We start from the raw sequence: 144,179 nt of genomic DNA, 5'->3' as shown, positions 1-144,179 counted from the left end.
AAAAAATAACATTCATCACCTCCCTTATTATTTCTTGGATTTCGAGCAACTCATGAATTCTTACATTCACCACCGTGTCCTCAGTGGCTATTAAATGCCTGGAACACAGTCCGTGTTCAATAAATATTTGTTGAATAAATGAATGTAATAAACGAGAATTGTTTAGCAGCCACATGGTGCTTAGGTCTCCTCCTTTCTTGGTCTGGCGCCCTCTGGTGGTCAGTTTAGTGGCTTTTGAGGCCGGAAAGCAGTGAACTGGTGGTGGTGTCTGAGTGGAGTGAAAGAGCTGTTGACAGGTGCCCTCTAGTGGGTTCTTACTCATAGCCAACCTGTGTACAACAGAACCGAACACTGCCCAGTTGAGCGCCATCTTCTCAATTTTTGCTGTTTGAGCCTCTTGTTGCAGCCACTGTGTCAATCTATTTCGTTGAGGGTCCTCCTCTTTTTCGCTGACCCTCTACTTTACCTAGCATGATGTTGTTCACCCTGGACTGGTCCCTCCTGCTAACATGTCCAGAGTAAATAAGAGGAAGGCTCACCATCTTCGCTTCTAAGGAGCACTCTGGCTTTACTTCTTCCAGGACAGATTCGTTCCTTCTACTGGCAGTCCATGGTATATTCAATATTCTTCGCCAACACCGTAATTCAAAAGCATCAGTTCTTCTTTGGTCTTCTTTATTCATTGTTCAAGCTTTGCATGCATGTGAGGCATTTGAAAACACCATGACTTGGGTCAGGTGCACCTTCGTCCTCAAGGTGACATCTTTGGTTTTGAACACTTTAAAGATGTCTTTTGCAGTAGATATGGCCAACACAATGTGTCGTTTGATTTCTTGACAGGTGCTTCCATGGGTGTTGATTGTGGATCCAAGTAAAATGGAATCCTTGACAACTTCAACCTTTTCTCCATTTATCATGACATTGCACACTGCTCCAGTTGTGAGGATTTTTATTTTACTTTTTTTTTTATTAACTTTTATTGAGCTTCAAGTGAACGTTTACAAATCAAGTCAGACTGTCACATATAAGTTTATATACATCTTACTCCGTACTCCCACTTGCTCTCCTCCTAATGAGTCAGCCCTTCCAGTCTCTCCTTTCGTGACAATTTTGCCAGCTTCCATCTCTCTCTATCCTCCCATCCCCCCTCCAGACATGCCAACACAGTCTCAAGTGTCCACCTGATATAATTAGCTCACTCTTCATCAGCATCTCTCTCCTACCCACCGTCCAGTCCCTTTCATGTCTGATGAGTTGTCTTCGGGGATGGTTCCTGTCCTGTGCCAACAGAAGGTTTGGGGACCATGATCACCAGGACTCCTCTAGTCTCAGTCAGACCATTAAGTACGGTCTTTATATGAGAATTTGGGGTCTGCATCCCACTGATCTCCTGCTCCCTCAGGGGTTCTCTGTTATGCTCCCTGTTAGGGCAGTCATCGATTGTGGCTGGGCACCAACTAGTTCTTCTGGTCTCAGGATGATGTAGGTCTCTGGTTCATGTGGCCCTTTCTGTCTCTTGGGCTCTTAGTTGTCGTGTGACCTTGGTGTTCTTCATTCTCCTTTGCTCCAGGTGGGGTGAGACCAATTGATGCATCTTAGATGGGCGCTTGTTAGCATTTAAGACCCCAGACGCCACATTTCAAAGTGGGATGCAGAATGTTTTCATAATAGAATTATTTTGCCAGTTGACTTAGAAGTCCCCTTAAACCATGGTCCCCAAACCCCCGCCCTTGCTCCACTGACCTTTGAAGCGTTCATTTTATCCCGGAAACTTCTTTGCTTTTGGTCCAGTCCAATTGAGCTGACCTTCCATGTATTGAGTGTTGTCCTTTCCTTCACCTAAAGCAGTTCTTACCTACTAATTAATCAGTAAAAAACCCTCTCCCACCCTCCCCTCCTCGTAACCACAAAAGTATGTGTTCTTCTCAGTTTATACTATTTCTCAAGATCTTATAATAGTGGTCTTATACAATATTTGTCCTTTTGCCTCTGACTAATTTCGCTCAGCATAATGCCTTCCAGGTTCCTCCATGTTATGAAATGTTTCACAGATTCGTCACTGTTCTTTATCGATGCGTAGTATTCCATTGTGTGAATATACCACAATTTATTTACCCATTCATCCATTGATGGACACCTTGGTTGCTTCCAGCTTTTTGCTATTGTAAACAGAGCTACAATAAACATGGGTGTGCATATATCTGTTTGTGTGAAGGCTCTTATTTCTCCAGGGTATATTCCGAGGAGTGGGATTTCTGGGTTTTATGGTAGTTCTATTTCTAACTGTTTAAGATAACGCCAGATAGATTTCCAAAGTGGTTGTACCATTTTACATTCCCACCAGCAGTGTATAAGAGTTCCAATCTCTCTGCAGCGTCTCCAACATTTATTATTTTGTGTTTTTTGGATTAATGCCAGCCTTGTTGGGGTGAGATGGAATCTCATCATAGTTTTAATTTGCATTTCTCTAATGGCTAATGATCGAGAGCATTTTGTCATGTATCTGTTAGCTGCCTGAATATCTTCTTTAGTGAAGTGTGAGTTCATATCCTTTGCCCACTTCTTGATTGGGTTGTTTGTTTTTTTGTGGTTGAGTTTTGACAGAATCATATAGTTTTTAGAGGTCAGGCACTGGTCGGAGATGTCATAGCTGAAAATTCTTTCCCAGTCTGTAGGTGGTCTTTTTACTCTTTTGGTGAAGTCTTTAGATGAACATAGGTGTTTGATTTTTAGGAGCTCCCAGTTATCGGGTTTCTCTTCGTCATTTTTGGTAATGTTTTGTATTCTGTTTATGCCTTGTATTAGGGCTCCTAGGGTTGTCCCTATTTTTTCTTCCATGATCTTTATCGTTTTAATCTTTATGTTTAGGTCTTTGATCCACTTGGAGTTAGTTTTTGTGCTTGGTGTGAGGTATGGGTCCTGTTTCATTTTTTTGCAAATGGATATCCAGTTATGCCAGCACCATTTGTTAAAAAGACTATCTTTTCCCCAATTAACTGACACTGGGCCTTTGTCAAATATCAGCTGCTCATACGTGGATGGATTTATATCTGGGTTCTCAATTCTGTTCCACTGGTCTATGTGCCTGTTGTTGTACCAATACCAGGCTGTTTTGACTACTGTGGCTGTATAATAGGTTCTGAAATCAGGTAGAGTGAGGCCTCCCACTTTCTTCTTCTTTTTCAGTAATGCTTTGCTTATCCGAGGCTTCTTTCCCTTCCATATGAAGTTGGTGATTTGTTTCTCTATCAGCTTAAAAAATGACATTGGAATTTGGATCGGAAGTGCATTGTATGTATAGATGGCTTTTGGTAGAATAGACATTTTTACTATGTTAAGTCTTCCTATCCATGAGCAAGGTATGTTTTTCCACTTAAGTATGTCCTTTTGAATTTCTTATAGTAGAGCTTTGTAGTTTTCTTTGTATAGGTCTTTTACATCCTTGGTAAGATTTATTCCTAAGTATTTCATCTTCTTGGGGGCTACTGTGAATGGTATTGATTTGGTTATTTCCTCTTCGATGTTCTTTTTGTTGATGTAGAGGAATCCAAGTGATTTTTCTATGTTTATCTTATAACCTGAGACTCTGCCGAACTCTTCTATTAGTTTCAGTAGTTTTCTGGAGGATTCCTTAGGGTTTTCTGTGTATAAGATCATGTCATCTGCAAACAGTGATAATTTTACTTCCTCCTTGCCAATCCAGATGCCCTTTATTTCTTTGTCTAGCCTAATTGCTCTGGCTAGGACTTCTAGCACAATGTTGAATAAGAGTGGTGATAAAGGGCATCCTTGTCTGGTACCCGTTCTCAAGGGAAATGCTTTCAGGTTCTCTCCATTTAGAGTGATATTGGCTGTTGGCTTTGCATAGATGCCCTTTATTATGTTGAGGAATTTTCCTTCAATTCCTATTTTGGTGAGAGTTTTTATCATAAATGGGTGTTGGACTTTGTCAAATGCCTTTTCTGCATCAATTGATAAGATCACATCATTTTATCTTTTGTTTTATTTATGTAGTGGATTACATTAATGGTTTTTCTAATATTAAACCAGCCTTGCATACCTGGTATAAATCCCACTTGGTCGTGGTGAATTATTTTTTTGATATGTTGTTGAATTCTATTGGCTAGAATTTTGTTGAGGCTTTTTGCATCTATGTTCATGAGGGATATAGGTCTGTAATTTTCTTTTTTTGTAATGTCTTTACCTGGTTTTGGTATCAGGGAGATTGTGGCTTCATAGAATGAGTTGGGTAGTATTCCGTCATTTTCTATGCTTTGAAATACCTTTAGTAGTAGTGGTGTTAACTCTTCTCTGAAAGTTTGGTAGAACTCTGCAGTGAAGCCGTCAGGGCCAAGGCTTTTTTTTGTTGGGAGTTTTTTGATTACTGTTTCAATCTCTTTTTTTGTTATGGGTCTATTTAGTTGTTCTGCTTCTGAATGTGTTAGTTTAGGTAGGTAGTGTTTTTCCAGGAATTCATCCATTTCTTCTACATTTGCAAATTTGTTAGAGTACAATTTTTCTTAATAATCTGATATGATTCTTTTAATTTCATTTGGTTCTGTTGTGATGTGGTCCTTCTCGTTTCTTATTCGGGTTATTTGTTTCCTTTCCTGTATTTCTTTAGTCAGTCTAGCCAATGGTTTATCAATTTTGTTAATTTTTTCAAAGAACCAGCTTTTGGCTTTGTTAATTCTTTCAATTGTTTTTCTGTTCTCTAATTCATTTAGTTCAGCTCTAATTTTTATTATTTGTTTTCTTCTGGTGCCTGATGGGTTCTTTTGTTGCTCACTTTCTATTTGTTCAAGTTGTAGGGACAGTTCTCTGATTTTGGCTCTTTCTTCTTTTTGTATGTGTGCATTTATCGATATAAATTGGCCTCTGAGCACTGCTTTTGCTGTGTCCCAGAGGTTTTGATAGGAAGTATTTTCATTCTTGTTGCATTCTATGAATTTCCTTATTCCCTCCTTGATGTCTTCTATAACCCAGTCTTTTTTCAGGAGGGTATTGTTCAGTTTCCAAGTATTTGATTTCTTTTCCCTAGTTTTTCTGTTATTGATTTCTAGTTTCATTGCCTTGTGGTCTGAGAAGATGCTTTGTAATATTTCGATGTTTTGGATTCTGCAAAGATTTGTTTTATGACCTAATATGTGGTCTATTCTAGAGAATGTTCCATGTGCACTAGAAAAAAAAGTATACTTTGCAGCAGTTGGGTGGAGAGTTCTGTATAAGTCAATGAGGTCAAGTTGGTTGATTGTTGTAATTAGATCTTCCGTGTCTCTATTGAGCTTCTTACTGGATGTCCTGTCCTTCTCCGAAAGTGGTGTGTTGAAGTCTCCTACCATAATTGTGGAGGTGTCTATCTCACTTTTCAGTTCTGTTAAAATTTGATTTATGTATCTTGCAGCCCTGTCATTGGGTGCATAAATATTTAATATGGTTATGTCTTCCTGATCAATTGTCCCTTTTATCATTATGTAGTGTCCTTCTTTATCCTTTGTGGTGGATTTAAGTCTAAAGTCTATTTTGTCAGAAATTAATATTGCTACTCCTCTTCTTTTTTGCTTATTGTTTGCTTGATATATTTTTTTCCATGCTTTGAGTTTTAGTTTGTTTGTGTCTCTAAGTCTAAGGTGTGTCTCTTGTAGGCAACATATAGATGGATCGTGTTTCTTTATCCAGTCCGCGACTCTCTGTCTCTTTATTGGTGCATTTAGTCCATTTACATTCAGCATAATTATAGATAAATAAGTGTTTAGTGTTGTCATTTTGATGCCTTTTTATGTGTGTTGTTGACAATTTCATTTTTCCACTTACTTTTTTTGTGCTGAGATATTTTTCTTAGTAAATTGTGAGATCCTCATTTTCGTAGTGTTTGACTTTATGTTTGTTGAGTCGTTACGTTTTTCTTGGCTTTTATCTTGAGTTATGGAGTTGTTATACCTCTTTGTGGTTACCTTAATATTTACCCCCATTTTCCTAAGTAAAAACCTAACTTGTATTGTTCTATATCACCTTGTATCACTCTCCATATGGCCATTCTATGCCACCTGTATTTAGTCCCTCTTTTTGATTATTGTGATCTTTTACATATTGACTTCAATGATTCCCTGTTTTGAGCTTTTTTTTTTTTTTAATTAATCTTAATTTGTTTTTGTGATTTCCCTATTTGAGTTGATATCAGGATGTTCTGTTTTGTGACCTTGTGTTGTGCTGGTATCTGATATTATTGGTCTTCTGACCAAACAATATCCTTTAGTATTTCTTGTAGCTTTGGTTTGGTTTTTGCAAATTCTCTAAGCTTGTGTTTATCTGTAAATATCTTAATTTTGCCTTCATATTTCAGAGAGAGTTTTGCTGGATATATGATCCTTGGCTGGCTGTTTTTCTCCTTCAGTGCTCTGTATATGTCATCCCATTCCCTACTTGCCTGCATGGTTTCTGCTGAGTAGTCTGAACTTATTCTTATTGATTCTCCCTTGAAGGAGACCTTTCTTTTCTCCCTGGCTGCTTTTAAAATTTTCTCTTTATCTTTGGGTTTGGCAAGTTTGATGATAATATGTCTTGGTGTTTTTCTTTTTGGATCAATCTTAAATGGGGTTCGATGAGCATCTTGGATAGATATCCTTTCGTCTTTCATGATGTCAGGGAAGTTTTCTGTCAGCAGATCTTCAACTATTCTCTGTGTTTTCTGTCCTCTCTCCCTGTTCTGGGACTCCAATCACACTCAAGTTGTCCTTCTTGATTGAGTCCCACATGATTCTTAGGGTTTCTTCATTTTTTTTTAATTCTTTTATCTGATTTTTTTCAGCTATGTTGGTGTTAATTCCCTGATCCTCCAGATTTCCCAGTCTGCATTCTAATTGCTCGAGTCTGCTGCTCTGACTTCCTATTGCACTGTCTAATTCTGTAATTTTGTGGTTAATCTTTTGGATTTCTACATGCTGTCTCTCTATGGATTCTTGCAACTTATTAATTTTTCCACTATGTTCTTGAATAATCTTTTTGAGTTCTTCAACTGTTTTATCAGTGTGTTCCTTGGCTTTTTCTGCAGTTTGCCTTATTTCGTTTGTGATGTCTTGAAGCATTCTGTAAATTAGTTTTTTATATTCTGTATCTGATAATTCCAGGATTGTATCTTCATTTGGGAAAGATTTTGATTCTTTTGTTTGGGGGGTTGTAGAAGCTGTCATGGTCTGCTTCTTTATGTGGTTTGATATCGACTGTTGTCTCTGAGCCATCACTAAGATATAAAAAAAAAAAGATATAGTAGTGGTTTATTCTATAATTGCTCACTGAGTCTTATCTTGTTTTGTTTTCTTTCAATATACGTGGATGGGCTACTAGATTGCGCTGTCTTGTTTGTTGTAGCCCTTGACTTACTTATGACCTATTACCAGCTGGGTTGGGCTGTTGCCAGATATATATGCCTGAGTCTATTCACTGTTCTTGAGTAGAATCTGATTTTGGCTCATCAAGTGTGTGCTGCACCCTAACACCTATCCACCTCGAGAAGTTGTGGTGATAGTTGTGTGCACCAGATTCTATTAGCAGCTGGGGTTCACCCTCCAGAGGGGGTAGGATGCTGACAGGCTTCCCCCAAGTGTCAGTGAGGTAGGTGTGTCTCTATTCCTATAGCACCTTGGTGGGAGGGCACTGCAGCTGTACCTTAGGCCCCCAATGCAGGTACCTCTACTGATTGGTAGATGTCACCCTCCTTAGACCCCTAAGGCAAGAGGCTAGGTAGTCTGGGGGGAGCTTCAGCCCTCAGTTCCCTGTTGTGGGTCAGTTAGGGCTCTGTTGAATAAGCAGAGATATCAGACCTGGGAAACTTGTTTTTCCAGAAAATCCGCTAAAAAAAAAATGCAGTCAGATCCCTGTCAGAACTGCCTTTGGATTATAACTGCCACCTTGTTCCCTGTAAGGATGAAAGTCCGAGATTTGGATCATATATGCTTGGCTGTAGCTGGTTCTGTGTTTTTAGTCCAATTTGGGATGGATTTTTGGTCCCTGGGTTTTTTGTGGTTCCTTCTCTCAGGCCGGAAGAATGGGTTATGAAAAGACCAAAAAAAAAAAGGGTGGGGGGAGCAAAGCCGCCGCGGAGCTGGAGCTGTTCTCCCTCTGGCTCAGGAAATTCCAACGTTAACGAAGCCGCCTGGGAAGGGTGGGGGAGGGTTCAGAGAAATAGGAGAGTAGCACCTTGGAATATAGCCAAAGTTGCTTATCTGGCTTGGAATGACTATTTTATCTGAGATTCCCGAGGGGCGTGTTGCCTATGTGTGCTGGCTGTGTGGAGATTGCCCCCGAGGGTCTGGCCCGCTGAAGCCGCGGTCAGATCCTCCGCTGCCAGTCAAAAGCCCGGCGCCAAGGTTCCCCGGCTGGGATGCTGCACTCCCAGCTCCAAAACCAGTCACTGCCTCCCGGGGACTTCTCCCACCTGCGCATCACCACGCCGCCCGCGCGGACTGGCTGGGCCCCCTCCCGGGGTAAGTTCAGGGGGGTAGGGCTGCTCCACTTGTTTGCTCCGTCACAAGATTTAGAGTTCAACTCCCCTGGGCCCAGACCTAAGCCCGGCGCCAAGGTTACCTGACTGGGACGCTGGCTCCAGGCTCTGAAAACAGTCACTGCTTCCCCGTATTTGTTCGTTCTCCGTCTCTAAATCTGTGTTTGTTGTTCAGGGTTCGTAGATTGTTATGTATGTGATCGATTCACTTGTTTTTCCGAGTCTTTGTTGCAAGAGGGATCCGAGGTAGCATCTACCTAGTCCGCCATCTTGGCCCTGCCTCCTATTTTACTTTTTTATGTTGAGGTGCAATCCATACTGAACACTGTAGTCTTTGATCTTCATCTGTGTGTACTTCAAGTCCTCTTTGCTCTCAGCAAGCAAGATTGTGTCATCTGCATAATGCATATTGTTAATGAGTCTTCCTCCAACCCTCATGCCCTCTTCTTCTTCATATAGTCCGATTTCTTGCATTATTTGCTTAGCATACAGATTGAATAAGCATGATGAAAGGATACAACCCTGACATGTACATTTCCTGATTTTAAATCCTCCTGTTCTGTGTGAAGTATTGTCCCTTGGTGCACATAGATGTGAAGGTGCAGCTCCACCTTAATCTGGATTGTTTCCTCTGTGGCAGACACTTAGGGCAAGTTAGGCTGAATAGAAAATGGATTTAGTGCTGCCTTAGGGGGAGGGGCAGGAGCTTGTAGGCTTGTGGACTATTTGAACTGGAAGAGACAAACAATTTCTAGCTCCACTCCCTATAAACAGGAGAAAACTGGGCACCTAAGAGAGGAAGTGGTGTCCCTGTATAGAGCAAACAACACACTAAGCTGCTAACCAAAAGGTTGGAGGTTTGAGTCCACTCGGAGGTGCCATGGAAGAAAGGCCTGGTAATCTGCTTCCAAAAAAATCAGCCATAGAAAACCCTATGGAGCACAATTCTATTCTGATATACATGGGGTTGCCATGAGTCCAGATCTTCTTGATGGTGACTGGTTTTTTAAGAGTGGAAGTATTTCACATAAGGCAGCACAGCTAGGGAATGACTGGGCTGGAAGTAGAACCAGGTGTCTACCTCCCAGTTAATCTACTTCCATTACATTTCCTGAGACAATTAGCAAAATCTTCACAAACCGGGAAAATTCTGTGCAGAGGTGCCCTTTGTTCTCCCCATAACAGCGGGGGCATCTTAACGCATTTATTTTTGAAATCCAGTGAACGAATGAAATATTACCCTATGTGGCATGACAATACATCTTTCTCCAGCATGACAGCTGCTCCAGGACGCGCAGGATTCTCAAGGATGACCAAGCACCACTTCCGGGGCTTGAAAGAGCCTTCACTATTTCACGTAACTGAGAAACCAAGGCGCCCTTAATGAAGTTGAGGTCTTAGTGGCACAGTCAGGGTCTACATCTCTGTCTTCTAATCCCTGGTCAGTGATTTTCATTAAATGGGGCTGCCTCAGCCAGCCTGGAAGACTGCATCAGATTTGTGCAGGGATAATCTTTAGCCTTGAGAGTGTGTTAATTAAGGGCAATGATAGCTACTCTAACAGATAGACTCCGAAGTCTGAATGACTTGATGCATTAGAAATTTATTTTTCACTTGCAATCAGCAGTAGAAGATGGGGGTCACCATTTGATGCTGTGATTCAGGGACACAGGTTGACAGAGGCCTTCTTTAACATGGGGCTTCCACACTGAGTTTTTCATCCAAAACTATGGGGACCAGGAGGAAGTGGCACAATATTTTCAAATGCTGAAAGAATGCAACTGTCAATCCATAATTCTATATCCAACAAAAATATCCCTTAGGAATGAAGGGAGAAACCAAGACACTACAGTTCAACAAACTCAGACATGTCAAAGATCACGACGATGGTGCAGGGCCAGGTGATGCTTTGTTCTATTGTACATGAGGTCGCCATGAGATGGAGCCAACTCGAAGGCAACTAAGAACAACAAACTGTGCATTTATCTGAACCTGAACCTTGATTTAATCAAACTTATTGTAAAAACCCTATTTGGAGACTACCAAGAAAATTTGAACAGAGATCAAAAAAAAAAAATAACCTACACGCCTCTCTGATTGATATCTAACAGAATTAAAGTTAAGTCTCTAATAATGTCATCATGTGAAGGACTTACTCTTAATTCCGTTAGGTGTCCATCAGAGTGGCCTGATGGCTATTGTAAAAAGTCCTTATCAGTTAACAATGTTCTGAAGTTCTTAGTGGATGAAAACATGATGTCAGTGATTGCCTTTAAAATACCCTCAGACTTGTGTGTTTGTGTGTGTGTGTGTGTGTGTGTGTGTGTGAGAGAGAGAGAGAGAGAGACAAAGAGAGACCGGTGCAGGGGATAAGGAGGTGGGGGACATGGTTGAAACAAGATTGGCAAAATGTTAATGGTTGAAGCTGGGGGTTCATTATACCATCTTATCTATCTTTGTATGTAGTTGAACATTTCCACGTGTTGAGGGCCACACGCTGAAGTCAGGGCACGGTTCTGAAGTTTGGTCAGCAGATGGCGCTGTTGTATAAGCTAATGTGTCTGGCACCCCTATAAGACTGGGTGGAATGGCCCCTCCAGGGCTTCCAAGGCTGTAATCTTTGCAGAAGCTGACCCCCACATCCTTTTCCTGTGGAGTGGCTGGTGGGTTTGAGCTGCCAGCCTTTAGGTTAGCAGCTGAGCAGTTAACCACTGTGCCACCAGGGCTCCTAACGGGTCTTTGGTGGATCACTGAGCTGGCTAGATAACAAAAGTAATAATATTAGAAGACGGTTTGGATTTATTGCTTTTAGACGAAAGGTAAAGAGCCCTGGTGGCGCAACCGTTAAGTGCTTAACTGCTAACTGAAAAGTTGGCAGCTCGAACCCACCCAACATCTTCGTGGGAGACCGGCCTGGCTATTTGCTCCTTAAAACCCTATGGGGTAGTTCTACTCTGTCACGTAGACTCACTATGAGTCCATGCGGCACCTAACAACAACAGACAAAAGGTCATGGTAAGATTTACAGAACAAAGAGCAGTTATGAAGCAATCTTAAATTATTTTAAAACTTATAAGTGATTTATAAAAGTCTTATACAGAACAGAATTCAGGTAGAGAAGTAAAATAAAACAAAATCCCATAAACCTATAATCACTGAACTTTGGTCAGCAGATGGCGCTGTTGGATAAGCTAATGTGTCTAAAAAAGGTCTAGCACCCCTATAAGACTGAATGGAATGGCCCCTACAGGGTTTCCAAGGCTGTGATCTTTGCAGAAGCTGACCGCCACACCTTTTTCCTGTGGAGTGGCTGGTGGGGCATATCCTGTATGCAAACGTTTGCAACTTTATTCATAATTATCCAAAATTGGAAACAACCCAAATGTGTTTCGACTGGTGACTACATAAGCAAATTGTGGCATATCCATACAATGGTTATGTGAGAGAATAAACTTCCGTTTGTTAAAGCCATCCACTTGTGGTATTTCTGTTGTAGCAGCACTAGATGACTAAAACACTTGGGAAATAGTCTCAGTTCCTAAATGTCCCGTTCCAGTTCCTGAAGATTTTCCTGGTATCAAACTTGAAGACAATTTCTATCTTCAGGGCATTGTGTAGGAGCCATTACATGGTGAATGGGTATTATTCTAAACAGTAATTTTTCTTCAAACTGCAAAAGTGGAATTCCTATGACTATTTCTTGTACCAAATGTTGACTGTAGATAGAGAGCATTGGATGGTGAAGTTGGTGTGTGGTCTGGAAATCAGGTGAGGTGTCCATCCAGGGGCCTCAGAGGATGGCTTGGAGGAGTTCCCCTGAGTCAACTGCACATTTTTTAGGCTTGCACACTCTTGAGCTCTTTATTAGTATTTCAAAGCTGCATGGACTCATCCTAACGCCAACCCAAATGCCAATTTATTTATTTGCAAATCAAAATCTAACCACTTTGTAAAGTGGATGGTCCTATCCATCTTCTGGAGAAGACATGGTGTGGTCCTTAGAACATCGTCTGTGAAACCTTAGAGACTGGATTAGAATCCTGACTCTGCATCTTCTGAGATGTGTGGGACATTAGCTAAATTACTTAACTTGCCCTAAACCTCAGGCGTTGCATCTGAAACATTGGAAGAATGACACCTCTCTTATAAAACTGATGTGGGAAGTAAATGAAATCATATATGTCACTTACTTAGCATAGTGCCTGGGCATGTAATAAATTCTCAGTAAGTAATAATTTCTGTTGGCTAGACCTAGTTACAGGGGAAGCAAAGTTTTGGATAGGTGGTAATGCATAGTGGATCTTCCAGATAGTTCTCCTTCACCTAGCAACAAATAGCTGTTGTTACTGTTAGACGCTGTGGAGTCGGCTCCAACTTATAGCGACCCTCTGTACAACAGAACGAAACACTGCCCGGTCCTGTGCCATCTTCATAATCATTGTTATACTTGAGCTCAATGTTGCAGCCACTGTGTCAGTCCACCTCATTGAGGGTCTTCCTCTCTTTCGCTGACTCTCTACTTTACCAAGCATGATGTCCTTCTCCAGGGACTGGTCCCTCCTGACAACACGTCCAAAGTAAGTGAGATGAAGGCTCCCCAGCCTCACTTCTAATGAGCATGCTGGCTGTACTTCTTTTCTGGTAACCAGAGTGATCTCTAAAAAAAAAAAGCTATTCTTCTGTTTAAAACCCTTCAAAGGTTTTTCATTGCACTTAGTGTAAAACACAAATTCCTTGTCATGGTTTCCTAGGCCTATGTCATTGGCTCTCAGTACTGGCTGCTGTAAGTGGAAGCTTCTGGGAAGCTTTAAAACTACTGATGCTTGAATCCCTCCCCTGAGATTCTGACGAAATCAGTCCGCACTAGGATTTCCTTGAACTCTTCAGCTAATTCTGATCTCATGAGACCTGGCTCTTCTCTGTTGTGCAACCTCGTTTCCTACCACACTCCATCTCCCTCCCCTGTTCCGACCTCCTTCTGATCTTTGAATGCGCTCAATTCCTTTTCTCACTTAGGATCTTTGCACTTACAACCTAGGTGCTTCCTCACTCCGAAGCCATGTGCTACCAACCCCTCAAGCTCAAGCTCAAATTCCATCTGCCTTATGACTCTGGCCCCTGGTCAGACCTGGGCCGTCTTTCATACCAGGAGTCTGCACTTTGGAGGGCAGCCACTTCCACAATCAGAGTTTTCCATCACTGATCGTAGCTGGAAACCCTTGCATTTCACGCATGGCTTACACTGCTCACAGAATTGATTTGCTTTTTACAGTGAAGACGTTAGTCTCAGGTATTGACAAACCATCCATACAGGTTGCAGTCCCCTTACACTGGGCCAAGAAAGCCCTAGTGGCTCAGTGGCTTAGTGCTCCATTGCTAACCGAACAGTCAGCAGTTCGAACTCACCAGCTGCTCCAGGAGAAAGATGCGGCAGTCTGCTTCCGTACTGTCCTACAGGGTCGACTATGAGTCAGAACCAACTCCACAGCAGTGGGTTTTTTGCATATCCTGGGCCAGGGTGCTATGAGTTGGAATCCACTCGCCGGCCATGGGTTATGGGGTCAGGGCTAGGGTGAGGCGAGCGAGGCATTTGTCTCAGCCACAAAATTTAAGGAGGTGTCAAAAAACTCAGAAATCAAGATAATATTTAATGTAATATTTAAAAAAAAATAAAAATACAATAACCCATGATGAAAAAATATAAGAAAATCAGTATCTGCCTTGTAAGTAAAGAGATATGAATAGGGACTGTTGTATGTTACCGCTGTACTCTATGTGAGAGATAATCTGATCCCGTGCACTTTTCTTGAATTGTGTTGCTCAAAGGAGGTTAATGGAGACTTTCAGGAATACAAAGTTTGTGATGCAATTATTTCATATTTTAAAACTCAAATGAACATATTTTAGAAAAGGATGCAAAATTTAAAAGAAATCAAGCGCAAAACTTTGGAGAAATGTCAGAATCCTGGAAGCTATGCGTTCTCTTTATCCTAAAATAGATGTACTCAGTGGAACAGTTTGAGAAGCACTGCCATGAAGCTTGCAGTTAAAGAAGCTCAGAGTACAAGGCAATAGTGCTCCTAGGCCTTGCAGAATCGCTCGTGCATTATGTTTGGGCTGCGGACGAAAGAGAGTGGGCAAGACGGTGGCTTGAGACAATGGCAAGAGCCTAGGAATTTAGTCTGATGAACCATGTAAATTACGTTGCACAAAACTTTTCCTAATCTCTGTTTCCTAAATGCAAAATGAAAATGTTGGGACAGAGGAGGTATAAGGTTCTTTCTAGCTTCAATATTCTGAGATACTTTGAAAGAAGAAGGCCGATGAGCAAAGATCTCTGCATTTGTAGTGTATAGACATGACCCGCAGAGGGCAGCAAGTGTCCATTCCTTTTTGAAAAATTTGTTGAGAACATACACAGCGAAACTTAGACCAACTCAACAGTTTCTACATGTACAATTCGGCGACATAGATTACGTTCTGCGAGTTGTGCAACCACTCTCACCCTCCTTTTCTGAGTTGTTCCTCTGCCATTAAATAACACTCATTGCCCCCTAAGTTTGCCAGCTCAGGTTTTTTTTTTTAATTGTGCTTTAGATGAAAGTTTACAGAGCAAATTAGTTTCTCATTAAACGATTAACGATTTTTGGTTACTGTTTGCTTGATACATTTTTTTCCATCCTTTGATTTTTAATATTTTTATGTCTTTGTTTCTCAGGTGTTTTTCTCGTAGATAGAAAATCAATGGGTTGTTTTTTTTTAAATCCATTCTGCCACTCCCTGTCTCTTTATGGCTACCTTTACATTCAGTGTTATTACTGATAAATATGAGTTTATTGCTGTCATTTTGTTGTGCTGTTTTTTTGTGGTGCCGACGCTTTCTTTGTTCCTATTACTTTCTTGTCGTGTGTTGCTTTTGCTTGTGGATAGTCTTTCCTTTTTTTTTTTTTTTTTTATTATATTCTCTGTGTTTACTGAGTCTTTATGTTTTTCTTCTTTTTAATTTTGATAAATAGATTTGTTAACTTTCTTCGTGGTTCCCTTGAAATTGACCCTTATCATCCTGTTTCAATCAGTCTTTTATTACTTGCTGTCTCCTTGACTTTCTCTCCATTTGACAGTTCTTTACCTACATCATTTATTCCTCCTTTTATTGTTCTCATGTTGTCATTTACAGATTGATGTCTGTTTCCCATTTTTAAGTCTTTTAGCATTGTTTTATTATTGAGAGTTCTTTACGTAGGTTGGTATCTGGCTGATGCTGTCCTGTGTCCTAGAATCCTGCTATTGTCGTATGTCGATGGTTATCTAACTGAAGGACTTTCTTTAATATTTCTTGTAAGTTTGGTTTGGTTTTTTACGAATTCCCTTAATTTCTGTCTATCTGGAAATATCCTAATTTCACCATCATATCTGAGAGAGAGTTTTGCACAATATATTGTTCTTGGCTAGCAGTTTTTTTTCTTTCAAAGTTTTATACATGCCATCCTATTGCTTTCTTAATGCATCCAAACCAAAAACCCAACCCACTGCCGTTGAGTCGATTCCGACTCATAGCGACCCTATAGGACAGAGTAGAACTGCCCCATAGAGTTTCCAAGGAGTGCCTGGTGGATTCGAACTGCTGACCTTTTTGTTAACAGCTGTAGCACTTAACCACTACACCACCAGAATTTCCCTTACTTGCGTAGTTTCTGTCAAATAATCAGAATTTAGTCATATCATTTCCCCTTTGTATGTGACTTTGCTATTTTCTCACATGGCTCTCAAGATTATTTGTCTTTGGTTTTGGCAAGTATGATTATGACACATATTGATAACTTTTGGGGGGGTCTTTTTTTTTTTTTTATCCTATATAGGGTGTGTTAAGCTTCTTGTATAGTCAGCTTTTGTCTTTCATAGTATTTAGGAAATTTTCTGTCAGCAAACCTTCAACAATTTTCTGTTTTTTCCATTCTCTCCCCATTTCCAGAACTCCGATCAGGTGCAAATTTTTTGCTCTTGATTGTGTCTCACCTAATTCTTAGGTTTTCTTCATTCTTTTCTCTGATTTTTCCTCAAACAAAAAAGCTTTCATGGATTTTTCTTCAATCTCACTGGTCCTGTCTTCCATTGTCTCAAATTTGCTCTTAAAATCTCCTACTGAGTTGTCCATTTCTGAAATTTTGTTGTCTTTTGGATTTCTAGTTGCTGTTTTTGTATGGTTTCTAATTATTTATTTCGACACTTTGTTCTTGTATTATTTTCCTGAATTCTTTTATTGTTTTTGTCTGTATTTCTCTTGATTTTGGCTCTTTTCGTTGGTTTTGTCTGGGTTTTCCATAATTTTGTTCATTTTTTCCCTTGGTTTTCTCCATATTTTCCTTTATTTCTTTCTTAATCTCTTAGAAAGCCCTAAATATTCGTCTGTTGTATTCCATATCAGGTAGTTCCACTGCTTTTTCTTCTACCTGAAGATTATCTGATTATTTGTTTTAGACACTTGCTGGATCCATCTTTTCCTTTTTTTTGTATGTTTTAATATTACCTGTTGTCCTCAGGACATTAAGGCATTATTTTTTTGTATTGATTGTATGTTCGTTTTATTTCTCCTGCTTTTTGTTTTGTTTTGATATGTCAGGCTGGACAGGCAGGGTGTGCGTTGCTGCTTGCTCATCTGTGGGCATGACAGCTCTCATCACCTTGTCCAGGTTAGCAGGGCAGTAGTGGGAAGGGTGAGCCTGCTTTGCTGTTCACTATTTTTTTGAGGTATCCAAGAGCAGACTGGGTGGATGCTGTCTCTCTCCTGATGTTGGCCAAGTGGTGTTGGAGCATTCACAGTCCTTTGCCAGATTGGTGGGGGTAGAGAGTGGTAATGGCTTGCTTCTCACTCTTCAGCAACTGGTCAAGTTGTGGGAGGAGAGCCTGGTGCAGACTCAGTGTGACAAAAGGCTGGAGCGCTGGGGATACTTTAGCTACAGTGGCATGGCAGGGACTCCTGACAGTTTATGGGACTAGGTGGGAGAGAGAAGTAAAACAAAGAAAAATAATAAATAAACAAATAAAAAGTAGTAAAAAACAAAAAAAATAAATGACCGCTTAGTGGGGGCCAGTGGATGGGTGCAGGGTGGAGCTGGGGCTGTGGTGGGCCAGTGCATCTGTCAGTCTCTAGCTGCAGTGGCATAGTCAGGGCCAACTAGTGGGGGTGAGGCGGAACCTGGGGCTGGTGGGAAGGGAGGGGTGGTGATGTATGAATGTTAGGTTGAAGGGAGAAAGAAAAGTAAATGGCATTGTGGCAGGAGCTGGTGGCTGGGGACAGGGTAAACCCGGGGCTGCAGCGGGCTGGTGGATCTATAGTTATGGTGTTGTGGTGGGGGCCAGTGAGAAGGGGGCCGAGGTGGCATATGAGGCTAGGTTGGAGGTAGAAAGAAAAGGAAGAATAAGGAAAAAAGAAAAAGAAATAATAATAAAAAAAAATGGTGGTGCATTGGGGGGCAGCAAATGGAGGTGGAGTGGGCTGGGGTCAGGTGGAAAGGGAGGGGAGAGACATATGGGGCTAGGTGGGAGGAAGAAGGAAAAGATAGAGACAAAAAAGAAAGAAAAGAAAAAAGAAACAAAATGGCAGCATGGCAGGACTTGTTCGGCAGGAGCTGCATAGACCTGGGGCGGTGCTGGGCCAGTGGCTTTCTAGCCATGTAGTGTGGTTTGGCAGGAAGGTGGCCAAGTGACGTACAGGGCTAGGTGTGAGGGAGACAGAAAAGAAGAAAGGGAAAAAAAGCAAAACAAACAAAAATAGCAGCACAGTGGGAGCCAGTGGTGGGGGCAGGACAGATCTGGGGTGGTGGTGGGCCAGTGGCCCTCTGGCCATGACAGTGTGGTGCGGGCCTTTGGGAAGATGGGGAGGTGGTGTACAGGGCTAGATGGGAAGTTGAATGAATAAATCCTGATAAGTAAAGGCAGATTAGAGCTGACCTCTTATGTCAGACTTGGCCAGGGAAGGTCCTCCCTGGGGAACAACATGCAAATCCCTTGGTGGGTGCAGCAGTGTGGAGAGAACCAAGGGGAGGCAGGGCCTCTCCTGTGAGCAAATAACAAAATGTCTTCTGTGTTTGGAGGAAAACCAACAGAGAGAAAGTTGGTACTGCCTGCAGTAGTGGTCATTTTGGATTGTAAAACGTTGTATTCATGTCCAGGACACAATGCACATGGCCCTGACACTTTAAGAAAACATCAGAGACCCTGAAGATGGACAGATGGGTGTCTAGGGCCATCCTGCATGGTTCCCTCTCAGCTAATGTAAAAAAGGAATCATTCCCCACATCCACCATGCAGATCCACAGAATGCCTGCAAATACTGAGTTGGACCTGAGATCATTCAAGATTGTCTTGTATCCAAAAGATAAGTGGAAACTTTGGTGAAGGATAAGACAGTACACAATAGTGGGGAACCCAGGACAACTTGTACAAGACAAGGTCAGGTTGCTCCATAGATGCATTCAAACTCCCTAAGGGACCGAATTGCTGGGCTGAGGGTTGAGGGGACTGTTTTCTAGGGGAATATCTGGCTCCATTGCCATAACATAGTTTATAAAGAATATGTTCTACATTCTGCTTTGGTGGGTAACGTCTGGGGTCTAAAAAACCTGTGAGCTGCCTTCTAGGATACTCCGCTTGTCTCACCCCTTTGGGAGTAAGGAATAATGAAGAAAACTGAAGATACAAGGGAAAGATTAGTCCAAAGGACTAATGGACCAAATCTACGACATCTTCCACCAGACTGAGTCTAGTACAACGAGAGAGTGTCCTGCTACCACCACTAACTACTGTGACAGAAATCACAATAGAGGGTTCAAGAAAGAGCTGGAGAAAAATGTAGAAAAAAATTCTAACTCAGAAAGAAAGACTAGACTTGCTGGCCTGACAGAGACTGGAGAAATCCAGAGAGTATGACCCCCGACATGCTTTCAGCTCAGTAATGAGTTCGCTCCTGAAGTTTATCCTTCTGCCAAATATTGAACAGACCCACAGAACTAAATGAGGCTAAAGGAGTGCACCAGCCCTGGGACAGGAATTGAAAGGCAGGAGAGAATAGGAAAGATGATAATAGAGAACAAAGGGTTGAGAAGGGAGAGTGTTGACATGTCATGGGGTGGTCAACTAATGTCATAGAACACTGTGGGTACTAAATGTTTGATGAAAAAGTGGTTTTCTCTAAAAACCTTCATCTAAAGTAAAATAATAATAAAAAATAAACAGATTCTTAGTAAAAAATATTGTCTGGAATCTGGTGATACCAGGTTAATTGTTTAAGAATGTTTGAATCTAGTGCTACGACTCTCTTTCCCTGGAACTAAGTGAATGAAACTCCTAAAAAGCCTCAAGTCAAAGGAGCTTGATAAAAAAAAAAAAAAAAAAAAAACCCAATGCCGTCGAGTCGATTCCAACTCATAGCGACCCTATAGGACACAGTAGAACTGCCCGATAGAGTTTCTAAGGAGCGCCTGGCGGATTTTAACTGCCAACTTAAATTTAACTTCAAATTTAAATTAGATTTAACTTCAAATGAAAAGAGCTTGATAGGGAGGAAAAAAATTGTCTCATACATAGACAGCTAATAAAAAAAATAATAGCCCAGTTTAAAGCAAGGCGAAAGAGGAAAGAAAGTTTATGCTTCAGGTTGTGAATACGATATTGCTGGTAACCACTTGTTCAGCTTGATGAATATTCTATCTTATTTCTCTTTCTGTATATGTATATATAAAGTTGTTGCTATTAGGTGCTGGAAGTGGGTCCTGACTTATGGCAAACCTGTGTACACCACAAGGAGATAGTACCCAGTCCTTCAGCAGCTTTAGAACCATTGTTACGTTTGAGCCAATTGTTGCAGTCACTGTGTCAAGCCATCTTGTTCCTCTTTTTCACTGGTCCTTTATTTATTTATTTATTTTACTTTACTAAGCATGAAGTCCTTCTCCAGGGACTGGTCCTTCCTGATAACATATCCAAAGTACATGAGATGAACTCTTGTCATTCTGGCTTCTAAGGAGCATTGTGGCTCTAATTCTTCCAAGACAGATTTGTTTGTTCTTCTGGAAGTTCATGACATAGGGAATATCTTTTTCCACAGCATAATTCAAAGGCATCAATTTTTTCTTCAGTCTTCCTTATTGATTGTCCAGCTTTTGCATGAAAATGAGACAATTGAAAATGCCATGGTTTGGGTCAGGTGCACTGTAGTTCTCAAAGTGACGTCTTTGCTTTTTAAAACTTCAAAGAGTTCTTTTGCAGGAGATTTGCCCAATGCAATAAGTTGTTTGATTTCCTGACTGCTCCTTTGATGAGCGTTGTTTGTGGACTCAAGTAAAATGAAATCCTTGACAATGTCAATCTTTTCTCCACTTATCATGATGATGATTATTGATCCATTTGTGAGGATTTCTGTTGTCCTCATGTTGAAGTGCAATCAAACTGAAGGCTGTAGTCTTTGATCTTCATCCCTAAGTGGCTTCAAGCCTTTTCTTTCTACAAGCATGGTTGTGTCATCTGTACATTGTAGGTTGTTAATGAGTCTTCTTCTAATCCTGAATCTGTATTCTTCTTCACATAGTCCAGCTTCTCAAACTATTTGCTTGGCATACGATTGAATAAGTATGGTGAAAAGATACTACCCTGATGTATATCCTTTCCGATTTTAAACCATGTAGTATATCCTTGCTCTGTTCCAATGACTGTCTCTTGGTCTATGTACAATTTTCTCATGTGCACAATTAAGTTCTGAAATTCCATTATGAAGGATTGTTTGAGTTCTTAACATATTGAACTAAAATATCCAGCAAATGAAAAATCTTGTAAAAAATAATTCTTGCCTAGAAAATGGCTTTGAAATGTTCTTATGTTACCTATACACAGACAGTATAATATTCCTAATTCGAAAAGAATCACTTTCTCCTGTATCTTATGAAACCATACTCTGGGTTGGACAACAAAACTGACCAACGGTCAAAGATGGTCACCCCCTAGTAGACACATATAACAAGGGCTGATAAAAGAATGTTAAAAATAACCTCCATTCGTTCCTATGGGGAGCAGCAGATCTCACTAATTCTCTCATCTTGATCACCCTCAAAGGAACGTTGAAACGTAATATAAATTGACCACATAGTAGATTATCTCTGTTGTAGTTTGGTGTACATTGAATTGGAAGCTAGGGTGTGATTTGTCGGACTTGGGAAACAGCTGTGGAGGTGGAACGCTTTGAGTCTCTTACTCTTGTGTCAGTGTTTATGGGGCACAGAGTGTGATATTCTCACACATTCTGTAGACTTTGTTACCCAAATAGCCCAAACCTACATAGATTTACACAAGAGGTCCATTTCCCACCTGGACCCAGAGAGAGGTTCTTTCTGATAAAAGGTGAGATTTTTTCCTTTGCTAGGAATTGAGATTAAGCCCCCAGCAGAGGGAGCTTTCCACCTGCAGGTGGGCTTGAATGGATTCCTTAGCTCTGAGGCATTACAAATAACAATTTGCTGCTATTTACAAACAGCAAATGGTCACCCACTAGGGGATACGTTCATGGATAAATATTCTGACTGCAGGGAGCTCAGGACAGCTCTGTGAATATGTTTATCTTCTGAGTTTAGATGTTCTCTCTAACCTCTGTGAAAAACAGGGATGTTACCATGCCAGACTTTTCTGGAGGCTCAAGACCCTATTCTCCATCTTCCTAATCTGAGTCTGTTTCCAAATGTCTGAATTATTTTTCTTTCTTTTTTCTTAGTATAATTGGAAAGATCTGGTAGAGACACACACCTGAGTCTTAAGATAGGCAGGGGAAACATTTGCTGACTCCTTCAGTTGATCTCCAGCTCACTGCAAAGGGGACATTCATTCCATTGACTATTTTGGAATTCTCTGCCATGTAAGTTACCTCATCTGAGATCCCCTCTCAGGACTCACTCCTGAGGAAAGGGGCCTCTGTCTTCAAAACATGGCTTCCTTAGAAGTCACAACTTGCCTGGAAGTTTGATGGTGAGATCTGTCTGTTTGTCTGACCTTGTAAGAAGGCCTGGTTCACCTTAGAGATGAAGAGCGGAGGACCTAAAGAAAACTTTGGGGGCCAAAAGGGAATTCTAGTCTTTTTAAATTGTTGCTGAAACTACCTTTGGCATGAGGTTTTGTATGGATATACCAAGATGACAAAGAAAATGTTATTTTTGTAATAGCTTTATTTGGATATTATGGTTTACCTATAGAAAAAAGGAGAATATAGACTGAGAGTTCTCCAATTCCATGATTCTTCTTTCATATTAAACAGTTTCAAGTGTTTAAAAAACTGCTTATATGAATTTTAAAAAGGAGATTTTAAGGCCATCTAGGAAAATCAAAAACCAATTAAATCACTTAAAATGATTTCTGAAGTTAGTTGATTCTGCCTTAACCACTTTGTCTCATCACCTATTAGCAAACATTGAAAACGGAAAGCACGAGTCAAGGGCTCAGTGAACTATTTAGTAGCCATTCTTAGCCTTAGAATGATAATACAGTCTCTTCATTAGCAAGTGGAAACAGTGACTTTCCTCTTTAAGATGGAAGCATTCTCTCAGCAGTAAACTTCAGCTCTATCTTGGACTTCTTGTCGGGAACCAAGGATAACCCAAAGTTACTGCTCTTTGAAACATGAACTAGTCATCATTCAGTATGCCAAAGATTGAATTATGTCCCCCCAAAATGTGTGTATCAACTTGATTAGGCCATGATTCCCAGTCTTGTGTGGTTGTCTTCCATTTTGTGATTGTAATTTTATGTTGAGAGGATTAGGGTGGGTCTGTAACACCACCCTTACTCTGGTCACTCCCCTGGTGTGGCATGAACCACCTTTTATCTCTCTAGAGAGAAAAAGAAAGGGGAGCAAGCAGAGAGTTGGGGACTTCAGACCACCAAGAAAGCAGTACTAGGAGCAAGAGCCCTTCCTTTGGACCTTGGGTGCCTCAGCCTGAGAAACTCCTACACCAGGGGATGATTGGTGACAAGGACTATTCCTCCAGAGCCAATAAAGAGAAAAAGCCTTCTCCTGGAGCCGACGCCCTGAGTTTGGACTTGAAACCTACTAGACTGTGAGAGAATAAATTTCTCTTTGTTAAAGTCATCTACTGGTGGTATTTCTGTTATAGCAGCACTAGATGACTCAGAGCACTTCTAGAAATTTGTATGTTGACCCCTCTACAACAGCTCTTTGCAAAGGGGAGAATGGAGGGTCAGTAATAAATCGAATATAATCGAATAAATTTGAATCAAATTGAATTGAATTGAATAGGATAGAAGGCAATAAGAAAAAAATGAAACCAAATCAAACAAATTTGAGCTCACTAGAATAGTCAGGGGATAAAATCATAAAATCGAACAAAAATTTAGAAGCTATAAGAACTAGATAGAAACCCGTTTGGGCACATCTCCCTCTTCTTTCATATTCTTTTCCTTGGAAATTAGGAACCTCTGCCTTTGGTTCTCTCATGGGCGGATATCTTGGCAACCCTGGGTGAAATGTGAAACTGATTATGAGAATTAATCTTCATCGTCCATCCCAGAAAGCACCAGCAGTATTAATTTAAGGTACAGTAAAGATTCAAGTAGTCCCTGGGTGGCACAGTTTGCACACAGCCACCAATCTAAACACTGATGACTCAAACCCCCCCAGAGGTGCCACCAAAGAAAGGCCAAGAAATCAGTTTCCATAAAGATTACAGGGAAGGAAACCCTGTGGAGCTCACTTCTGCTGTGACACACATGGGGTAACCGTTATTTGGAAGTAGTTTATGAAGGCAGTGGGTTTGGTATTTTTTTTTATTATTATTATTTTCGTTTTTAAAAGGGCAAAACTTCTTGATTATATGAAAAAAATTATAGCAAATGTTTGCTTGTCAATAATATTTCTGAGTAGCAAAAGAGCAATAAGTTTTGTTTCTGGCTTGATACTAAAGTTAGAAGATTCATTAAAACTGATTTACCTTGGATTCAAGCTATACAATTAATATTGGTAGTAATGGTAGCTCTTCTGCCCTCAGAATTTGTAGACAAAAAAAGATAGTGGAAAGCCTCTCAAGAAAGTTGCCCAAGATTAACATTTGCGGGGAAACAGAAAGAGGAGGAGAGGAAAAAGGAGAAAGAGAGAGAGGAAGAATTTCACTCAATGGCAGTGAGTTTCATTTGGAGTTTTTGGTTTTATAACATTAACACTTTAATGGTTTAGACAAATACAAAAAACCGTTTTGCACTGCAAGCTGAAACAGGAGAAACATGTCAAGAATATGACCCGAGTGCCCCCTAGTGTGCTGTTGACTTAGGACCAAAAACCAAAAACCAAACTTGTGGTGGAGTGGAAAGGGACTCATAGTGACCCTACAGGACAGAGTAGAATCACTCCATAAGGTTTTCAAGGAGCACCTGGTGGATTCAAAGCGATAAACTTTTGGTTAGCAGCCGAACTCTTAACCAGTACGCCACCAGGGTTTCCTAAATACAGAAGAAGTACAGAATCTCCACTCTCCAATGTTTGGCCCTCCTAACAAGGAACCCTGGTTTTGCAGTGGTTTAAGTGCCTGGATGGTAACCAAAAGGTCTGTGGTTTGAATCCACCATCTGCTTTGCAGGAGAAAGATGGGGCAGTCCTCTTCCGTTAAAGATTTACACCCTTGGAAACTCTATGGAGCATTTCAACTCTGTCCTAGAGGGCCGCTATGAGTCAGAATCCACCCAAGGGCAGTGGGTTAACTAGAGCACCTGCTTCCATAAAGAAACCCTATGGGGCAGCTCTACTCTGTCCAAAAAGGTTTCTATGACTCAGAATTGACTCAACAGCAGCAAGTTATTAACCTAGAGCTCAGGAGTCCCTGGGTGGTGCAAGCAGTTCAAACACTTGGCTGCTGAGCAAAAGGCTGGAAGTTTGAGTCTCCAAGAGGCTTATCAGGAGAAAGCAAGTTGGCCTGCTTCAGACCAGTCAGCCACTGAAAACCCTACGGAGCCCAGTTCTACTCTTACACACACGGGGTCACCAGGAGTCTCACCTGACAACATGACAACTGGTTAAGTAGAGCACGAATCCAGGGATCATGTCAAGATGAGCTCGGGGGTCTGAAAACGACCCGGAGGCTCTTCCTGGGATGCCAGGCAGCATGTTGGCTGAGGTCTGGGGGCTGATGTCCCCTAGTTGAAGGTGATCTTAAGCTTTTATTTCTGAGAACTGTCCTCTATAGCTGGCACAAAATGACAAGAAACACTGTCCCCACTATAAATGTCATGTGCCCTATAGACAAGGTGTAAGGAGGAATATACATTCTACCTCAGCATCTTTACTGTGTGCCTTTTTTCTTAAAGGAACGAAGCACCTGGTAGGCCTCTTTGAGTTCTGGACTTTCATTCCACCCCCAGGTATACTGGTGTGGCCCGTACACCAGGTACATGGAGTCGACCAGCGTTGAGAGGGCCTCAGCGTAGTAGAGGCTCTGTAGCACGTCCAGCATGCCGTGCAGTCAGTTAGGATGTAGGAGACCGAACAAGGCTATCAACCATCCTGACATAACTGACACTTAGGAAACACTCTTCAAACAACAGCAGGAGACACTTTTCTTTTAAAACACTTGCTAAGGTAGACCATGTTACGGCCTATAACAACTCTCAGTAAAATACAATGAGTTCAGATCATGTGAATTATGGCCCTTCAGCTGCTGGGGACTCTCTCCCAGGGAGTCAGCCAGGGAGTTCTGGAGACTGTGTCATCGCCATCTGCTGGCAGGAACCTGCAATGACAGGCACATGGGATGATGCAGAGGTGCTGTGCAATCAGGGATCCAAGAAACAACCAAACCAAAATAATCTCTATCTGCGATAGGCAGACAGGCCCGTGTTGCTGGTAGCATTTATTTCATATCTCATTTTAAAAATTGTATCTCTGAATGGAAGGATTACTCTGAAGAGAAAACTCCATCTCTGGGTTTGCAAATATCCTCTTCCCTAGAACAGAGCAGAGCAGGAGCCTGAGGTTCTGGATGGTGTCACCATCCTGCAGCTTCTCTATCGTGTGATGTTGTTCAGGTTCCACTCTCCAGAAAAGGCTCCATTTATGAGGCTCAGGTCAGCAGGGCTGAGCCCAGGGTGGGGTGGTGGTGAGGGGACATTTACGGCAAGAGCCAGGGAGTTTGATGGTGAAAGACTCAGAGCACAGGGTTGTGGTAAAAAATCTTGTAGGTGCTCTTTTCTGACTTACTCTTTGAATATGGCAGTGATGGGCACCTATGGTCTTGGATTATCTTCCCCAAATGAAGATTTAACTAGTGATGTGGAGCTAATGTTTTGTGCTTGACTACTACTGAAAGGTTAACAGTTTGAATCCACCCTTGGGGCCTTGGAAGAAAGGCCTAGCAATGCACTTCTGTGAGATGAAAAGCCATTTGCTGTTGACTTGATTCTGACTCACGGTGACCCCATGTGTGTCAATGGTATGATTTTCAATGATTCATTTCTCAGAAGTAGGTCGCCAGGTTTTTATTTTACTTAGTTTTGATGCTACTGTTTTTGGACCAGGAGCTGAGCGCATTAACTGTTAAATATAATTTTTAATTGGTTAATTATTTTTTGATTTTTTCATGCATGATGGTAAATCTTGTCCTTGTTATTCCATCTAGCCTACAAGTGGAAGTCTGTCTTCCACTGAGGTTTAAAATTTTGGTAACTCAATTTCTGAATTGTAGAAATTCAACTTCTTCAGATTTGAAGTGTCCTTATTTTTGATTTCCGTACCTTGCATACAATGTTAAGTTTGTCATTTGTTTCTTTGAATAAACTCGTATAATGCCCAAATGTGAAGTATGAACAGAACTCCTTTTGTTCCCTGTTATTTCTGTTGCATCACATTCGTATTCATATCATGTTGTTGTTCTGCATCATCACATTGGGTCCAACTGATAGTGACCCTCTGTGTACAACAAACCGAAACACCCCCTGGTCTTGAGCCGTCCTCACAGCCTTTGCTATGTTTGAGCCCAATGTTGCAGCCACTATGTCAATCCATTTCTTTGAGACTCTTGCTCTTTTTTCGCTGACCATCTACCTTATGAGGCATGATCTCCTGCAGGGACTGGTCCTTCTTGGTAATATATCCAAAGTAAGAGAAATGAAGTCTCGCCTTCAAGGCTGAAGAGTCCCAGGCCCACCGAAACCATCCATACCTGGAATGAAACTCTTTGAAGAGTTGGCATTCAATCACAACTTTACAGTGAAATCCTACTTGTTTTTTCCTCTCCATTTCCACAAATGATTCTAGAGCCCTCTTATCAGGTCCTTCCCACTGTGGGCATAATAGGTCCCAGTTTCTCTTTGTTTCACACTTCCTTTGTAATCTGAGCCCTCCTGGACCTTTGCTCAATATAGGCTCCCTAAGGAATTTTTAAGGACTTTCAATACCAGTAATTTTGGGGCCTTTTTTCCATTTCTCTGGCCCTTTCATAGCCTTGGAATCCAATCTGAAGTGCTTGCAGTGTCTTTTAGGTATCCTTCAGGATGCAAGCAACTTCAGAGCTCAGACATTTTCTAGGTATAAATTTTATCAAACATTGAGGCAAATATTTCCCGTATTCTTCCCTTTCCTTGTTATTCTTTTCCAGCATTTTTTATTGTTTCACAAAACCATTGATTTGAGGGAACTAGTCCACCATTTATGGAATCTGAACCCATTTAAAATTGTTTTTATATTAAAATTGAAGGTATTCATTAGATTATAGGTGTTTCAAGCAGTTGTGACAGGCTGCTAAATTAAAGGTTGGCAGTTTGAACACACCCAGTGGTGCCCTGGAAGAAAAGCCTTTCAGCCTGCTTCTGTAAAGAATGGAGGCAAGAAAACCCTATGGAGCAGCACTACTGTGTAACACATGTTGTTGTCAGGAGTTGGAATCCACTGGACTGCAAGTTTTCTTTTCTTTTTTTTTTGAGAGATATTAGAGCTTCTATGATCCTGCTTTGTCTTTTCTAGACATAAAATTATAGTTTATGTCATATATTTGGCTCTTGAAGTACATTGGCTAGTTTCACAACCTATCGCCCATGTAATTTGCTTTCAATTCACTGACTGCTTTGCATAGGCCCCTCCAACACCAGGCTGGCTGCTCAGAGACTATAAACAGGGCCTTTGCTATGAGAGCTGATCTGCATCAGGCAGGCAGGGGCAGAAGATGGTGCCACACACTCTGGTCCTCATGTCCCTGTTGCTCTGGGCCTCTGGTGAGAAATTAAAAGTGTTTCAATGTCTCTAGAGTAGTATCTTTCTAGAGCTGAAAAATGACTTTAACATATAGTGGGAAATGACAGTTATTTGCAAAATGGAACCAATTATTTGCTGGTATGTATAATATCACTCACTAGATGTTGTGGTATAAATGGTATATTTTAATGTATGTGTGAAAATGTGTGTGTGTATATGTATGCATGGTAACTGCCCCTCTGATTGCAGGTGCCAGTGGGGACATTGTGATCACCCAGTCTCCGGGTTCTCTGGCTAAGTCTCAAGGAGAAACGGTCACCATCAACTGCAAGGCCAGCCAGAGTGTGAGCAACTACTTATCCTGGCAGCAGCAGAAACCAGGACAGGCTCCTAAGCTACTCATCTAAGGGGTATCATACCGGGCATCTGGGGTCCCTGACCGGTTCAGTGGCAGTGGGTCTGGGACAGACTTCACTCTCACCATCAGCAACTTCCAGGCTGATGATGCAGCAGCTTATTATTGTCAGCAGGGTAATAATGTACCTCCCACCGTGCTTCAGCCTGGAACACAAACCTCCCCCCTAGGGCTACAGGCCAGTGAGTCTTGACTGCATCAGTTGCTTCCTTTCTGCTCAGCCCTGAACTTGCAGGCTTCCTCTCTCTGCCCCAAAGACCACATCTCCTGACTAATTCCTTGGAGTATTTGGAAGTTCCATGAGAAAACGAAGGGATGTGGCTTCTTCTGGATCCCCTTTTGTGGGAAATTATAGAGAAAAGAATGCTCTAAAAATCTCTTGTAGGCTTTGTCAGGAGTTTTCATATCACAGGAACCTGCTTGTTTTACAAGGATAGATCACATGACTGATTTGGGGAAGGGTCCAGTGAGTTTTTACCCTGAAAGATTAGTCCTGTCTTCCTTGTGCCTTCTTTACACTAGAACATTCTCATTTTAATTCCTTATTTTCCTGGACTCTTTCCTTTCTCTGCAATTACCCCTCACACCTCTGGACCTAACCCGATATTGAATCTGTGCCCTTCGTGTTTAAAACTTCCCTAACAGAAGGTAATCTTCCTCTCTTACTTTTTCTTTCCATGGATTCTGTTTTCCAGCCAAGCCTTCCTGGGCAATGTCAATGAAGGTGTTTTCTTGCTCTAAGCTCCCATTTTACTGCCCTTTTCTCTTCTCTCCATTTCTCTCAGTGGCACACATTCTTTCAAAGGCGACTCTCTAAGTCATTAACTCTATGACTCTTGAAACAGGGGCCAGCTTTTGCATGTTCTTTTTCATTACTTCCTCTTTAAATTAATCCCTTGGGCACCCAATATTAATTTTGTGACTGAAGGAAGTCATGGTTCTTTCTTGTTGTTAGTTGCCATCTTGTCAGCCCCGGAGTCATGACAACCCAAAGAACAATAAGATCTGACTGGTGTCATCGAGAGGATTTTCACTGGCTGATTTTTCAGAAGTAGGTCACCAGGCCTTTCTCTCTAGTCTCTATTAATCTGAAAGTGCTGCTGAAACCTGTTCAGCATCACAACATGGATAGAGGAAGTGAGGTGAATGAGGCCTGTAGGTCCCTCCTCAGGTTTACGCAGAAGCCAGCCTCAGTAGTGTTTCCAGTCAGTGTAGAGGAGACTCCGACTGGCCCTGCAGTTAATGAAGACTTTGTCTCCTGGGAGACAGCAGACATTCTGGCACCTAGTGAGCAGGATCTGCCCGCTGGGACCTAAAATGACAGGCAACCAAGGGTGATCCAGAGATATGTGCCATCAGGGATAGAAGGGAAATCAAACCAAAGTGGTCTCTAACTGGGAAATGTGGAAAGGCCTGTGTGACTTGTAACATTTATTTCAGAACTCTTTTCAAATTGTAGACCTATCTGAATAGGAGGGTCACTCTGGAGAGAAAACTCCATGTCCAGGTTTTGTCTCACCTGGAACACAGCAGAGCAGGAGCCTAGCATCTGTGTGGTGCCCGTCCTGCAGCTTCTCTCTGTGTGATGTTGCTCAGATTCCATCCCCCAGGAAACTCTATTTCATAGCTTTTTTTTTAATTCAATTTGTTTGTGGGAACCCTGGTTGCACAGTGGTTAAGAGCTATGATTGCTAATGAAAAGGTTAGCAATCCGAATCTTCTGGCTGCACCGTAGAAAGTTTATGGGGCAGTTTTAGTCTGTTCTATATGTGTTGGAATCGACTCGATGGGAAAGGGTTGCGTTTTTTGCTGTTGCTGTTGAGAACATACACAAGAAAGCACACACTGATTCCACAGTTTCTATACTTCGTAGCTGTTTATGAGGTTCAGGTCAGTAGGTGTGAGCTCAGGTTGGGGTGTGCCAAGCAAACATTTATGCAAAGAACCACGGGGTGTAATGGTGAAATTCTTAGATCAAAGGATTATCGTTCAAAAACTTCTAAACTGCATGTTTCTTACTTTTTGAATAGGGCAGTACTATTTGAATATGGCAAATATGTTTTTTTTTGGATTCTCTAGTTATATTTTAGTTTTCCTGCCATAATTGCTGAAGGTGCCTGAGTGGTGCAGACAGTTCGTGCTCAGCTACTAGCCTAAAGCTTGGCAGTTGGGACCCACCCAGTGGGACCCCAGAAGAAAGGCTTAGTGGTCTGCTTCCATGAAGATGACAGCACAGAAAAGTCTATGGAGCTCAGGGCTGCTCTGTAACACATGTGGTTGCTGGGAATGGGAACTAAGTCAATGGTAATGGGTTTGATTTTGGTTGATTACACTCTCTGGTTTGGAAATATATTCTTGAAGAGCACTTATTGAAACTGTTATGAGGAAATGGTACTAATGCTCAATTCACAGAGTCAAAAATGTTTACAAACAGAATGGTAGCAGAGGCTTCCAATATCCAATATTCCATCGCTGGTGTCCAGTGGTGGTGGAGCCAGTCCATCTGTGGTGGCGGTGGGGATCATATACAACCTCTTTCTCTGATTTATCATGAACTGTGCTTTTGCCAGCTGGTTTCATGTACATTTTCTACACCGTGTTCTGTAGACTTCCAGTCAAATCTGCATGTCACTCAGTAATCATTTCATTTTCTGCTTACTTTAGACTTGGTTGGTTTCTCTTGTTTGCAATCAAAATCCCTGACTGATAAGAATACATTTGAATATCTGACAGTATTAGATCTTCATCAAAGTTTTTTCACCTTGAATATTACTAGTTATACTAACCATTTTACATTTCTCTTTTTTAAGTTGGCAAAAAAAAAAAATCTCATCAGTCTATTGCTCATTTTTGTTGTTGTGTTGTTAGGTGCTGTCCAGTCGGTTCCAACTCTTAGCAACCATATGAACAACACAATGAAACACTGCACAGTCCTAGGCCGTCCTCATAATTCTTGTTATGCTTGAGCCCATTGTTGCAGCCACTGAGTCAACCCATCTCGTTGAGGTTCTTCCTCTGTTTTGTTGATCCTCTACTTTACCAAGCATGATGTCCTTCTGCAGGGACGGATCCCTTCTGATAACATATACAAGGTATGTGAGCCGAAGTTTTGCCACCCTCCCTCCTAAAGATCACTCTGGCTGTACCTCTTCCACGACAAATTTGTTCCTTCTGGAAGCCCATTGTATGTTCGATATTCTTCGCCAAGACAATAATTCAAAGGCATCAATTCTTCTTTGGTCTTCCTTATTCATTGCCCAACTTTCACATGCATAGGAGGCGATTGAAAACATCATGGCTTGGTTCACATGCATCTTAGTCTTTGAAGTGACCTCTGTGCTTTTTAACACTTCAGTGAGGTCTTTTGCAGCCAATTTGCCTGGCTTTGATTTCTTGAATGTTGCTTCCATGGGCATCGATTATGGATCCAAGCACAGTGAAATCCATAAGAATTTCAGTGTTTTGTCTATTTATCATGATGTTACTTATTGGCCCAGTTGTGAAGATTTTTGTTTTCTTTTTGTTTAAGCGTAATTCATACTGAAGGCTGTGGTCCTTAATCTTCATCAGTAAATGCTTCAAGTCCTCTTCATTTTCAGCAAACAAGTTTGTGTCATCTGCATCATGCAGGTTGCTAAAGAGTCTTCCTCCAATCCTGATTCCTCATTCTTCTTCATATAATCCGTCTTCTCAAATTATATGCTCAGCATATAGACTGAATAAGTATGGTGAAAGGATACAACTGTGACACACACATTTTATGACTTTAAACCATGCAGCACCTCTTTATTCTCTTTGAATGACTGCCTGTCGACCTATGTACAGGTCCCCAAGCAGATGTTTAGGTGTTCTGGAATTCCCATTCTTTGCAATGTTATCCATAATGTGTTACAAACCACACAGTTGAATGCCTTTGCATAGTCAATAAAACACTTGCAAATAAGTTTCTGGTATTATCTGCTTTTAGCCAGTCTCCTTCTGACATTAGCAATGATATCCCTTGTTCCAGGTTGTTGTCTGAATCTGACGTGCATTTCTGGCAGTTCCCTGCCAATTTACTGCTGTAGCCACATTTAAATGAATATTGTTTGATAATTTCCACATTCAGTTGGATTACCCTTCATGGAAATAGGTATAAATATAGACACAGTCTTAAAATTCTTACCTTTAGAAAGAAAAACATTTCTGTCATTCTGTATCCTTCTATTAGTTGATGGAATAAACTATATTTTCTACACCTTTCAGTTTATTTTTGTTTGTTTGTTATTTTAAACCCAACTTTTAAAATTCCTATAACTCCTTTTTTTCTCAGTAAGTAGTAATTGGGGAAATAATAACCTACCTCCCGTAGTACTTCAACGTCGAACACAAACCTCCTCCAGAGGGCTGCAGGTCCGTGAGTCTTCACTGCACCAGCTGCTTCCTTTCTGCTCAGCCCTGAACATGCACACCTCCTCTCTCTGCCTCAAAGGCCACATCTCCTGACTAATTCCTTGGAGTATTTGGAAGTTCCAGGAGAAAATGAAGGGATGTGGCTTTTTCTGGATCCCCTTTTGTGGGAAATTATAGAGAAAAGAATGCTCTAAAAATCTCTTGTAGGCTTTGTCAGGAGTTTTCATATCACAGGAACCTGCTTGTTTTACAAGGATAGATCACATGACTGATTTGGGGAAGGGTCCAGTGAGTTTTTACCCTGAAAGATTAGTCCTGTCTTCCTTGTGCCTTCTTTACACTAGAACATTCTCATTTTAATTCCTTATTTTCCTGGACTCTTTCCTTTCTCTGCAATTACCCCTCACACCTCTGGACCTAACCCGATATTGAATCTGTGCCCTTCGTGTTTAAAACTTCCCTAACAGAAGGTAATCTTCCTCTCTTACTTTTTCCTTCCATGGATTCTGTTTTCCAGCCAAGCCTTCCTGGGCAATGTCAATGAAGGTGTTTTCTTGCTCTAAGCTCCCATTTATTGACCTTTTCTCCTCTCTCCATTTCTCTCAGTGGCACTCATTCTTTCAAAGGCCAGTCCCTAACTCATTAACCTTATCACTCTAGAAACAGGGGCCAGCTGTTCCATGTTCTTTTTTAATTACTTCTTCTTTACGGATTAGTCTGCCACTCAGAGGATGGGGTAGACAGGGGTATCTCACTCAGAATGAGGAAGAGGTGAGAGAGTGGGGGCCTTAGTTTTCAGAATGAGTGAGAAGCCTGCAGCTCTCACTCCCCACCCCCACGCCCAAGATGTTTGGTGTCTCAGGTGGGCTGGCACAGGCGAGCCTGGTGGTCAGAACAGCACAAGCACGCCTACCCTCCCCCAGTTAGTCCTGCTGGGCAGCTGACAGGGCCACTCTCTGCCTGCTGCAGCTTCTGAAAAACCAGCCACTGGCCCTCCCCGAAATGACAGCTTTCTGAATGGCAGCGGGACAGAGTGTCTTGGGAGTGACTTGGCCCCAAATCAAGTTTTCTTTAAATTAATTCCTTGGGCACTCAAGATTAAATTCGTGACTGAAGGAAATCATGGTTCTTTCCTGTTGTTAGCTGTCATCTTGTCAGGCCCTGAGTCATGACAATGCAACAAACAATAAGATCTGACTGTTGTCATCCATAGGATTTTCACAAGCTGATTTTTCAGAAGTAGATCACCAGGCTTTCTTTCGAGCCTGTATTAATCTGCAAGTGCTACTCAAACCTGTTCAACATCCCAACAACACGTGTAGAGGAAGTGTGGTAAATGAGACCTGAAGTTCCCTGCTCTGGTTTATGCTGATAACACAAGTACTGTTTCCAGTCAGTGTAGATGAGACTCTGACTGGCCCTGCAGCTAGGGAGACTGTCTCTCCTCGGAGGCAGCAGAGATTCTGGCACCTACTCAGCAGGATCTGCCCGCTGGGACCTAAAGTGTCAGACACATGAGCCTGATTACACGGCAGAGATGCCGTGTAATCAGGAAGAGAAGGAAGGTAAAACCGATGGTCTCTAACTGGGACAAGTGGACAGGCCTGGATGGCTTGTAGCATTTATTTGATATCTCATTTCAAAATGTAGGCCTATCTGAATAGGAAGATCACTCTGGAGAGAAAACTCCATGTCTAGGAGATGAGACTTCTGGGGCAGATTGAGGAAGTGTGCGTGTTCAGGACTGTGTGGGAAGGAAGCAGCTGGTGCAGTGAAGACGCACAGACCTCCAGCCCTGGGAGGAGGCTTGTGTTCCAGGTTGAAGCACTGTGAGAGTGTAGCCATAATGTTGCTAACAGCAAAAACGTGCCTCAGCCTCACCTGATGATGGTGAGAGTGAAGTCTGCCCCAGACCCACTGCCATGATGCCGGTCAGGGATCTCGGATGCCTACTGGGATGCAAAGGAGATAAGTAGCTTAGGAGCCTGTGCTGCTTCCTGCCGGTACCAGGCTAAAATGCTGCTAACACTCTGGCTGGACTTGTACTGATGGTGACCTTTTCTCCTGGAGACACAGTCAAGGAGACAGGAGACTGTTATCAAGATTTCCCCACTGACACCTGCGATCACAGAGGACAATTACTATACATACATACACACACTTTTTCCTAGGCACATTAAAATACACCCTTTTAAATGTGCATTTCAGTGGAATACATGTCACGCATCATTAACCCATTATTTACCACTACGTCCTAAAATCATTTTTCAGCTCTACAAAAAAAACTTCTTTAAAGGGATTGAAGTATTTTTCATTTCTCACCAGACACCCAGAGCAAAAGGAACGTGAGGACAGGAGACTATAACACCATCATGCTGCCTTCACCTGCCTGATAAAGATCAGCTCACATTGCAAAGCCCCTATTTATAAAATATGAGCAGCCAGACTGGGCTTAGAGGGACAATGCAAATCCATCATTGAACATGGAAGCAAAATACAAGGGCAGTGGGTTGTGAATCTAACCAGTGTAAATCAAGAGCCAATGACTAGAAAACACAAAGTAGTCAACTTAGAAGCTCTAATATCAACTAAGAAGCTCTAAAACTACAAACATTAGCTTCTCTTAAGAAGAGTTTCTATTTGAAATAAGGAAAAACCAAAATGAAATGGGTTCAAGGTCCCTAAATGCTGGGCTAGTTTCCTGAGGTCTACAATCCTGGTGAAATAATACAAAATGCTGGAAGTATATAAAAGAAAGAAAGAACAGATGACAATGGAGAACTTTTGGCTCACTTTTTGATAAAAATTCATGGCCAGAAAATATCTGAACTCTAAAGCCACTTTTTATCCTGAAGGACAGTTTAAGGTCACTGTATACACTAAAGATTTAATTCTAGGGTATGTAAGATCCAGGGAAATGGAAGACAGGCCCAGAAGTTACCCATCTGGGGAGTCCTCAGGAACCCTATGTTGTGCTAGAGCCAAGGGGGGAGGGCTATAACCCCAAAGTCAGTGTGAAGCAAAGAAAGTGAACCTATCCTTCCCACAGCTCCTAGGAAATGATCAAAGGGCTGTAGGGTTATTGTGGAAATGGACAGGAAAAAATAAGCAAGATTTCCTTGGGGAGTTGTGTCTGAAAGTCAACCTTCCAAGGAATTGCACTCCAGGTGTGTATGCCCTAGGTGATTCTGGAACTCTCCAACCTTGAAATTAGCTTAAGAAAGCCCAATAGATAGGTCCAACAAATGGAAGCTGCCCTGGAAGAGGGCACACCCATTGTAAATCCTCAGGACACCTCACAGATAATTTTTCAAAAACTGATACCCCCAAGAAGTCAGAGATCCTTAACACCCAAGAACATGAGATAACTGGGATATGAATATGAGGGTGATGCAACTGGAATAACAGAGAACAAAAGGCATCCTCTTCACGCTTCAGATTTGGGAGCTGTGTGAGTTTATTTAGACAAATAAATGATAAACTTTATAGAGCATGCAAGGCACAAAAACTAAAAGCAGGGTACTACATTTCTGAAAAAAAAACTTCCAGAAATTAGATACAGAATTCATGTCTGTCAGTTTGTCATACTGTGGGGGCTGGCGTATTGCTGTGATGCTGGTAGCTATGCTGTCGATATACAAATACCAGGAGGGTCACCACAGTGGACAGATTTCAGCTGAGCTTCCAGACTAAGACAAACTAGGAAGAAGGACCTGGTGGTCTGCTTCTGAAAGAATCAGCCAGGGAAAGCCTTATTAATAGCAGCAGAACAATGTCTGTTACAGTGCCAGAAGATGAGCCCCTCAGGCTGGAAGGCACTCAAAAGACGACTGGGGAAGAGCTGCCTCCTTAGACTTGACCTTAATGACATGCATGGAGTCAAGCTGTCGGGACATTGGTGTGGTGAGGTGGCATGGCTCAAAATGAGAAGAAACAGCTGAACATCCTTTAATAATTGAAATGTGGAACGTATGAAGTACGAGTCTCAAAAATGAGAAATTGTCAAAAATAAAATGGAATGCATAAAGGTCAATATCCTAGGTATTAGTCAGCTGAAATGGACTGGTATTGTCATTTTGAGTCGGAAAATCGTATGGTCTACTATGCCGGGAATGACAACTTGAATGGAATGGTATTGCACTTACTTATCATCAACAAGAACATTTCAAAATCTATCCTGAAGTACAAGGCTGACAGTGATAGAATAGCATCTACAGGCCCACAAGTAAAGCCAGTAAAGATGAGTGTTATTCAGATTTACCCACCAACCACTAGGGCCAAAGACGATGAAATAGAAGGTTTTTACCAAGTTCTGGGGTCTGAAATTGATTGAATATGGAATCAGGATGGTGACTGGAATGAGAAAGTTGGAAATAAATAAGGAACCGTATAAGGAAAATATGGCCTTGGTGGTAGAAAGAATTGTGCAGATTGCATAATTTGGTGACTATGAAAAGAGACGGTCTCAGTTTGGTGACTACCTAGAAGTCTTTCAATGAGTGAAACAGGACATAACTGGAGGGGGATGTGAAATCAGCAGAGTTTTTAAAAATGATGTTTCATGCTGACAGAAATGATGCTAAAGTGAGGGGAACATGGATAACTCAGAAAAGAGGTGAGGAATGCCAAGACGCCCTTGGAGGGACGGGGTATAGGAGCAGAGGGCCTGGCCTCAGGTAGGAGGGCTGCCTGCTCATCTACAGTAATAGGAAGGAAGGAAGGCAGCACATGGGGGTGTAGATGCCTGTGGGTCAGAAGATGCATGAGAGGAGCTAGTGGAAGCTCTTCTAAGATGCAGGAAACGAGGTCATTTCCTGAAAGGTGGGATGAGAAGTAGGTGTTAAAATTAAAGAGAAAAGACATAGGGTGGAGAATGAATGAACCAGGTAAATGAAGTACAATTGTGAGGCAGGATTAAGGGCTGTCCTGAGGTAGTGTGCATAAATTTACGATGAGAGAATCAGAATAATTATGTGTTTTTCTCCAGCCACATTACGAATATGGATGCAGGAGTGTGGAGGGCTGAGTTTTTTCCAGGGTTTCGGTTTTGCAAGATGAATGTGATGAAATAAGGGAGGGGCCGTGGCGTTCTTGGTTTAGGTGAGGGCATTATTATAAAGGAGAAGCTTGGAATTTACAGTGGGTATGGATTGAATATTTTTTTTTTTTAACAACAAGAACTAGGGAACTGGGAACATGAGGGGTGCAGAGAAAGCCAAAATAGATACGTTAAAAGCTTCTTTTAAGAAAAAGGTAAAATTCTGTCTTATAAAATACAAAAAAAAAAAAGGAGACACTCCATTTTTTAATTTTTCTTTTGATTGAAGGACCTTATTTTCTGTTCCTCAGTTTTATACTAGGAATTTTTTTTTATACAAAAGGTAAGCAGAGATCTAGTATTTTTCATTCCTGAGATGTTTTCTCTGGCATAAACTCGAGTGGGGAAACAGGGATAGGAATGCTCAGGGGATAGTGGCTCTAGCCTTTGGCCTAGAGAGGAGGTGCTGTTCCGGGGCAGCAGTAAAGGCATTTGGGAGTCAGGGTTGACTCAGGTTAGAGAGGGTCAGATGGGACTGCAAATGACCACGTAGTGACGCCCAGAGTAAGGGCTGAGAGCAGATTTGGAGGAACTAAGCAGGATGGGCAGGAGGCCTGCTGTCTTTTGGAGCCAGAGAAGGCCCAGCTAGCGATTTTCTGACTACTTCATGCCAACTTTTTTGAGTGATCAAAACAAATAAACCGAGAAATAGTATAAACTGAGAACACATACTTTTGTGGTTACGAGGGGGGAGGCAGGGAGGGTGGGAGAGGGTTATTTACTGATTAGTTAGTAGATAAGAACTCTTTAGGTGAAAGGAAGGACAATACTCAATACAGGGAAGGTCAGCTCAACTGGACTGGACCAAAAGCATAGAAGTTTCCGGGATAAACTGAATGCCTCAAAGGTCAGCGGAGCAAGGGCAAGGGTTTGTGGACTATGGCTTAAAGGGACTTCTAAGTCATTTGGCATAATGAACTCTATTATGAAAACATTCTGCATCCCACTTTGAGCTGTGGTGTCTGGGGTCTTAAATGCTAACAAGCAGCCATCTAAGATGCATCAACTGGTCTCAACCCACCTGGATCAAAGGAGAATGAAGAACACCAAAGTCACATGACAACTATGAGCCCGAGACAGAAAGGGCCACATGAACCAGAGACTTACATCATCCTGAGACCAGAAGAACTAGATTGTGCCCAGCCACAACCGATGACTGCCCTGACAGGGAGCACAACAGAGAACTCCTGAGGGAGCAGGAGAACAATGGGATGCAGAACCCAAATTCTCATAAAAAGACCGGACTTAATCGTCTGACTGAGACTACAAGAAACCCGGTGGTCATGGTCCCCAAACTTTCTGTTGGCCCAGGACAGGAACCATTCCCGAAGACAACTCATCAGACATGGAAGGGGCTGGACAATGGGTTGGAGAGAGATGCTGATGAAGAGTGAGCTACTTGTATCAGGTGGACACTTGAGACTGTATTGGCATCTCCTGTCTGGAGGGGAGATGGGAGGGTAGAGAGTGTTACAAACTGGCAAAACGGTCACAAAAGGAGAGACTGGAAGAAGGGAGCGGGCTGACTCATTAGGGGGAGAGTAAATGGGAGTATGTAGTAAGGTGTATATAAGCTTATATGTGACAGACTGACTTGATTTGTACACTTTCACTTAAACAACCAAACCCACTGCCGTCGAGTCGGTTCTGACTCATAGCGACCCTATAGGACAGAGTAGAAATGCCCCCATAGAGTTTTCAAGGAGCGCCTGGCGGATTTGAACTGCCGACCTCTTGGTTAGCAGCCGTAGCACTTAACCACTACACCACCAGGGTTTCGTAACTTTCACTTAAAGCACAATAAAAATTGTTTAAAAAAAAATTGATGAAAGGAAAGAAATATTAGGCAACTTTTGTGTAAGTGTTTAGAACAGTGGCAACACAGAAAGAGGCAGAAACGTTGAGGGCTGTAAAATAAACTGACCAGGGGTGGATCTTGAGCTAATTGCTTAACTTCTTTAAGCCTCATTTTCCTAAAAAAAAAAAAATTTTTTTTTTTTTTTTTATGCAGCTGAGCTATCAGTACATAGTTCAGACATGTAATGAAGAATACATGAAGGAATATAAATAGCCCAGTGTTGTACATGGTTTATGTCATACATGTTGTTTTCCTTTTTCTGCATTGAGTGAGAATTTAATTTACAAACTACTTAAGTTGCTATTCACACATATATAACCAAGTTAAGTAAAGAAATAAATAAAAGAAATGAAAACAAAAGGTACAACATAAATGTAATGAGTTAATGATCAAGTAAAGCTTCAATTTGGACAATTCATGAATTAAAAATAAGTTACGCTGATGATCGACTAGCTTAGAGCATTTTCTAACACCAACTTTTTTTCTTGCACTGAAAAAATATACTCAAATGACTGCTTTATTTCCTTGGTAGCACTGAATAAAAAAATCTGCATTAAAAAAAAACAAACAAATAAACCACAGAAATCTCTGTGACAGTTTCTAGTAAGCGGGACCCTTCCCTCACCTCTGCCCTGGTAAGATGTTTATATCTGGGGTCAAATTATCATGAGAGGATACCTTGATTTTGGCATGCAGTAATTTGTTATACTATCTTTGATCCGATGGTACTGATAGCAAGAGCGAAGTTGGCCTCAGATCCACTGCCAGTGAAGCAGATGGACAAGGTATCAACGTTGGTGGAAGTGTGGTAAATAAGGACCTTAGGAGTCTTCCCAGTTAAGTGGGTCTCAGGTTATTGTAGAGAAGACTCTGACTGGCCCTTCAGCTGATGGAGACTCTCTCCCAGGGAGACAGCCAGGAGTTCTGTTTCCTGTGTCTTCGCCATCTGCTGGCAGAAACCTGTAATGACAGGCACAGGGGTATGATGCAGAGATGCTGGGCAATCAGGGATAGAAGAAATAACCAAACCAAAATAATCTATATTTGCGATAGGTGCAAGGGCCTGTGTTGCTGTAGCACTTATTTCATATCTCATTTTAAAATTTTAAATGGGAATGGAAGGATTACTCTAGGGAGAAAACTCTGTCTCTAAGTTTGCAAATATCCTCTCTCCTGGAACAGAGCAGAGGAGGAGCCTGAGGTTCTGGGTGGTGTCACCATCCTGCAGCATCTCTCTTGTGTGACGTTGTTCAGGTTCCACCCTCCAGAAAAGGCTCCACTATGAGGCTCAGGAAAGCAGGGCTGAGCCCAGGTGGGGTGCTGGCAAGGAGACCTCTATACCAAGAGCCAGAAGTATGATGGTGACGTCTTAGAGCCCAGGGTTGTGGTAGAAAATCTTATGGGGCACTCTCTTCTAACTTCCTTTTTAAATATGGCAGTCATGGACACCTTGCACCTTGTGTTCTCTGTCCAAAGCTAAGATTTATCTAGAGATGTGGAGCAAATGTTTCATGCTGGAACTCTTACAGAGAAAGTTAGCAGTTCAAACCCACCCATGAGGCCTTGGAAGAAAGGCCTAACAGTCTTCCTTTATAAGATTAAAAACTGTTTGCAGTTGAGTAGATTCCAACTTATGGTGACGCCACCTGTGTCTGAGTAGTACTGCGACCACAGCGTTTTCAAAGGCTGAATCTTCAGAAGTAGATTGCCAGGCATTTTGTTCGCTTTTTTTTTTTTTTTCTGTTTTTGAGGTGACTTTTGATAGCCTAGGAGCTGAGGATGTTAACCATTAAACGTAATTTTTATTAATTAATTCTTTTTGTTGTTTCATGTTTTAGGGTAAATTTTGTCCTTGTTATTGCATCTAGCCTACAAGTGGAAGTCTTTCTTCCACTGACTTTTACAATTTTTAAATTCCATTTCTAATTTCTAGAAATTCAATTGGTTGTTTTTCAGATCTGAAGTGTCCCTGTTTTAGTTTCCTGTAGTTCCTCATTTATTTCTTTAAAAAAAACTCCTATAATGCCCAAATCTGAAGTGCGAATAGAACTCCTTTTTTTTTTTTGTTACTTCTGTTGCATCACATTTGTATTCATATCCTGTTGTTGTTGTTGTTTTAAGAGGTGCCGTCAAATCAGTTCCAACTAATAGTGACCATAAGTACAACAGAACAAAACACTCCCTGGTCCTACACCATTCTCAAAATCTTTACTATCTTCAAGCCCATTTTTGCAGCCATTGTGTCAATCCATCCCATTTAGGGTCCTCCTCTTTTTGCTGACCCTCTGCTTTACCAAGAATGACGTCCTTCTCCAAGTACTGGTCCTTCCTGATAACATGTCCAAAGTAAGAGAGATGAAGTCTTGCCACCCTGAAGGATACTTTAAAGTCACTGCAAACACTTGAGATAGGATTCAAGGACTGTGCCTGGAATGGCAGGACTATGCCAGACAAATGGAAGACAGGCCCAAAATTTAGGCTTGTGCAAAGTCCTCAGGGACCCTATTGAGCTAGGGTCCAGGAGAGCTGGAATCATTGGCCAGCAGCATTCTGGCTCAAAAACATATTGGTTCATTCTTTTGTCAGTTCGTGGTATACTCAACAGCACAATTTAAAAGCATCTTCTTTGGTCTTTCTTATTCATTGGTGTTCAACCATTTCAAGAGGTAGTATATGATTGGGAACTAGTGGTGCTAAAGGAAGAAGTCCAAGCTGCACTGAAGGCATTGGCGAAAAGCAAGGCTCCAGGAGTTGACAGAATATCAATTGAGATGTTTCAACAAATGGATGAAGTGCTGAAAGTGCTCACTCATCTAACCAAGAAATATGCAAGACAGCTGCCTGACCTACCGACTGGAAGAGACCCACATTTATGCCTATTCCCAAGAAAGTTGATCCAACAGAATGAGGGAATTATCAAACAATATCATTAATATCACACACAAGCAAAATGTTGCTGAAGATCATTCAAAAGCAGCTGCGGCAGTAGTATATCGACAGGTAACAGCCAGAAACTCAGGCTGGATTCAGAAGAGGATGTGGATCCAGGGATGCCATTGCTGAGGTCAGGTGGGTCCTGGCTGAAAGGAGAGAATGCAAGAAAGATGTTTACCTGTGTTTTGTTGACTGTGCAAAAGCATTTGACTGTCTGGATAATGACAAATTATGGACAGCACTGCGAAGAATGGGAATTCTAGAACACTTAATCGCGCTTGTCAGGAACCTGTACCTAGATCAATAGGCAGTTGTTAGGACAGAACAAGGGGATACTGAGTGTTTTAAAGTCAGGAAAGTTGTGTGTCAGGGTTGTATTTTTTCCCCATACCTATTCAATCTGTATGCTGAGCAAATAATCTGAGAAGCTGGACTATATGAAGAAAAACATGGCCTCAGGGTTGGAGGAAGACTCATTGACAACCTGTGTTATGCAGATGACAAAACCTTGCTTGCTGAAAGTGAAGAGGACTTTGAGCACTTACTGATGAAGTCCTAAGGCCACAGCCTTCAGTATGTATTACACCTCAATATAAAGAAAACAAAAATCCTCACAACTAGACCAATAAGCCACATCATGATAAACAGAGAGAAGACTGAAGTTGTCAAGTATTTCATTTTCCTTGGATCCACAATCAACACCCATGAAAGCAGCTGTCAAGAAATCAAAAGATGCATTGCATTGGGCAACTCTGCTGCAAAGGGCCTCTTTAAAGTGTTGAAAGCAATGACGTCGCCTTGAAGTCAAAGGTGCGCCTGACCCAAGCCGTGGTATTTTCAATCGCATCACATGCATGTGAAAGCTGGACATGAAAAAGGAAGACCAAAGAACAATTGATGCCTTTGATTTGTGGCATTGCTGAAGAATATTGAAGAGTTCATGGAGTACCAAAAGAACGAACAAATCTGTCTTGGAAGAAGTACAACTAGAATGCTCCTTAGAAGCAAGGATGATGAGACTGTGTCTTACGTACTTTGGACATGTTGTCAGGAGGGATCAGTCCCTGAACAAGGACATCATGGTTGGTAAACTACAGGGTCAGTGGAAAAGAGAAAGGCCCTCAACAAGATGGACTGACACAGCGGCTTCAACAATGGGCTCAAGCACAACAATGATTATAAAGATGGTGCAGGACTGGGCGCTGTTTTCGTTCTGTGCTACATAGGGTCACTACAAGTTGGAACCAACTTGACTGCACCTAACAACAACAACTACATTCATTGGCCAGCTTTTGCATACATATGAGGCGATTGAAATACCATGGCTTGGTCAGGCTAATGTTAGTCCTCCTAGTGACAAAAAAAAAAAAAAAAAAAAAATTACCGTCCAGTTGATTTTGACTCATAGCAACCCTATAGAACAGAGTAGAACTGCCCAATAGGGTTTCCACAGAGCTCCTGGTAGATTCAAACTGCTGACCTTTTGGTTAACAGCCGTAGCTCCTAGTGACACGTTTGCTTTTCAACACTTTAAAGGGGTCTTTTGCAGCTAATTTGTCCAAATCAATACATTGTTTGATTTCTTGACTGCTGTTTCCAGGAGCACTGATTGTGGATTCAATTAAAATGAAATCCTTGACAACTTCAGTATTTTCTCCATTTAATATACTGTTACTTATTAGTGCAGTTGTGAAGATTTTTGTTTTCTTTATGTGAGGTGTAATCCATTCTGAAGGCTGTAGTTTCTGATCTTCATCAGCAAGTGCTTCAAATCCTCTATGCTTTTAGCACGCAAGGCTATACTAGTTATGTTTTGTCCTTGGATGTCAAGAATCTCTGAATTCTTGGTGATACTGGCCCTTGAAAAATTATTTGTGAGGTTTCCTGAAGATTTATGATGGATGTACCCTCTTCCAGAGGGGCTTCCATTTGTTGGCCCTACCAGTTGGTCTACCTTAAAACAACTTCAAGATTGAAGAGTTCCAGGCACACCAAGGCCTGGAATGAAACTCCTTGAAGTGTTCATGTTTAGTCACAACTTCAAAATGAAATCCTGTATTTTTTTTTTTTCCTGTCTATTTCCACAATGAATCTAGAGCCTTATTATCACTTCCTAGCTATGGTGGGCATGATAGATTCAACTTTCTCTTTGGTTCACACTTACTTTGAGATTCGAGCTCTCCTGGACTCTACTTAATAGGGTCCCCGAGGACTTTCCAGAAGGGTAAATTCTGGACCTGTCTTCCATTTCTCTGGCATAGTCCTGGCATTCCAGGCATAGCCCTGGAATCCTATCTCAAGTGTTTGCAGTGACTTTCAAGCATCCTTCAGGATAAAAGTATCTTTGGAGCTCATTTTCTAGGTATAATTTTTTATGAAAAATTGAGGCAGAAATTTTCCGTCTTCTTCCATTTCCCTTGTTATTTTTTTCCAGCATTTTTTATTATTTCTCAAAACTGTTGATTTGAGGAAACTAGTCCATCATTTATGGAATCTTAACCCATTTGAAACTGTTTGTGAGTTAGAACAGAAGCCATTCTTTAGATCACAGTGCTTCAAGCAGTTTGTGACGGGCTGCCAACCTGAAGGTTAGCACTTGGAACCCAACTAGTGCTACCGTAGAAGAAAAGCCTGACAATCTGCTTCTGTAAGGAATACAGGCAAGAAAACCCTATGGAGCAGTTCTACTCTGTACCACATGGGGTCTCCGTAAGTTGGAATACACTGAGTTGCAACAGATTTTTTTTTGTGTGTGTAAGTTGATATTAGAGCTTCTAAGTCACTACTGTGTCTTTTCTAGTCATAAAATCACACTTTTTGTGAAAATATTTTTGCCTCTTAATGTCTATGGGTTAATTTTACAAATCACTGCCCATGAAATTTGCATTCAGTTCACTGAATGCCCCTCCACACCAGGCTGGCTGCTCAGATATTATAAACGGGGCCTTTGCAATGTGACCTTATCTGCATCAGACAGGCAGGGGCAGCAAGATGGTGCCACAGGCTCTAGTCCTCATGTCCCTGTTGCTCTGGGCCGCTGCTGAGAAATTAAAAGTGCTTCAATCTCTCTAAAATAGTTTCTTTGTAGAGCTGAAAAATGGTTTTAAGACATAGTGGGAAATGATTGCTATTTGCAAAATGAAACCAATTACATGCTGATATGTAATATCACTAAATGTTGTGGTATAAATAGTATCTTTAAATGTGTGTGTATATATGTCTGAATAGTAATTGTCCACTGTGATTACAGGTGCCAGTGGGGACATTGTGATGACCCAGTCTCCAGCCTCCCTGGCTATGTCTTAAGAAGAAATGGTCACCATCGACTGCAAGGCCAGCCAGAGTGTGAGCAGCTACTTAGCCCGGTACCAGCAGAAACCAGGAGAGGGTGCGAAGCGACTCATCTCTGGGGCATCTAACCAGGATTCTGGGGTCCCTGACCGGTTCAGTGGCAGTGGGTCAGGGACAGACTTCACTCTCACCATCAGCAACTTCCAGGCTGAAGACACCGCACTTTATTACTGTCTGCAAGATTATAATAATCCACCCACAGGGCTTCAGCCTCAAAAACAAACCTCCTCCCGAGGGCTACAGGCCAGTGAGTCTTCCCTACACCAGCTGCTTCCTTTCTGCTCAGCCCTGAACATGCACGCTTCCTCTGTCTGCCCCAAAGGCCGCATCTCCTAACTAATTCCTCATAGTATTTGCAGGTTCCGGGGGAAAATAAAGGGATGTGGCTTCTTCTGGATCCCCTTTTGTGGGAAATTATAGAAAAAAGAATGGTGTAAAAATCCCTTGTAGGCTTTGTCGGGAGTTTTCATATCACAGGAACCTCCTTGTTTCGCATGGATACATCACATGACTGATTCGGGAAAGGGTCCAGTGAGTTTTCTACCCTGAAAGATCAGTTCTCTCTTCCTTGTGCCTTCTTTACTCTAGAAAGTTCTCATTTTAATTCATTATTTTACGGGACTTTTTCCTTTTTATACCATCAACCCTCACAACTCTGCACCTAACCCGATATTCAACCTGGGTCCTTCATATTTAAAATCTCCCTCGCAGAAGGTAGTATCCTCTCTTACTTTTTTCCTTCCATGGATCCTGTTTTCCAGCCAAGCCATCCTGGTCAATGTCAATGAAGGCGTTTTCCTGCTCTAAGCTCCCTTTGTACTGCCCTTTTCTCCTCTCTCCATGTCTTTCAGTGGCACTCATTCTTTTAAAGGCCAGTCTCTAACTCATTAACCCTATCACTCTAGAAACATGTGACAGCTTTCCCATGTTCTATTTTCATTAGTTGTCAATTCCTCTTTAAATGAATCCCTTGGGCACCCAAGATTAATTTAGTGACTGAAGGAAATCATGGTTCTTTCTTGTTGTTACTTGCCATCTTGTCAGCCCCTGAGTCATGATAACCCAAAGAACAGTAAGATCTCACTGTTGTCATCCATAGGATTTTCACTGGCTGATTTTTCAGAAGTTGGTCACCAGGCCTTTCTCTCTAGTCTCTATTAGTCTGAAAGTGCTGCTGAAGCCTGTTTAGCATCACAGCCACATGCATAGAGGAAGTGAGGTAAATGAGGCCTGTGGGCCCCTCCTCAGGTTTACGCAGATGCCAGCCTAAGTAGTGTTTCCAGTCAGTGTAGACGAGACTCCGACTGGCCCTACAGCTAATGGAGACTTTCTCTCCTGGGAGACAGCAGAGGTTCTGACCCTTAGTGAGCAGGATCTGCCTGCTATGACCTAAAAGGACAGGCACCCAAGGATGATCCAGAGATACTGTGCAGTCATGGATAGAAGGAAAATCACACCAAAATGGTCTCTAACTGAGACACGTGGACAGGCCTGTGTGGCTTGTAACATTTATTTCATAACCCTTTTCAAACTGTAGACCTATCTGAATAGGAGGATCACCCTGGAGAGAAAACTCCACGTCTAGGTTTTGTCTCGCCTGGAACATAGTAGAGCAGGAGCCTAGCAACTGTGTGGTGCCCGTCCTGCAGCTTCTCTTTGTGTGATGTTGCTCAGATTCCATCCCCCAAGAAATTCTCTTTCATAGCTTTTTTTTTTTTTTCAATTTAGTATTTTGTTGTAGGAGCACTGGTTGCACAGTGGTTAAGAGCTATGTTTGCTAACCAAAAGGTCAGCAGTTCGAATCTACTGGCTGCACCTTGGAAACTCTATGGGGCAGTTCTACTCTTTCCTATACGTCACTATGAGTTGAAATTGTCTTGATGGGAAAGGGTTTTGGTTTTGTTGTTCTTGTTATTGCTGTTGAGAATATACACAAGAAAGCACACACAGGTTCAACAGTTTCTATCCTTCATAGCTTTTTATGAGGTTCAGGTCAGCAGGTGTGAGCTAAGGTTGGGATGTGGCAAGGGGACATTTATGCAAAGAACCTTGGAGAGTAATGGTGAAATTCTTAGATGACAGGATTGTGGTTAATGAAGTTATAAACTGCAAGTCTCTTACTTTTTGAATAGGGCAGTACTATTTGAATATGGCATATACTATTTTTGTGGATTCTCTGATGAAAATAATTATATTTTAGTTTTCCTCTTACACTTGCTGTAGGTCCCTGAGTGGTACAAATAGTTTGTGCTCAGCTATTAACCGAAAGGTTGACAGTTGGAATCCACCCAGTGCAGCCACAGAAGAAGGGCTTAGTGGGTCTGCTTCCATGAAGGCTACAGCACAGAAAAGTCTACGGAGCTCAGGGCTGCTCTGTAACACATGTGGTCGCTATGAATTGGAATCAAGTCAATGGTAATGGGTTTGATTTTGGTTGATTACACTTTCTGCAAACGAAAATAAATTCTTGAAGAGCACTTATTGAAACTGCTCATGAGGAAATGGTACTAATAATGCTCAATTCACAGAGTCAGCAATGTTTGCAAACAGAATGGTAGCAGAGGCTTCCAATATTCATTAGTATATTGCTCATTTTTGTTGTTGTTAGGGGCTGTCCAGTCAATTCTGATTCTTAGTGACCCTATGAACAACCTGATGAAGCAGTGCCCAGGCCCGGGCCAGGCTCACTATTTTTGTTATTTGAGCCCATTGTTGCAAGCACTGAGTCAATCCACCTCGTTGAGGGTCTTTCTCTTTTTTTGTTGACTTTCTACTTTACTAGGCATAATGTCCTTCTGCACGGACTGATCCTACCTGATAACTTATCGTATATGAGATGAAGTTTCGCCAGCCTCCCTCCTAAAGATCACTCTGGCTGTACTTCTTCCAGGAAATATTTGTTCCTTCCTCTGGATATCCACGGTATGTTAAATATTCTTCCCCAGAGCAATAATTGAAAGACGTCAATTCTTCTTTGGTCTTCCTTCTTCCTTGCCCAACTATCACAAGCAAAAGAAGTGATTGAAAACATCATGGCTTGGTTCAGATGCCTCTTAGTCTTTAAAGTGACATCTTTGCTTTTTAACACTTTAAAGAGGTTTTTTGCAGCCAAATTCCCCAGTGCAATGCATCCTTTGATTTCTTGAATGCTGTTTCCGTGGACATTGATTGTGGATCCAAGGAAAATGAAATCCACGACAATTTCAGTATTTTCTCCATTTATCATGATGTTACTTATTGGCCCAGTAGTGAGGGTTTTTATCTTCTTTATGTTGAAGCGTAATCCATACTGAAGGCTGTGGTCCTTGAACTTCATCAGTAAATTCTCCAAGTCCCCTTCATTTTCAGCAAACAAATTTGTGTCATCTGCATCATGCAGGTTGCTAATGAGTCTTCCTCCAATCCTGATTCCTCATTCTTCTTCATATAATGCATCTTCTCAATTTGCTCAGCATATTTTTTTTTTATAGACTGAATAAGTATGGTGAAAGGATACAACCATGACACAGCCAATTTTTGACTGTGAACCAAGCCAAAAAAAAAAAAAACAACAGTACCGTCAAGTCGATTCCGACTCGTAGCGAACTTATAAGACAGATTAGAACTGCCACATAGAGTTTCCAAGGAGCAGCTGGCGGATTCAAACTGCCGACCCTTTGGTTAGCAGCCACAGCACTTAACCACTATGCCACCAGGGTTTCTGTAAACCATGCAGTATGTCCTTATTCTGTTTGAATGACTGCCTGTTGATCTATGTACAGTTTCCTCATGAGCACATTTAGGTGTTCTGGAATTCCCATTCTTCCCAATTGTTATCCATAATTTGTTACAAACCACACAGTTGAATGCCTTTGCATAGTCAATAAAACACAGGTAAACAACTTTGTGATATTATCTGCTTTCAGCCAAGATACATCTGACATTAGCGATGATATCCCTTGTTCCACATTGTTTTCTGAATCTGGCTTGCATTTCTGGCAGGTCCCTCTCAATATACTGCTGTAGCCACTTTTGAATGAATATTGTTCAATAATTTCTATACCCGGTTCGATTACCTCTCACGGGAATAGGCATAAATGTGGAACTTTTCCAGTCGGTTGGCCACGTACCTCTCTTCTGAGTTTCTTGGCATAGACAACTGAGAACTTCCAGCACTGCATCTGTTTGTTGAAACACCTCAATTGGTATTGGGTCAATTCCCAGAGTCTTGTTTTTCCCCAATGCTTTCAGTGCAGCTTGGACTTCTTCTCTCATTACCAGCAGTTCCTGATCATATGTTACCTCCTGAAATATTTGAACGTTGACCTATTCTTTTTGGTATAGTTACTCCATGTATTCCTTGCATCTTCTTTTGATGCTTCATGTGTTGTCTAGTATTGTCCTCATAGAATCCCTCAATATTGCAACTTGAGACTTGAAATTTTTCCTCAGTTCTTTCAGCCTGAGAAATGCTGAGCATGTGCTTCCCTTTTGATTTTCTATCTCCAGATCTTTGCACATGTCATCATAGTACTTTACTTTGTCTTCTCGAGCTGCCCTTCAAAAACTTCTGTTTAGCTCTTTTACTTCGTCATTTTTTCCTTTTGCTTTTGCTCCTTGACATTCAAGAGCAATTCTCAGAGTCTCTTCTAACATCCATTTAGGTCTTTCCTTTCCCTCCTGTCTTCTTCATGACCTCTTGTTTCCTTCATGTATGATGTCCTTGATGTCATTCAACAACTCGGCTGGTTTTCGGTCATTAGTGTTCAACGTGTCAACTCTGTTCCTGAGATGGTCTCTAAATTCAGGTGGGATATACTCAAGGTCATACTCCGGCTCTCAAGGACTAGTTCTAATTTTCTTCAGTTTCGACTTGAAATTTCAAATGAGTAATTGATGGTCTGATTTGCAGTCAACGGCTGACCTTGTTCTGATTTATGATATTGAGCTTTTCCATCATCTCTTTTCACAGGTGCAGTTGATTTGATTTCTGTGTATTCCATCTTGTGGGGTCCATGTGTATAGTCGCCATTTATATTGGTGGTAAAAGGTATTTGCAACGAAGAAGTCTTTGGTCTTGCAATATTCAATCATGCAGTCTCTGGCATCATTTCTATCACCAAGGCCATATTTTCCAACTACTGATCCTTCCTTTTTTTTTTTTCCCCAAATTTGCATTCCAATCACCAGTAATTATCAGTGCATCCTGATTGCATATTTGATCAATTTCAGACTGCAGAAGTTGGTAAAAAAACTTGTATTTCTTTGTCTTTGACCTTAGTAGTTTGTTGGTAACTTTGAGTAATAGTCGTATTAACTGGTCTTCCTTTAGATGTCTGGATGTTAGTCTGTCCCTGACAGCATTGTACTTTGTATTTTTTTTGATGATGCTGAATGCAATGCCATTCCTCTTCAAGTTATCATTCCCTGCATAGTAGACCATATGATTTTCTAATTCAAAATGAGCAGTGCCAGTCCATTTCAGTGGACTAATGACAAAATATTGATGTTTATGCATTCCATTTCATTTTTGACAATGTTCATTTTCCTAGACTCGTATTTTGTACATTCCACATTTAGATTATTAATAGATGTACTGAGCTGTTTCTTCTCATTTTGAGTCATGCCACATCAGCACATGAATGTCCTGAAAACTTGACTCCATTTATTTTATTAAGGTCATCTCTACTTTAAGGAGGCAGCTCTCCCCCAGCTCTCTTTTGAGTGTCTTTCAACCTAAGGGCCTCATCTTCTGGCACTATTTAACAGATATTGTTCTGTTGCTATTAATAAGGTTTCACTGGGTAATTCTTTCAGAAGCAGACCACCAGGTCCTTTTTCTAGTCTGCCTTAGTCTGGAAGCTCAGCTGAAACCTGTCCACTGTGGTGACCCTGCTGGTATTATTATATTGGCAGCATACCTTCCAGCATCAAAGCAACACGCAAGTCCCCACAGGATGACAAACTGACAGAAGTGTACTCTGTATCTAATTTCTAGAAAAATTTTTTTTTCAGATCTCTAGTACCCCTGCTTTTAGTTTTCTGTGCCTTGCATGGCATGTAAAGGTTATCATTTATTTCTTTATAAAAACTCACGTAACTCCCAAGTCTAAAGTGTAAGGAGAACTTTTGTTCACTGTTATTTTACTTTCATCATGTTCATATTCATATCCTAGTTATCTTATGTTTTTGGATATCAACAATGTCTGACTCCTTGGTGGTATCAATCTTTGAATAATTATTTGTGAGGTGTCCTGTGGATTTATGATGGTCGTGCCGTCTTACAGAGAAGCTTCCATTTGTTGGTTCTATCAGTTGGGCTGTCTGAAACTAATTTCAAGGTTGGAGAGATCCAGACACTCATAGACCATACACACTTGGAGTTAAACTCCTTGGAGCATTGACTTTCACATGCAACTTTACAAGGAAACTTGCTTATTTTTTCTGTCCATGTAGTTTACTTCCATGTTCAATGATGTCTTTGTATAGACCCTCCAGGCCCAGTCTGGCTGCTCAGATTATATAAATGGGGGCTTTGCAATGTGTGCTGATTTTTATCAGGCAGGTGGAGGCAGAAAGATGGTGTGACAAGCTCCTGTCCTCATGCCCCTGTTGCTCTGGGTCTCTGACGAGAAATGAAAAGTGCCTCAATTCCTTGAGAGAAGTATTTTTGTAGAGTTGAACAATGATATTAAGGTTAATGATGGCTATTTCCAAAATTAACTCATTTATGTGTGACATGTATTCCACTAAAATGCACATTTAAAATGGTATATTTTAATGTGCGTATGAAAAAGTGTGTGTATACATGTATATGGTAATTGTCCTCTCTGATTGCAGGTGTCAGTGGAGACATGGTGATAACCCAGCCTCCTGTCTCCCTGACTGTGTCTCCAGGAGAAACGGTCATCAACAGAGCAAGTCCAGCCAGAGTGTTACCAACGCCTTAACCTCATACAAACAGAAACCAGGAGAGTCTCCTAAGCTTCTTATCTCCTTGGCTTCCAACTGGACATCTGAGATCCCTGACGGGTTTAGTGGCATTTGGTCTGGGACAGACTTCACTCTCAGCATCAGCAGCCTCCAGGCTGAGGATGTGGCAGACTATTGCTCTTAGCAGCATTATGGCTGCCCTCTCACAGGGCTTCAGCCTGGAACGCAAGCCTCCTCACCAGGGCTGGAGGCCTATGAGTCTTCACTGCACCTGCTGCTTCCTTACCACACAGTCCTGAACAAGTACACTTCCTCTCTCTGCCCCAGATGCCTCATCTCCTGACTAATTCCTTGGGCCCTTCAGGAAAGTAAGAGCCACGGACTTTCCTAAACTACTTTTTCTGGGACATTACTGTAGAAAAGTGCTGTAAACCTTTCTTATAGCCTTTGTCATGTCAGCAATTTTCATAGTACAGAAACCTGCATGTTTCGCATGGCTAGATCACAAGGCCCACATGGCGAAGCATTCAGTGAGTTTTATACCCTGAGAGATGAATTCTCTCTTCCCTGTGCCATCTTGACTCTGGAATATTCCCAATTTAATTCCTTGTCTCCCTGGCTTTTTCCTTTCTCTGTAATTACCCCTTGACTTTCCCAAGATTAAATCTTTAACCCTTCATATTCTGAACTTCCCTCATAGAAGGTAGTATTCCTCTCTTGCTTTATCCTTCCACAGATCCCCTTTTGGGCCAAGCCTTTCTGGTCGATGTCACTGATGGTGTTTTTCCTGTTCTAGCTCCTTTTTTATTCACCTTTCTCTTCTCTTCATTTCCTTCAGTGGCATTCATTCTTTCAAAAGCAAGTGTCTAATTCATTAACCCTTTCACTCTATAAATATGTGAAATTATTCCCAAATCTTTTTTCATTAACTGACAACTTTAAGTTCACCCCCTGGGTGCCCCAGTCTAGCTTTTTAACTGAAAGAAATCATGGTTCTTTTTATTCTTAGCTGCTATGGTTCCTAGAACAATGGTGATTTCATGAAAAATGGGATTGGGTCATGGTGATTCACAGGGTTGTCACTGGCTGATTTTTCTATGTTGATCTCTAGGACTTTCTTCCTAGTTGGTCTTAGTCTTGAAGGTTTCCTAAAATCTGTTCAACATCATAGCAATATGCAAGCCTCCACTGACAGAGGAGTAGTGCCTGTGTTTGAGGAGCACTGGCTGGGCATCAAACCCAGGTCTCCTGCATGGAGGCGAGAATTTTACCACTGAACCACTGTTGCCACCCAGGGTTCTTTGTTCAGCTATAATTGAATCCTTCTGACAACATCTAATTAACATTCTCATCTCAGTGTAATAATACAGAAACTCCAGGTATTCTAGTGTTATTTCTGTGTCTCCTTCTGAAATACATGTATTGATAAAATTTGGCATCAGAGTGATCTCAAAAAAATTGATCGGTATACTGTGAACATTCTTATGTACATAACAGCACCTTTTCTCTAACAATGAGAAATATTTTCAAAGAATGGATGTTTGCTGGGAGCCAGGCTGCAAGGGCGGCCCCTCTGCACCCACTGCCCCTAGCATAAACATCGAAGAATTCCTGAAAAGTCAGGAATATCTCTGTCATCTGTGTTATGTTTCTGTTTCATTTTCAGCCTGTGTATAGCAGAATGTATAAGCATAAAATTCCATTATAGATTTAGGGACCTTTGGAGGGGGGCGTCCTACTCATAATCCCCTGGTAAAATCCCGGGTAGGGACAGCCCGTGTATTACCTGAGGATCAACATGAAGTTGTCTTAGGGGGAAAACGAATAGCTCGACTATGGAAAACAAAAACAGGATGGTGGAATCCTGGTATTTACCGAGGCCCTTTTGTGATTAAACCACCACCCACACATGATCCCATAAAAGTGGAAAAACAAAAGGCAGTGAGTTCTCTCAGCCAATTTCTCAGCCAATTACAGGTCAACCTTCTCGTCTACCCCGCTCACTGCTGCGCTTGACTGGTCTTTGGGTATAGAGATTGGGCTAATTGTCCTTGGCATAATCGTGGACAATATAATGTAACCCAAAGTGGCTGGACTTCAAGAACTTGGCCACCCTGGACAAGATGGACAAAGCCTATGTGGCAATGGTTTTGCAAAAAGATTAATTGTTATAAAAACTGTGGAAGGTATTGCAAGATTAAGCATAAGTGTAAAGCAGTATGAAGTCAATTGTTACTTTAAATCAACTAAACAAAAACTCATTGTATTTGTGTGCGCATGCAGAACTGTACTATGTGTCACTTGGAAAATTATGTCTCTGGGAAATGATGTTATACTGCCCCTTTGTTGATCATGCGATGTTATGCTTTTGTAAGCTTATGATATAAAAGACCATGTAAAAAATAAAGAGAGGCTTCTTTTTCTGCAGAATGAAAATATAAGACACACTACCTCTCATTCTTTTTTCGCCAAACTCTACCCCTCCTCTGGTGACCCTGTTCTTTGCTGAGGCTGGCCCCCGGCAGATGTTAAAGTTTCCATGTCATTTATTCACTCAAGATATTAATTGAGAGCTTACTATGTGACATACTCAGAAACATTGCTATCATCCTAGTTGGGGAAGATGGAAAATAAACACATGGATAAGTAAAAATTTACTAAGTAATTTTGTAATCAGTATGAAGAAAAATAAAGAGGGGGAAGAAATAAGAGCTTGCTGGTGTAAGATGTTGTCTTAGTTATCTGGTGCTGCTATAACTGAAATATTAGAAGAGGATGGGTTTAATGAAGTGAAATTTATTCTCTCACAGTCTAGGAGGCTAGAAGTCCCAAATAAGAATTCCAGTTCTAGTAGAAGGCTTTCTCTCTCTGTCAGCTCTGGAGAAAGGTCTTTGTCATCAATCTTCCCCTGGTCTAGGAGCTTCTCAGCACAGGGACACCCAGTCCAAAGAACGAGATCCCCTCCTGGTTCTTCACTCTTGGTGGTAGAAGTCTCTACTCTCTGCTCGAGTCTCTCTTTTATATTTCAAAAGAGATCAAGTCAAGATAAACCTAACCCTGTAGTTTGAGTCCTGCCTCATTAATGTAACTGCCTCTAATCATGCCTCATTAATATCATGGATGTAGGATTGATAACACATAGGATAACCACATCAGATCAAAAAATCTTGGACAACCACACAATACTGGAAATCATGGCCTAGCCAAGTTGACAAACATTTTTGTGGGACACATTTCAATCCACAATAGATGAGTAGTGCTTCGAATAAGGATGATGTATCAGTTAGCTCTTGCCATCCACATAAACCATCCACAAAACCCAGTGGCTAAAAGCAATAAGCATTTTTATTGCTTTCATGTTTATGGGTGAGCTGGACCAATAAAGAGTTCTGTTGATATGGACCAGTCTGAGTGATTTTGTCTGGAAAGTTCATGCATTTACAGTTATCTGGCAGGTCACCTGGGTGCTAGCTCCTCTAGAAAGTCTCAGGTAACTTTCACATGTCTGTAGTTGGCTGGCCATTAGATGCAGCTATTGAGGTGGTGCGGCCACATTTCTCTAAACACTTGCCAGAGTGAAACTACTTTGTTGTGATAGCAATTGGCAGAATTCCAAGAGAGTAAGTAAAAGCACATGAGTACTGTTGAAGTCTAGGTTCAATACTGGCACAGTGTCTCTTTTGCTGCATGTTATCTATCAAAGCAATTCACACAGCCAACTCATATTGAAAAAAAAAAAAAAAGGAGAGGGCAAATAGCACTTATCCCCTATTAGGAGCAGCTGCAAAGTCATGTCACCAGTAGTATAGATACGGGGAGGGATAAAGAATTGGGGTGTTTTTGCAATTGCTCTACAATAGATGGTGGTGGAAGCCTGCACTAAGAAGGAATGAACTGATCAAAGTCTCAATGTTGGTGAGAAAATGAGTCATAGGAATATCTCCAGGCAAAAGTGTTGTAGTTAGACGAAATCACACATTTCTGAGGCAGAAATGTAACCAGCATGTTGGGAAAGAGGCAAGGAAGCCCGTGTTGGTGAAGCAGCGTTGTGAAGGGTAGTGTGGGAATAAGGTCAAAGAAATAATGAAGGGGCTCATTTTGTAGGATTTGTAAGCTAATTTAAGGATTTTCTTTTCATTTTAAAGGATGTGAGAATGACTGGAATAGTTTTCAAAAGAGGACGTGACTTGATTTGTAGCTTAACAGGAACCCTTTGGAGGACAAGGGCAGGAGAAGTATCAGTTAGCTGGCCATTACCATCATCCAGGTAGAGAGGACAATTGCTTTGGTGATGGTAGTAGCAGTGGAGGGGATGAGGAGTGGCATATTTTGAAAATAAATATACAATATTGTAATCTGACGAGGGTGAGTCCTGCTCCCTGTGACCCTTTAATTCAGTTGAGAGACACCAGGCCTTTGAGAAAGATTAGGTAGAATTTATTGCAAGCCAGTCAAGCAAGGAGTTCAGAGACTAGGTCTAAAATCAAGCTCCCCGAGGTTGGGGAGTCTAGGGCAGTTGTAGGGTTATGCAGAGCTCATGAAATTTCTGAGAATACGTTGGCATTTTCAGGAACTGGACACCACATATCAGAGTGCACTAGGGGTGCAATATGGCAGCAAGAAGGGCAGCTTTGTGGCTAATTGCCCCTGTCTGAATGGAGGGGGTGAGGCAGTGGGCGGTGAAGCGGTCTGGAGAAGAGCAGCAGTAAGTTGCACGTTGGGCTGTTGCACAGAGTGCTTCATCAGGAGCTCACAGGCCCTGATATGATGGGAGTGGTGGGAACAGTTTAACCCTGTCGGTACAGTACCCTGAAGATTTTGTCAAAGAGCATGAGAAGTCTCAGGATGACTTCAAGGTTTCACTGTGAGTAACTAGAAGGGCAGAGCTGACAATTATTCAGATAGGAGAGACCTTGGGAGGGGTGGATTTGGGGAGGAAAATCAGGAATTTTAGGTTTGAGTTGTGTATTAGACCTCCACCTGTGGCTGTCAAGTAGACAATTGGACTTGAGTTTGGAGTTCAGCAGAGAGATATGGGCTGGAGAATTAAATCTGATAAGCAATGAATTGAGTGTTGCGTAGATGAAGAGCAAAAGATGCCCAGGGACTGAGCCTTCAGGCAACGGAGACTAGGAAGATCCAGCAAAGGAGTCTGAGAAGGAGCAGTGTGGACAGAAAACAAAAAGTGTGATGCCCGGGAGCTCAGTGAGGAGGCTGTATTAAGGAGGAAGACGTTCCCGATGTGTTTAACGCCACTGGTGTATTTGGTAAGAGGACTCAAAAGTGACCGCTGGATTCATCAGTGTGGAAGTCTTCGGTGGCTTTGAGTAGAGCAGTTTCTATGAGAAGGTGGGGTTAACAACTTCAAGGGAGGGAGCCCAAGGGAGTATGAAAAGAGACAGTCTGTGTTTGGTGACTACATACAAGTGTTTCAATGAGCTTTAAGGTAAAGGAGAAGAGTGAAAGAGGACATAACTAGAGGGACGTGTGAAATTGAAAGATTTTTAAAAAATAATGTTTCATGCTGATAGGAATGATGCTAAAGTGAGGGGAACAAGGACAGTTTAGAAAAGAGAGGCGAGGAATGCCAAGAAATACCCTTGGAAGGGACAGGGGTTTAGGAGCAGAGGGCCTGGCCTCAGGTAGGAGGGCTGTCTGCTCATCTACAGTAATAGGAAGGAAGGAAGGAAGGCAGCACATGGGGGTGTAGACGCCTGTGGGTCAGAAGATGCATGAGAGGAGCTAGTGGAAGCTCTTCCAAGACACAGGAAATGAGGTCATTTGCTGAAAGGTAGGATGAGAAATAGGTGCTACAATTTGAAGAGAGAAGAAAAGAGAAAGGGTGGAGACTGAACCAACCAGACAAATGAAGTACCAGTGTGAGGCAGGATTAAGGGCTGTCCTGAGGTAGTGTGCATAAATTTACCATGACAGAATCAGAATAATTATGTGTTTTTCTCCAGCCACATTAGGGCCAAGGAGGCACGTATGTGGAGGGTGGAGTTCCCAGAGTTTAGGTTTTGTGAGATGAATGTGATGAAATAAGAGAGGGGCCATGGCGTTCTTGGTTTGGCTGAGGGCATTATTATAAAGGAGAAGCTTGGAATTTTAAATATAAAATTGGCTCGACAGTAGGTAACAACACGAAGTAGGGAAATGGGAATGTGAGGGGTGCAGACACAGCCAGAATAGATTTTTTAAAAACCTCTTTTCAGAAAAAGGTAAAATTCTGACTCATAAAATACAAGAAAGAGCAGACAGAACTTTTTTTTTTTTTTGATGGAAGGAACTTATTTTCTCTTTCTCAGTTTCATGTTTGCATTTGTTGTTGTTGTTGTGAGAATGTATTTGGGAAGACATAACCTGCCTTGCTTTTACACAAGAGTAAGCAGGGCTCTAGTACTTTCTCAACCCTGAGATGTTTTCTATGACATAAACTTGAGTGGGGACCCAAGGACAGGAATGCCCAGGGGATAGTGGCCCTAGCCTTTGGCCTAGAGAGGAGGTGCTGTTCTGGGGCAGCAGTAAATGCACTTGGGAGTCAGGGTTGACGCAGGTTAGAGAGGGTCAGATGGCACTGCAAATGACCACGTAGTGACGCCCAGGGTGAGGGCTGAAAGCATATTTGAAGGAAGTGAGCAGGAAGGGCAGGAGGCCTGCTGTCTTTTGGAGCCAGAGAAGGCCCAGCTGCCGATTTTCTGACTACTTCTTACCAACTTTTTTGCATGATCAAAACAAATAAACCACAGCAGTCTCTGTGAGTGTCTAGTAAGTGGGACCTTCCTCCACTTCTGCCCTGGTAAGAGGTTTATATCTGGGGTCACATTATTTTGAGAGGATATCTTGATTTTGGAACACAGCAGTTTGTTGTACTATCTTTGATCTGATGGTGAGGATGGTGAGAGTGAAGTTGGCTTCAGACCATCGCCACTGAAGCGGGCGGGCACCCCATCAAAGCGGGTGGAAGTGAAGTCAATGAGGGCCTTAGGAGTCTGTCTAGGTTAAGTGGCCTCTCAGGTCAGTGTAGAGAAGACTCTGGCCCTTCAGCTGATGGAAGCTCTTCCAGGGAGACATGTGAGACCTGTGTCACCGCCATCTGCTGGCAGGAACCTGCAATGACAGGCACACGGGATGATGCAGAGATTCTGTGCAATCAGGGATACAAGAAACAATGAAGCCAAAATGAACTCTGTCTACGATAGGTGGACAGGCCTGTGTAGCTGTAGCATTTATTTCATGTCTCATTTTAAAATTGTAGCTCTGAATGGAAGGATTACTCTGAAGAGAAAACTACCTCAGGTTTGCAAATATCCTCTTCCAGGAACAGAGCAGAGCAGGAGCCTGAGGTTCTGGATGGTGTCACCATCCTGCAGCTTCTCTCCCGTGTAATGTTGTTCAGGTTCCACTCTCCAGAAAAGGCTCCATTAATGAGGCTCAGGTCAGCAGGGCTGGGCCCAGGGTGGGGTGGTGGTTAGGGGACATTTACGCCAAACGCCAGGGACTTTGATGGTTAAAGTCTTAGGACACAGGGTTGCGGTAAAAAATCTTGTAGGTGCTCTTTTCTGACTTACTCTTTGAATATGGCAGTGAGGGGCACCTATGGTCTTGGATTATCTTCCCCAAATGAAGATTTAGCTAGCGATGTGGAGCTAATGTTTTGTGTAGACTACTACTGAAAGGTTAGCAATTCAAATCCACCCGCGGGGCCTTTGAAGAAAGACCTAGTGATGCACTTCTGTAAATGAAAAGCCATTTGCTGTTGACTTGATTCTGACTCATGATGACCCCACGTGCGTCAATGGTGTGATTTTCAATGATTCATTTCTCAGCAGTAGATCACCATGTTTTTGTTTATTTTATTTTACTTGATTTTGAGGCTACTGTTTTTGGACTAGGAGCTGAGTGCATTAACTGTTAAATATGATTTTTCATGAGTTAATTATTTTTTGATTGTTGCATGCATGACGGTACATCTTCTCCTTGTTATTACGTCTAGCCTACAAGTGGAAGTCTGTCTGCTGCTGAGTTTTAAAATTTTGGTGACTCTATTTCTAATTTGTAGAAATTCAACTCGTTCTTCTTCAGATCTGAAGTGTCCCCATTTTTGTTTTCTGTACCTTGCATACAATGCTAGGTTTGTCATTTGTTTCTTTGAATAAACTCATATAATGGCCAAATGTGAAGTATGAACAGAGCTCCTTCTGTTCCCTGTTATTTCTGTTGCATCACATTCGTATTCATATCATGTTGTTGTTCTGCATCATCACATTGGGTCCAACTGAGAGTGACGCTCTGTGTACAACAAACCGAAACACCCCCTGGTGCTGAGCTGTCCTCACAGCCTTTGCTATGTTTGAGCCCAAGGTTGCAGCCACTGTGTCAACCCATCTCTTTGAGGCTCTTTCTCTTTTTCCCTGACCATCTACCTTATGACACATGATCTCCTGCAGGGACTGGTCCCTCCTGATAATATATACAAAGTAAGAGAAATGAAGTCTCACCTTCAAGGCTGAAGAGCTCCAGGCACACCGAGGCCCTCCATACCTGGAAAGAAACTCTTTGAAGAGTTGGCATTCAATCACAACTTTACAAGGAAATCCTGCTTGTTTTTCCCTCTCCATTTCCACAAATGATTCTAGAGCCCTCTTATCATGTCCTACCCAATGTGGGCATGAAAGATTCCACTTTCTCTTTGGTTCACACTTCCTTTGAGATCTAAGCCCTTCTGGACTCTAGCTCAATATGGGCTCCCTGAAGACTTTCGAAACGAGTAAATTCGGGGCCTGTCTTCCATTTCTCTGGCCCTTCCATAGCCCTGGAATCTAATCTCAAGTGCTTGCAGTGTCTTTTAGGTATCCTTCAGGATACAAGTGTCTTCAGAGCTCAGATATTTTCTAGGTATAAATTTTTGATCAAACATCGAGGCAAAAATTTTCCATATTCTTCCCTTTCCTTCAATTTTTTTCCAGCTTTTTTTTATTGTTTTACAAAACTGTTGTTTTAAGGAAACTAGTCCAACATTTATGTAACCTGAACTGATTTAAAATTGTTTTTAAGTTAAAATTGAAGCTCTTCATTAGATTTTAGGTGTTTCAAGCAGTTGTGATGGGCTACTAACCTAAAGGTTGGCAGTTTGAATACACCCAGTGGTACCCTGGAAGAAAAGCCTGTCAGTCTGCTTCTATAAAGAAAACAGGCAAGAAAACCCTATGGAGCAGCTGTACTGTGTAACACATGGGTTGCCCTGAGAGTTGCAATCTACTGGACTACAAGTTTTCTTTTTTTTTTCCTTTGAGAGATTTTAGAGCTTCTATGACCCTGCTTTGTCTTTTCTAATCCATAAAATTATACTTTATGTGATATATTTGGCTCTTGAAGGACATTGGCTAGTTTCACAACCTGTCGCCCATGTAATTTGCTTTCAATTCACTGACTGCTTTGCATAGGCCCCTCCAACACCGGGCTGGCTGCTCAGATGCTATAAACAGGGCCTTTGCTATGGGAGCTGATCTGCATCAGGCAGGCAGGGACAGCAAGATGGTGCCACACACTCTGGTCCTCATGTCCCTGTTGCTCTGGGCTTCTGGTGAGAAATGAAAAGTGTTTCAATCTCTCTAGAGTAGTATCTTTCTAGAGTTGAAAAAAGATTTTAACATAGGGTGGAAATGACAGTTATATGGAAAATGGAACCAATTATTTGCTGATATGTAATATCACTAAATGTTGTGGTATAAATGGTATATTTTAATGTATGTGTGAAAAAGTGTGTGTATACATGTATGCATGGTAATTGTCTACTCTGATCGCAGGTGCCAGTGGGGACATTGTGCTGACCCAGTCTCCAGCCTCTCTGGCTAAGTCTCAAGGAGAAACGGTCACGATCAACTGCAAGGCCAGTCAGAGTGTGAGCAGCTTCTTAAACTGGTACCAGCAGAAACCAGGACAGGCTCCTAAGCTGCTCATCTACTATGCATCGAACCGGGTATCTGGGGTCCCTGACCGGTTCAGTGGCAGTGGGTCTGGGACAGACTTCACTCTCACCATCAACAACTTCCAGGCTGATGATGCTGCAGCTTATTATTGTCAGCAATATAATAAGGCACCTCCCACAGTGATTCAGCCTCGAACACAAACCGCCTCCGGAGGGCTACAGGCCAAACGGTCTTCACTGCACCAGCTGCTTCCTTTCTGCTCAGCCTGAACACGCAGGCTTCCTCTCTCTGACACAAAGGCCACATCTCCGGACTAATTCCTTGGAGTATGTGCAGATTCCAGGAGAAACTTAAGGGATGCTGCTTTTTATGGATCCTCTTTTGTGGGAAATTATAGAAAAAAGAATGCTCTGAAAATCTCTTGTAGGCTTTCTCAGGAGATTTCTTATCACAGGAACCCCCTTATTTTACAAGGATTGATCACATGACTGATTTGGGGAAGGGTCCAGTGAGTTTTAAACCCTGAAACATTAGTTCTTGTGCCTTCTTTACTCTAGAACAGTCTCATTTTAATTCCTTATTTTCCTGAACCATTTCCTTTCTCTGCAATTACCCCTCACAGCTCTGGACCTAACCCAGTATTAAATCGGAGCCCTACATGTTTATAATTCCCCTCACAGAAAGTGATCTTCCACTCTTACTTTTTCCTTCCATGGATTCTTTTTTTCCAGCCAAGCCTTCCTGGGCAATGTCAACGAAGGTGTTTCCTTGCTCTAAGCTCCATTTTACTGCCCTTTTCTCCTCTCTCCATTTCTCTCAGTGGCACTCATTCTTCCAAAGGCCAGTCCCCAACTCATTAACCATATCACTCTAGAAACGGGGGCCAGCTTTTCCGTGTTCTTTTTTCATTACTTCCTCTTTAAATTAACCCCTTGGGCACCCAAGATAAACTTTGTGACTGAAGAAAATCATGGTTCTTTCTTCTTGTTAGTTTCCATCTTGTCAGCCCCTGAGTCATGACAACCCAGTGAACAATAAGATCTGACTGCTGTCATCCACAGGATTTTCACAGGCTGATTTTTCAGAAGTAGATCACCAGGCTTTCTTTCTAGCCTGTATTAATCTGTAAGTACTACTGAAACCTGTTCAGCAACCCAACAACAGGTATAGATGAAGTGTGGTAAATGATGCCTGAAGGTCCCTGTTCCTGTTTAAGCTGACAACCCAAATAGCGTTTCCAGTCAGTGTAGATGAGACTCTGACTGTCCCTGCAGCTAGGGAGGCTGTCTCTTCTTGGAGACAGCAGAGATTCTGGCACCTATTCAGCAGGATCTACCCTCTGGAACGTAAAATATCAGACACACGAGCATAATCCAGAGATGCTGTGTAATCAGGGAGACAAGGAAGGTCAAACCAATGGTCTCTAACTGGGACAAGTGGACAGGCCTGGATGGCTTGTAGCATTTATTTGATATCTCAGTTCAAAATGTAGGCCTATCTGAAGAGGAGGATCACTCTGGAGAGAAAACTCCATGTCTAGGAGATGAGACTTCTGGGGCAGATAGAGGAAGTGTGCCTGTCCAGGACTGGGGAGGAAGGAAGCAGCTGGTGCAGTGAAGACTCACAGGCCTCCAGCCCTGGGAGGAGGCTCCTGTTCCAGGCTGAAGCACTGTGAGAGTGTAGCCATAATGTTGCTAACGGCAATAATCTGCCTCATCCCAAGCCTGGAAGCTGCTAATGGTGAGAGTGAAGTCTGCCCCAGACCCACTGCCACCACCCCGGTCAGGGATCTCGGATGCCTAGTGGGATGCAACTGAGATAAGCAGCTTAGGAGCCTGTGCTGCTTCCTGCCGGTACCAGGCTAAAATGCTGCTAACACTCTGGCTGGACTTGTACTGATGGTGACCTTTCCTCCTGGAGACACAGTCAAGGAGACTGGAGTCTGTGTTACCATGATGTCCCCACTGACACTGCGATCACAGAGGACAATTACTATACATACATACACACACTTTTTCATGTGTCATAGGCACGTTAAAATACACCATTTTAAATGTGCATTTCAGTGGAATATATGTCACACATCATTAACTGATTATTTACCACTACGTCCTAAAATCATTTTTCAGCTCTACAAAGAAACTTCTCTAAAGGGATTGAAACACTTTTCATTTCTCACTAAAGACCCAGAGCAATAGGACCATGAGGACAGGAGCCTGTAACACCATCTTGCTGCCTTCACCTGCTTGATAAAGATCAGCTCAGATTGCAAAGTCCCCATTTATAAAATATAAGCAGCCAGACTTGGCCTGGGGGGTCTATGAAAAGCCATCATTGAATATGGAAGCACAGCACACAGGCAGTTGGTTTTGAAACTAAGCAATGTACATCAAGAGCCAATGACTAGAAAACACAAAGTAGTCAACTTAAAAGCTCTAATATCAACTAAGAAGCTTTAAAACTACAAATATTAGCTTCTCCTAAGAAGAGTTTCTATTTGAAATAAGGAAAAAAAAAAAATGAAATGGGTTCAAGGTCCCTAAATGATGGGCTAGTTTCCTGAGATCTACAATCCTGGTGAAATAATACAAAATGCTAGAAATATATAAAGGAAAGAACAGATGACAATGGAGAACTTTTGGCTCACTTTTTGGTAGTAATTTATGGCCAGAAAATGTCTGAGCTCTAAAGCCACTTTTTATCCTGAAGGACAGTTTAAGCTCACTGCATACACTAAAGATTTAGTTCTAGGGTATGTAAGATCCAGAGAAATGGAAGACAGGCCCAGAAATTACCCATCTGGGGAGTCCTCAGGAACCCTATGTTGTGCTAGAGCCAAGAGGGGAGGACTACAATCCCAAAGTAAGTGTGAAGCAAAGAAAGAGAACCTATCCTTCCCACAGCTCCCAGGAAATGCTCAAAGGGCTCTAGGGTTATTGTGGAAATGGACAGGAAAAAATAAGCAAGATTTCCTTGGGAAGTTGTGTCTGAAAGCCAACCTTCCAATGAGTTTCACTTCAGGCGTGTATGGCCTAGGTGATTCTGGAACTCTCCAACCTGGAAATTTGTTTAAGGATCCCATAGATAGGTCCAACAAGTGGAAGCTGCTCTGGAAGAGGGCACACCCATCATAAATCCTCAGGACACCTCACAAATAATTTTTCAAAGACTGATACCCCCAAGAAGTCAGAGATCCTTAACATCAAAGAAAATAAGATAACTGGGATATGAATATGAAGGTGATGCAACGGAAAGAACAGAGAACAAAAGGCATTCTCTTCACACTTTAGATTTGGGAGCTGTGTGAGTTTATTTAAAGAAATAAATGATAAACTTTATATAGCATGCAAGGCACAAAAACTAAAAGCAGGGCACTACAGATCTGAAAAAAAATTTCCAGAAATTAGAAACAGAATTCATGTCCGTCAGTTTGCCATACTGTGGGGGCTTGCGTATTGCTGTGATGCTGGTAGCTATGCTGCTGATATACAAATACAAGCAGGGTCACCACAGTGGACAGATTTCAGCTGAACTTCCAGACTAAGACAAACTAGCTAGAAGGACCTGGTGGTCTGCTTCTGAAAGAATCAGCCAGTGAAAGCCTTATTAATAGCAGGAGAACAATGTCTGTTACAGTGCCAGAAGATGAACCCCTCAGGCTGGAAGGCACTTAAAAGACGACTGGGGAAGAGCTGCCTCCTGAGAGTTGACCTTAATGACATGCATGGAGTCAAGCTTTCGGGACATTGGTGTGGCGATGTGGCATGGCTCAAAATGAGAAGAAACAGCTGAAAACATCCAATAATAATTGAAATGTGGAACGTATGAAGTACGAGTCTTAGAAAATGAGAAATTGTCAAAAATGAAATAGAATGCATAAAGATCAATACCCTAGGCATTAGTCAGCTGAAACAGACTGGTATTGGTCATTTTGAGTTGGAAAATCGTATGGTCTACTATGCCGGGAATGACAACTTGAAGGGAATGGTGTTGCACTTTTCATCAAGAAGAACATTTCAAAATCCATCCTGATGTACAAGGCTGACAGTGACAGAATAACATCTACAGCCCCACAAGTAAGACCAGTTAATACAAGTATTATTCAAATTTACCCACCAACCACTAAGGCCAAAGATGAAGAAACAGAAGATTTTTACCAAGTTCTGGGGTCTGAAATTGATTGAATATGCAATCAGGATGGTGATTGGAATGAGAAAGTTGGAAATAAAGAAGGCTCAGTATATGGAAAATATGGCCTTGGTGGTAGAAAGAATTGTGGAGATTGCATCATTTGGGGACTATGAAAAGAGACGGCCTTGGTTTGGTGACTACCTAGAAGTCTTTCAATGGGTGAAACAGGACATAACTGGAGGGGGATGTGAAACCAGCACAGCTTTTAAAAATGACGTTTCATGCTGACAGAAATGATGCTAAAGTGAGGGGAACATAGATAACTCAGAAAAGAGAGGTGTGGAAAGCCAAGATGCTCTTGGAGGGACGGGGGTATAGGAGCAGAGGGCCTGGCCTCAGGTAGGAGGGCTGTCTGCTCATCTACAGTAATAGGAAAGAAGGAAGGAAGGAAGGAAGGAAGGAAGGAAGGAAGGAAGGAAGGAAGGAAGGAAGGAAGGAAGGAAGGAAGGAAGGAAGGAAGGAAGGAAGGAAGGAAGGAAGGAAGGAAGGAAGGAAGGAAGGAAGGAAGGAAGGAAGGAAGGAAGGAAGGAAGGAAGGAAGGAAGGAAGGAAGGAAGGAAGGAAGGAAGGAAGGAAGGAAGGAAGGAAGGAAGGAACGCAGGCAGGCAGGCAGGCAGGCAGGCAGGCAGGCAGCACATGGGGGTGTAGATGCCTGTGGATCAGAAGATGCATGAGAGGAGCTAGTGGAAGCTCTTCCAAGACACAGGAAATGAGGTCATTTGCTGATATGTGGGTTGAAAAGTAGGTGTTAAAACTTGAAGAGAAAAGAAAAGAGAAAGGGTGGAGACTGAACCAACTAGGTAAATGAAGTACCAGTGTGAGGCAGGAATAAGGGCTGTCCTGAGGTAGTGTGCATAAATTTACCATGAGAGAATCAGAATAATTATGTGTTTTTCTCCAGCCACATTAGGAACATGGATGCAGGTGTGTGGAGGGTGAAGTTTTTTCCAGGGTTTAGGTTTTGCAAAATGAATGTGATAAAATAAGGGAGGGGCCGTCGTGTTCTTGGTTTGGGTGAGGGCATTATTATAAAGGAGAAGCTTGGAATTTACAGTGGGTATGAGTTGAATATCAACTTAGTGGCAGCGAACAACAAGAAGTAGGGAAATGGCAACATGAAGGGTACAGAGAAATCCAAAACATGGCCAGTTACAGCTTCCTCTGCACTGATAGGAAACACCAGAAAGAGGAGGTTTTCCAGTGTTTTATCGACTACTCAAAGGCATTTGACTGTATGGATCATAACGTAACATTATGAAGAATTGGAATTCCAGAACACTTATTTTTTTCTCATGTAGGCATGTACTTGGATCAAGAGACAGTCATTTAAACAGAACACCTTGACCCAAAACACCATCCTTTATCACTGGTCACATTGCATGGCTCCAAACTGAAAAAGGTGTGCAACAGGGTTGTACCTCCGACTTTTCTTATTAATCTATATGTTGAGCAATTAAACTGAAAAGTTGGAGTGTGGGAAGAAGAATGTGGCATCAGGATTGGAGACTCACTAACCTGTGATACGCAGATGACACAATCTTTTTTACAGAAAATGAAGCTGACTCAAAGCACTTACTGATGAAGTTCAAAGGCGACAGCCTTCAGTATGCATTACCCTTGAATGTGAAGAAAAAGAAAATCCTCACAATTGGACCAATAAACAACATCGTGATAAATGGAGAAAAATTCAAGTTGTCAAGGATTTAATTCACTCAGATCAACAATCAATGTCCATGGAGACAACAGTCAAGAAATCAAACATTGTATTATTGCATTGGGAAAATCTGACTCAAAAGACCTCTTTAAAGTTCTAAAAAGCAAAGATGTCACATTGGTAACTAAGGTGCACCTGACCCAAGTCATGGTCTCTTCAATTAGCTTGTATGCATGGGAAAGCTGGATAATGAAAAAGAAGAAGAACTGACACATTTGAATTGTGGTGTTAGAGAATATTGGATATACCATGGACTGCCAGAAGAATGAGTTAATAAGTCTTAGAAGAAATAATTTAGAAGCAAGAATGGCGGTACTTCGTCTTGCTTGCTTTGAACATATTATCAGGAAAGGCCATTTGCTAGAAAACGATATTGTGGGTGGTAGACCCTTAGCTTAAATGATGGAAATCGTCAGTGAAAACAGATGACACAATTGCCACAACATTGGCCTCAAGCATACCAACGATCTTGAAGGTGACTCAGGACCGTGCAACGTTTCATTCCGTCATACATAAAGTCTCTCTGAGTTGCAGTCAACTCGATGATGTCTATCAACAACAATGTCCATGTTGAGTAGGACTGACCTGTATAACCAATACAATATCGAGGAAATGGTAGTGTGTGACTTCTGAGGCTAGGTCATTAAAGACTTTGTGATTTCTGCCTACTTTCCCTTGGATAATTTAAGAGAGGGCAAATGCCATGTTGTGAGAACACTCGAACGACCCTCCGGACAGGTTCATATGGTGAAAATATGAGGCCCTTTGCCGATGGGAATGTATCTGTTCATGTAAAGGCACTTATTTTTCTAGGATATATTCCAAGGAGTGGGATTGCTGGATCGTATGCAAGAATGGTGAGACTGCGTCTTACATACGTTGGACATGTTGTCAGGAGGGATCAGTCCCTGGAGAAGGACATCATGCTTGGCAGAATACAGGGTCAGTGGAAAAGAGGAAGACCCTCAATGGGTGGGCTGGCACAGTGGCTGCAACAATGAGCTCAAGCATAAAAACGACTGTAAGGATGGCTCAGGACTGGGCAGTGTTTCATTCTGTTGTGCATAGGGTTGCTATGAGTCAGAACTGACTCGATGGCACCTAACAACAACAACAACCCTATGGGGCAGTTCTTCTCTATCTTATAGGGTCGTTATGTGTAGGAATCAGATAGACAGTAACAAGTTAAAAAAAATTATTATGAAATACATAATGTGATGGTTGAGATTGTGTCAACCTGGCTAGGCCATGATTCTCAGTGTTTATATGTGATCACTGCCATCATGGATCTACTGTAAGTGTAGCCAATCAGTGTAATGAGAGTTTCCTTGGAAGTGTGGCCTGCACCTGAATATAAGCAGAGGTTCTGGTTTTTTGCTCATTCTGGATCCTGTGGCTGCTTCCTGTTCATCTGACCTCCAGTTCTTTGGACTTTAGCTAACAGCTTACCTGCCGATCTTGGGCGCACCAGCCCCTGCAGCTACCCGAATCAGGAGCAGACTTGTGGTCTTGCCTGCCAATCATGGGATTCATTGATATTCACAGCCTGTGACCAAGAGCCCTGCTTTTTGACCTGCTGATCTTGGGTTTGCCAGCCCCTGCTGCTATGTGATTCAGGAGAAGTGTCTATACTGAGCCACAGATTTGGGATGTTCCAATGTCTACAATTGCATGAGCAGTTTCTTCTATATAAAGCTCTGTATATATTTATATGGTTTTCTGGTTTACTTTTCTGGAGAAACCAGTCTAAGACATTTGGTACCAGGAGTGATTATAGAGAAACAAAATTGTAAGGATAAGTTTTCTAAATTGATTCTCAAGTCTAGCTAGTCTTAAAGATGTTGATGACTGCTTGCAGCAGTAAAGAGGACATCCTTTAATCCATGGCTTGAGGTGGTACAAATATGCAAAATATTACCACCAATAGATTAGGTATTGGTGAAAGGGGAGGCTCTGGGTGAACACATGTGTGGTACATTCCTACAGTTTTTTCAGCATGAGAAGTATAAGGAAGCTGGTTGCTTGGTCCTACTTTTGCTAGACAAACTGGTGAAAGAAAGAGATGCACTCAGGGCTTCAGCATCAAAGCTCAAGTGCTGCCTAAATGACCTGAAGGCTCCCACTTGAGCTTTGAAAGAAAGCCTTATTTCTTGTTTTAACAGAGTTGAAATTGCTGAAAACCAAACCCAGAGTCTAATTGTATCAGCTCAATTGTCAACCTTGAGAGTTGTCGGAAGTTAAAGTAAGGGCTTTGATTGGGAAGAAATGTGAGCCTGAAACTTGAAATGGGGACGTATGGGCAGATAATCAGGAAGCTGGGGTTAGGGAGCCCCTAAGTTCCATTGAATCTCTCATGTCAGCAGAACCACTCCCATCTGAAGAGGTTACTTCATGCCTGTCTGCTAAACTACACTGCCCCCAAAAAACTATTATCCCTTCCACTACCATCTAATGAGACTAGCTATAGCCCCGCTGCCTCTAAGGAGCCTGTGACTGAGACATTGCCTGGGGCATCCCCTGAGGCAGATGTTTTACAAGACAATGCTGAATGCTCTCAAAACAATTCCACTCTACCAATTCTGGCTTCTGGACCTATAAAAAGACTTCAGTCCCTGTGAGCCCCAAAAGGTGAAGTACAAAGTATTATCCAGGAGGAGGTATACCAAAAAAAAAAAAAAAAAAGAACTGCTTGAATTTTCTCATATGTACAAACAGAAAGCTGGAGAATATATGTGAGAATGGCTATTAAGTGTATGGGATAATGGTATAAGGAACATAAAGTTGGATCAGCCTGAGTTTATTGAAATGGCTTCACTAAGCACAGATTCTTCATTCAATGTTTCAGCTTGAGAAGTTATTTCATTGGGTTGCTGAAGTACATATTACACAGTGGCCTACAATAAATCAAGTTGAAGTACCAGAGCTGCTTTGGTATAGTGTAGAAGAAGGTATCCAAAGGCTTAGGGAAATTGGCATGCTAGAGTAGATTTATCAGGTTAGGCCCACAGACCCACTCATGGAGTGCCCAGAGGACACACTTTTTACCACAACTATGAGGAACAAATTTGTGGTGGGAGCTCCAACATCCTTGAAGACTCCTGTGATTGCTATTTTATGTAAATCAGAATTGACAGTGGGAACTGCCTTAGCTGAATTAAGACACCTAATTACAATGAGGCTGATTGGACTCCATGGTAGTAAGGGCCAAGTGGCTGCACTCAATCGACAAAGACAAGGTGGGCGTGATTACTGTAATGGAGAGTGGAGTCAAAGCAGTAATCAAAATAGTCTGACTCCTATGGACTTATGGCATTGGCCACTTAGACATGATGTCCCTAGGAGTGAAATAGATAGGAAATCTACTAAATATTTACTTGATCTGTATAAATGGATGAATTCTAGGTCAAGTGAACAGCAGTCTAACTGGAACAGCCAGAATAGAGTGTCACGGTCCCTCAACCAATTCCCAGATTTGAGCGAGTTTAAAGATCCACAATGCCTTGAATGAAGGAGAGGTGGGTTCCCTTGAGGAAGGACTCCAATACACTGCCCAAAATTTTTTACTGTTAATCTTTCTCCCAGCCTGCCCCAGATGGATCTATGGCCATTTACAAGAGTGACTGTTCATTGGGGAAAAGGAAATAACCAGGCTTTTAGGGGATTACTGGACACTGGCTAAGAACTGACACTAATTCCAGGAGACCCAAACATCACTGTGGCCTACCAGTCAGAGTAGGGGGATATGGAGGTCAGGTTATTAGTGGAGTCTTGGCTCATGTCCATCTCACAGTAGGTCCACTGGGTCAGCAAACCATCTTGCAGTGACTTTCCCGGTTCTAGCATGCATAATTTGAATACATATACTCAGCAACTTTCAGAACCCCCATATTGGATCCCTGACAATAGAGTAAGGGCTGATATAGTAGGGAAAACCAAGAGGAAGCCATTAGAAATGGCCCTAGCTATGAAAATAGTAAACCAAAAGCAATGCTGCAGTACTGAAGGGATTGCAGAGTTGATTGTCACCATCAGGGACTTGAAGTATGCAGGGGTGGTGATTCCCACCACACCCCCATTAAACTTGCCTATTTGGCCTGTGTGAAAAACAGACGGATCTTGGAGAATGACAGTAGATTATCAAAAACTTAACCAGGTGGTGACTCCAACTGCAGCTGCTGTTCCAGATGTAGTTTCATTGCTTGAGCAAATGAAGACATCTCCTGGTACCTGGTATGCAATTATTGAACTGGTTAATGCCTTTTTCTCCATACCTGTTTTGAAGGACCTTCAGAAGCAGTTTGCCTTCAGCTGGCAAGGCCAGCAATACTTCTTTCCTTGCCTGCCTCAGAGCTACATCAACTCTCCAACCGTATGTCATAACTTAGTCTGCAGGGAAATTGATCACCTTTCCTTTCCACGAGATGTCACACTGGTCTGTTACATTGATGACATCATGCTGATTGGACCTAGTAAGGAAGAAATGTAAATGACTCTGGACTTTTTGGTAAAACTTTCTTGTGCTTGTTGTTGTTTGTTAGGTGCCATCAAGTCGGTTCTGACTCATAGTGACACTATGCACAACAAAACGAAACACTGTCCGGTCCTGAGCCATCCTTACAATCGTTGTTATGCTTGAGCTCATTGTTGCAACCACTGTGTCAATCCACCTCATTGAGGGTCTTCCTCTTTTCCGCCAACCCTGTACTCTGCCAAGCCTGATGTCCTTCTTCAGGGACTGATCCCTCCTGACAACATGTCCAATGTATGTAAGATGCAGTCTCGCCAACCTTGCTTCTAAGGAGCATTCTGATTGTACTTTTAAGACAGATTTGTTTGTTCTTCTGGCAGTCCATGGTATATTCAATACTCTTCGCCAACACCACAAATCAAAGGTGTCAGTTCTTCTTCAGTCTTCCTTATTCATTGTCCAGCTTTCACACACATATGATGTGATTGAAAATACCATGGCTGGGTCAGGCGCACCGTAGTCTTCAAGGTGACCTCTTTGCTCTTCAGCACTTTGAAGAGGTCCTTTGCAGCAGATTTACCCAATGCAATGTGTCTTTTGATTTCTTGACTGCTACTTCCATGGCTGTTGATTGTGGATACAAGTAAAATGAAATCCTGGACAACTTCAATCTTTTCTCTGTTTATCATGATGTTGCTCATTGGTCCAGTTGTGAGGATTTTTGTTTTCTTTATGTTGAGGTGCAATCCATACTGAAGGCTGTGGTCTTTGATCTTCATTAGTAAGTGCTTCAAGTCCTCTTCACTTTCAGCAAGCAAGGTTGTGTCATCTGCATAACGCAGGTTGTTAATGAATCTTCCTCCAATCCTGATGCCCCGTTCTTCTTCATATAGTCCACTTTCACAGATAATTTGCTCAGCATACAGATTGAATAGGTATGGTGAAAGAATACACACCTTTCCTGACTTTAAACCAATCAGTATCCTCTTGTTCTGTCCAAAGAACTGCCTCTTGATCTATATAAAGGTTCCTCATGAGCACAATTATGGTTCTGGAATTCCCATTCTTCACAATGTTATCCATAATTTTTTATGATCCACATAGTCGAATGTCTTTATGTGTTCAATAAAACACAGGTAAACATCCTTCTGGTATTCTCCGCTTTCAGCCAGGATCCATCTGACATCAGCAATGATACCCCTGGTTCCACGTACTCTTCTGAAACTGACCTGGATTTCTGGCAGTTCCCTGTTGATATACTGCTGCAGCCATTTTTGAATGATCTTCAGCAAAATTTTGCATATTAATGATATTGTTCTATAATTTCCACATTCGGTTGGATCACCTTTCTTGGGAATAGGCAAAAATATGGATCTCTTCCAGTCAGTTGGCCAGGAAGCTGCCTTCCACATTTCTTGGCATAGATGAGTGAGCACCTCCAACACTGCATCTGTTTGTTGAAACAGAAAATATCAATTGATATTCCATCAATTCCTGGAGCCTTGTTTTTTGCCAATGTGTTCAGAGCAGCTTGGACTTCTTCCTTCAGTACCATCGGTTCCTGATTGTATGCCACCTCTTGAAATGGTTGAACATTGACTAATTCTTTTTGGTATAATGACTCTGTGTATTCCTTCCATCTTCTTTTGATGATTTCTGTGTAGTTTAATATTTTCCCCATGGAATCTTCCAGTATTGCAACTTGAGGCTTGAATTTTTTCTTCATTTCTTTCAGCTTGAGAAATGCCGAGCGTGTTCTTCCCTTTTGGTTTTTCATCTCCAGCTCTTTGCATGTGTCTTTATAATACTTTACTGTGTCTTCTCGAGCCACCCTTTGAAATCTTCTGTTCAGTTCTTTTACTTCATCAATTCTTCCTTTTGCTTTAGCTGCTTGATGTTCGAGAGCAAGTTTCAGAGTCTCCTCTGACATCCATCTTGGTCTTTTCTTTCTTTCCTGTCTTTTCAGTGACCTCTTGTTTTCTTCATCGATGATGTCCTTGATGTCATTCCACAGCTTGTTTGGTCTTCGGTCACTAGTGTTCAGGGTGTCAAATCTATTCTTGAGATGGTCTCTAAATTCAGGTGGCATGTACTCAAGGTCATATTTTGGCTCTCGTGGACTTGTTCTGATTTTCTTCAGTTTCAGCTCGAACTTGCATATGAGCAATTGATGGTCTGTTCCACAGTCGGCCCCTGGCCTTGTTATAACTGATGATATTGAGCTTTTCCATCATTTGTTTCCACAGATGCAGTCAATTTGATTTCTGTGTGTTCCATCCGGCGAGGTCCAGGTGTTTAAAAAAAAAAAAAATAGTCCCTATTTATGTTGGTGAAAGAAGGTATTTGCAATGAAGAAGTCTTTGGTCTTGCAAAATTCTATCATTCCATCTCCAGTATTGTTTCTATCACCAAGGCCATATTTTCCAACCACTGATCCTTCTTCTTTGTTTCCAGCTTTTGCATTCCAATCACCAGTAATTATCAATGCATCTTGATTGCATGTTGGATCAATTTCAGACTGTAGCAGCTGATAAAAATCTTCTATTTCTTCATCTTTGGCCCTGGTGGTTGGTGCATAAATTTGAATAATAGTTGTATTAACTGGTCTTCCTTGTAGGCATGTGGATATTATCACTGACAGCATTGTACTTCAGGATACATCTTAAAATGTTCTTTTTGATGATGAATGCAACACCATTCCTCTTCGAGTTGTCATTCCCAGCATAGAAGACTACATGATTGATTCAAAATGGCCAATACGAGTCCATTTCAGCTCACTAATGCCTAGGATATCGCTGTTCATGCATTCCATTTCATTTTTGAGGATTTCCAATTTTCCTGGATTCATACTTCGTACATTCCAGGTTCTGATTATTAAAGGATGTTTGCAGCTATTTCTTCTCATTTTGAGTCATGCCACATCAGCAAATGAAGGTCCCAAAAGCTTTACTCCATCCATATCATTAAGGTCGACTCTACTTTGAGTGCCTTCCAACCTGGGGGGCTCATCTTCCTGCACTATATTAGACAATGTTCTGCTGTTATTCATAAGGTTTTCACTGGCTAATGCTTTTCAGAAGTAGACTGCCGGGTCCTTCTTCCTAGTCTGTCTTAGTCTGGAAGCTCAGCTGAAACCTGTCCTCCATGGTTGGCCCTGCTGGTATCTGAATATCGGTGGCATTGCTTCCAGCATCACAGCAACACATGAGCCCCCACAGTACGACAAACTGACAGACACACGGGAAATTCTTGCGCTAGAAGGTGGGAAATTAATCCCACAAAAATTCAGGCACCGTGTACCTCAGTGAAATTCCTAGGGGTCCAGTGGTGTGGGGCATGTCAAGATATTCCTTTCAAAGTGAAGGATAAGCTATTGCATCTGGCTGCACCCACAACTAAAAAGGAGGCTCAAGGCCTAGTGGGTCTCTTTGGATTTTGGAGGCAACATATTCCTCATTTGGGTATGATACTCTGGCCTATTTATCAAATGACTTGAAAAGTTGCTAGTTTTGAGTGGGGCCTAGAACAAGAGATGGCTCTGCAACAAGTTCAAGCTGCTGTGCAAGCTGCTCTGCCACTTGGGCCATATGATTCAGCTGATCCAATGGTGTTTGAAGTGACAGTGGCAAATAGAGATGCAGTTTGGAGTCTTTGGCAGGCCTCCATTGGTGAATCACAGTGCAGACCCTTAAGATTTTGGAGCGAAGCCCTGACATCCATTGCAGATAACTACGCTTCTTTTTAGAAACAGCTTTTTGCTTGTTACTGGGCCTTAGTAGAGATTGAACACTGAACCATGGGACACCAAGTCACCATGCAGCCTGAGCTGCCCATTATCAGCTGGTTGTTGTCTGACCCACAGAGTCATAAAGTTGGACATGGACAGCAGTGCTCCATGATTAAATACAAGTGGTATATGTGAGATCGAGCCTGAGCAGGATCTGAAGGCACAAGTAGCATGAGGAAGTGGCCCAAATGCCCACAGTCTCCACTCCTGTCACATTAACTTCCATCTCCTAGTCTGCACCGATGGCCTCATGAAGAGTTCCATATGATCAGTTGAATGAAGAGAAAACTCATGCCTGCTTTACAGATGGTTCTACATGATATGTAGGTACCACTTGATAGTGGACAGCAGCAGCTCTACAGCTCCTTTCTGGGATTTCCCTGAAGGACAGTGATGAAGGGAAATTGTCCCAGTGGGCAGAAATTTTAGCAGTGCGCCTGGTTGTTCACTTTGCTTAGTAGGAGAAATGGCCAGATGTGCAATTGTATACTGATTCATGGGCTGTGGCCAATGGTTTGGCTGAATGGTCAGAGACTTGGAAGGAACATGATTGGAAAATTGGCGACAAGGATTTATGGGGAAGAAGTATGTGGATAGACTTCACTGAATGGGCCAAAGAAGTGAAGATATTTGTTTCTCATGTGAACGCTTACCAAAGTGTGACCTCAGCAGAGGAGGATTTTAACAATCAAATGGATAGGATGATGTGTTCTGTGGAAACCAGTCATCCTGTTTCCCCAGCTATTCCCGTCATTGCTCAATGGGGTCATGAACAAAGTGGCCATGGTGGCAGGGATGGAAGTTATTCCTGGTCCCAGCAACATGGACTTCCATTCACCAAGGCTGACTTGAGTACAGCCATTGCTGAGTGCCCAATCTACCAGCAGCAGAGACTGACACTGAGTCTCTGATATGGCACCATCCCTTGAGGTGATCAGCCAGCAACCTGGTGGCAAATTGATTACATTGGACCACTTCCTTCATGGAAATGGCAGTGTTTTGTCCTTACTGGAATAGACAGTTCCTCTGGATTTGTCTTTCCTGCACTCAATGCTTCTGCCAAAACCACCATCCGTGGACTTACAGGTTGACTTATCCACCATCATGGCATCTCACACAGCATTGCCTTGGATCAATGGACTCACTTCACAGCAAACGAAGAGTGGCAATGGGCCCATGCTCATGGAACTCGCTGGTCTTAACATATTTCCCATCATCCTGAAGCAGCTGGCTTGATTAAAGGCTGGAATGGCCTTTTAAAGACAGTTCTAATGGTCAATGTTCTTCAGGAGGCTGTATACGGTCTAATCCAGAATCCATTATATGGTGCTATTTCATCCATAGCCAGCATTCATGCATTCAGGATTCAAGGGGTGCAAATGGGGGTGGCACCACTCAATATTACCCCTAGTGACTCACTCACCAGGTTTTTGCTTCCTGTCCCCACAACCTTACGCTCTGCAGGCCTAGAGGTCTTAGTTTCAAAGGGAGGAGTGCTCCTATCGTGAGACACATCACTGATCCCATTGAACTGGAAGTTAAGAATGCCACCTGGACACTTTGGGCTCCTTATACCTCTGGATCAACAGGCAAAGAAGGGAGTTACCATACTGGCTGGTGTGATTGATCCTGATTACCGAGAGGAAATTGGATTGATATTACATAATGGAGGTAAAGAAGAGTATGTCTGGAATGCAGGAGATCCCTTAGGGCGTTTGATAGTACTATCATGCCCTGTGCTTAAAGTCAATGGAAAACTATACTAACCCAATTCCAACTTTACTAATAATGACCTAGACACTTCAGGAATGAAGGTTTGGATCACCATATCAGGCAAAGAACCACGATCAGCTGAGGTGCTTTCCGAGAGCAAAGGGAATATGGGATGGGTGGTGGAAGAAGGTGGTTCTAAACACCAGTTATGGCCACGGGACCAGTTGCAGAAAGTAGTACTGTAATTGTTATGAGTATTTTTGCTTTGGGTGTGTGCATTAAATATTTTGGTTTTCTTCACTTATTAAATATAAGAAGTAAAGGGGACTAGTGTGTTTTTGGTTTTATATGTGTTAGTTGTATCATGTTAGGTGCAAGTGTGACTTTGTAATTGTCTTTATTCAGAGATTATGTATGGTTTATGGAGATGTGTTTATGTGCCAAGTTGACAAGGAGTGGACTGTGATAGTTAAGATTGTGTGTCTACTTGGCTGGGCCATGATTCTTAGTGTTCATATGTGATCACTCCTATGATGGAATCTACTGTGAGTAGCTAATCAATTTAAAGGGAGTTTCCTTGGAAGTGTGGCCTGCATCTGAATATAAGCAGACGTTCTGGCTTTTTGCTTACTCTGGATCCTGCTACTTCCTCCTTTTCATCTGACCTCAGGATTTGGGGCTTGAGCTTTCAGCTTACCTGCTGATGTTGGGCTCGCTGGCCCCTGCAGCTACATGAATTAGGAAAAGCCTTGTGGTCTTGCCTGCCAATCGTCAGATTCATTGATATTCACAGCCTGTAAGCAAGAGCCCTGCATTCCAATCTCGAGTTCACCAGCCCCTGTGGCTACATGAATCAAGAGAAGCCCCTGTCCTGACCCACAGACTTTGGACATTCCAGCCTTTACAATTGAGTGAGCAGTTAATTTAATATAAATCTCTATATATATTCATATGCTTTACTGGTTTTGCATCTCTATAGAACCTAGCCTAAAACACATGGATTAATGAAATTTAGCTTCGGGTAAATTCTCAGCAGACTTGATCAGCACACTCTGAATACTCCTAATTACTTTCCAGACCTTTCCTCTAACATGAGAAATATTTTTAAAGTATTGATTGATTCATTCAAGGTATATTTATTGACAGCTTTCTAGGTGTCCTGCAGAAAAATATTGCTTTCATTCTAGTTGTGGGAGACACGAAATCACCACCTGCTTAAATGAAATATTTACTATTTTTTGTAAGTGCTATGAAGAAAAATGAAACAGGGGAGGGGAAAAGAGCTTGCTGAGTTAAGAGTGAGCAGCAATTAAAAGTAGGATGATGCCAAGTGGGTGCTAGCTGTTGTAGAAAAGCTCATGAGCCGTTCGTGTCTTTCACATGTTTATAGTTGACTGATCATCAGCTGGGGGTATTGCAGTGACTGGGCCAAATCTCTCTCATCCCTTGGGAGACTAACCCTAACTTGTTCTGATGGCAATTGACAAGATTCCAATCAAGAAAATAAGAGCACATATGGTTTCCTAAAGCCTAGCCTCAATACTGGTACGATTTTCTGCATTCTATCAGGTTTGCTTCATTCTATGGATCAACACAATTCACAAAACCAGCTCATATTCAAGGGGAGGGTAATAACTCCTAGCTCTTTTTTTTTTTTAATTGGTTGTTGTTGTTTTTTAATAATTTTTATTGTGCTTTAAGTGAAAGTTTACAAATCAAGTCAATCTCTCACATAAAAACTTATATACACCTTGCTACATACTCCCAATTACTCTCCTCCTAATGGGACAGCCCACTCTCTCCCTCCACTCTCTCTTTTCGTGTCCATTTTGCCAGCTTCTAACCCTGTCTACCCTCTCATCTCCCCTCCAGGCAGGAGATGCTGTCATAGTCTCAAGTGTCCACCTGATGCATGAAGCTCAATTGATGCATCTTAGATGGCTGCTTGCTAGCGTTTAAGACCCCAGATGTCTCTCTTCAAAGTGGGATGCAGAATGTTTTCTTAATAGATTTTATTATGCCAATTGACTTAGATGTCCCCTGAAATCATGGTCCCCAAACCCCTGCCCCTGCTACACTGGCCTTCGAAGCATTCAGTTTATTCAGGAAACTTCTTTGCTTTTGGTTTAGTCCAATTGTGCTGACCTCCTCTGTATTGTGTGTTGTCTTTCCCTTCACCTAAAGTAGTTCTCATCTACCAACTAATTAGTGACTACCCCTCTCGCACCTTCCCACCCTCCCCCCTCTTGTAACCACAATAAGAATGTTTTCTTCTCAGTTTAAACTATTTCTCAAGTTCTTATAATAGTGCTCTTATACAATATTTGTCATTTTGCAACTTACTAACTTCACTCAGCATAATGCCTTCCAGGTTCCTCCATGTTAAGAAATGTTTCACAGATTCCTCACTGTTCCTTATCGATACGTAGTATTCCACTGTGCGAATATACCATAATTTTTTTTATCCATTCATCCATTGACGGGCACCTTGGTTGCTTCCATCTTTTTGCTATTGTAAACAGTGCTGCAATAAACATGGGTGTGCATGTATCTGTTGGTATAAAGGCTCTTATTTCTCTAGGATATATTCCGAGGAGTGAGATTGCTGGATCGCAAGGTAGTTCTATTTCTAGCTTTTTAAGGAAGCACCAAATCGATTTCCAAAGTGGTTGTACTATTTGACATTACCACCAGCAGTGTATAAGTGTTCCAATCTCTCCACAGCCTCTCCAACATTTATTATTTTTTGTTTTTTGGATTCATGCCAGCCTTGTTGGAGTGAGATGGAATCTCATTGTAGTTTCGATCTGCATTTCTCTAGTGGCTAATGATTGCGAACATTTCCTCATGTATCTGTTAGTTACCTGAATGTCTTCTTTAGTGAAGTGTCTATTCATATCTTTTGCCCATTTTTTTAATAGGGTTATTTATCTTTTCGTAGTCGAGTTTTTGCAGTATCATGTAGATTTTAGAGATGATTGGAAATGTCATAGCTAAAAACTTTTTCCCAGTCTGTAGGTAGTCTTTTTACTCTTTTGGTGAAGTCTTTGGATGAGCATAGGTGTTTGATTTTTAGGAGCTCCGAGTTATCTAGTTTTTCTTCTGCATTCTTAATAATGTTTTGTATACTGTTTATTCCATGTATTAGGGCTCCTAACGTTGTCCCTATTTTTTCTTCCATGATCTTTATTATTTTAGATTTTATATTTAGGTCTTTGACCCATTTTGAGTTAGTTTTTGTGCATGGAGTGAGGTATAGGTCTTGTTTCATTTTTTTGCAGATGGATATCCAGTTATGCCAGAATCATTTGTTAGAAAGACTGTCTTTCCCCATTTAAATGTTTTGGGGCCTTTGTCAAATATCAGCTGTTCATATGTGGATGGGTTTATGTCTGGATTCTCATTTCTGTTCCATTGGTCTATGTGCCTGTTGTTGTACCAGTACCAGGCTGTTTTGACTACCGCGGTGGTACAATAGGTTCTAAAATCCAGTAGAGCGAGGCCTCCCACTTTGTTCTTCTTTTTCAGTAATGCCTTATTTATCGGGCGCCTCTTTCCCTCCCGTGTGAAGTTGGTGATTTATTTCTCCATCCCATTAAATAATGTCGTTGGAATTTGGATCAGAATTGCATTAAATATATAGATCGCTTTTGGTAGAATAGATATTTTTATAATGTTGTCTTCCTATCCATGAGCAAGGTACGTTTTTCCACTTATGTAAGTCTCTTTTGGTTTCTTGCAGAAGTGTCCTATAGTTTTCTTTGTATAAGTCTTTTACATCTCTGGTAAGATTTATTCCTAAGTATTTTATCTTCTTGGGGAGGTACTATAAATGGCATTGATTTGGTGATTTCCTCTTTGATGTTCTTTTTGTTGGTGTAGAGGAATCCAACTGTCTTTTGTATATTTATCTTGTATCCCGATACTCTGCTGAACTCTTCTATTAGTTTCAGTAGTTTTCTGTGTATAAGGTCATGTCATCTGCAAATAGAGACACTTTGACTTCATTCTTGCCGATTTGGATGCCATTTATTTCTTTATCTACCCTAATTGCTCTGGCTAGGACTTCCAGCACAATGTTGAATAAGAGTGGTGATAAAGGGTATCCTTGTCTGGTTCCCAATCTCAGTGGGAATGCTTTCAGGCTCTCTCCATTTAGGGTGATGTTGGCTATTGGCTTTGTATAAATGCCCTTTATTATGTTGAGGAATTTTCCTTCTATTCCTATTTTGCTGAGAGTTTTTATCATGAATGGGTGTTGAACTTTGTCAAATGCCTTTTCTGCATCAATTGATAAAATCATGTGATTCTTATCTCTTGTTGTATTTATGTGGTGGATTACATTAATTGCTTTTCTAACGTTGAACCATCCCTGCATACCTGGTACGAATCTCACTTGGTCATGGTGAATTATTTTTTTGACAGGTGGTTGAATTCTATTGCCTAGAATTTTGTTGAGGATTTTTGCATCTACGTTCACGAGGGATATAGGTCTATGATTTTCTTTTCTTGTGGTGTCTTTACCTGGTTTTGATATCAGGGATATGGTGGCTTCATAGAATGAGTTTGGTAGTATTCCGTCCTTTTGTATGCTCTGAAATACCTTTAGTAGTAGTGGTGTTAACTCTTCTCTGAAAGTTTGGTAGAACTCTACAGTGAAGCTGTCTGGACCAGGACTTTTTGTTGTTGTTGTTGCTGGGAGTTTTTTTGATTATCTTTTCAATCTCTTCTTTTGTTATGGGTCTATTTAGTTGTTCTACCTCTGTTTGTGTTAGTTTAGGTAGGTAGTGTGTTTCTAGGAATTCATCCATTTCTTCTAGGTATTCAAATTTGTTAGAGTACACTTTTTCATAGTAGTCTGATATGATTCTTTTAATTTCAGTTGGGTCTGTTGTAATATCGCCCATCTCATTTCTTATTTGGGTTATTTGCTTCTTCTCCTGTTTTTCTTTTGTCAGTTTGGCCAGTGGTTTATCAATTTTGTTGATTTTCTCAGAAAACCAGCTTTTGCTCTTGTTAATTCTTTCAATTATTTTTCTGTTTTCTATTTCATTTAGTTCAGCTCTAATTTTTATTATTTGTTTTCTTCTGGTGCCTGTGGGTTTCTTTTGTTGCTCTCTTTTTATTCAAGTTGTAGGGATAATTCTTTGATTTTGGCCCTTTCTTCTTTTTGGATGTGTGCATTTATTGATTTACATTGGCCTCCGAGCACTGCTTTTGCTGTGTCCCAAAGGTTCTGATATTAAGTGTTTTCATTCTCATTGGATTCTATGAATTTCTTTACTCCATCCTTCATGTCTTCTATAATCTAGTCTTTTTGAGCAGGGTACTGTTCAGTTTCCAAGTTTTTGATTTCTTTTCTCTGCTTTTCTTGTTACTGTTTTCCACTTTTATGGCCTCATGGCCAGAGAAGATGCTTGTAATATTTTAATGTTTTGGATTCTGCAAAGGCTTGCTCTATGACCTAATATGTGGTCTATTTTAGAGAATGTTCCATGTGCACTAGAAAAGAAAGCATATGTGGTTGCTGTAGGGTGGAGTGTTCTGTATATGTCTATGAGGTCAAGTTGGTTGATTGTGACATTTAGATCTTCTGTGTCTTTTTTGAGCTTCTTTCTGGATGTCCTGTCCTTCACCGAAAGTGGTGTGTTGAAGTCTCCTACTATTATTGTGGAGCTGTCTATCTCACTTTTCAATGCTGATAGAGTTTGTTTCCTGTATCTTGCAGCCCTGTCACTGGGTGCATAAATATTTAATATGGTTATATCTTCTTGGGGTATTGCCCCTTTAATCTTTATATAGTGTCCTTCCTTATCCTTTCGGATGGATTTAACTTTAAAGTCTATTTTGTCAGAAATTAATATTACCACTCCTGCTCTTTTTTGATTGTTGTTTGCTTGATATATTTTTTTCCATCCTTTGAGTTTTAGTTTGTTTGTGTCTCTAAGTCTAAGGTGTGTCTCTTGTAGGCAGCATATAGATGGATCTTGTTTTTTTAATCCATTCCGCCACTCTCTGTCTCTTTTTTGGTGCATTTAGTCCATTTACATTCAGGGTAATTATGGATAGGTTTTTTTTTTTTATGAATTTAGTGCTGTCATTTTGATGTCTTTTTTTGTGTGTTGTTGACAGTTTCTTTTTCCCACTTAATTTTATGTGCTGAGTAGATTATCTTTATATATTGTCTTTTCCTCATATTTTTTGTTGTTGATTTTGTTTCTGCTGAGTCTCTATTTTTTTCTTGTATTTTATTTTGATGAGTAGGATAGTTTGTCTCCTTGGTGGTTACCTTACTATTTACCCCTATTTTTCTAAATTTATGACTTCTATTTCTTTGTATTGCCGTATCTTCCTCTCCGTATGGAAGGTGTATGATTGCGTTTCTTAGTTCCTCTTTATTATTCTAAGGTTGTCTTCTTTTATATAGTCACATCTCTGTTACCCTGTTTTGAGCTTTTTTTTTTTTTTTAATAATCTTGGTTTTTTTTTTTTTGGATTTCCCTGCCTGGGTTGACTTCTGGTTGCTCTGTCCAGTGTTCTAGTCTTGGGTTGATACCTGATATTATTGATTTTCTAACCAAAGAACTCCCTTTAGTATTTCTTGTAGTTTTGGTTTGGTTTTTATGAATTCTCTCAATTTGTGTTTATCTGGAAATGTCTTAATTTCACCTTCATATTTAAGAGACAGTTTTGCTGGATATGATTCTTGGTTGGCAATTTTTTTCCTTCAATTTTTTAAATATGTTATCCCATTGCCTTCTTGCCTGCATGGTTTCTGCCGAGTAGTCCGAGCTTATTCTCATTGGCTCTCCTTTGTAGGTGACTTTTCATTTATCCCTCACTGCTCTTATAATTCTCTCTTTATCTTTGGTTTTGGCAAGTTTGATTATATGTCTTGGTGACTTTCTTTTAACATATACCTTATGTGGAGCTTGATGAGCATCTTGGAGAGATATCTTCTCATCTTTCACGATATCAGGGAAGTTTCCTGCCAACAAATCTTCAACAATTCTCTCTGTATTTTCTGTTATACCTCCCTGTTCTGGTACTCCAATCACTTGTAGGTCATTTCTCTTGATAGAGTCCCACATGATTCTTAAGTTTCCTTCATTTTTTTTAATTCTTTTATCTGATTTTTCTTCAAATATATTAGTGCCAAGTGATTTATCTTCGAGTTCCAAAATTCTAGCTTCTGCTTGCTCAATTCTGCTCCTCTGACTTTCTATTGAGTTCTACTTTTGTAATTTTATTGTTAATCTTCTGAATTTCTGATTGCTGTCTGTCTATGGATTTTTCCAGCTTATTAATCTTTTCATTATGTTCCTGAATAATCTTTCTAATTTCTTCAATTGCTTTATCTGTGTTTTCCTTGGCTTGTTCTGCATATTGTCTGATTTTCTTCCTGATGTCTTGAAGGGTTCTATATATTAAACTTTTTTATTCTGCATCTGGTAATTCCAGGAATGCACTTTCATCTAGAAGATCCATGGATTTTTTGTTTTGAGAGTCTGTTGAGGTGATCACAGTCTGTTTCTTTTTGTAGCTTGACATTGACTGTTGTCTCCGAGCCATCTATAAATTGTTGTATTAGTTTATGCTTGCTTACTGTGTCATAGCTTCTTGCTTTGTTTTGTTTTGGTATACCCCTATGGGCTGCTTGAGTGAGCTAGCTTGATTATTTTCACCTTTTGAGCTCTGACATCCTGTCCCCAGATGGCTAGAGCTCTTATCTGGTATATCAGTCTAGGAGTACATTCAGTTTTCTTGTATGAATTCAGCTTGGGTTTCCAGGTAGCTGATCATCAAGTGTGTGGTACAGGCTCTGTCCTACAGTCTTAGAGGGGAAGGGGTGATTGGTGTATATAACCGGTATCAGATTGCAGCAGAGGGTCATGCTCTAAACGAGGCGTGGGGCTGAGAACTGACCCCTGAGTGTCTCTGAGGAAAGTGCATCCCTGATCAGGTGGATGGGTTCTGCAGATGGACCATGGGCACCCAACGTTTTTGGTTGTAAGGACTGGGAGATACCAGTTATCTTTGGACCCCTCTTGTGGGTGGCTGGGTGACCTGAGTGGAGTTACCAGTCCTTAGGTCCCTGATGTGGGTAGGTTGGGACCTTGTTTAATAGGCAAAGCAATGTCAAACATCAAACAGCCACCTCTCCACTGGACAGCTGAAATGGTTGGAGTCTGCCAATAAGGGCCTATTCTCCCGAAATAGGCCCACACAGGTCCATGCAGAAGGGAAAGGTGCTCAAAGTCCACAGGTGGTTTATACCTGGACAGGAGCTCCTTCTGTCCTGAGCTCCCCTGGTTAGTGGAGCTAGCAAATTATCTTTTCCCCAAATGCAAATTTGTTCCTTTCCCAAGGCTGGGAGGATGGCTGTAGGTGCTCAACAGGGCCTATCTCAGGCCCAGGGAATTCAGCCGCTGAGTTGGTTTGCAGGTGGTGGGGGGGGGCATGTTAAAATATACACAAGTACTTAGTTTTGTCGAGAGCACTGTTCTCCTCAGGTTCTGGAGGTATGAGTGGGTTGTGTGGCTGGCTGCTTCTCCCTGAGGAAACAGAGGCCAAACGCTAGTACCAGCCTGCCACCACTGCCACTCGGGGAATGGTGCCTGAGGGCTCCCCACAATTCAGGTCCAGTAACTCCTCTCTGCTTCTGAATGGTCTCTTCCTCCCTCTTCCCCTCAGTTCGTTTCCTAAGCTTGCCTTTGAAGCTCAGGGCTCCCAGGTTGTCACAAATGTACTCGTTTCACTTGTTTTTTCGGGTCTTTGTTGTAAAGGGGGCTCGCCGGAAGCGTCTGTCTATTCCACCATCTTGATTTTGCCTCTCGCCTTGGAGTCATTTTAAGATCTACTTTTCATCCCACACTCCTTGTCAAAACCATCAGCATATTGCTATCTCTATTTCCAAAATAGACCACTCCTCAGCCCCTCCACTATTACCACCAGGTACCAAAGCAATCATCGTCTCTAGGCAGGATGATAGTAATGGCCTCCTTACTGGTACTCTTTTGTAATGTTAAACTACGAATCAAATCCTCTTCTGAAAACTCTTCAGTTATTATCACTTCATTCAAAATAAAACCCAAATCCTTAGAGTAGCCTACAAAATCCTACAAAATAAAGCTTCCTCATTATTCCTTTAACCTTATGTCTCACCATTCTCCCCCTCACAATTCCACTCCAGCAACATTGTTTTCCTTTCTTCTCTCCCAATGTGCTAGTTCTAGTTCTGCTCAGAAATTTGCTGTTTTCTCTAAATAGAACCCTGTTTCCTGGAAATATTGCTATGGCTCATTTCCTAACCAACATTAAGGCTCAGATCTTATGACACTTTATCAGGGCAGCTTTCCATCCCCATCTATTGTAGATCAATTGCAAAAACCTTCCCAGTTCTTTACCCTTCCCTATACCCATGCTTTTTTGCAATGTGACTTTTCATCTCCTCCTATCAAGGGTTAGATGTTATTTACCCTCCCTTTGAATATGAGCTGGTTTCGTGAGTTGTGTTGATCCTTAGAATGAAGCAAGCCTGATAGAATGCAGAAAATCGTACCAGTATGGAGTCTACACTTCAGAAACCTTATGTGCTCCTATTTTCTTGCTTAGATTCCTGTCAACTGCCATCAGAACAAGCTAGAGTTATTCTGCCAGATGATCAGAGAGATGTGGTCCAGACACTCCAATCGCCTCAGCTGATGACTAGTCAAGTATAAGCATGTAAAAGACATGAAAGGCTCATGAGCCTTTCTATATCAGCTAGCACCCAGTTGACATCATCTTACTTTTAATTGCTACTCACTCTTACCACTGCAAGCTCTTATCCCCTCTGCAGCTTTATTTTTCTTCATAGCACTTACAAAAAATAGCAAATATTGTATTTATGCAGCTGTTGATTGTGTGTCTCTCCCAACTAGAATGAAAATATTTTTGTGCATGACACCTAGTAAGCCCTTAATAAATATATCTTGAATGAATGTATCAATACTTTAAAAATATTTCTCATGTTAGAGGAAAGCCTGTATGTAATTCAGAGTGTTCAGAATGTGATGATCAAGTCTGCTGAGATCTTATCTGAATCTAAATTTCATTAACCCATGTGTCTTAAGCTGGGTTCTCTAGAGAAGAAAAACTGGTAAAGTGTATATGTATATATATATATATATATATATATATATATATATATGAATGTATATATAAAATGGGATTTATATCAAAGAAATGGCTTACACAATTGTAAACCCTGACCTGGAATATCCAGAGTCTGTGGATTGGCATAGAGGCTTCTCTGGATTGACGTAGCCAGAGGAGCTGGCGAACCTAAGATCGGCATTTCCGAAAGCAGGGCTCTTGCTCAAAGTCTGTGAATATTAAAGAATTCTATGAATGGCAGGCAAGACAGCAAGGTTTCTCCTGATTCACATAGCTGCAGGAGCTGGGGAACCCAACACTGGCAGGTAAGCTGATAGCTCAAGTCCCAAGAACCCGAGGTCAGACAAACAGGAGGCAGCCGCAGGATCCAGAGTGAGCAAAAAGCCACAATGTCTGCTTATATTTGGATGCAGGCCACACTTACAAGGAAAATTCCTTTAAACTGGATGGCTAATCAGAGTAGATTGTATCATGGGAGTGATCACATATAAACACTGAGAATCATGGCCCAGCCAAGTTGACACACAATTTTAATGATCACAGTCCACTCCTTGTCAACTTGGCACATGTACACATCTCCTTAAACCATACATAATCTCTGAATAAAGACAAATACAAAGTCATATTTGTGCCTAACATGATACAACTAACATGTGTACAACTGAAAATGCACTAACCCTGTTTACATGTTATATTTTAATATGTGAAGAAAATGAAAATACTTGATGCATGCATACAAAACAGAAACATTCACAAGAATTACAGTCCTTGTTTCTGCATCTGCTCATGTGGCCTTAACTGGTATTTGGAACTACATTTTTCCACCACGCATTCTGTATTTCCTTTGCCCTCAGAAAGCACGTAAGGTGGTTGTGGTTCTTTGCCTGGTGGGGTGACCCAAACCTTCATTCCTGAAGGTTCTGGGTCATTGGTAGTCATGCCAGAACTGGGTTGCTGTAGTTTTCCAATGACTTTAATCAGAGGGCATGGTAGTACTAAGAGACACCGTAAGGGACCTCGTGCATTCCAGACTTACTCTTCTTTACCTCCATTACGTAAAGTCAATCTGATTTCCTCTTGGTAATCAGGATGAATCACATCAGTCAGTATGGTAACGCCCTTCTTTGCCTGTTGATCCAGAGACATAAGGAGCCCAAAGTGTCCAGGTGGCATTCTTAGCTTCCAGTTCAATGGGATCAGTGATGTATCTCCAGGTGGGAGAATGCCTCCCTTTGGAACTAAGATGTGCAGACCTGAAGAGCATAAGGTTGTGGAGACAGGATGCAAAAAATCTTGTGAGTGTGTCACCAGGGGGAATAGTGAGTGGTATGACTCTCATTTGCACACCTTGATTCCTGGACGCATGAATGCTGGCTATGGGAGAAATAACACCATATATTGGACACTGGTTTAGAAGCCTCCTGGAGAGCATTGATCCAACCCTGCAAGGTATTGCAAGGTATTGTGTCTTTAGAGGACCATTCCATTGTTCTATCAAGCCAGCTGATTCAGAATGATGGGGAACATGGTAGACCAGTGAATTCCACATGTATGGGCCCACTGCCAGACCAGTGAATTCCACATGTATGGGCCCACTGCCACTCTTCATTTGCTATGAAGTGAGTCCCTTGATCTGAGGCAATGCTGTGTGGGATACCATGCCAGTGGATAAGGTATTCTGTAAGTTCAAGGATGGTAGTTTTTGCAGAAGCATTGTGTGGGGAAGGCAAATCCATATCCAGAGTAATTGTCAATTCCAGTAGGGACAAAACACTGCCCTTTCCATGATGGAAGTGGTCCAATGTAATCAACTTGCCACCAGGTTGCTGGCTGATCACCTTGAGGGATGGTGCCATATTGGGGACTCAATGTTGGTCTCTACTGCTGGCAGGGTGGGCACTCAGCAGTGGCTATAGCCGAGTCAGCCTTGGTGAGTGGAAGTCCATGTTTCTGGGCCCAGGAATAACCTCCATCCCTGCCACCATGGCCACTTTGTTCATGAGCCCATGGAGCAATGACGGGAGTAGCTGGGGAAACAGGATGACTGGTTTCCACAGAATGCATCATCCCCTATCTACTTGATTGCTAAAATCCTCCTCTGCTGAGGTCACTCTTTGGTGAGCATTCACATAAGACCCAAATATCTTCACTTCTTTGGCCCATTCAGAGAGGTCTATCCACATACTTCTTCCCCATAAATCCTTGTCGCCAATTTTCCAATCATGTTCCTTCCATGTTGCTGACCGTTCAGCCAAACCAGTGGCCACAGCCATGCATCAGTATACAATTGCATATCTGGCCATTTCTCCTTCTGAGCAAAATGAACAACCAGGTGCATTGCTCAAAGTTTTGCCCTTTGAGAGGATTTCCCTTCACCACTTTCCTTCATGGAGTTCTCAGAAAAGGGCTGTAGTGCTGCTGATGTCTGCTTTCGAGTGGTGCCTGCATATCATGAAGCATCTGTAAACCAGGCATGCATTTTCTCTTCTTCAGTCAACTGATCATAAGGAACGCTCCATAGGCCATAGGTGCAGACCAGGAGGTAGAAATTAAACTGAAAAGAGTGGAGACCATGGGTGTTTAAGCCACTTTCTCATGCAACTTACTTGTGCCTCCAGATCCTGCTTGGGCCTGATCTTGTATATACTACTTCCATTTAATGATGGAGTGCTATTGTGCACATCCAACTTTAAGACTATGTTGGTCAGATAACCGTCAGTTCTTGACAGCCAGGTCAGGTCACATGGTGACTTGGTGTCCTGTGGTTAAGTGTTTAGTCTCTACTAAGGCCCAACTGCAAGCCAAAAGCTTTCTCTCAAAAGGAGAGTAGTTATCTGTAGTGAATGGCAGGGCTTTGCTCCAAAATCCTTAGGGTCTGAGCTATGATTCACCAATGCGGACCTGCCAAAGACTCCAAACAGCATCACTATCTGTCACTGACACTTCAAGCACAACTGGATCAGGTGGATTATATGGCTCAAGTGGCAAAGCAGCTTGGATAGGAACCTGAACCTGTCACAGGGCTTTTCCTTGTTCTGGGCCCCTGCTTAATACTAGCAGCATTTCAAGTCACTTGATACATATGGTGGAGTAGCACACCCAAATGAGGAATATGTTGCTTCCAAAATCCAAAGAGTCCCACTGGGCACAGTGCCTCCTTTTCAGTTGTGGGAGCAGCCAGATGCAATACCTTATCCTTCACTTTAGAAGAAACATCTTGACATGCCCCTAGAAATTTCACTGAGGTGGAAAGTGCAAGAATTTTTGTGGGATCAATTTCCCACCCTCTAGCACTCAAATGTTTTACCAATAAGTCTGAAGACATTGACATTTCTTGCTTACTAGGTCCAATCAGCATAATGTCATCAATGTAATGGATCAGTCTGACATCTTGTGGAAGGGAAAGGCGATTAAAATCCCTGCGGACTGAATTATGATGTAGGGCTGAAGAGTTGATGTAGCTCTGAGGTAGGCAAGTAAAGGTGTATTGCTGGTCTTGTCAGCTGAAGGCAAATTGCTTCTGATGTTCCTTCAAAACAGGTATGGAGAAAAAGGCATTAGCCAGATCGGTAGCTGCATACAAAGTACCAGGAGATGTATTAATTTGCTTAAGCAATGAAACTACATTTGTAACAGCTGCTGCAATTACAGCCACCACCTGGTTAAGTTTTTGATAATCCACTGTCATTTTCAAGATCCATCAGTTGTTTGCACAGGCCAAATAGGCAAGTTGAAAGGGCGTGTGGTGGGAATCACCACCCCTGCATCCTTCATGCCCTTCATGGTGGCAGTAATCTCTGCAATCCCTCTAGAAATGAAGTATTGCTTTTGATTTAGTGTTTTCCTGGGTAGGGACAGTTCTAATAGCTTCCACTTGGCTTTTCCTGCCATAGTAGCCCTTACTGTATTTCTCAGAGGTCCAATGTGGAGGTTCTGTCAGTTGCTGAGTATATCTATTCCAATTATGCAGTCTGGAACTGGGGAAATCACTACTGGATGGGTTCAGGGACCCAGTGGACTTATTGTGAGATGGACTTGAGCCAAGATCCCATTAATGACCTGAACTTAATATGCCCCCATTCTGACTGGTTGGCCACAGAGACACTTCGGGTGTCCTGGAATTAGCATCTGTTCAGAACCATATCCAGTAATCCCCCCAAAATCTGATTATTGCCTTTTCCCCAGCGAATAGTCACTCTTGCAAAAGGTCACAGATCCCTTTGGGGCAGGGTGGGAGAAAGATTAACAGTAAAAATTTTTGACAGTGTGTTGCAATTGCAGTCCTTCCTCAAGGGGACTCGGCCTCCCCTTCATTCAAGGGGTTGTGGATCTTTAAACTGGCTAAAATTTTGGAATTGATTGAGGGAGTGTGACTCTCTATTGTGGGTATTCAATTTAGACTGCTGTTCACCAGACCTGGAATTCATCCATTTGTACAGATCAAGGAAATATTTAGTAGATTTCCTATCTATTTCACTCCTAGTGACATGATGACTAAATGGCCAACACCATAAGCCCATAAGAGTCAGACTATTCTGACAACTGCTTTGTCTCAGCTGTCCACTACTATAACCACACCCACCTTGTCTTTATCGACTGAGGGCAACCACTTGGCATCTACTACCATGGGGTCCAATCAGCCCATTGTAGTTAGGTGTCTTAATTCAGTTAAGGTAGTTCCCGCTGTCAAATCTGATTTATATAAAATAGTAATCACAGGAGTCTTCAAGGATGCTGGAGCTCCCTTCACAAATTTGTTCCTCACAGTTGTGGTAAAAGGTGTGTCCTCTGGGCACTCCATGTATGATTCTGTAGGTCTAACCTGACTAATCCACTCTAGCATGCCAGTTTCCCTAAGCCTTTGGATGCCTTCTTCTACAGTATACCAAGGCAGGTCTGGTACTTCAACTCAGTTTAGTGTAGGCCACTGTGTAATCCATGCTTCAGCAACCCAACCAAATAAACTATTAGATCATTTCCTAAGTTCTCAAGCTGAAACATTGAATTAAGACTCTGTGCTTAGTGAAGCCATGTCAATAAACTCAGACTGATCCATCTTTATGTTCCTTGCACCATTATCCCACAGCCTTAATAGCCATTCCCACACATATTACCCAGGTTTCTGTTTGTATGTGTTGGAAAATTCAAGCAGTTCCTTTGGAGTGTAGCATATCTCCTTTGTGCTTTTGGGCCTTGCTGGGACATAATCCTAGTTAGAGATCTAGAATCCAGAATCAGTAGTGAGGAATTGTTTTGATACAATTCAGCATTGTCTTGTAAAGCATCTGCCTCAGGCAATGCCTGAGGGCTCCTTAAAGGCAGCTGGGCTTTGGCTAATCTCATTAGATGGGAGTAGAGGGGCTAATGGTTTTTTTCGGGCAGGGTGGTTTAGCAGACAAACATGACATAATCTCTTTTGGTGGGAGTGGCTCTGCTGGCAGAAGTGATTCCACATAATTTAGGGGCTCAGTAACCCTAGCTTCCTGATTATCTGCCTGTATGTAGCTTGACCCTCCAAGGCCTGTGAAGACACATGGAGTGAAGAAAGCAAAAGAAGAAACTTCAGTTGGCCCAGTAAAAGAGCACACTGGGACTTGGGTCACAAAGGTGTCTCCCAGAACAATAGCTCAAGGGGTTTATATGGATAAAGTAAATTGGGTTTGGGGTCCCCAGGAGGACCCCTAGGGTGGGAACAGCTTGCTGATTGGTTTGACATGAGAAGACATTCTTGGGGCAGTCTGGTCTTCTAAGCCTGTTCAGTGTGACAGGGGGGCCATAAGATGGCATTTTGCCAACATTCAGGGCACCGAAGTGGGTGTGTTTTTCAGCCTCTGACATCAGTGAGATGTCTGAGGGGTAAGGTCATCAGTATTGCACAGCTCATGAGGGCCTTCACTGGTCCATGACTGGTTTTAGCTGGACTGAAGACCCCAGTCTCTTGTTTCCTTTAACTGAGTTGGAGGAATTGGAAGTATACCTAAATAAGGAGATACACTAAAAATGGAGGTTAGTCCAAAAGCAGAGGTTAGTTCCTGTTTTGCCTAATAAGGGGATAGCTTCCATGCTGGGAGCTAATTCTCTATGTTATAGAAGATGGCAGGCTTGGCCCCTTGGCACCACCCCTTGTTTTTTCAATGTGGCCGGCATACTGCTGGTCTCACATATGTCCCCATCCCAAGTTTCAGGATCCCATTTCTTCCCAATCAATACCCTTACTTTAACTTCAGGTACCTTTTGAGGTTGGCAGTTGAGCTGGCATAATTCAGGCACTCTTACAATAAGACTCTGGGTTTGGTTTTCAGCAATTTCAGCTTTGTTACTACAAGAAATAAGGCTTTCTTTCAAAGCACAAGTGGAAACCTTGAGGTTATTTATGTGGCATTTGAGCTTTGACTCTGAAGCTCTGAGCGCATCTTTCTTGTCTAGCGAAAGTAGGACCAACCAGCCAGCTTCCTTTACAGTCTTCATTCTGACAAAACTGTAGAAAGATATCACACATGCTTTCATCCAGAGCCTCGCCTTTCACCAATTCCTGATCTATGAGTTGTGATATTTTGCATATTGGTATTGCCACCTCACGTCATGGATTAGCAGTGCTCTCTTTACTGCTGGAAGCAGAGTCATCAACATCTTTAAAACTAGCTAGACTTGAGAACAAATTTAGAAAACTCATCCTTACAATTTTGTTTCTCTAGAATCACTTTCAGTACCAAATGACTTAGGCTGGGTTCTCTAGAGAAGCAAAACCAGTCAAGGGTATAAATATATACATATATTGAGAGAGTTTTATATCAACAAAAGGGCTCATGGGATTGTAGAGGCTGGAATGTCCCAAGTCCATGCGTTAGGATACAGGCTTCTCCCAATTCATGTAGCCACATGGGCTGGCAAACCCAAGATCGGCAGGTTGGAAAGAAAGGCTTTTTCTCACAGGCTGTGAATATGAAGGAATCCCATGATTGACAGGCAAGATAGCAAGGTTTCTCTGATTCACATAGCTGCAAGGTCAGGAGAGCCGCAGATCAGCAGGTAAGCTGATAGCTCAAGTCTCAAGAACCAGAGGTCAGACAAACAGGGGGCAGCCACAGGATCCAGAGTGAGCAAAATGCCAGAATGTCTGCTTATATTTGGATGCAGGCCACTCCTTCAAGGAAGCTTCCTTCAAACTGGTCCGCTAATCACAGTAGATTCTATCACAGGAGTGATCACAAAATAACGTGGAGAATCATGGCCCAGCCAAGCTGACACAGAATCTTAGCCATCACATCATGTATTTCAAAACAATAATTAAAAGAAAAAGTGTTACTGTTAATTTGATTCCGACTCACAGCAACCCTATAGAATAGAGTAGAACTGGCCTGTAGAGTTTCCAAGGAGCAGCTGGTGGCTTTCAACTGCTGACTTTTTGGCTAGCAGCTGAGCTCTTAACCACTGGGGCTCCAATTTTGTAATAATACTAGTGCAGAAATAATAATAGAATGCCAGGAGCTTTTCTATTATTACATGAGATGAGCACATTCATTCAAATTGCAGCAGACTAAAGAAACATGGGGAGCAAAGGTGGTTCAGTGGTAGAAACCTTGCCTTCCATGTGGGATACTGAGGTTCAATTGCTGGCCAGTGGACCTCATGTGCATCCACCATCCTTCAGTCAGTAGAGGCTTGCATACTGCCACGATGCTGAACAAGTGTCACCAGAGCTTCAAGACTAAGATAACCCATGAAAAAAGACCTGGTGATCTATTTCTGATAAATCAATCAGTGAAAACCCCAGGGATAACCAAGGTCTGATCCCATTATGCATGAGGTCTCCTTGGATTGGGGGACAACCTGACAGCCACTAACAAGAAAGAACCGTGATATCCTTCAGTTATCAGATTAGACTCAGGTGCCCAAGAAATGAATTAAAAGAGGAAGTTCGCAGTTAATGAAAAAATGACATGAGAAAACTTATTAAATACTTCTAGAGTGATGGTGTTAGTGAACAGAGATTTGCTTTGGAAGTCTGAGGTGTCACTGAAAGAAATGGAGAGAAGAGATAAGGGCTATAAATAACAGGTAGAGTAGAAAAACACCTTCAGTGACATTGATCAGAAAGGCATGGCTGGGAAATGGGATATGTGGAAGGAAACAGAAAGAGGAATACTGCCTTCTTTCAAGGAAGTTTTAAATATGAAGGGTCAAGTGTTTAATATTGGGAAGGTCAAGAGTTGGGAGGGTGTGTTAAGTGCAGAGAAAAGAAGAAGACCAAGAGAACAGGGAAATAAAATTCGAATGTTGCAGAATCAAAAAGGCATAAGGAATAGAGAATTGATCTTTCAGGGTATAAAATTCACTGGACTATGGTATGCCAGATCTGTCAGGTCGTCTAGCCACGTGACACATGCAAGTTCCTGTGATATAACAACTCCTGACAAAGTCTATAAGATATTTTTGCAGCATTTTTATAATAATCTCAGACAAAAAAAAGGCTAAAAAAAGGACAAAAAAGCAAGTCCTTTCATTTTCTCCCGAGCCTTGCAAACGCCCCTAGAATTAGTCCAGAGATGTGACCTATGGGGCAGACAGAGGAAGTGTGCATGTTCAGGGCTGAGCAGAAAGGAAATAGCTGGTGCAGTGAAGACTCACTAGCGTTCAAGCTTGGGTAGGAGGTTTGTGTTCGAGGCTGGAGCACTGTGAGAGGAAAGCTGTAACCTTGGTGACAGTAATAAAGCGCCACATCCTCAGCCTGGAGGCTGCTGATGGTGAGAGTGAAGTCTGTCCCAGATCTAGTGCCATGGAACCAGTCAGGGACCCCAGATGCCCTGTTAGATGCATCGTAGATGAGCAGCTTAGGAGCCTGTCCTGGGTTCTGCTGGTAACAGGCTAAGTAGTTATTAATACTCTGGCTGGCCTTGCAGCTGATGTTAGCCATTTCTCCTGGAGATGCAGCCGAGCAGGCTGGAGACTGGGTCATCACACTGTCCCCGCTGGCACCTGAAATAACAAATGGGCACTTATCACATGTACATACATATACAGATATTATCATAGACACATTAAAATATCCCATTTTCAATGTGCTATCTTGGGATAATATGTCTCAACACGTAACTGAATCCATTTTGACAATGGCCATCATTTCCCACTACACATTAAAATTATTTTTCATTTCTGCAAAGATGCTACCCTAGAGGGATTGAAGCACCTTTAATTTCTCACCAGAGGCCCAGAGCAACAGGGACATGAGGACTAGAGTCTGTGGCACCATCTTGTTGCCACTGCCTGCCTGATGCAGATCAGCTCCCATAGCAAAGGCCCTGTTTATAGGATCTGAGCAGCCAGCCTGGGTGTGGAGGGGCCTATGCAAAGCAATCGGTGAGTATGGAAGCAAACCGCATAAGGAATAGGCTGTTAAAGTAAGCAATGTAAATCAAGATCCAGAAATATCATCACAGAGAGTGTATTTCAGTGATTAGGAAAAACAAGTCAACCTATAAGTTATAATATCAACTTAGAAGCTCTAAAGCTGCAGAGGGCTAAATGATCTAATTAAGAGCCTCTATTCAAAAAAAATTTTTTTTTATTAAATGGGCCCCATTCCTGATATCAACAATCATGGTGAAATTAAAAAAAAAAAAAAGGAATGCTGGGAAAATAAAACAAAAGAAAAAAGAAGAGAAATAGGAGAAAAAAAATGAGGAATTTTTAGCTCTATTTTTGATAAAAGTTTATGGCCAAAAATATCTGAGCTCCAAAGCCACTTTATCCTGAGGGACACTCCAAAGATACTGCAAACATTTGAGATTCCTGGGCTCTGCAAAGGCCAGAGAAATGGAAGACAGGCCCAGAAGATGTCCCTGTAGGGAGTCTTTAGGGACCCTATATTGCACTAGGGCACAAGGGGCCACTAATTTCAAAGTAAGTGTGAACCAAAGAGAAACTGGAACCAATCATTCATTCCCTTCCTGGGAACTGATAAGAGCTGCATTGTGGAAATAGACAGGAGAAGACAAACAAGAATTCTTTGGGAAGTTGTGGCTGTCATCAGCCCTTGAGAGGATTTTTTACTACAGGTCTGACTGGGCTAGGTGGTCTGGAACTCTCCAATCTTGAAATTGGTTTAAAGTAGCAGAACGGTAGGGTCCACAAATGGAAGCCTCTCTGGAAGAGGACATACCGATCCTAAGTCCTCAGGAAACTTCACAAAAGATTTTTCAAGGGCCAACACCAACAAGAAGACATAGATTCTTGACATCAGATAACTAGGATATGAACATGAATGTGATGCAACAGAAATAACAGAGAAGAAAAGGAGTTCTGCTCACATTTCAGATTTGGGCATGATGTGAGTTTATTTAAAAAAAAAATAAGTAACAAACAGCATATGTGCAAGGTTTAAGAAGCTACAAAGAGAGACAGTGCAGATTTGAAAAAAAAACCAAACAGAATTTCTAGAAATTAAAGACAGAACAACCATAATTTTAACTCTCAGTGGAAAATTCACTTTCATTTCCAGGCAAGATATAAAAATAACAAGAGCAAGGTTTTCCTTCCTTGTAAAACACCCAACATATATGTATATGCACACAGGTATCTATGCATACACACATACATATACATATGCACGGAAACCCTGGTGGCGTAGTGGTTAAGAACTACAGCTGCTAACCAAAAGGTTGGCAGTTCAAATCCACCAGATGCTCCTTGGAAACCCTGTGGGCCAGTTCTACTCTGTGCTGCAGGGTTGCTATGAGTTGGAATTGACTCAATGGCAATGGGTTTTCGGATACATACACAGACACACACATATGCACACTCAGAGATGGGTTTCAAGACCCTGGCCATTGGGCATTGCAGGACAGTGATAACTGAGAGATAGAAATCAAAGTGAGCATTGTGATGGCACTAGCCAGCTGCCCTGAGAGAATTTTCAGGTTGCACTACAGGGAAGAGGAATACAGGTGGAGCCCAGCAGACCCTCTAAATTGAGGGGACAGAGCTTAGAGTCCAGAAAGACTGGAGTGGGTAAAGTACCAAAGAAGAAGCAGCTCTATAGAGGAACTACAGACATATGTGGATGGTGACTCTGGAGTTTATAATATATATAAAAGTACTCCCATGTGCCTTCTGATCCACTGGCTTCCTCACACTCTCTCTTCATTCCTGCTACTGTAGATGAGCAGACAGTCCTATCTGAAGCCAGTCCTCTGGCCCATTCCTCTGACTTACTCAAGAGCATTGCTTGGCATTTCTCTGCTCTCTTTCCAGAAATATTCATGTTCCCTTCTCTTTAACATCTTTCCCTTCAGCATGTAATTATCATTTTAAAAGCTCTGGTGATCTCACATCTCCCTCCAGCTATGCCTTGTTTCACTCTTCTTCTTTACCATAAAGCTCATTGAAAATGTTGTACAGTCACCAACCCCAAATTCTCCCTTCCCATTCTCTCCTGGGCACTCTGTATTCAAGGTGTCATCCCTACTGTCTCACTGCTCTACTCAATGTCACTAGTGACCTCCACACTGCCAAATCCAATGGTCAAATACCAGTCTTCATCTTCCAGATGCATCCATAACATTTAAAACATTGATAAAGTCTTTCTTCTTGATTGAAGAGTGGCTAGTCAGCTAAAGACTTTTACGCCAGTTGGAATGGCAATAATTATAGTAGCCGATGTAAAGTAAGCTCGGATGTCAACGTCTATGCCTACAGTGAATATATGGTGGGCTCATACAATAAACCCTAGGAAGCCAATTGATATTACAGCTCATACCATCCCTATATAACCAAAAGGCTCTTTTTTCCCCAAATAGTATGTAACGATATGAGAGACTATTCCAAATCCTGGGAGAATTAGAATATAGACTTCAGGGTGCCCAAAAAACCAGAACAGGTGTTGATATAGAATTGGATCTCCTCCTCCTGCAGGGTCAAAGAAAGTAGTATTAAGGTTGCGATCCGTTAATGGTATAGTAATACCTGCTGCTAGAACTGGGAGGGACAGGAGAAGGAGGACAGCTGTTACTAAAATGGATCATACAAATAAAGGTATGTGGTATTGAGATATGGCTGGAGGTTTCATGTTGATGATGGTAGTAATAAAATTAATTGCACTTAGAATAGAGGATACTCCTGCAAGGTGAAGTGAAAAGATCGTTAAATCTACGGAAGCTCCTGCATGGGCTAGATTTCCTGCCAGGGGAGGGTATACGGTTCAGCCAGTGCCTGCCCCAGCTTCTACTGTGGAAGATGCTAAAAGTAGTAGGAAGGATGGAGGCAGTAGTCAAAAACTCATATTGTTTATTCAAGGAAAAGCTATATCAGGTGCCCCAATTATAAGTGGAATTAACCAGTTTCCGAAGCCCCCAATTATAATTGGCATAACTATAAAGAAGATTATTACGAAGGCGTGTGCTGTAACAATAACATTATAGATTTGGTCGTCTCCAAGAAGAGAGCCTGGTTGACCTAGTTCTGCCCGAATTAGGATACTAAAAGCAGTTCCTACTATACCAGCTCAAGCACCAAATAGTAGATATAGTGTTCCAATATCTTTGTGGTTTGTTGAATATAGTCAGCGATTAGCAAACATAGGTAAAATGGCTGAGTAAGCATTAGACTGTAAATCTAAACACAGAGGGTAATCTCTTTTTACCAGGTCTTGAAGTGTAAACATGTCGAACTGCAAATTCGAAGAAGCAGCTTCAATTCTGCCAGGGCTTCTCCCGCCTTTTTCCCCCTCCTCAAGGCAGGAGAAGTAGATTGAAGCCAGTTGATTAGGGCGTTTAGTTGTTAACTAAGGTTTTCGTGGGATTGAAGCCCTCCAATCTAGAAGGGCTTAGTTTAGTTAAAGCGTCTGATTTGCATTCAGTTGATGTAAGGTGATATCTTGCAGTCCTTATTTCAGGAGTTAAGTACAATATACTTGCTTAGGGCTTTGAAGGTTCTTGGTCTGTTCTAACCTAAATTCCTATTCTAGCATTGAAATGATTGGGGTTAGGGGAAGTAGTATGTTAGAGAGGATAATTAGGGTAGGTAATATCATTGTGTGTTTGGTATTTGTAAATTGTCAGGTTATTTTTATATTATTTGTAGATGGTAAGATTGTAAGTGATGAGGAATAGATTAGTCGTATGTAGAAGTACATGTTTAGTAGTGCTATAATGGCTATAGTTAGTGGTATAACAATACTGTTGTTTTTGGTTAGTTCGTGGATTATGAGTCATTTGGGTATGAATCCTGATAGTGGGGGTAGTCCTCCTAAGGATAGTAGGGTAGTTATAAGTATAATGGTTATTGCAGGTGTTTTATTTCATATGAGAGTTAGAGATGATATTGAAGTTGTGGAAGTGTTTGCTAGGATTATAAAGATGGATAGTGTTGGTAAAATATAGATGGCTAGGTTCAAAAGGGTGAGGGTGGGGTTAAAGGTTAAAATAATGAGTATTCAGCCTATGTGGGAGATTGATGAGTAGGCTAAGATTTTTCATAGTTGTGTTTGATTTAGGCCTCCTCATCCTCCAATTAGGATTGAAAGTAGGCCAGAGAGGCAGATTAGGTTAGTATTGGTGTAGGTGGCTATTTGATATAGTAGTGACAGTGGTGCTAATTTTTGTCAGGTTAGCAAGATCATTCCTGGTGTAAGTTTGACTCCTTGCGTTACTTCTGGGACTCAGAAGTGGAATGGGGCTGAGCCTAGTTTAATTATTAGGGCTATTAATGCTACATTTGATGCTACAGGGTTGGTCATTTTTGTAATTGATCATTGTCCTGAGTATATTGAGTTAATTGTTAAAGCTATTATGAGCATCATAGATGCTATAGCTTGGGTTATAAAGTATTTTGTAGCGGCTTCTGTGGATCGTGGATTGGCTGTTTTTGTTAGAATAGGAATCATAGTAAGTATGTTCATTTCTAGTCCTATTCAGGCTGTTAGTCAATGGGAGCTTAATATGGTAATTAGTGTTCCTGCGAGTAGTGTTGTTAGGATTAGGCTGAGAGTTAGTGGGTTTGTTAGTACGGGAAGGTGTGAGCCGACATTTTCGGGGTGTGGGCCCGATAGCTTAATTTAGCTGCCCTTACTAGTAGGATGTGGTGTAATTGGTAGCACCGAGATTTTTGAATTCTCGAGTTTAGGTTCGATTCCTGTAGCTCTAGAAATAAGAGGGTTAGACCTCTATAATTTACTCTATCAAAGTAATTCTTTTGTCAGACATATTTCTATGCTTGTGGTGGAATGCATGCTAGTGAGATTAGGATTGAGATATGTCACATGCATAGAGCTAGAGTTAGTGGAAGGAAATTTTTTCAGAGGAGATATATTAGTTGGTCATATCGGAATCGTGGGTAAGATGCTCGTACTCATAAAAAGCAGATAGTTAGAATAATGGTTTTTATAACAAAGTTAATAGTACTGATCTCTGGTACTTGAGGGTTACAAGAAGTTCCTAGGAATAGAATTACAGTAAGGGCATTTATTATGATAATGTTAGCATACTCAGCTATAAAAAATAAGGCAAAAGGGCCAGCTGAATATTCGACGTTGAAGCCAGAAACTAATTCTGACTCTCCTTCAGTTAAGTCAAATGGAGCTCGGTTAGTTTCTGCTAAGGTTGATGTGAATCATATCATCGTTAGACGTCATACAGGAAAGATTAGTCATCGATGTTCTTGTGTTGTAGCGAAGGCAGTTAATGTGAAGGATCCATTTATTAGTACTATTGATAAAATAATAGTTGTTATGGAGACTTCATAGGAAATGGTTTGGGCTACTGCTCGCAAAGCTCCTATGAGGGCGTATTTTGAATTTGATGCTCAGCCTGATCATAGGATGGAATAGACTGTCAGACTTGATATAGCGAGAATGAATAGTAGGCTTAGATTTAAGTTGATTAGAGGATATGGTATTGGAAGAGGAGCTCATACAGTTAGGGCTAGGGTTAGGGCTAGGATTGGGGCAACGGTAAATAGGAATTTTGAGGAGGTTTGTGGGTAGATGGGTTCTTTGGTAAATAGCTTGATTGCATCTGCAACAGGTTGAAGAAGGCCGTAGGGTCCTACTACATTGGGGCCTTTACGAAGTTGTATATAGCCTAAGGCCTTTCGTTCAACCAGAGTAAGGAAGGCTACCGCTAGGAGAATGGGTAGGGTTACTGTTAGGATGTTGATCAAGAACATTGTTAAGAAGAGGAGTTGAACCTCCTTGAGTAAAAGCTTAAGTTTTATGCAGTGACCAATCTTTGCTATCTTAACAAATCCTGTTCTTGGATTGGGTAGTTTAGCTTATCTAAATTGAGATCTATTCATAAATTTGGCTGAAGGCGTCTTGGTAAGATTGGCCTCGTTTTCTTCTGTCCTTTCGTACTGGAAGAAATAAACTATAGATAGAAACCAACCTGGATTGCTCCGGTCTGAACTCAGATCACGTAGGACTTTAATCGTTGAACAAACGAACCCTTAATAGCGGCTGCACCATTAGGATGTCCTGATCCAACATCGAGGTCGTAAACCCTGCTGTCGATAGGGACTCTAGAGTAGGATTGCGCTGTTATCCCTAGGGTAACTTGTTCCGTTGATCGAGTATTGGGTCAATAAGTGATTAGTAAATTTTGACTTGTAGAGTCTGAATTAGAATATCGTTCAGAGGTTTTTTTCTTCTCCGAGGTCACCCCAACCAAAATTGTTAATTTATTATGCTACTTAGTTGTATCTTATAGACTTATAGGGTAGCAATTAAATTAGTTAATTTAAGCTCCATAGGGTCTTCTCGTCTTATATGTTTATTCTCGCCTCTTCACGAGAAGGTCAATTTCATTGATTAGAAGAAAGAGACAGTTAAACCCTCGTGTGGCCATTCATACAAGTCCCCAGTTAAGGAACAAATGATTATGCTACCTTTGCACGGTCAGAGTACCGCGGCCGTTTAACACTTGGTCACTGGGCAGGCAGTGCCTCGAATACTAGTAATGCTCGAGGTGATGTTTTTGGTAAACAGGCGGGGTTTATGTTTGCCGAGTTCCTTTTACTTCTTTTAATCTTTCCCTTAAGCACACCTGTGTTGGATTAACAGTTAGTGTAATAAAAGTTTCATTTTTGTATTTAATTATTTGATTGTTAACTATCAGTGGGCATCCGATCTGATATAAGCTTATGCAGGGAGAAATACTTCTTATTACTTATACTAACATTATTTCTTCTATTTATATAGATTAGTCCAGTATTATGTTTAGGAGGTCATTGATTAATTTTGGGATTTTTTAGTTTGATTAGTTGTTGAGCTTTAACGCTTTCTTAATTGATGGCTGCTTCCAAGCCAACTATGAAATTAATGGCAAATTTACTCGCTAATTAAGGTTATATCCTTGGTCAAAAGAGCTGTACCCCTTTTGAGTATCTCTAAAATTTACATTGGAATTGCTTTATTTTTGTGGTAAATTTTAGGTAGAACTGAAATTCTATTTCTGGACAACCAGCTATCATCAGGCTCGATTGGTATTTCACCTCTATCTGTAAGTTTTTTCACTATTTTGCCACATAGATGAATTGATCCTGGAGATTACTATCAGATAGCTCGTCTGATTTCGGGGTTTCTGGCTAGAGTTCTCTATGTCAGGTTTTTTCTAGTTAATTCATTATGCAAAAGGTAAAGGGGTTAATCCTTGCTATTTTTCACTATTAAACTATCTTTCATCATTCCTTTGTGGTACTATCTCTATTGCGCCTTAGTAAAATTTCTATCTCCTATACTTTTTGATAAGTAAATGTTTTAATTTAATGTAGTGTGAGAGTTGTGTGTAAGGTTGGTAGGGCTAGATTTAGTTCAAAGTGATCATTGTAAATGAGGTCTTCTAGGTGTAAGCCAGATGCTTTTTGTTAAGCCACACTTTGAGTTACCCAAGCACACTTTCCAGTACGCTTACCTTGTTACGACTTGTCTCCTCTTGTATTGGTTTTATTCCGTAATATGGTTGTCTGATATGGAAGTACTTGAGGAGAGTGACGGGCGGTGTGTACGCGCTTCATGGCCTTGTTCAATTAAGCTCTCTATTCTTGGTTTACTACTAAATTCGCCTTCAACCACTCGTTTCAGGGTGATATCCGTTTATCTGTTCTATAATAGAAAATGTAGCCCATCTTTGACCATCACGTAGGCGACACCTCGGCCTAACTTTTTCATGGGTTACGGTTAAGCTCACTTTTGTGCCCTATAGGGGTTTGCTGAAGATGGTGGTATATGGATTGAATTAGAAAGTGACGGTAAGGTATATCGGGGTTCATCGGTTACGAGACAGGCTCGCCTAGGTGGATATAAAGCACCGCCAAGTCCTTTAAGTTTTAAGCTCTGGCTAGTAGTTCTCTGGCGGATAGCTTTGTAAAGGTAGCTATCAAAGTTTAGGGCTAGGCATAGTGAGGTATCTAATCTCAGTTTGTACCCTAGCTATCGTATGTTTAGGATTATTAAAGTCACTTTCGTAGGTTATTTATGTCTTATCTTGAGCTTTAAACAGCTTGTATAAGATTTAACTTTATTTTCTTGTTTCTTCTAATACGCTTTACGCCGTGTGCTTATTAATTTGGACTAATCGTATGGCCGCGGTTGCTGGCACGAAATTGACCAGTCCTTTGTTAGGATAACTTAGTCTAACTTTTGTTAATTGCTAAATATTTACTACTGCTGTTTCCCGTGGGGGTGTGGCTAGGCGAGACGTCGTGAGCTACATTTGGAGTGTGTGCTTGATCGCAGCTCTCTTTGATCAGTAATGATTTAGAAGGCGTATTCACTGGCGGGCGGATACTTGCATGTATAAGTTTCCTAATAACCAATAAGAAGGCTGGGACCAAACCTTTGTTGTTTATGGAGCTGGGTTAACTCGTCTAGGTATTTTCAGTACCTTGCTTTTGTTTTAAGCTACATTAACGAGATGGGGTAGGATTTTATAAGAAACGCGTCTCCGGGTTTTTTTTTCAAATCTAGGAACATGGCTCTTGAAAAGAAAATAAATTTTTTTAAGTAATACGTTGGTATCGAAGGCAAAAGAATTTGCTTTCACCCCTATGTAACTAGTTATGCCTCCCATTTATGCTCTTAGTTTCATCTATAGTATAGTCCTGCTTTTGGGGTTTGACAGGACAAAAAAATATACCTATAGAAATTGAGCTAAGAGTAACTAAGGGGGGTAAGGGGGGCTTGTAGAGATAGTTACATAGTGGTTATGCTTATGCGTGTGCGTGTGCGTATGCGTACGCGCGTACGCTGGGAATTTAGGTTTGAAAAATTTTATGTCCTCCGACCATTGACTGAATAATACCCCATATATTACCATACCAGATCTTAATACTCAATTTAAGCTCAGCTACAAGTTGCTTGACTGTGTTAGGGCCTCAGACGGCCATAGCTGAATCACAGCATCCCCCAAATTAAAAAGATACCAAATGCATGACACCAGAGTTATGTTTTGATCATGGGCTGATTAGTCATTAATCCATCGAGATGTCTTATTTAAGAGGAAAGAATGGGAGATTTTAGGTGAGATGGTCCTGAAGAAAGAACCAGATGCCAGGTATAGATCCAGTATAGAAACCCCCACAATTGATGGGCCCGGAGAGAGAAGAGGGACACGAAGATGGGCGGGTTGATGGTTTCTTGGAGGTAGGTAGTCGAGATACAACCGTTGGAGGTGATATGCATGGTGACTAGAGATTTCTCAGTGATGTGCTATGTACGATCAAGAGCTTTAGTGTGCTATGTAAGACTATGGTTTATCGTAGGTGAATAATATCCATGGGTTAGAACATGACCTGGGAATCTACATGAAATGACTTGACACATTGACTAAACAGTACTTGCTTATAAGCATGGGGTAAATAATGTGATGCACGATTATACATAGTATGGTTTATGTAAGATTAAACATAGTTAGTATTATATATCATTATATATGGGGACGAGCATTTAATGCACGATGTACATAGCGGGTTGATTTGCTTGCAGGGAATAGTTTAAGAAGAATTTCAGTTTTGGGTATTGATAGCGAGGTAAGTGGGCCTCTTCCCTGAATACCCTTAGAAAATGGTTTTCATTTATGGCTTGCAAGACCATTGTAATGTCTTATACTATAGGGGTTATTTAATGAGGTGGTTTTCGATTATTCCTGCAATTGGTAGGAAGGCTAGAATAATAGAGAAGTATAGAATTGAGGCTATTTGACCGATAGCGATGTAAGGATATTCTACTGGTTGGCTGCCAATTCATGTAAGTATTAGTAGGTCTATTGTTAGAGCTCAGAATAGGATTTGGCTGAGAGGTCGGAGTATCATACTTCGATGTTTGGATGTGTGGAGAAGTGGTATTAATCCTAGGATTAGGATTGATAGGAGTAGGGCTAAGACACCTCCTAGTTTGTTTGGGATGGATCGTAGGATGGCGTAAGCAAAGAGAAAGTATCACTCTGGTTTGATGTGTGCGGGAGTATTTAGTGGGTCGGCTGGCATATAGTTATCAGGGTCTCCTAGTGTGTCTGGAGACAGTAGGGCTAAGAGTAGAAGAAGTAGGATTAGGATAAGTAGTCCTAAGAAATCTTTGATAGTGTAGTATGGGTGAAAGGGGATTTTATCTGAGTCTGAGGTGAGGCCTAGTGGGTTATTTGAGCCTGTTTCGTGAAGGAAGGTTAGGTGTACTCCTGCTAGTGCAACTATGGCAAATGGAAGAATAAAATGAAGAGCGAAAAATCGATTTAGAGTTGCCTTATCTACCGAAAAGCCCCCTCAGATTCACTCTACTAGGTCTGTGCCGATGTAAGGGATTGCTGAGAAGAGGTTAGTAATTACGGTTGCTCCTCAAAATGATATTTGTCCTCACGGAAGGACATATCCTATAAAGGCAGTAGCTATAGTAATTAGTAGTAGTATAATGCCAGTGTTTCAGGTTTCTGAGTATAGGTAGGATCCATAGTAGATGTTTCGCCCAATGTGTGTATACAGGCAGAGGAAGAAGATGGATGCTCCGTTTGAGTGTAGTTGTCGAATAATTCAGCCATAGTTGACGTCTCGGCAGATATGGGATATAGATGAAAATGCGGTTATTGTGTCGGGTATGTAGTGTATGGCTAGGAATAATCCTGTTAGGATTTGGATAATCAGGCATGCTCCTAGTAGTGAGCCGAAATTTCATCATGCTGAGATATTAGATGGGGTAGGTAGATCAATAAAAGATTTATTGATGATTTTAAATAGAGGGTGAGATTTTCGGATGTGAGTCATTAATTGGTTATTTCTGTAATTGAAATACAACGATGGTTTTTCAGATAGTTAGTCATGGTAGGAGTCCATGTGGAAATAATGATGTATATTGTTTTTATTATGAGTGTGCTTTATGTAGTAGGTTTTATTGGTTTTTCATCTAAGCCTTCTCCTGTTTATGGGGGAATGAGCTTAGTTGTGAGTGGAGGCTTGGGATGTGGAATTATTATAAGTTCTGGGGGGTCCTTCTTAGGGTTGGTTGTATTTTTAGTATATTTGGGTGGGATGATGGTAGTTTTTGGTTATACTATCGCTATGGCTACTGAAGAGTATCCTGAGACTTGGGGATCAAATGTTATAGTTTTGAGTGCATTTTTAGTAGGTTTGTTAATGGAGATTTTTATGATTATGTCGTTATTTAGTGGTGAGTATGAATTAGTGGGTTTTTATTTTGGTGGTTTGGAAGGTCTCATAGTTTTTGGCGAAGGGGTTTTTGAGTGTGTACGTGAGGATTATTCTGGGGGAGCGTCTTTATATAGTTATGGGTTTTGATTTTTGGCCATGGCTGGGTGAATGTTGTTTGTTAGTATTTTTATCGTTATTGAGGTTACTCGAAAGCGTTATAGGGCAATTAGTAAGCCTAGTGTAATTGATAGGAGGAATGATAGGAAATAGGGTTTTATTAGGCCTTTTTGGTTAGATACCAGGCTGGCGGCTGTTTTTTGTATAGTTATTAGGTTTTTGGGAATTATTTTTTCTAGTCAAATTGAGTCTATGATAGTTGTTGCTAGGTTTTGGCTTATGGTAAGGCCTAGATAGGGTAGAATCCGATGAATGGTAGTCGGGTGGTACCCTAATGTATTTGAGAATTTGTGCATACGTGATGGTTGTTTAAATATCAAGTTGCGTGTTATGTTGTTAAGTTCTGTTGCTACTGTAAATCCTAGTAGAGTAATTGCTAGGGCTGTAAGTTTTAAATGTGGAGGTATAGTTATTTGGGGTGTTGTGTGTGGGATAGTATTTATTGAGATGAGGAAGCCCATGAAAATACTGCCTAGCATTAGTCGTTTAATGGGATTAATGAGGTATGGGTTGTTTTCATTAATTTGGGTTAGTGTAGAGTATCGTGGTTGTCCAAGGAGAGCAAAGAAAATGATTCAGGTGCTATAACTTGCCGTTATGGATATGGCAATGAGGGTAATTAATAGTGCTCAGGCGTTGGTGTGGGATATGTTAGCAGTTTCAATGATTGGGTCTTTTGAGTAGAACCCTGTTAGGAATGGCATGCCGGTGAGTGCTAAATTGCCAATAATGACAGCTGTTGAAGTAATGGGCATTGTTTTATAGAGTCCCCCTATTTTGCGGATGTCTTGTTCGTTGTTTAGGTTGTGAATGATAGAACCAGAGGATAGGAATATTATTGCTTTGAAGAATGCGTGTGTGCATGTGTGAATGAAGGCTAGATGTGGCTGATTAATCCCGATAGTTACCATTATTAGGCCTAGTTGGCTGGAAGTGGAGAGTGCAATAATTTTTTTGATGTCATTCTGTGTGAGAGCACAGGTAGCTGTAAATAAAGTGGTGATGGCCCCTAGGCATAGTGTTAAAGTTTGAATAGTGGAGTTGTTTTCTATTAGTGGGTAAAAGCGGATAAGAGTGAATACTCCGGCTATAACTATTGTACTGGAGTGAAGGAGTGCCGATACTGGGGTGGGACCTTCTATAGCTGATGGAAGTCATGGATGAAGTCCGAATTGGGCTGATTTTCCTGCTGAGGCTAGAAGAAGACCTAGTAGTGGAAGTGTACTGTTTTTAGGGTCAGTTAAAAAGATTTGTTGGAATTCTCAGGAATTTAGATGGATAATAAACCAGGCTATTATTATAATAAAACCTACATCGCCAATACGGTTATAAAGTATTGCTTGTAGAGCTGCTGTATTAGCGTCTGCTCGTCCATGTCATCAGCTGATTAATAGGAAAGATATAATGCCAACTCCTTCTCAGCCTATAAATAGTTGTAGTAAATTGTTAGCGCTCACCAAGATTAGTATGGTGATCAGAAATAGCAGGAGGTATTTGAAGAAGTGGTTGATATGGGGGTCTGAGTGTATATATCATAGTGAAAATTCTATGATTGATCACGTGATGAAAAGTGCGATTGGTATAAATATTAGAGAAAAGAAGTCTAATTTAAAGCTTAGGGATAATTTTAGGGTATGAATTGTTATTCAATGTCAGTTGGAAATATAGGCTTCTTGGTTAGATTGAATAAATAATAGAGTTGGAATTAGGCTAATTACGAAAGTGTAAGTTACGGCTGTTTTGGTGAGATGTGGGAAACAATTTGTTTTGTTGTTTTGTAGTAATGTTGTGATAATAGGTAGGGTTAGGATGATTAGTGATGTTAATGTTAAAGTTGAGATTAGGTTGATTACTTTTATCTGGAGTTGCACCAGTTTTTTGGTGCCTAAAACCAATGGGTAGCTCTTGCCCTTTAAAAGTTAAGAAAGCCACATTGTTAGATGGGGTATAAGGGATTAGCAGTTCCTTAATTCTTTCTTGGTAGACAAAGAGGATTAAATTCTTATTTATAGGCCCACAATCTAATGTTTTGGTTAAACTATGTCTACAATATGTTAATTCTAGGATGATCTTGGGATTTAGAGAAAGGAGTAGTAGGGGCAGAAGATGGAGGGTCATTAAGGTGTTTTCTCGGGTAAATGAAGGTTTAATAGATTTAGCGTGATGTGATGTTTCTCCTCGTTGAGTTGTGGTTATTATGTGGAGAGTATATATTGTAGTGATTAACACTTTTAGTCCTATGGGAAAAATGGTGAGATTGGATCATGAAAATGATGTTGTGATAATGAGTAGTTCTCCAATTAGATTAATGGTGGGTGGTGGAGCTATGTTAATTAAGCTGGCTAGTAGTCATCATGTAGCTATTGATAAAGTCTTTCTTCTTGATACAATTTCCACATTGAACTCCAGGGTGTCCACTCTCTCCTTTCTGTCATCTGTCATCCATCCACACTGTTCTTTCTCAGACTCCTTTGCTCCTCAGTGCTCAGTCCTTGGGCTTCTTCTGCTCTCCAACTATTTAGTCCTCATTTTTGTAGTTGTCAGATTTAAATCCCCATGCCATATCTGTTCCCAGAATGTAGAACTCATAAATCCAATGTTCTATTTGACAGTCACATGTGGAGGTCCAATATACATCTCACACTTTAAACATTCAGAATAAAATGCCTAATGTTCATGCCCAAACCCACTTCTCCCACAGCGTTCCCTTGATAAATAAATGTCAAGTCTACCCTTCTGGTTACTTAGAGCAAAGACTTGGTGTCATTTTAAGATCTACTTTTCATCTCACACTCTTTGTCACAACCATCAGCATATTGCTATCTCTATTTCCAAAATAGATCTCTCTTCACCTCCTTCACTTTGACCACCATCCACCAAAGCAATCGCTGTCTCCAGCCAGGATGATAGTAATGGCCTCCTAACTGGTATCTCTTTTGTATTGCACACTACAAATTAAATCATATCCTCCATTCAAAACTGTCTAGTTATTATCACATCATTCAAAGTAAAACACAAATCCTTGGAGTAGCCTGCAAAATCCTAAAAAATAGACCCCCTCATTATTTTTTTTGACTTTATGTCCCACGTATTTCCTCCTCACAACTCTACTCCAGCAACACTGGCTTCCTTGCTTCTCTCCCAATATGCTGGTTATATTTCTGCTCAGAAGTTTGCTGTTTTCTCTAACTAGGACACTATTTCCTGGAGATATTCCTGTGGTTCATTACCTCCCCAAGATTAAGACTATGATCTGATCATACTTTCTCAGGGCAGTCTTCCCTCACCATCTATTGTAGATAAATTGCAAAAACATCCTCAATTCTTTATTCCTGCCTGTATCCATGCTTTTTCGCAACATGACTTTGTATCTCCTCCTACCAGGAGTTAGGGGTTATTTATCCTCCCTTTGAATATGAGCTGCTTTTGTGAATTGTGTTGATCTATAGACTGAAGCAACCTTCACAGAATGCAGAAAATCATACCAGTATTGAGTCTAGGCTTCAAGAAGCCTTGTGCGCTCTTATTTTCTCACTTGGAATCCTGTCAACTGCCATCAGAACAAGCTAGGCTTAGTCTGCCAGTTGATGAGAGAGGTATGGCCCACTCACCCCAATAACCCCAGCTGATGGCCAGTCAACTATAAACATGTAAAAGACACAAAACTCTCATGAGCCTTTCTACATCAGCTAGCATGCAGCTGACATCATCCTACTTTTAATGGCTACTCACTCTCCCAGCAAGCTCTTATCTCCTCCCCTGCTTTAGTTTTCTTCATAGCACTTACGAAAAATAGCAAATATTTTATTTATGCAAGTATTGATTGTCTCTCCCAACTAGAATGAAAGGAATATTTTAATGCTTGATACCTAGTAAGCCTCCAATAAATATGTCTTGAATGAATGAATCAATACTTTAAAAATATTTCTCATGTTAGAGGAAAGGCCTTGTTATATAAGAGTATTCAGAGTGTGCTGATCACATCTGCTGAGCTCTTACCTGAAGCAAAATTTCATTAATCTATGAATTTCATAATAGTACTTTAGAAAACAACTGTTATTGTTGATTTGATTCTGACTCAATAGCAACCCTATAGGAGATAGTAGAACTGCCCCATAAGGTTTCTGAGAAGCAGCTGATGGACTATAACTGCTGACGTTTTGGTTAAAAGCCAAACTCTTAGCCTCTGCACTACCGGGACTCCATTTTCATAATAATATTAGTGGAGAAATAATACTAGAATGCCAAGAGCTTTTCTATTATTACATGAGACCAGCACGTTCATTCAAATTACCACAGACTAAAGAAACATGGGGGCAGTGGTACTTTAGTGGTAGAATTCTTGCCTTCCGTGTGGGATGCTCGGGTTCGATTGCTGGCCAGTGCACCTCATGTGCGTCCACCAAGTTGCATGTTGCAGTGATGCTAAACAAGAGCTTCAAGACTAAGATAATCTAGGAAGAAAGACCTGGTGAGCTATTTCTGATAAATCAATCGATGAAAACCCTATGGATCACCAAGGTCTGATCCCATTGTGCATGAGGTCTCCGTGGATCGGGGGCCAATCTGACAGCAGCTGAAAAGAAAGAACCATGATATCCTTCAGTTAGCAAATTAGGCTCTGGTGCCCAAAATATGAATAAAGAGAAAGTTGGCAATTAATGAAAAAATGACATGGGAAAACTGTCAAATATTTCTAGAGTGATACGGTTAGTGAATTAGAGACTTGCCTTTGGAAGAATGAGGTGCTACTGAAAAAAAAAATGGAGAAAAGGGCAGTAAAATAAGAGCTAGAGTGGGAAACCACCTTCGGATACAAAGATCAGAGAAGCATGGCTGGGAAAGAGGACACGTGGAAAGAAACAGAAAGAGGAATACTCTCTTCTTTGAGGGAAGTTTTGAATATGAAGAGTCAAGGGTTTAATATTGGGAAGGTCAAGATCAGGGGGTGTATGGTAAGTGCAGAGAAAAGAAGAAGACGAAGTGAATAAGGAAATAAAATTGGAACTTTGCAGAGTGAAGGAGTTACAAAGAAAAGAAAATCGATCTTTCAAGGTGTAAAACTCTCTGAACCTTATGCCAGATCAGTCATGTGGTCCTGTCCATGTGAAGCATGCAGGCTCCTGTGATATGACAACTCCTGATAAAGTCTATAAAAGATTTTTGCAGCATTTTAACAGTAATCTCAGACAAAAGGGGCTAAAAAATCCACGTCTCTTCATTTTCTCCTGGGCCTTGCAAACACCCCAGGAATTAGTTAGGAGATGCAGCCTAAGGGGCAGACAGAGGAAGCATGCAGCTTCAGGGCTGAGGAGAAAGGAAACAGCTGGTGCAGTGAAGACTCACTGGCCTACAACCTGGCGTAGGAGGTTTTTGTTCCGGGCTGCAGCACTGTGGGAGGAGAGCTATTACCTTGTTGACAGTAATAAAGTGCCACTTCCTCAGCCTGGAGGTTTCTGATGGTGAGAATGAAGACTGTCCCAGATCCAGTGCCATGGAACTGGTCGGGGTCCCCAGATCCCCAGGTGGATGCATTGTAGATGAGCAGCTTAGGAGCCTGTCCTGGTTTCTGCTGGTACCAGGCTAAGTAGCTACTAATACTCTGGCTGGCCTTGCAGTTGATGGTAGCCATTTCCCCTGGACGCAGCCAAGGAGGCTGGAGACTGAGTCAGCACAACGCCCCCACTGGAACCTGAAATCGCAAATGGACAATTAGCTCACATACATACCTATACACATTTTATCATACATACATTAAAATATCCCATTTTCAATGTGCTTTCTAGTGATAATGTGTTTTAGCACATAACTGAGTCCATTTTGAAAATAGCCATCATTTCCCTCTACATATTGAAATCATTTTTCAGTTCTGCAAAGATGCTATTTTAGAAGGATTGAGGTAGTTTTAAGCTTCTCACCAGAGACCCAGAGCAACAGGGACATGAGGACCAGAGTCTGTGGTACCATCTTGCTACCCCTGCCTGCCTGATGCAGATCAGCTCACATTACAAAGGCCCTGTTTATAATACCTGAGTAGCCAGCCTGGGTGTGGAGGAGCCTATGCAAAGCAGTCAGTGAGCATGGAACCAAACTGCATGGGCAATAGGTTGTGAGAGTAACCAATGTAAATCAAGAACCAAAAATATCATCACAAAGTATAATTCAATGAATAGAAAAGACAGAAGTCAACTTATAAGCTATAGAGTCAACTTAGAAGCTCGAAGGCTGCAGATGGCTAAATGATCTTGTTAAAAGCCCCTATTTTAAATAAAAAATTTTATTAAATGTATTCAGGGTCCATATATGATGGGCCAGATTCCTGATCTTCTCGCGGGGTTACATGTTATTGTCATATATATTTTCAGAAGACTTGGTGGTGCAGAGGTTAAGTGCACATTATTTTATTTCATACAACTCATAGACATCCATACTTCATCCCATATTTTACTTCATTTCTTACTACAACTCTGAATTAGCTATCTATTGTGTAACAAGTTACCCCAAAATCCTGCAACTTAAAACAACAATCAACATTTATTTTCCCACACTTTTTCTTTGAGTCAGGAATTTGGGAATGGCTTAGCTGGTTGCTTCTGGCTGGCTCAAGATTTCTCATGAGGTTGCTATCAAGATGTCCTCCAGACCTGCAGTCATCTGAAGGCTGAACTGGAAGCTTTCAAGGTGACCCATTCTTATGTTGGCAAGTTAAGGTTAGCCATTGGCGAGGGACCTCAGATTCTCACCATGTGAACCTGTCCATAGGGTTGTTTGAGTGTTCTCACAACATGGCATTTGCCCTCTCTTAGAGTAAATTATCCAAGGGAAAATAGGCAGAAATCACAATGTCTTTAAAGACCTAGCCTCAGAAGTCACACACTATCATTTCCTCAATATTGTATTGCCTATATAGGTTAGTGCTATTTGGTGCGGACATTGTTGTTGTTAGGTATCATTGAGTTGACTCCAACTCAGAAAGACTTTATGTATGACAGAATGAAACATTGCAGGAACCTGCATCATCTTCAAGATGGTTGGTATGTTTGAGTCCATTGTTGTGGCAATTGCATCTATCTGTTTTGTTGATTGTTTCCTTCATTTTCACTAACCCTCTATTTTACCAACCCTGATGTCCTTTTCTAACAAGTGGTCTTTCCTGTTAACATGTTCAAAGTAAGCAAGATGAAGTCTCATCATTCTCACTTCTAAAGAGCATTCTGGTTTTATTTCTTCTAAGACTTATTAACTCATTCTTCTGGGAGTCCATGGTATATCCAATATTCAGTATTCTCCAACACCACAATTCAAATGTGTCAATTCTTCTTCTGTCTTTGTTATTCATTGCCCAGCTTTCCCATGCATATGAGGTGATTGAAAAGACCAAAGCTTTAGTCAGGTGCACCTTAGTTACCAATGCGACATCTTTGCTTTTTAGAACTTTAAAGAGGTCTTTAGAGGCAGATTTGCCCAATTCAATACAATGTTTGATTTTTTGACTGCTCTCTCCATGGAGGAAACCCTGGTGGTGTAGCGGTTAAGTGTTACGGCTGCTAACCAAAAGGTTGGCAGCTCGAATCTGCCAGGTGCTCCTTGGAAACTCTATGGGGCAGTTCTGCTCTGTCCTATAGGGTTGCTACGAGTTGGAATCGAGTTGGCGGCAGTGGGTTTGGTTTTTTTTTGGGAGGGGGCCCTCGGTGGACGTTGATTGCTGATTCAAGTAAATGAAATCCTTGGCAACTCCAATTTTTCTCCATTTATCATGATGTCGTTTATTGGTCCAATTGTGAGGATTTTCTTTTTCTTCACATTCGGTATTAATCCATACTGAAGGCTGTCATCTTTGAACGTCATCGGTAAGGTCTTTGAGTCATCTTCGTTTTCTGTAGGTAAGATTGTGTCATCTGCATCTTGCAGGTTGTTAGTGAGTCTTCCTCCAATCATGATGCCACATTCTTCTTCTCACACTCCAACTTTCAGTTTAATTGTTCAGCATATAGATTGAATAAGAAAAGTGGAAGATACAAGCCTGTTGCGCAACCTTTCCATTTGGAATCACGCAATATTACCAGGGATAAAGAACGGCATTTTGGGTCAAGGTGTTCTGTTTGAACGACTGTCTCTTGATCCATGTACAGGCCTACATGAGAAAAAGTAAGTGTTCTGGAATTCCAATTCTTCGTAATGTTAGCCATAATTTGTTAAGATCCACACAGTAAAATGTCTTTGAGTAGTCAATAAAACATCTGTTATTCTCTGCCTTTATCCAAGATACATCTGACATTGGCAATGATATCCCTCCTTCTGTGTTCTCTTCTAAATCCAGCTTTAACTTCTGGTAGTTCCCTGTTGATGTATGGCTATTGTCATTCTTTACCTTCAGCAATATTTTTCTAGAATGTGATACTAATAACATTATTCATTAATTTTCACATTACCTTTGATGATCTTTCTTAAAAACATGTAAAAATATGGATCATTTCTAGGTAGTTGGCCAGCTGCTAGTCTTCCAAATTACGCATCTTTCAATGTGTAATTAAGCTAGAGATCAATAACAAAGCAGAATTTAAAATATCCATGTAGTAGAAGTTAATAAACACACTTCTATGTTCCACTTCTTAAATGGCCAGGTAAGCTCCAACAAGACAGAACACGCCTTAGACATAAAATTTGGGCAGAATTCCAAAAACAACTACTTGAAGGCACTAGATCATGAAAAAATCAGACAGATCCTGGAGAACAATCTACAGCTGGTTAAAGAGAAGTTCAATATAAAGCTTTATTGAACTATGATTTAAAAATGTAAATATAATATGTAAGAGAACTTTACATGGCACCATAGGCCGAAGGAGAGTACGGGAAGGTTGGTATTTAGACATCATTTGAGAAGATACAGTTGCAGCCCACTGAATGGTGAGAAGTTCTCTGGTTGCACAGGCCAGAATTAGTTGGTGGTTACTGAGCAAAAAGGAAGTCATCCTCCAGGGCATAGAAGAGCACAGGAGAACCACAGCTACAGGCTGGGTATGCAGGCATTCAGGAGAGTGGGAACCCCATAGCAGATAGAAGGTCAGGAGTGCATAGTGTCCTTGTTGAGTGGGCTGTGGGGTGGTAATCACCAGGCTGGGCCAAGACTGCAAAGTCATCAAGGGACCATGTGCTTTGGGTGCATGGCTGGGACATAGAACTGCCCATACCACTGATCAGCATGTAATCAAGAAAGCCCTATCCTCCTGCAATGGCCCTCCAATACCTTCTAATGAGAAAGCTTAACATCACATTCATTGTGAAGCAGAAATGCTTATTCAGCCTATTATCACAGAGTGTGTATTGAAGGGTGAATCCAGAGCTGAGAGGCAATGGTTGGTAACTTCCACAAAATTTAATACCAAAGAGAAAATGAAAATGGCCTAAATATACAAGAAAAAATATTCAACCTCATTCATTATTTTTCAGGGAAATTCAATGAAGTACTTTCACGCACACTTTGTACTTATAAAAATTAAAAAGTCTGACAATTCTAAGTATACATTAAGTTGCATAGCACCAAGAGGTCTATGCAATGCTGATGTGTGAATGTAAATTGGTGCATACACTGCTGACGTATCTCTGTATGCAAGTCAATACATACAACGATTTTGGAAAATGGTCAGGCATGACCTAGTAAAACGCACGCACATATACTCTGTGAGAAGGAAATTCTATTTTGAGGTGTATGCCTTGGAGATATGTGTGGTTAGGTGCACCAGGTTCATGAATGAGAAATTTCAAAGCTGTTTTTCCTATAATTGCCAAAAATAAAAATAATCACAAATGCTTATCAATGGTATATTTGATACATTCACACATATGGTATATCGGTGTATGGCATATACAATGGTATATTTGACATATTCACACAGGAAAGTCCTATGCAGCAATGAAAATGAATGAATAACACATGAATACAACAAAATAGATGTTCTTATATTGTTAAGTTGAAAATTCTAGTCACAAAAGAATGTATACAGTAAATGATTCTATTTATATAAAATTCCATAACAAGTATACACACTTTTTTACTATATTTTATCATAAAAACTTAAATATATACTTATTATACATTTAATATCACAGTTTAATTGACACATATAAAAATTATAACCACAAAATACATGGCACAGTACCAGGCATTGAGTGTTTGGTGAATTAATATTTGTTGAAAAATGGATGAATTTTTAAAAAAATAATAAAGGAAAGCATTAATTCTGTCAAAGTCCATGATACTGGACAAGAAAGAGTATGTCTTGTGCTGATTTATATCTCTATTTCAGAAATCTCTTCTGAATTACACTCTTAAATTTCTTCTTGTTTGTCTCAAAGACACTTTGTATGTCTCAAAGAGACCTTGTCTTAGACTGGTTGAAGCATCTCTCTCTCTCTCTATTTATGTGTATACATATATACATGCACATTATATGTACATGTATATATATAATATCCCACTGCCATTGAGTCGATTCCGACTCATAGCGACTCTATAGGACAGAGTAGAACTGCCCCATAGAGTTTCCAAGGAGCACCTGGTGGATTCGAACTGCCGACCTTTTGGTTAGCAGCCATAGCTCTTAACTACTACGCTACCAGGGTTTCCTATATATATTACGGGTATATACATATATATATATATATATGTACAGAGTTATATCAAGGAAAATGGCTCATGTGGTTGTCGAGGCTGGAAAGTTTCAAGTCCATACGTCAAGTTGGAGACTTCTGCTAACTGCCAACTCAGGTACCTACAGGGACTGACAAACTCAAGATCCAGACCATGGAGGCTGAACAATACCAAAATTGACGGGCTACCTGCTAGTTTAAGTCCCAAAATCTGAAGGTCAGATGAACAGGAGCCAGCTGCAGGATCCAGAGTGAGCAAAAGCTCAGGAACTTTGTCAGAAAGTCCAACTATATTGGATGCAGGCCACATCCCCAAGGAAATTTCCTTTCTACTGATTGGCTACTCACAGCAGATCCCATCATCGAGGTGATCACATTATATCAGATCTCATCGTGGAGATGATTACATCATTATATGACTGTTAAACTACATGATAACTGCCAAACCACTGAAAATCATGGCCAAGCCGAGTTGACACACAACCTTAAGGATCACCCACCTCAAACTCATTATCTCTGAAATCTAACTCATGGTCTTCCCCCTAGCCCATATTCCAAGCCCACAAAACTCCACCCTCAAGAAGAAGCCACCATACAACCAACTGTGTAACCAGAAACATTGGACTCATCCTTGACACTACCCTTTACCTAAACCCTCATAGCCTGTTTGCTGCCAAGCCCTGCCAATTTTACAAGCAATGCAACCCCAAATCTATCCATTTCTTTTCATCCCACCATGCAATGGCCTTAGACCAAGCCACCAGCTGGATTCCTGAAATAGTTTCCTCACTGGTCTTGCCTCTCTCCAAATTGTACACCACTGAAACCAGAGTGATCTTTTTAGAAAGCAAATTTGATCATGTCAACTGCTTGCAAAAACCTGCCAAATCTTTCCATTATGTATAGGATAGAAACAAAAGAGACTTAGAGGGCCCTTCCTGATTGGCCTCATACATACATTTTCTACCTCAAATTTAGTATTTTTGTGGTATCCTTTAATCAATGTCTGTATCCCTTCTGCTTATACTCCTGAGGGCAAGGCTCATGTCTTTAACTCGTTACCACCATTACTATAACATTGATACACAGGAGAGTACCTGGCACGTAATAGATTTTCAATTATTTTTTTAAATAAACACATGAATCAAAAGATAAACAAATGGAAGCATGAATTATATCAAGTTCACTTACATATATAAATAACCCTAAAAAATATGGTAATGAGATTTTTTTTTTTTGCAACTCCATGTAGTATTCTAAATTTCATTAGAGGTGCAAAGAGGATAGTAAAACTTTAAATATTCTGGGGGAAAAACTCTGATGGTCAGGGCTTTTGGTTGCAAAAAATAGAAACCAACTGGGTTTAACCTAAGCAGAAAATGAAATAATACTGTATAACTTACAGATCTGACGGCGAGTCTAGAGAACATGGAGTAGAAAATGAACTGGAAGCCAGATTGCATAAACGCAGTCCAGAAAAATCACAGGGAGAGAGTTTATACAACCCTACTGCAACCAACTGAGATGTTTCCACAAAAGGATGCAGCACTGGAAGTGCTCACTCCTCTACGCCTAGAATTTCGAAGACAACTACCTGGCCAACCAACTGGAAGAGATCCATATTTATGCCTATTCCCAACCAGATGCAGAAATTACCCAACAATATCATTAATATCCCATGCAAGTAAAATTTTGCCGAAGATCGTTCAAAAGTGGCTGCCGCAGTAGTGTATCAACAGGAAACTGCCAGAAATTCAAGCCGGATTCAGAACAGGACATGGAACCAGGAATATCATAGCTGTTGTCAGATGGATCCTGTATGAAAGCAGAGAATACCAGAAAGATGTTTACATGTGCTTACTGACTATGCAAAAGCATTCAAATGTGTGGCCCATGAAAAACTATGGATAACATTGCAAAGAATGGGAATGCCAGAACACTTAATTGTACCCATGAGGAAACTGTGCATAGATCAAGAGGGAGTTGTCTGAACAGAACAAGGAGCTACTGCATGGTTTAAAGTCAGGAAAGGTGTGCGTCATGGTTGTATCCTCTCACCATGTCAATTTGATCTGTATGCCAAGCAAATTATCCGAGAACCTGGGCTATATGAAGACAATAGGTGCCCATTACTACCATACTCAAACAGTAAGTCAGAAAAGACCACCTTGCAAGACTTTTAACCAGAACCTTGGGATCTAAGAATTTCACCATCAGACTCCCTGGTTCTTGGCATAAATGACTACTCACTGCCACCGCATCCTTGGCTCAGCCCTGCTGATTTAAGCCTCATAAATGGAGCCATTTCTGGAGGGTGGAACCTGAGCAACATCACACAGGAGAAAGCTACAGGATAGGGGCATCGACCAGATCCTCAGACCTCTGCTTTACTCTGTTCCGGGTGACAGGATATTTACAACCCTAGAGATGGAGCTTCCTCTCTAGAGTAATCCTCATATTCAGATAGAGCTTCAGTTTTTACCTTAGAGATGAAATACATGCTACAAGCAACAAAAGCCTGTCCATCTATCCTTGTTAGAGACTATTTTGGCTTGATTTTTTCTTCTATCACTGATTGCACAGCACCTCTACATCATCCCCATATCTGTCATTGCAGGTTCCTGCCAGCAGATAGCGTTCACACAGGCACCAGAAGCCCCAGCTGTCTCCCTGGGACAGACAGTCTCCAATTAGCTGCAGGGCCAGTTACAGCCTCCTCTGCACTGACAGGAAACACCAGAAAGAGGTTTTCCAGTGTTTTATTGACTTCTCAAAGGTGTTTGACTGTATGGATCATGACAAATTATGGCTAACATTGTGAAGAACTGGAATTTCAGGGCACTTAATTTTTCTCATGTAGGCCTATTTTTTTTTTTTTTTAGGCCTATACATGGATCAAGAGACAGTCATTCAAACAGAACACCTTGACCCAAAATGCCATTCTTTATCCCCGGTATTATTGCATGGTTCTAAATTGAAAAAGGTGTGCAACAGGGTTGTACCTTCCACTTTTTTAATTCAATCTATATGCTGAAGAATTTAACTGAAAAGTTGGATTGTGAGAAGAAGAATGTGGCATCAGGATTGGAGACTCATTCACAACCTGTTATATGCAGAGGACACAACTTTGCTTACAGAAAATGAAGATGACTTAAAGCACTTACTGATAAAATTAAAAGGTGACAGCCTTCAGCATGCCTTACTCCTGAATGTGAAGAAAAATAAAATCCTCACAATTGGGCCAATAAACAACATCATGATAAATGGAGAAAAATTGAAGTTGTCAAGGATTTCATTTATTTGGATCAACAATCAACGTCCATAGAGAAAGTAGTCAAGAAATCAAACGTTGAATTGCATCGGACAAATCTGCCTCAAAAGACCTCTTTAATGTTCTAAAAAGTAAAGATGTCACGTTGGTGACTAAGGTGCACCTGACCCCAGCCATGGTCTTTTCAAATTACCTCATATGCCTGGGAAAACTGGACAATGAAAAAGAAAGATGAAGAATTGACACATTTGAATTGTGGTGTTAGAGAATATTGGTTATACCAAGAACTGCCAGAAGAACAAGTTAATAAGTCTTAGAAGAAATAATTTAGAAGTGAGAATGGCAAGGCTTTGTCTTGCTTACTTTGAACACGTTATCAGGAAAGACCATTTGCTAGAAAAGGACATCGTGGTTGGTAAAATAGAGGGTTAGCAAAAATGATGGAAACCGTCCATGAAACAGATGACACAATTGCCACAACAATGGACTCAAACATACCAAAGATCATGAAAATCACAGTGGACCATGCAATGTTTCGTTCTGTCATACATTAAGTCTCTCTGAGTTGGAGTCAACTCGAAGACACCTATCAACAACAATGTCCACATTGAATAGGACTGACCTGTATAACCAATACAATATGAGGAAATAATAGTGTGTGACTTCTGAGGCTAGGTCATTAAAGACATTGTGATTTCTGCCTACTTTCCCTTGGATAATTTACTCTAAGAGAGGCCAAATGCCCTGTTGTGAGAACACTCAAACAACCCTATGGACAGGTTCACATGGTGAGAATCTGAGGTCCCTTGCCAATGGCTAACTTTAACTTGCCAACATATGAGTGGCTCACCTTGAAAGCTTCCAGTTCAGCCTTTGGACAATAGCAGCTCTGGAGGACATCTTGATAGCAGCCTCATGAGAAATCTTGAGCCAGCCAGAAGCAACCAGCTAAGCCATTCCCAAATTCCTGACTCACAGAAACAGTGTGGGAAAATAAATGTTTATTGTTGTTTTAAGTTGTGGGATTTTGAGGTAACTTTTTATACAACAGTAGATAGCTAATTCAGAGTTGTAGTAAGAAATGAAGCAAAAATATGTGAATAAGAATGTATGTCTATAGGTTGTATGAAATAAAACAATCTTTTTCAGGGTATAAAATATATGTAGGACCACTAATCTTTTGATTAACAGCCAAGCACTTAACCACTGCACTATCAGGGCTCCTGAAAATACATATGACAATAACATCTATCTCAGTGAGAAAATCTACAAAGCTAAAATATTCTGTAGTCCTTGAATTGTCCGTAAAGAGGTAAAAGTGCTAATTTATATACATAGCTAAAGAAGGTGTTTCTTTTCTCCCTCTCTCTTTTTTTTTTTTGGCTTTATATAGAGTGATGTAAAAAAAAAAAAACTGTATTGAAGTAAAATTAACATGCAATAAATTGCATATCTGTAAAGCATACACTTTCATGTTTGACCTGTATATATTCCTGAAATTATTATCCCAATGAAGATAGTGAATATATCTACATAAATGTTTATTATCATGTCCTCTTGGTTAATTGACCTCTTGTTCATTATAAAATTCCCTTCTTTATCCCTGTTAGTATTGTTTTCTGAAATCTACTTGATCTGATATTAAAATAGTCACTTCAGTGTTTTTTGACTAGTGTTAAAACGGTTAATCTTTTAAATTTCAATCTGTTTGTATTTTGCTATTCGTTTTCTATTTGTACCATTGTTTCCGGAATTGAATAAAGTTCTTGCCTGTCACTGGTCAAAAATGAGCAGGTAAGGCACGAAAAGTTTTCCACAGGAGGAAAGCTTTATTGAAGAGGCTTGCAAGAGAAGACAAGGAGTGCCTAAGCTATGCTTATCCAGGTCTCATAGAACAAAAGACTTGCATGGGCTTTTAAAAATTCTTAGGTCGGGGGGCGTGGAGGGGCAGATTCAAGTTAATTCAGAGGCATAGGCAGGATTTTCCGGCAAGTAGCCCGTTTGGGTGGGGATATGTTAATTAAGGTGTGCACACAGCTGCTTTCTAAGATGTCTCCTGTCCCGGAGGCCTCTGGGATTTGTAGCAGGACTTACTATAGGGTGTCACTCCTTCACAGCCTCTCATTCCCTGAGTTCAATTCCCCAGCTGTGGCTGCAGCCCCTCACTGCCCCTGGTGGAAGGTCACACAGCGGTCACAGGTGGATGTTCTGCACATGTCCCTGGGGCTGGTTTCATCTGGCTCCTTCTGAAAGACAACTTTTAAGGAAGTTTGCAGGCTGTTTTCTTATACTCTGCCCCATTGTCCTGGGGAATGGCTTTGTTTCTGTGCCCTGGCTCATTTCCTGTTACTTTGTTTGCAGATTTGGGGGCCGTCTGTTCCCTCTTACCATCTGTTCTCTCATCCCTTTTGCTTTTTCTTTTTTTGCCTTCTTATATATTATGTTACCATTCCTTTCTATGCCTTTTGTTGCCTTAAAAAACCCAGTTGCCTTATTAGCTATAATTTTTTGTTTTGTTATTTAGTGCTTCCTTTGGGGTTTCTAATACACAGTTTTAACTTATCACAGTCTACCCTCAAGTGGTATATCACTTCACCTGCAGATTAGAAACTTAGAATGGTATATTCCATTTCTTCCTTCCCTGGTTTTATGTTATTGCTACCATGCATTGTACTTTTACATATATTATAAACTCTGGAGGTTCCCTCCATGTATATCTGTAGTTCTCTCTCTGCAGCTTCTTCTTTGGTACTTTGTCCTGGAAATTTTAACCACTTCAGTCTTTATGGACTCTCAGCTCTGTCCCCTCAACTTAGAAAGTCTGCTGGGCTACACTCATGATCCTCCTTCCTGTGTTGCAGCTTGAAAACTCTCTCAGGACAGCTGGGTAGTGCTCACTTTGATTTCTGTCTCTGTGTTATCGCTGTCCTTCAATGCCTGATGGCCAGGTTCTTGAAGACCATTTGGGGTGTGTGTGTGTGCATTCGTACGTATGTGTATGTCTTTATGTATATAGGAAACCCTGGTGGCTTAGTGGTTAAGTTCTACAGCTGCTAACCAAAAGGTCCGCAGTTTGAATCCCCCAGGTGCTCCTTAGAAACTCTATGGGGCAGTTCCACTCTGTCCAGTAGGGTTGCTATGAGTTAGAATCAACTTGATGGCAATGGTTTTGATATGTGTATACATACATGTGTGCATATACATATATTTTGGTTGTTTCACATGGAGGGAAAACCTTGCCATTGCATTATACTATATATTGCCTGGAAGTAAAAGTGAATTTTCCACTGAGAGTTAAAATTTTGGTTGTTCTGTCTTTAATTTCTAGAAATCCTGTTTGGTTCTTTTTCAAATCTGCAGTGTCACTCTTTTTAGCTTCTTACTCCTTGCACACATGCTGCTTGTCATTTATTTTTTTAAATAAACTCACATCATGCCCAAATCTGAAATGTGAGCAGAACTCCTTTTGTTCTCTGTTATTTCTGTTGCATCACATTCATGTTCATATCCTAGTTCTCTTACTTTTTTGGATGTCAAGAATCCATGACTTCTTGTTGCTATTGGCCCTGGAAAAATCTTTGGGAGGTTTCCTAAGGGCTTAGGATAGGTGTGCCCTCTTCCAGAGAGGCTTCCATTTGTGGACCCTACTGTTCTGCTACCTTAAACCAATTTCAAGTTTGAAGAGTTCCAGACCACCTAGGCCATGCATACCTGGAGTAAAAAATCCTCTCAAGGGCTGATGGCAGCCAAAACTTCCCATGGAAATCTTATTTGTCTTTTCCTGTCCATTTCCACAGTGTAGCTCTTATCAGTTCCTCGGATGGGAATGATAGATTCCGGTTTCTCTTTGGTTCACACTTACTTTGAAATTGGTGCCCCTTGTGCCTTAACTCAATATAGGGTCCCAGAGGACTCTCCACATGGACAACTTCTGGTCCTGTCTTCCATTTCTCTGTCCTTTTCAGAGCCCTAGAATCTAGTCTTAAGTATTTGCAGTGTCTTTAGAGTGTCCTTCAAGATAAAAGTGTCTTTGGAGCTCAGATATTTTTTGGCCATGGGCTTTTATTAAAAATTGAGCCAAAATTTCCTCATTTTCTTTTCCTCTTCTTTTTTCTTTTGTTGTGTTCTCCCAGCATTTGTTTGTTTGTTTAATTTCACCATGATCGTTGATTCAGGAATCTGGCCCTTCATTTATGGAACCTGAACCCATTTAATAATTTTTTTAATTTAAAATAGAGACTCTTCACATTGTGGGGATATCAACTAGGGTCACATAACAATGTATATATAAATTTTTATAGAGGAAACTAACTTGAGATTTAAGCTTTCAACTACAGCACAATTAAAAAAAAAACAGAGTCTCTTAATGAGATCATTTAGCAGTCTGTAGCTTTAGAGCTTCTAAGTTGATATTAAAAATTTTAAGTCGGCTTCTGTCTTTTCTAATCATTGAATTACACTTGCTGTAATGATATTTTTGGTTCTAGGTTTACACTGGTTACTTTTACAACCTATTGCCCATGCAGTTTGCTTCCATGCTCATTGGTTGCTTTGCATAGGCCCCCCCACACCCAGGCTGGCTGCTCAGATATTATAAACGGGGCCTTTGCAATGTGAGCTGATCTGCATCAGGCAGGCAGGGGCAGCAAGATGGTGCCACAGACTCTGGTCCTCATGTCCCTGTTGCTCTGGGTCTCTGGTGAGAAACTTAAAAGTGCCTCCATCCCACTAAAGTAGCATCTTTGAAGAAATGAAAAATGATTTTAATATGTAGTGAGAAGTGGTGGCTATTTTCAAAATGGACTCGATTATGTGCTGAAACATATTATCACTGGAAAGCACATTGAAAATGGGATATTTTAATGTGTCTATGATAAAGTGTGTGTAGATATGTATGTGTGATAATTGTCCATTTGTGATTTCAGGTGCCAGTGGGGACATTGTGCTGACCCAGTCTCCAGCCTCTCTGGCTGTGTCTCCAGGAGAAACGGTCACCATCAACTGCAAGTCCAGTCAGAGTGTGGGTACACAGTTAGGCTGGTACCAGCAGAAATCAGGACAGTCTCCTAAGCTGCTCATGTATGCTGCATCTAAGAGGGCATCTGGGGTCCCTGACCGGTTCAGTGGCAGTGGATCTGGGACAGACTTCACTCTCACCATCAGCAACTTCCAGGCTGAAGATGTGGCAGACTATTACTGTCAGCAAGGTTATAACGCTCCTCCCACAGCGCTTTGGCCTTGAACACAAACCTCCTACCCAAGCTTGCAGGCCAGTGAGCAACAGCTGTTTCCTTTCTGCTCAGCCCTGAACATGCTCGCTCCCTCTCTGCCCTAAAGGACACATCCCCTGACTAATTCCTGAGGTGTTTGCAAGGCCCAGGAGATAATGAAGGGATGTGGACTTTTTTTTTAGCTCATTTTGTCTGAGATTACTGTAAACATGCTGTAACAATCTCTTATAGACTTTGTCAGTTGTTGTCATATCACAGAAACCTGCATGTTTCACGTGGCTAGACCACATGACTGATCTGGTGCAGGGTCCAGTGAATTTTACACCCTGAAAGATCAATCCTCTTTTCTTTGTGCCTTCTTGACTCTGCAACATCCCAATTTTATTCCCTTGTTCTTGCTCTTCTTCCTTTCTCCACACTTACCACATCCTCCCAACTCTTGCCCTTCCCAATATTAAATGCTTGACCCTTCATATTCAAAACTTTCCTCAAAGAAGGCAGTATTCCTCTTTCTGTTTCCCTCCACATATCCTGTTTCCCAGCCATGCGTTTCTGATCTATGTCACTGAAGGTGGTTTCCTACTCTAGCTCTTATTTTACTGCCCTTTTCCCTTCTCTCCATTTCTTTCAGTGGCACCTCATTCTTTCAAAGGCAAGTCTCTAATTCACTCACCCTATCACTCTCACTCTAGAAATATTTGACGGTTTTCTCCTGTCATTTTTTCATTAATAGCCAACTTCCTCTTTAAATTTATCTCTTGGACACCTGAGTCTCATTTGATAACTGAAGAATATCATGGTTCTTTCTTGTTAGTTGTTGTCAGATTGGCCCCCAATCCACGGAGACTTCATTCACAATGGGGTCAGACCTTGGTGATCCATAGGGTTTTCATTGATTGATTTATGAGAAATAGATCAGCAGGTCTTTCTTCCTAGATTATCTTAGTCTTGAAGCTCCGCTGACACTTGTTCTACATCATTGCGACATACAATCCTCTGCTGAGTGAAGGATGGTGGATGCACACGAAGTGCATTGGCCAGGAATCGAATCCAAGTATCCCATATATAAGGCAAGACTCCTACCACTGAACCACCACTGCTCCCCATGTTTCTTTAGTCTGCTGTAACTTGAATGAATGTGCTCTTCTCATGTAATAATAAACTCCTGGCGTACTAGTATTATTATGAAAATGGGGCCCCAGTGGTGCAGTGGTTAAGAGCTCAGTTGCTAACCAAAAGATTGGCATTTCAAATCTACCAGCTGTTCCTTGGAAACCCCATGTAGCAGTTCTACTCTCTTCTATAGGGTCACTACGTCTCAGGATCAAATCAACAATAGCAGTTTTTTAAAAATTATTATTATGAAATACGTGGGTTAATGAAATTTAACTTCAGGTAAGATCTCAACAGACTTGATCAGCACACTCTGAACACTCTCACTTACATAAAAAGGCCTTTTCTCTAACATGAGATATATTTTCAACGTATCGACTGATTCATTCAGGTTATATTTATTGAGGGCTTACTAGGTGTCATGCACTAAAATATTGCTTTCATTTTAGTTGGGGGAGACAGCCAATCAACAACTGCATAAATAATATATTTACTATTTTTTGTAAGTGCTATGAATGAAAATAAAGCAGGGAAGAGGATAAGAGCTTTCTGGGGTAAGAGTGAGTAGCAATTAAAAGTAGGATGATGTCAACTGGGTGACAGCTGATGTAGAAAGGCCCATAAGACTTTCATGCCTTTCACATGTTTAAAGTGGACTGGCCATCAGCTGAAGCTATTGGGGTGACTGGGCTATATATCTCTCATCTTCTGGTGGATTACCCCGAGCTTGTTCTGATGGCAGTTGGCAGGATTCCAAGTGAGAAAATAAGAGCACACAGTGTCTTCAATCCTAGACTTAATACTGGTACGATTTTCTGCATTCTATGAAGTTTGCTCCAGTCTATGAATCGACTCAATTCACAAAAGCAGCTCATATTGAAAGGGACGGTAAATAACCCCTAATTCTTGATAGGAGGAGATGCAAAGTCACATTTCAAAAAATCATGGATACAGATAATCAATGTATAATAGATGGTGATGGAAGCCTGCCCTGAGAAAGTATGATTAGATCAATGTCTTAATGTTGGTGAAGAAATAAGCCGTAGGAATATCTCCAGGAAATAGGGCCCTAGTTAGAGAAAACAGCAAATTTCTGAGGCAGAAATGTAACCAGCGCATTGGGAGAGAAGCAAGGAAGCCAGTGTTGCTGGAGTTGAGTTGCGACACAATTAGTGGGATATAGGGTCAAAGAAATAATGAGGGGGTTTATTTTGTAGGATTTTGTAAGCCACTCTAATGTTTTGGGTTGAGGGTTTTGAATAGAGGATATGATTTAATCTGTAGTTTAACATTACAAAAGAGATACCAGTTAAGAGCCCATTAGTATCATCCTGGCTGGAGATGATGATTGCTTTGGTGGATGGTGGTGATAGTGAAGGGGGTGAAGACAGGTCTATTTTGGAAATAAAGACAGCAATATGCTGATGATTGTGACAAGGAGAGTGAGATGAAAAGCAGATCCTAACATGACTCCGAAGCTTTGCTCTGAGTAACCAGAAGGGTGGACTTGACATTTATTTAGATAGGGAACTCTCTGGGAGGAGCAGATTTGGGGATGAAGATTAGGAATTTTTTTTCTGAACATTTGAAGTTTGAGATGTGTATTGAACCTCTGCGTGTGACTGTCAAGTAGGCCTTTGGGTTATGAGTTCTGCATTCAGGGAACAGATACGTACTGGAGATTTAAATCTGATAAGTAATAAAATGAGTGGTGAATAGATGAAGAACAGAAGAGGTCCACAGATTGAGCTGTGAGGCAGCGGAGATGAGGAGGAATCAGCAAAGGAGTCTGAGAAGGAGCAGTATGGATGGACAACAAAAAGGAAAGTGTGACACCCTGGAGATCAATGTGGAGATTGTATCAAGAAGGAGGACTTTATCTATGTTTTTAATGTTATGGATGGGTCTGGAAGATGAAGGCTGGGATGTGACCATTGGATTTGGCAATGTGGAGGTCAGTAGTGACATTGAGTAGAGCAGTGATACGGTAGGGATAACACCTTGCCCAAGAGAGAATGGGAAGGGAAGATTTGGGGTTGGTGACTGCAAAAATTTTGAATGCGCATTATGGTAAAGGAGAAGAGTGAAACAGGGCATAACTGGAAGGAGATATGAGATCAACAGAGCTTTTAGAATGATGTTTACATGCTGATGGAAATGATGCTAAAGAGAAGGGAACATAAATATTTCTGGAAAGAGAGGAGAGAAACGCCAAGCAAGGCTCTTGAGTAAGTCAGAGGAATGGGCCAGAGGACTGGCTTCAGATAGGAGGACTGTCTGCTTATCTACAGTAACAGGAAGGAAATCAGAGTGTGGGAAAGTCAGTGGATCAGGAGACACATGGGAGTTCCTTGTGGAATTTCAGTTCACAGGTAAGAGATGAGGCAATTGAGTTGAAGTCTGGATAGAAAGGTGGTGTTAAAAATTGAAAAAAGAAGAAAAGAGAAAGAAAGAAGACTGAACAGACCAGGTAAGTGAAGTATGATTGTGAACTAGCATTAATAACTTTCATGACATTTAAAAGCAAACAACAACAATAAACAAAGCAAAACAACAACAACAACAAAAAAAAACAAACCAATTGCAGTTGATGCAATCTTGACTGTGTTGACCCATGAGTGTCAAAGCATGATTGTGCTCAGTAGTGTTTTCAATGGCTGTGATATTATGGAAGTAGATCATCAGAGATTTCTTTTGAGGTGCCTCTGGGTGGACTCAAATTGCCAGCATTTTGATTAGCAGGGAGAGCATTAACCTTCTGAACCTCCCAGGGGCTCTTGAAGTTAATGATCATAAGTTTAAATTGAAGGTGAAACGGGTCAGAATGACTGCATATTTTTCTGCAGACACATCAGAGATGTGGGGGCAGGCATGTAGAGGGTTGGGTTTTAGCTAGGGCTGTGATCTTGCCAGGTGAATAGGATTAAATAAGGGAGTTCTTCATGTGTGCAAGAGACTCACTGCAATGAAGGATTATGATTTCAGCTGGTAAGGAGGGAATTGAGATTAAAAGACTCAAGGACAGTGAAAATAGGTTTGTTAAAGGGCATTTTCTTAGAAAAAAGGCAAAGTTGTGACTGTCATACAAATATAAGATGACGTTAGGTAATTTATTTTACTTATACTAAATGAGGGAACTAGACAGATGCCATAACTGGTTCAGCAGTATAAACAGTTAAACAGTATAGATTTACATAGAGTAAAGGATTGTTGAGATGAATTGCAAAAAAAGAGACAAATTCTTGGGGGGACAATTAAGACTCCGGCAGACAGGACAGAATGTGCACATCTATCAGTTACCTACAATTTACAAAGAATTTAAAATTAGCTCAAAGGTAAGGAACAAGGCTAGGAATCTGGTAATGCCAAATGGTATGTTATAGACAATGTGTAGTTATCTATTTATATACATATATATTTTCTACAAATTTAAATCCTGATTGTCTTAGGCTGGGTTCTCTAGAGAAGCAAAACCAGTGAAACATATAGATAGATAGATAGATAGACAAAGAGATAGGTAAATTTGCATCAAGGAAATGGCTGGTGCAGTTGTAGAGCATGGCAAGTCCGAAGACCATGGGTCGGGTGTCAGACTGGGGTCTTCTTCTGATTACTGTAGCTGCAGAGGCTGACAACCCAAAATTGGTAGGTCAGACGGCAGGGTCATGCGCTACAGAGTCTGATAAATCAAAGACTGTCAGGTAAGGCAGCAGGCTGCTGGTTCACAGGCTGCCGAGACCAACAAATTACCAAATAAGCAGGCAATAGGGCAGGTTGCTGGCTCAAATCTCAAGAACCAGAGGTCAGATGATGACGAGCCAGATGCAGTCTCCAGAGCAAAAAAGCAAACTTTGACAGAATGTCCATATATTTATCTTGGATGCAGGACACACCCCCAAGAAAACTCCCTTTAAAACCGGTTGGCTGATCACATCAGAGAGGATGACTACATCATTGAATAACTGCCAAATTACATCATTACATAACTGCCAAACCAGCAAGAATCAAGACCCAGCCAAGATGACACACAATCTTAACTATCACACTAATGAAGGATAAAAATTATCAGTGATAGCACACCAGGTGGAGTGAGCTGCCCAGCTCTTGGAAATACCAAGAATGAAATGATTGATATTGTGATGATGGGGAAATTTTGGCTCTTTTCTAATGACATGTCCAGGGAATGACCATGAAAGTGGTAGGAAGAGACCACTGGAGGAAAAGCGATCAAAGAACTGAGATGTCAGGACCACAGAAAGATCACCTGTGGGCATATTGAAGGGACAGGGATTGTGACAGGAGTAGAGTTGAAGAGCCTGACACTGAGTCAGAAACTAAAATGTCTGAGAGAGGGAGGAGGAGAGACAATGGGGCTGGTAGATGACTGCAATAAGGAAGGATGATACTGGATGATGTAGTCTGCTATACTGAATCCAAAGTTTTTGGGGAATCATTTGTTCAGGGGAGAGAAGACTCAGAGTTGGATTATGAGGACACACCCAGAGAGAAGTAGGCTAAAAGGAATTCCAGTGGTTGGGGAGGGGTGTGAGATGTGGAGAAGGGACTCCCTTTTAACTACTGTACATTGGAAATCTGAGTCCTTCATTTCTCGAGTCTACCATACGTTCGCTTGCTGCTCTCTTACAATCTGCTTTGCTGCCCTCACATTTAAAATTTTTTCTAATGATAAAAGAAACCTGCTTTCTGCTCCTCAGTTTTGCACTAGAGTCCTTTCTTAAATGCATTTTGGGAGAAGAGGAGTTTGCATTGACTCTGTCACAAGGACGGGTGGGAATCCAGTGTTTTCTCCTTCATGGGATCTTTTTTCTGGAATAAAGTTTGAGTGGGGAAGCAGGGAATAGGAATAATCAGGGGATAGTGGCTTTTCAAGTGGCCTTTGGCCTAGAAAGGAGGTTCTGCTTGGGGGTAGCACCTTTGGGAGGTGTGGTTAAGTGTGACTGGAGGGATCAGACTATGGCTGCAAATGACCAAGCACTGAGATTCAGAGTGAGGTGTGAGAATAGATTAAAGGAATTGAATGGGAAGAGGAGACCAGCTTTCTTTTGGAGCCAGAGAAGGCCTAGCTGCCTGTTTTTCAAATATCTCAAGCCAATATTTTTTTTTGCTGATTAAAACCAGCCAACCAACTGACCAACCGCCCAACCGACCACCCGACCAACCACCCACAACCAACCAACCAACCAACCAATCAACCAACCAACCAACCAACCAACCAACCAACCAACCAACCAACCAACCAACCAACCAACCAACCAACCAACCAACCAACCAACCAACTAACCAACCAACCAGCCAACCAAATGGTGGCTATTAATAAGAAGTAGCTGGGATCCTTTCCTGTCCTCCCTTTGTTAGTAGGACAGTTTGTATTTGGAGTCACATCATTATGATAGGACATTTTCATGCTGGAAACAGTAATTCACTGTATTATCTTTGGATTCAAAACTGCTCATGGTGAGAATAAATTCTGTCTCAGACCCAGTGCCACCCAGTGGACACCTGGTCAACATGGATAGAAGCAGGGCAAATGAGGTCCTTAGGAACTTCCCCAAGTTTTAACTGGTACCAGGATAAGTAGTGTTTCACATCAGTGTAGAGGAGGCTCTGACTGGCCCTGCAGTTGATGGAGACTCTTTCTCCCAGTGAAAGAGCCAAGGATTCTGCTCCTGGGTTAGTGGGATCTGTCTACTAGAACCTGCAGTGACAGGCATGGGGATGATGCAGGGATGTTGTACAATCAGGAACAGAAGAAAAAAAATCAAGCCACAGTGGTCTCTAACTGTGATAGGTGGACAGGCCTGTGTTGCTCATAGCATTTATTTCATATCTTATTTTAAAACTGTAGATCTATCTGAATAGAAGGATCATTTTGGAGAGAAAATTTCATTTCTAGGTTTGCAAATATCCTCTCATCTGTAAGAGAGTAGAATAAGAATTTGAGGATCTGGATGCAGCTTCTCTCTTGTGTGATGTTGCTCAGTGCCCCCCCCCCAAAAAAAAAGGCTCCATTTATGAGGCTCAGATGATCAGGGCTGAGCCTAGGGTGAGGTGGTAGTGAGGGGACATTTATGCAAAGTACCAGCGAGTATGATGGTGAAATTCTTAGCTCCCAAGATTGTGGTTAAAATTTTGTAAGGTGGTCTTTTTTGACTTACTTTTGAATATGGCTGTAATGGGCACCTATTGTCTTGGATTCTTTGCCAAAACAAAGATGTCATTAGTGATGTGGAGCAAATTGTTTGTGCTTGACTACTAATTTTCCCATTTTAAACCACGCAGTATCCCCTTGTTCTGTTAGAACAACTGCCTGTTGATCTATGTATAGGTTCTACGTAAGCACAATCAAGTATTCTCAAATTCTCATTCTTCTCAATGTTATCTATAATTTTTTTTGATCCACACATTTGAATGTCTTTGCAGGGTCAATAAAACACAGGTAAATATCTTTCTGGTCTTCTCTGCTCTTGGCCAGTCTGATATCAGCAATGATATCCCTCATGCCACATCTTCTTCTGAATCCAGCTTGAACTTCTGGCAGTTGTTTTTCAATTATGTTCAGCATAATTCAGCTTGCATATGACGTTAATGATACTGTTTGATAATTTCTTCATTCTGTTGGGTCACTTTTTTTTGGAATGGGCAGGAATATGGATCTCTGCCAGTCAGTTGGCCAGGTAGCTCTCATCCAAATTTCTTGGCATAGTTGAGCAAATACTTCCAGCATTGCTTTCATTTATTGGATCATCTCAACTGGTATTCTGTCAACTCCCAGAGCCTTATTTTTTGCCAGTGTTTTCCATGTAGCTTAGAATTCTTTCTTCAGTACCATTGGTTCTTGATCATATGCTACCTCCTGAAGTGGTTGAACACTGACCAGTTCTTTTTGGTACAGTGTCTGTGTATTCCTTCCTTCTTCTTTTGATGGTTTCTGCATCATTCAATTTTTTGCCCATAAAATCCTTCAATATTGCAACTCAAGGCCTGAATTTTTTCTTCAGTTCTTTCCACTTGAAAAATGCCAAGCATGTTCTTTCCTTTTTTCTGTCTGCAGATCTTTGTACATTTCAATATTATACTTGTTTTTTCAAGACACCCATTGAAATCTCCTGTCCAACTCTTTTACTTCATCATTTTTTTCCATTTGCTTTAGTTACTTTGTGCTTAAGGGCAACTTTGAGTCTCTTCTGACATCCATTTTGGTCTTTTTTTTTTATGTCTTTGTAATGACTTTTTTTTTTTTTAATTATGCTTTAGGTGAAGCTTTACAGAGCAAATTGGTTTCCCATTCAATAGTTTATACACAATGAAGGATTCAAGTTGGCAGCCTAGTGAGATGCAGCATGCAATCCCTCTGTAGCAAAGGCCTGAGAAACAAATTGAAACAGATAGAAATTATAACCCTGGGACCCTGAGCATCAAATGGACAGATACAGAATTAAAAGGAAAAAGAAATTGAATGACAGTAGTAAATGGGGAAAGACACTGAGTTGAAGTGCTCTACCAGACAGCCCAGCAGAGTGGAAACATTTTGAGACAAAGCCAGCAGCGACCCTGAATGAGGAGCACATGAAGACAGCATCATGCAACTCCAATAGGAGACAGAGAAACTGTGTAAACATAACCTGGAATGAAGCAAGGAGAGCAGAACATGAACTGGAACTAAGGAGGGAAAGTACAGGAAGGAGGCTGAGAGTTTCAGGGATCCTGGTGTACACAGAGTGGGGAGGGAACCAGGACCCAGAGACAGGGTGACTCCCTAGTGATGATACCAGACCTGTAGGGTGTAGGGTGGGTGGCAAACACAGAGCAATAGATGAATTCCCCCCTTTTTTTCCCCCTCTTTTCTTTCTCTCTCTCTCTCTTGTTTTTTTCTCTCTTCTTTCCTCCCTGGCTGGCCATCCTACCCCTTCCCCACAGGAAAAAGCACCTGTGTGACCCCTGAATGCCCATTCTGCTCCTTCTCCACTCAGGAGAGTACCTGTGTGACCTTCCACCACCCACTGTGCTCCTCTTCCACCAGGGAGAGCACCTGTGCGACCCCAGACTACTTGTCCTGCCCCTCTTTCACTGGAAAGTGCACCTGCATGCCTCCCTTGCTGGAGAGAGTGCCTGCAGGTCTCCTGGCTGCCTGCCCTGTCCCCAAAAGGAGCTCTGGCCATGCTTTAGATTTGGGTATGATGTGAGTTTTTTTTTTATAAAAATGAATGACAAACAACATGTGTGCAAGGTGTAAGAAACTAAAAAGAGTGACACCAAAGATTTGAAAAAGAACCAAACAGAATTTCTAGAAATTAGAGATAGAACAAGTTTCCCTTCCTGTGAAACAACCACAATATATGTATATATATACATACACATATGTGTACATATACCAAACCCATTGCCACTGAGTGGATTCATACTCATAGAGACCCCAGTGGACAGAGTAGAACCACCCCATAGAGTTTCCAAGGAGCATCTTGTAGATTAGAACTGTGACCCTTTGGTTAGCAGCCGTAGCACTTAACCACTTATATACACACACACATACACACGTAGATAGTTTTCAAGACCCTGGCCATCAGACATTGAAGGACCGTGATAACCAAGAGACAGATATCAAACAGAGTGAGCTATCACTGACAATTTTTAGCCTTCATCAGTGTGATGATTAAGGTTGTATGTCACTTTGGCTGGGCCACGATTCTTGGTGGTTTGGCAGTTATGTAATGATGTAATTTGGCAGTTATGTAATAATGCAGTCATCCTCCATAATGTGATCTGATGTGATGAACCAATCATCTTTAAGGACAGTTTTCTCAAGGGTGTGTCCTGCATCCAATATATATATATGGACATTCTGTCAAAGTTTGTTTTTTTGCTCTGGATACTGCATCTGGCTCGTCATCATCTGATCTCTGGTTCTTGAGATTTGAGCCAGCAGCCTGCTGTATTGCCTTCTGATCTTAGGATTTGTCGGCCTCTGCAGCCTGTGAGCCAACAATTTGCTGCCTTACCTGCCAGTCTTGGGTTTATCAGCTTCTGCAGCCCATGAGCCAATGGACTGCCATCTGACCTGCCAATTATTGGGGTGGTCAGCCCCCTACAGCTAAAGGAATCAGAGGAAGTCCCCAGTCTGACGCCTGACCCATGGACTTGGGACTTGCCACCTTCCACAACTGCATGAGCCATTTCCTTGAGATAAATCTATCTGTCTCTCTTTCTCTATCTATCTATATGTTTCATTGGTTTAGCTTCTCTAGAGAACCTAGCCTAAGATAATCAGGATTTAAATTTGTAGGAAAATATATATACATAAATAGAAAACTATGCATTGCATTGTCTATAACATACCATTTGAGGTTATCAGATTCCTAGCCTTGTTTGTTACCTTTCAGCTAATTTTAAATTTTTTTGTAAATTGTAGGTAACTGATAGATACATATATTCTGTCCTGTCTGCTGGAGTCTTAATTGTCTCCCCCCAAATTTTGACTCTTTTTACAATTCATCTTAACATTCTTTTACTCTATGTAAATGTACAGTTTTAATTTTTATTTTGAACAAGTTATAGCATCTGCCTAGTTCTCTCATTTAGTATAAAATAAATTACTTAACATGTCTTCATCTGATATTTGTATGAGAGTCATGACTTTGTCTTTTTTCTGAAAAATGTCCTTTAACAAATCTATTTTCACTGTCCTTGAGTCTCTCATTCTCAATTCCCCTCCTTACCAGGTTAAATCATGATCCTTCATTGCAGTGATTCCCTCACACACATCAAGAACTCCATTTTTAATCCTATTCATCTGGCAAGACCACAGCCCTGGTAAAAACCCAACCCTCCACACGCCTACCCCCACATCTCTGATGCGTCTGCAGAAAAATACACAATCATTCTGACTCATTTCACCTTCAGTTTAAATTTATGATCATTAACTTCAAGAGCCCTGGGAGGTTAAAAAATTAATGCTCTCCCTGCTAATAAAAATGCTGGTGATTTGAGTCCATGCAGAGGCACCTCAAAAGAAATCCCTGGCGATCTACTTCCATAATATCCCAGCCATTGAAAATACTACAGAGCACAATTCTGCTCTGACACACATGGGTCAACACAGTCGAGATTGCATCAACTGCAACTGGTTTGGTTTATTTATTTATTGTTGTTGTTTGTTTGTTTTTAAATCTCATGAAGATCCTTAATGCTATCCCCCAATTGAACGTCATTGACCTGGTCCGTTCAGTCTTCACTCTTTCTCTTCTTTCTTCAATTTTGAACACCTCTTTCCATCCAAATTTCTACACAATTCCTCATCTCTTACCTATGAAGTGAAATTCCACAAGGAACGCCTATGTGTCTCCTGATCCACTGGCATCCCCACACTCTACTTTCCTTCCCGTTACTGTGGATGAGCAGACAGTCCTCCTGTCTGAAGCCAGTCCTCTAACCATGCCTCTGACTTACTCAAGAGCATTGCTTGGCATTTCTCTCCTCTCTTTCCAGAAATATTTATGTTCCCTTCTCTTTAGCATCGTTTCCATCAGCATGTAAACATGATTTTAAAAGCTCTGTTGATCTCACTTTTCCCTCCAGTAAGACCCTGTTTCACTCTTCTCCTTTACTGTAATGCTCATTGAAAAAGTTGTACAGTCACCAACCCCAAATCATCTCATTCCATTTTCTCTTGGGTGCCCTCTATTCAAGGTGTTATCCCTACTGTCTCATTGCCCTACTCAACATCACTGGTTATCCCCCCATTGCCAAATCCAATGGTCACATCCCAGTCTTCATCTTCCAGACCCATCCATAACATTTAATACATTGATAAAGTCCTCCTTCTTGATTGTAATCTCCACACTGAGCTCCAGGGTGTCACACTCTACTTGTTGTTGCCCATCCATACTGCTCCTTTTCAGACTCCTTTGCTGGTTCTGCCTCATCTCTCCTGCCTCACAGCTCAGTCTCTGGGCCTCCTCTGTTCTCCATCTATTCATCACTCATGTTATTAGTTATCAGATTTAAATCTTCAGTCCATATTTGTTTCCTGAATTCAGAACTTATAAATCCAAAGGTCTCTTTGACAGTCACACACGGAGGTTTAATGCACATTTCAAACTTAAAATATTCTGAACAAAATTCCTAATTTTCATCCCCAAATCCACTCTTCCGGCAGTGTTCCCTGTCTAAATAAATGTTAAGTCCACCCTTTTGGTTACTCAGAGCAAAGCCTTGGAGTCATTTTAAGGCTTACTTTTCATCTCACTCTCCTTGTCACAACCATCAGCATATTGCTGTCGCCATTTCCAAAACAGACCTCTTCTCACCCCCTCCACTATTACCACAATCCACCAAAGCAATCATCTTCTCTAGGCAGGATGATCGTAATGGCCTCCTGACTGGTATCTCTTTTGTACTGTAAAACTACAAATTAAATCATATCCTCTATTCAAGACTTTTCAGCTATTACCACATCATTCAAAATAAAACCCAAATCCTTAGAGTAGCCTACAAAATCCTACAAAATAAACCCCCTCATTATTTCTTTGACCTTATGTCCCACTAATCTCCCTGTCAGAACTCAACTCCAACAACACTGGCTTCCTTGCTTCTCTTCCAATATGCTGGTTACATTTCTGCTTCAGAAATTTGCTGTTTTTTCTAACAAGGGCCCTCTTTCCTGGAGATATTCTTATGGCTAGTTTTGTTGCCAACATTAAGATTTTGATATGATCATGCTTTCTCAGGGCAGCCTTCCATCAACATCTATTATACATTGATTGCAAAAAAATCCCCTATTCTTTATTCCTCCCTGTAGCATGCTTTTTTGCAATGTGACTTTGTATCTCTTCCTACCAAGAGTTAGGGGTTATTTGCCTTCCCTTTCAATATGAGTTAGTTTTGTGAATTGTGTTGATCCTTAGAATGAAGCAAACTTCATAGAATGCAGAAAATCGTACCAGTATTGAGTCTAGGATTGAAGAAGCTTTGTGTGCTCTTATTTTCTCACTTGGAATCCTGTCAACTGCCATCAGAACAAGCTAAGGTTAATTGGCCAGATAATGAGAGAGATATGGTCCAGTAACCCCAATAATTTTTTTTTTTTTTTTTAATGGCCAGTCAACTGTAAACATGTGAAAGACATAAAAGTCTCATGGCCCTTTCTACATCAGCTGGCACTCAGGTGACATCATCCTACTCCCTCTTAACCCAACTGGCTCTTATCCCCTTTCTTGCTTTATTTTTCTTCATAGCACAAAAAATTAAAAAAAAAATAGTGAATACTTATTTATGCAGGTGTTGATTGTCTATCTCCCCCAGCTAGAAGGAAAGCAATATTTTAGTGCAGGACACCTACTATACCCTCAATAAATATATCCTGAATGAATCAATCAATACTTTGAAAATGTTCCCCATATTAGAGAAAAGGCCTTGTTGTGTAAGTAAGAGTGTTCAGAGTGTCGTGATCAAGTTTGCTGATATCTTACCTGAAGCTACATTTCATTAACCTATGTATTTCATAATAATAATAATTAAAGAACAAAACTGTTACTGTTATTTTATTCCGACTCATAGTGACCCTATAGGATAGAGTACAACTGCTCCATAGGGTTTCCAAAGAACAGCTGGTGGATTTGAACTGCCAACCTTTTGGGTAGCAGCCAAGCTCTTAACCACTGCACCACCGGTGCCCCATTTTCAGAATTACACTAGTGCAGAAACAATACTCGAATACCAGAAGTTTTTCTATTATTACATGAGAAGAGCACATTCATTCAAATTACAGCAGACTAAAGAAGCATGGAGGTCAGTGGTGGTTCAGAGGTAGAAGTCTTGCCTTCCATGTGGCATACTTGGGTTCAATTGCTGGCCAGTGCACCTCATATGCCTCCACCACCCTTCAGTCAGTAGAGGCTTGCATGTTGCAGTGATGCTGAACAAGTGTCACCAGAGCTTCAAGACTAAGATAATCCAGGAAGAAAGACCTGGTGATCTATTTCTGATAAATCAATCAATGAAAACCCTACAAATCACCAAGGTCTGATCCCATTGTGCATGAGGTCTCCGTGGATTGGGGGCCAATCTGACAGTAGCTAACAAGAAAGAACCGTGATACCTTTCAGTTATCAAATTAGACTCAAGTGCCCAAGAGGTGAATTTATAGAGGAAGTTGGCAATTAATGAAAAAACTACATGGGTAAAGGATCAAATATTTCTAGAGTGATAGGGCTAGTGAATTAGAGAGTTGCCTTTGGAAGAATGAGGTGCCACTGAAAGAAATAGAGAGAAGAGAAAAGTGCAGTAAAATGAGAGGTAGAGTAGGAAACCACCTTCAGAGGCATTGATCCAAAAAGCATGTCTGGAAACAGGATATGTGGAAGGAAAAAGAGAGAGGAATACTTCCTTCTTTCAGGGAAATTTTGAATATGAAGGGTCAAGTTTTAAAATTGGGAAGGTCAAGA

The 144,179-nt window shown here is 41.2% G+C and overlaps 1 gene segment (V, D, J or C); it reads left to right on the top strand.

The window, feature by feature from the left end:
- The first annotated feature begins 28,689 nt into the window (after positions 1-28,689).
- LOC126060268 (immunoglobulin kappa variable 4-1-like) lies at positions 28,690-129,617 on the top strand. The segment is given in 2 exon segments: positions 28,690-28,750; positions 129,301-129,617. Coding segments are annotated over 2 exon segments (366 nt in total).
- Positions 129,618-144,179: the final 14,562 nt, after the last annotated feature.

Source organism: Elephas maximus, chromosome 17 (genome assembly GCF_024166365.1).
Source record: "Elephas maximus indicus isolate mEleMax1 chromosome 17, mEleMax1 primary haplotype, whole genome shotgun sequence".
Classification (NCBI taxonomy): domain Eukaryota; kingdom Metazoa; phylum Chordata; class Mammalia; order Proboscidea; family Elephantidae; genus Elephas; species Elephas maximus.
This window is presented reverse-complemented; position numbering and strand designations above follow the sequence as displayed.